General features: G+C 38.7%; 11 protein-coding genes and 1 long non-coding RNA gene across 20 annotated transcripts; 7 read left to right on the forward strand and 5 right to left on the reverse strand.

Annotated features, from left to right (window-relative positions):
* Window positions 1-1691: 1691 nt before the first annotated feature.
* On the forward strand, window positions 1692-18685 carry LOC119903518 (protein boule-like). 4 transcript variants are annotated; one of them, XM_038719757.1, is made up of 12 exons: window positions 1692-1994; window positions 3167-3310; window positions 4717-4808; window positions 5776-5830; window positions 5950-6025; window positions 6672-6832; window positions 11066-11137; window positions 11243-11278; window positions 11363-11479; window positions 15293-15385; window positions 16331-16467; window positions 17559-18685. In XM_038719757.1, exons 1-12 carry the CDS (start codon window positions 1971-1973, stop codon window positions 17650-17652), a joined length of 1101 nt encoding a protein of 366 aa, XP_038575685.1. In that variant the 5' UTR covers window positions 1692-1970; the 3' UTR covers window positions 17653-18685. The 4 variants fall into 4 exon arrangements, with proteins under 4 accessions (XP_038575685.1, XP_038575694.1, XP_038575714.1 ...); XM_038719766.1 differs by having other exon boundaries at window positions 11069-11137; XM_038719776.1 differs by lacking the exon at window positions 15293-15385 and having other exon boundaries at window positions 1697-1994.
* A 2720-nt stretch (window positions 18686-21405) lies between these two features.
* On the forward strand, window positions 21406-22878 carry LOC119899505 (gamma-crystallin M2-like). Of its 2 annotated transcripts, none has more exons than XM_038714089.1 (3): window positions 21406-21420; window positions 21515-21757; window positions 22603-22878. In XM_038714089.1, exons 1-3 carry the CDS (start codon window positions 21406-21408, stop codon window positions 22876-22878), a joined length of 534 nt encoding a protein of 177 aa, XP_038570017.1. The 2 variants fall into 2 exon arrangements, with proteins under 2 accessions (XP_038570017.1, XP_038570026.1); XM_038714098.1 differs by having other exon boundaries at window positions 21412-21420; window positions 21515-21754.
* A 415-nt stretch (window positions 22879-23293) lies between these two features.
* On the reverse strand, window positions 23294-24098 carry LOC119899518 (gamma-crystallin M2-like). 2 transcript variants are annotated; one of them, XM_038714117.1, is made up of 3 exons: window positions 24090-24098; window positions 23672-23914; window positions 23294-23563 (listed from the first exon to the last, which is right to left on the reverse strand). In XM_038714117.1, the coding sequence occupies exons 1-3, from the start codon at window positions 24096-24098 to the stop codon at window positions 23294-23296; spliced, it is 522 nt and encodes a 173-aa protein (XP_038570045.1). The 2 variants fall into 2 exon arrangements, with proteins under 2 accessions (XP_038570045.1, XP_038570038.1); XM_038714110.1 differs by having other exon boundaries at window positions 23294-23556; window positions 23662-23914.
* Window positions 24099-26044: 1946 nt separating this feature from the next.
* On the reverse strand, window positions 26045-28859 carry LOC119899531 (gamma-crystallin M3-like). Its single transcript, XM_038714130.1, has 3 exons — window positions 28767-28859; window positions 27259-27501; window positions 26045-26528 (listed from the first exon to the last, which is right to left on the reverse strand). Exons 1-3 carry the CDS (start codon window positions 28776-28778, stop codon window positions 26256-26258), a joined length of 528 nt encoding a protein of 175 aa, XP_038570058.1. The 5' UTR covers window positions 28779-28859; the 3' UTR covers window positions 26045-26255.
* Window positions 28860-29600: 741 nt separating this feature from the next.
* Window positions 29601-30863, reverse strand: LOC119899539 (gamma-crystallin M3-like). Its single transcript, XM_038714143.1, has 3 exons — window positions 30855-30863; window positions 30450-30707; window positions 29601-29879 (listed from the first exon to the last, which is right to left on the reverse strand). Exons 1-3 carry the CDS (start codon window positions 30861-30863, stop codon window positions 29601-29603), a joined length of 546 nt encoding a protein of 181 aa, XP_038570071.1.
* Window positions 30864-31500: 637 nt separating this feature from the next.
* On the forward strand, window positions 31501-32977 carry LOC119899549 (gamma-crystallin M3-like). Its single transcript, XM_038714154.1, has 3 exons — window positions 31501-31509; window positions 31620-31868; window positions 32699-32977. Exons 1-3 carry the CDS (start codon window positions 31501-31503, stop codon window positions 32975-32977), a joined length of 537 nt encoding a protein of 178 aa, XP_038570082.1.
* A 1910-nt stretch (window positions 32978-34887) lies between these two features.
* Window positions 34888-36850, forward strand: LOC119915710 (gamma-crystallin M2-like). The gene is made up of 3 exons (XM_038735420.1): window positions 34888-34896; window positions 34994-35260; window positions 36506-36850. Exons 1-3 carry the CDS (start codon window positions 34888-34890, stop codon window positions 36779-36781), a joined length of 552 nt encoding a protein of 183 aa, XP_038591348.1. The 3' UTR covers window positions 36782-36850.
* A 6069-nt stretch (window positions 36851-42919) lies between these two features.
* On the forward strand, window positions 42920-44922 carry LOC119903559 (gamma-crystallin M2-like). Its single transcript, XM_038719814.1, has 3 exons — window positions 42920-42984; window positions 44109-44351; window positions 44626-44922. The coding sequence occupies exons 1-3, from the start codon at window positions 42967-42969 to the stop codon at window positions 44896-44898; spliced, it is 534 nt and encodes a 177-aa protein (XP_038575742.1). The 5' UTR covers window positions 42920-42966; the 3' UTR covers window positions 44899-44922.
* Window positions 44923-50190: 5268 nt separating this feature from the next.
* Window positions 50191-59682, forward strand: LOC119903537 (ETS translocation variant 5-like). Of its 3 annotated transcripts, none has more exons than XM_038719806.1 (13): window positions 50191-50314; window positions 52353-52416; window positions 52534-52618; window positions 53024-53071; window positions 53267-53317; window positions 55559-55667; window positions 55793-56065; window positions 56158-56435; window positions 57035-57100; window positions 57213-57281; window positions 57444-57598; window positions 57782-57883; window positions 58113-59682. In XM_038719806.1, exons 2-13 carry the CDS (start codon window positions 52369-52371, stop codon window positions 58344-58346), a joined length of 1518 nt encoding a protein of 505 aa, XP_038575734.1. In that variant the 5' UTR covers window positions 50191-50314; window positions 52353-52368; the 3' UTR covers window positions 58347-59682. The 3 variants fall into 3 exon arrangements, with proteins under 3 accessions (XP_038575734.1, XP_038575729.1, XP_038575725.1); XM_038719801.1 differs by lacking the exon at window positions 50191-50314 and adding an exon at window positions 50899-50967 and having other exon boundaries at window positions 57447-57598; XM_038719797.1 differs by lacking the exon at window positions 50191-50314 and adding an exon at window positions 50912-50967.
* Window positions 59683-60733: 1051 nt separating this feature from the next.
* Window positions 60734-63275, reverse strand: wu:fb74b10. Its single transcript, XM_038719822.1, has 3 exons — window positions 62975-63275; window positions 61819-61988; window positions 60734-61646 (listed from the first exon to the last, which is right to left on the reverse strand). Exons 1-3 carry the CDS (start codon window positions 63132-63134, stop codon window positions 61068-61070), a joined length of 909 nt encoding a protein of 302 aa, XP_038575750.1. The 5' UTR covers window positions 63135-63275; the 3' UTR covers window positions 60734-61067.
* A 69-nt stretch (window positions 63276-63344) lies between these two features.
* Window positions 63345-65398, forward strand: LOC119903581. The gene is made up of 2 exons (XR_005444543.1): window positions 63345-63525; window positions 64642-65398. It is a non-coding gene; the product is annotated as an uncharacterized LOC119903581 (long non-coding RNA).
* A 14588-nt stretch (window positions 65399-79986) lies between these two features.
* Window positions 79987-85794, reverse strand: LOC119903589 (insulin receptor substrate 2-B-like). Of its 2 annotated transcripts, none has more exons than XM_038719835.1 (6): window positions 85695-85794; window positions 84074-84572; window positions 82784-83033; window positions 82118-82367; window positions 81399-82035; window positions 79987-80808 (listed from the first exon to the last, which is right to left on the reverse strand). In XM_038719835.1, the coding sequence occupies exons 1-6, from the start codon at window positions 85732-85734 to the stop codon at window positions 80397-80399; spliced, it is 2088 nt and encodes a 695-aa protein (XP_038575763.1). In that variant the 5' UTR covers window positions 85735-85794; the 3' UTR covers window positions 79987-80396. The 2 variants fall into 2 exon arrangements, with proteins under 2 accessions (XP_038575763.1, XP_038575769.1); XM_038719841.1 differs by having other exon boundaries at window positions 85628-85785.
* Window positions 85795-103901: the final 18107 nt, after the last annotated feature.

The following is a 103901-nucleotide window of genomic DNA, read 5'->3' on the forward strand; positions in this document are numbered from 1 at the left end:
CACACTCTTAAATAGTCCGACAGCAGAACTTTGCATGTCTGTTCACACAAGAAAAACACATTAATAATAATAATAATAACAATAATAATAATAGATAAAACCCTCACACTCTACTCATTTGTTTTCAGTGAAAACTCAAACAACCAGGCAAGTTGCCCTGACAGCGCTTGCATCTTAAATGATCTTTGAGGAGTATAAAAGGACTTTTAGATGGTAAATTGCTGTAATTATCAAACATGCCCATCTCATTTTGCACAGTCAGACCTCGATGGCAAATTCACCCGGCAATTAAGAAAAGCTGGAAATGAATGACAAGTAATGGTGTGGCCCACATTACTCAGATGAGAACAAACAATCTGGAGAAAGGAGGTTGTAATGATGGGAAATTTGCAAGACAGGCTGAGAAGAATTATACACTGAAAACGTCATAAGCTTTAAAGTTTAGAAGAAGGGGATTTCAAACGATGTTTGCGGATATCTGCAATTGTATGGATGTGTTCAAGGGAAGCCTAAGAACACTTTAGATCCCTTTGCCCCTGTTAAGTGTTGTTCAACCATTACTGATATTAACAGCTATGAATTTGGGTGATTTTCTCTCTGTTGAATACACTTTGGAGGCTTTGTACTTTCGCTTTGTTGTGGTCTGAGGAAGAATGTGGAAAAGGTGGAGGGGAATACGCAAATGACAGTGTTTCAGAGCACTTTGTCGGCAATCGTAGAGAAATTATAGCTCCATGAGGCTTATATGCAACATCTAAAGTGGCTTCTTGAGGACTGAAAAGTAGACATGCGTTGAAGCTCTGACTGCTTTACGTTGATTTCTGAGGATTTCCTGCCTGTGAAATCTCTTGCCTGTCCATCAATCCCTATTTATTAATAACCAGCCCAGAGTGAGCAGCCACTAAAGTTGGGATGAAGGGTTCACTTACAAGGAAAATGTGTTTATATACAGTCTATGATTAAAACTATGTACATTTTAAGTATACATTCAAAAAAACAAGTTGCTTGGTTATTATATGTAGGTCAATTATTCTTTTAAAAACTAGTAAAACAATGTCTCAGGTTTGTCCTTCTTGAATTTATTAAAGATAATTACTAAACATCTTGAATTCAGTAAAAAAGACAACAGTAGGCTACAGACAGCATGGAAACTGCCTTATGAGACATTTTTATTTACACAGAAATTGCGCCCCTGTGTGGGCAATATATAATACTGCACAAATCTGGTTTCAAGTGCTACTTACAACACAGTTCTGAATTCTTTGCTCTTTATTGTATTTTCCATCCCCTTTCCTCCCATGTATTATAAATGTATACAACTGTTAACAACAATTTCAGTTGAAAGCATACTCATAATCTCTTTCCACTGAGGTCCCAATGTGATGAAACCATGGCTGACATGTAACTTCCAGGATTCATATCTTCTACTACAGTAGGTAAATTACAACAAGTATTCACCGTCCAATAGAAGTTATCATGTTGTTTTATATTATCTTCATTTCACCAATTATGTGACTTTAAGAGCCGCACGACTTCGGCCATTTCTGCCACTGCCTGCGCAGCGACGTTGGCTTCCAGAGAAAGAAGGGCGGGATTGAGCGGCATCCTCGGTGGAAATACTGGATTATAGTGTTAGTTTCACCACGGTTAAAACTTTAATTGACACGGGCAGAAAAAAAAAAAAAATCTTAGGAAATACAACTCGCTGCTAGATAACAGACAGGTTGGCGGAAGGGGCTGTTTTTGGCCGAATCACGGAGTAACGTCCGGGGTGATGAGGCCATGAAGGAGGTCAGGGGGCACGAGAGCCAAGACTGCAGGGGCAGTTGACGTTACAGCAGAGTTGGAGGAGGTGACTCACGGAGCACAGGAGCTAAACTGTTAGCATTATCTTAAAAGGTCATGATTAATGTGTGATTAAAACTAGTGTACCTGTTTTGGAGGCGGAAGTTAACCAGCTGAATGTGGCTATGGAAGTGCAGAACCAATCCGCGGTGAGTGAACTCAAGTCTGCCCTTAACGTTAACGTTACCGCAACAACGCTAGCTAGCATGACAGTGTTTATGGTAATTACTTATAGTTAGCTAAGTTATTTTAAATTAAATACACTTCCTAAATTAGTGTGGCAGTTGGGGTTGGTATATATTTGTTGAGAGATTATTTCATTATACATTATCAGCTGTTTCCTTTAGCTTAGTTTACTAAAATCAACCAAGCAGGATGTGTAACTTTTAGCTAAGTTAACTTATTGGTAAAGTGGTTAAACCTGCTGTATAACTAAGGAAAATAGGAATTTTATAGAAATGAGCTAACTAAAGAGCAGTACTTGGTGGTTAATAAGTCGTTCTCATAAAGGTAACCTTTAACAAAACACTTTTCAGGGTCATAATTAACTGTTGTTTATGTCAGAGCTAGCTTGCAAAGAAGCTACAAAGTTAGTTTTTTTGAGGGTAGGGTGCTAGCCAATGGAGGAAAAAAGACCCATTTATGAATGAATCTATTTTATATTTAATAAACTGATTTTTTTTCATTTGACATATACATTTGGAAGCTGTAATGTCACCACAGTGGACTGTAGGCATTTTTACTTTCATGTTACTGTTAACTTTGGCCATGTTGTTACTGAGAGTTGCTGTTGGCTGATTTTATATACTGGCTGCAGGTGCATCAACTTTATCTAACTTAAAAGAGTGTTTATTACGTTGTTTGGTGGACTTTAATGAGTGATTATGAAGGAACTGTTAATAGTTTTATTTTTCCCGCTGACACCAAAGGACAATAGTTTGGGGGTTTTCTGCTTTGAAGTTGCTTTGTTGCTTGCCAGATATATACAAAATATTTAAGTTTAACAGTAACGTAGTTGTTGTCTGGTACAAACAGATAACACTGGTGATTTTCTTTTGATCTAGTATCAAGTAACTAAGTGTCCTTATGTCCATACCCACACAAATTTTGAAACTCTTTTTGTGTACATAAATGTGATTTAGTGGTCCTAAAGTGCTAAATCCTAGTACTTTGCTACTTCCTGGTGAGAAAGAACTTGATCACACACCAGATCTTCTAATCTCAATATAGTCAGTACTTGCTGTCTAACAAGGTGATACCTATGTTGTTTCTTACTGGCCCAGAATTAGACCATGATTGCTGTCAATTCCTTTTATTCAAGTTCACATCCTCCCAGAACAGCAGCTGCTCCTCCCCCCCTGAAGTGTTAACTCCAGAAAACCACGATGACAGCCTGATCCACAACACCCCCCTCCTCGGCACTGTTATCCCCAATCGTATTTTTGTCGGGGGAATTGACTACAAGGTGAGAGCTGCTAAATTTGCACAGGCACAGTGCATGTTTGGTCGTGTGTCTTACTGTGGAAGGGTAGACACTAGAGAGCAGCAAAGCATGATAGCAAGCTATGGTCAGAGTCTGTGAGTCTATGAGTCTGTGAAATGAGAATTAACATAATTCACAGGAGGCCTAATGTTATTCAGCTGTAATTCTACATTTCTCCAGGAATAGTTCTTAGATCAGTCATACATAAAACATTCTCTCGATGAAGTCTGAATCATAAAACCCAGTTATATCTGGCATTAAAATGTGTTTTGGGTGATCGGACATTTGTGCTTGACCACATGAAAGTACATGTGTAAATGCAACCAAGACGCATTGAGGACTGATTGTGATCTGATCGGCAAGAGAAGGATGTGACATTCGGTTGTTTGAGCTGGACAGTGCGGATCTGAGTGTGGATGCTGGAGACACATATTAATACCAGGTGTAAATTTAATCAGGTTAAAATCATATCCATATACAATCTGGACACTGAGTTAAAGCCTGGTGTAAATGGCCTCAAAGATGATTCCCAAGATTTACAGAATATTTGAGTAATCCAAAAATAATATCCCCCATCTCTCTCCTCTCACGTCCTGTCAGCTCTCTACTGATACTCTACTTATTTCAAAAGACAAATTAGTTTTCCCTCGTTAAGTCCAAACACTACATACTTTATTTGATTGTCATCAAATCAAAGGTAAATTGTACAATTAAAATTAGTGCTGCAACTAACGATTATTTTAATTGTCAATTAATCTCTCAATTATTTTCTCTATTTATCAATTAGTTGTTTGGTTTATAAAATGTCAGAAAATGTTGAAAAATGTTAATCAGTGTTTCCCAAAGCTCAAAATGACCTCATTAAATGTCGTGTTTTGTCCACAGCCAAAACATATTCAGTTAACTGTTATAGAGGAGGAAGGAAACCAGAAAAAAATTCACATTTTAGAATTTTTACTTTTTTTTTTTTAATTACTCAAACCAATTAAGCGTTTATCAAATTAGCTGGCGATTAATTTAATAGTTGATAATTAACTGATTAATATTTGCAACTCACTTTAAAAGTAACACATCATGTCATCGTTAAGGAACCTCATGTTTCTTGGCTTTTTTTTTACATTGAAGTTACTCAGTGCCCCCTCTTCCAACCTTTGTTATTATTTGGTCCTGTTATCCCCCCTTTCTAAAATTTTGTAAAAAGTCTGCCCACCCAAATCTTTAACCAAATGAGTATTTGTGTATCGTTATTAGATAAGATTCTAACTACTACAGACTGTTATAATAATTTATCTGAAATGATTAATTCTAGAGCAAATGAACTGGACCCAATCAGCGACCACTGTACCTCCTTTTAGAGTGATAATACAGAAATGTGTGTGTTTTTAAAGGTTAATGAGAGCGACCTGCGACATGTCTTCTCTCAACACGGTGCGGTAAAAGAGGTGAAGATTGTGATAGATCGCGCAGGAATGTCAAAGGGGTGAGTTAATTGCATTGTTCCTTTTATATACATTAATAGGGGTGTGACAATATATATCGATACGGCAATATATCGTACATTTCTCCACGATACTGTATCGATATTCCAGCCCATCATATCGATAAGTAGTATTAATTAAAAATAGTACTTTGATGGTTAGCTCAATGATAACATATAATGGGAATCTCCATTAACGTGCTAATGGACATTAGCATTACGATCGTGAAAATACAATCTTGACATAAATTACACATTTTGTTGAACATGCTGAACATCCTGAGTGACGTACTGTGCAAATACTTGAAGTACATTTTTCCTGAGCTCTGTGTGAAATAAAAAAGAGCTGCTATCTTCATTGTCTTGATCTGCTACTCTACTGCTTCTGCACTCCACACAGACCGGCTACAGCAACCCCAAAGGCTCAAAACTCAAACCCAATATTCCCAGTGGCCTAAAAATACAGCTATCAGTAGGAAAAGTAAGGGCAATGCTGTGTCCCTGAACAGTTATTAATATAATGTGATGTACAGATTACACTTAGGTGGTTCACAGCAATTTGTATTTGCAGTAAAAAAGATTCTGTGAATTTGCATTTTATGTGCCTTTTTATAAACAAATGTTTTGATAATAATTTTTCATAGTTTTATTAACAGGCTGAGCAGAATTGTGATGTTTTCTAACAGTTTGGATTTGCAGTAAAGAAACAGTAAACTTTTTCACAGACATTTTGTATTAATAGTAGATATCACTTTAGGATTGTGAAGCGATATATCGATTATCGCAGAATTGCTGTGTCGTGATATTATCGTTATCGTGAGCTATGTATCGTGAGGTACCCCGCGATTGCCACCCCTATACATTAAGTTACTGAATAATATTGTTTGCAGCCATGACTGTCTATCCTTTGACTTTGAGCATTAGTCACAGATTAACGGACGGTTTGTCTTGATTCTGTCTCTTTGAACAGATATGGGTTTGTTACATTTGAGACTCAAGATGATGCTCTGAAAATTCTTCATAATGTAAGTAAAGTAAATTAAAGTATCTTGCAACTAAACTTAAGCTACATATAATGATGTAGTTTATCTAACAGAATGTATTGTGTAATGTGGCGTCTGTTCCCTCATGTACTACATTAAAGGCTAATGGAATCTGTTTCAAAGACAAGAAGCTCAGCATTGGTCAGGCCGTCCGCAAGCAGCAACCTTCAGTACAAAGTAAGTTGATCGTCTAAAACAGAAGGTGCTTTGACATAGGGATGTCTCGATACCAGATATTTTGTAGTTGATACCACAACCAGTGAAATTCCACAATTCTCAATACCAAATTTGCTACCACATTAACAAAATAATAAATGCCATGTACTTCAGCTTACACTCCTTTAATAATTATCAGGTATAGCTCAATAACTGTAACAAACAAACAAAAAAACCAGTGCAAGCAGTAATGTAAGTTAAAAATTTATTGAAAAAGCTAAAGACTTTATGACAGATGACACAGACTGTATGGTAAGGACTGTCGCCAACTACTACGAACTGTGTTTACATTATGTTTGCCTAAACACAGTAGCCTTTAGTATTTAGTCCTTTTAAACGTATGTTACATAGTTGGCCAGGCAACAAATCAGTGCCAGCTGTCTCAAACAAAAATAATAAGGCAAAGTACTTCTATACGCGACTCTTAGTATTTTTCTTTTCGGCGAGTTGGAGCTGCATTTGGTGCCATCTTCTGCTTGTTGTATCCTGCTACCTACGGTACTTTCGGTACCTAGAAAATGAGTACAGACATGTTTTCAGAATTTTGGTATCGACTTGGTAAATTTTACTTCTCATCACTTTTTTTTGGTTTCCACCTTTTTCCCAGCTAAGAGCACCCCTGTGGCCTTCCCCAACTCTGCCATGCCTGTGCCAATGTCCTGTGGGACAGTGTACCTGACTACGTCCACAGGCAATCCCTACACCTACCACAACGGAGTGGCCTACTTCCACTGCCCCAACATGAACCCTCCTGGCCGCCATTGGCCTGTGAGTTCTCACTGATATCACACCCACGTAATGCTTGACTTACAGTGGGTACGGAAAGTATTCAGACCCCTTTAAATTTTTCACTCTTTGTTTCATTGCAGCCATTTTCCAAAAATCTAAAAAGTTAATTTTATTTCTCAGTAATGTACACTCAGCACCCCATCTTGACAGAAAAAAACAGAAATGTAGAAATTTTTGCCAATTTATTAAAAAAGAAAAACTGAAATATCACATGGTCATAAGTATTCAGACCCTTTGCCGTGACACTCATATTTAACTCAGGTGCTGTCTATTTCTTCTGATCATCCTTGAGATGGTTCTACACCTTCATTTGAGTCCAGCTGTGTTTGATTATACTGATTGGACTTGTTTAGGAAAGCCACACACCTGTCTATATAAGACCTTACAGCTCACAGTGCATGTCAGAGCATATGAGAATCATGAGGTCAAAGGAACTGCCTGAAGAGCTCAGAGACAGAATTGTGGCAAGGCACAGATCTGGCCAAGGTTACAAAAAAATTTCTGCTGCACTTAAGGTTCCTAAGAGCACAGTGGCCTCCATAATCCTCAAATGGAGGACGTTTGGGACGACCAGAACCCTTCCTAGAGCTGGCCGTCCGGCCAAACTGAGCTATCGGGGGAGAAGAGCCTTGGTGAGAGAGGTAAAGAAGAACCCAAAGGTCACTGTGGCTGAGCTCCAGAGATGCAGTCGGGAGATGGGAGAAAGTTGTAGTAAGTCAACCATCACTGCAGCAATCCACCAGTCGGGGCTTTATGGCAGAGCGGCCCGACGGAAGCCTCTCCTCAGTGCAAGACACATGAAAGCCCGCATGGAGTTTGCTAAAAAACACCTGAAGGACTCCAAGATGGTGATAAATAAGATCCTCTGGTCTGATGAGACCAAGATAGAACTTTTTGGCCTTAATTCTAAGCGGTATGTGTGGAGAAAACCAGGCACTGCTCATCACCTGTCCAATACAGTCTCAACAGTGAAGCATGGTGGTGGCAGCATCATGCTGTGGGGGTGTTTTTCAGCTGCAGGGACAGGACGACTGGTTGCAGTCGAGGGAAAGATGAATGCGGCCAAGTACAGGGATATCCTGGACGAAAACCTTTTCCAGAGTGCTCTGGACCTCAGACTGGGCCGAAGGTTTACCTTCCAACAAGACAATGACCCTAAGCGCACCGCTAAAATAACGAAGGAGTGGCTTCACAACAACTCCGTGGCTGTTCTTGAATGGTCCAGCCAGAGCCCTGACTTAAACCCAATTGAGCATCTCTGGAGAGACCTGAAAATGGCTGTCCACCAATGTTTACCATCCAACCTGACAGAACTGGAGAGGATCTGCAAGGAGGAATGGCAGAGGATACCCGTATCCAGATGTGGAGAACTTGTTGCATCTTTCCCAAAACGACTCATGGCTGTATTAGATCAAAAGGGTGCTTCTACTAAATACTGAGCAAAGGGTCTGAATACTTATGACCATGTGATATTTCAGTTTTTCTTTTTTAATAAATTTGCAAAAATTTCTACATTTCTGTTTTTTTTCTGTCAAGATGGGGTGCTGAGTGTACATTACTGAGAAATAAAATGAACTTTTTTGATTTTTGGAAAATGGCTGCAATGAAACAAAGAGTGAAAAATTTAAAGGGGTCTGAATACTTTCCGTACCCACTGTAAATAGCAATATTAAACAACTGGTCATTAAAAACATATAATTTCAAGTCTTGAAATTGAATTCCTCACTGAAAAGCAAAGATCCTCTTGTGTGATGCAACATTTAATACAGAGTAAGGACTTGAATTTATACTGGTTGAGCTTGAGGGATGCTGGTAGTTAGCTCTGACATGGCGACATTAGGTCAGCTGCACAACAGTGCTGCAAAGAATGGACTATTCTGGCATACATATCAGTCAGCCTGCACCTTCCACTTCAATTCAATTCAAGAAAGCTTTATTGGCTTGAATGTTATGACATTATTGCCAAAGCCTGTTTCTATCTGTTCTATAGTTCTGTTTATGTCCTACCAATAATACATTTTTAAAAATAATTTATCTGTGGGGAAAATTTATTTATTTAATTTTTGTCTATTACACTGTAGCAATTTCCTAAAAAACAAATTGAAGCCTTCAAGTAGCTTGTTTTGTCTGAAAACCAAAAAGTTTGCTTTTACATAAAACAAAGAAAAAATGCATATCCTCACAACTGAGATGCTGCTACTTGGAAATGTTTGATGTTTGTGCTGGAAAAATAGTTAAAGATCAATTTACCAAGGTAAAGTTAGGGCTGGGTGACAGGATGGAAATTAACACCAGCCACCCGCAAAATGCGGGTGGATTTTCCGTTTGGCTGCCTAATGTGTGAAGGCTATATATTATATTCAGCATATAATTTCTGTATGACGGTAATTCGCAGCATACCGGCGTTCTTGTTTGTTGTGTCGCACTTAAATTGTTTCCCGATGTACCAAGGTATCTAAATCGTGTAACACACGGATTAGAGGCGTTCATTGGTTGTTGTTTATGTTCTTTTCGTGTTACTCGTGTTTGATTGGCATAGATATGTAAGGAGGTGGGCGTTAGGGAACAGGTGACGAGTCGGGACAAGAGAGTGAGACTGTAGCCACTTTCATACAGAGACTCGCGTGGAAATAAAATCCGCATTTATGTTGCATTCACTTCTTTATACTGAACAAAAGTTTGCAGCTTTATCCTGTGTGAAAAGGCCTCCATCCCGCAATCATGTGTGCTTTCACACAGTGGTCTGGCTTTACAGGAACCAGCGGCGTGCCGCGGCATGTCGGCTGTGGCTTTTCACAACGGATCATTCCGTATTTCTGTCTCTGTCTGTCACCAACTTTCCCTGCTCAGAGGCGGATAAAATGTACTCCATACCTTTCATAAAGTGCAGCAAGCTGGCAGATTGGCACACTACCCCGGTGAAATAAGGCAGCGTGAAAGCTGCTAGTGTTAGGGGCTAATTACAAAAGTTGTAGTGTTTTTAGCTGGGTAGTTGGCGGTCCAGTGAGTGTGTGACACACTGTCAGATATTCTAATGGTCCTGCTGTCCTCCCCAGAGATCAAGGAGAATGATCCATAGACTATATAAAAAAATGTTTATCCCACAAAACCTGTGATGCTGTGGCACCAGGACTCTGTCAGAACCAGGAGGCCAGAAGGTGGATGATTGTAGAAAGTGATAAAGCCTAGAGTAAGTAAGTAGTGATAAGGTTTAAGTTGAATGATTAATAAGCATTTTATAAGTTTATAAAAAATGTATGTTATGTTTTAAGTACATTTAATAGCAATAATATCATTTTGTTTCAAATTTCACTCTGGCCTCTTTTTTTAAGTTTATATTTGACATAATACCTTATTATCTCAATTAAAAGGACGGAAACAAATGTATATGTAACACAAAAGGCAATTTATTATTTTGCCTGGTATAAAATATGTTTGACCGGTGGATTTTTTTTTTCATCTACCAGCCACCATGGCAGGTGAGCCAAAAAGTAAATTTCCACCCCTGCTGGGCGATATGGCCAAAAATGTTATCACGATAAAAACATTTCATATCGTTTGATATCGATAATTATCACGATAAATGTCAAATCGTTATTTCTTTCAAGTTTAAAGGCAGATTTTTGCTCCTGACTGAAAATTGAAGAAGCCAGATGGTTAATTATGTGGTTAAATGTTTCTTTATGGTCAAAATGGGTACAGTAGATCTCTGATATTCAGAACTATTATAGGGGGAAAAAATTACCAAATATGATTAGTAGATCTTTTTTCAGTCCCTTTTCCTCAACAAAATATTTTAATAGAAAAATTAAGTTCTAATTTGTCTGTGATTCAAATTAATTAAACCAAATATTTATTGACAATATATTGAACATTTATTATATTGATATTGAGGAGAATTATATTGCGATAATCATCATTATTGTTTTATTGCCCAGCCCTAGGTAAAGTGTTTTTGATTTGCTTACATTTGCTACCTTGGAATGCATACAAAAAAAACATATATATATATATATATAAAAATATAATTGTCTGTCTGTGTATATGTTTGTTTCCTGTCTGTACTTCAAAATCAAATCCAAATTGCCTTCTTGGATTAATAAAGTTGAATTGAATTTTGAAGTCTGCATTTCAAGACAGAGTACATCAACAGGCTAGACCAATAAGAAAAACTACGTAATGTGTGACTTACATATGTTTATTCTCTTGAAGCAGTCTCCTCCAGTGATGCTTTCACAGTCCCATCAGCCCGTCTACCAGCAACCAGCTCACCACCACTACCAGGTCATATTAGCCCTTCAGCAAATCCATTAATTTCTCACCATTTAATAAGTGCAGCAGTGGTCTAAACTTCAGTTAACAGTCTGCTTTTTTTCTACCTCTCTTCAGTGTGTCCCAAACCAGTATCAGTGGAGTGTCGTCAAGGTAGGCAAAATAAAGCCCTACCTTCTTTTCAGTTTAGGAGACTTTGGCCAGTTGTTCACCTGTTGTCATTGTGTTGTCGTCCAGTCACCAATGCCCTCCAGTCCAGTCATGTATTCCCAGCAGTCTGAATATCTGTACCAGCCCGCTCATGGAGGCTCTGTCCAGCCTTCTCTGCCTGTCATGGAGGACACAACACCAGAGGTACAGACAAATTAAAACATAAATACAGCCATTAAAGCAGTTGGATATAGTTGCTGCAAGTAAGTAAGATCAAGTAATTGTCTGGGAAAGAAATTGCTCTTTTAACCAGTTGGAAGATAGGTTTGTTAAATGTAGGGATGAAACGGTATGAAAATTTCATATCACGATTATAGTGACCAAAATTATCACGATTATCAGTATTATCACGGTATTGTAAAAATGTGCCGAAAAAATATTAAAATGTACTGAAACTAAACACTGAAACTATTTCAACAAGTTTTATATTGAAAACTACAAATACAATTGCCATTGTTTGCATAGAAAATAAAATAACAGCAAATACCTTTTGTAAACATATGAAAATCATCTAAGTGTGCATTATCAAGATTTTATATTATATACCTTGGACAATTACATGAAAACAAATAAGTATTTAGAAGACAAAAACTGACATAAATACAGAGGCTGTAGCGTTTCTAGATATGCTAGTTGGTTGACTAAACAGTGTAACGTGTTATCATGTGCAGTGGACGAATAGACTGCTGACACATGACGCACACAGCAGCAGAACAACGTGTAGTGTTTTTACAAGAGCAGCTAACACTGAGAGCTTCAGTTTACACACTGCTAGCAAGTCAGAGAGACAAACCAAAGCTACAAATTAACTCACCTTGCGTTCACTATAAGGTCATTTTCTTCAATCAAGTTTCCCTCAGCGCTCTCATAAAAACTAAAATACGACCAGACTTCAGAGTTACTGAAAAATCTCCGCAGCGCTGTCTTCCGCCGTGTTGTCATCGACCCAAACAAACCCACGTTGCAATCTGCGCATACGCGCGCGCCTCTGGAGGACTGATCCTGACAAATTCAGAAATAAATACAGAAATAAATAAATGCTCAATAAATAAATAAGCATCCGATTAAATGCACAAAAAAATAAAGTAAATAAATAAATGTAGGCAGTAATTAAATTATACAAGGAGACATAATTGTATATATCTATTTTAATGAGCTTCTTTACTTATTCACCTCTGTAATAATTACCTTATTTATTTATTGTCCGTTATAATCTTCAACTTTATTTATTAATTACTTCTTTTTTAAGTGTATTTATTTATGTGTGTATTTTGTCTGTTATAAGCAGACAGATCTTCTTATACCAAAACTAATAGGGAAAAACAGACTGAACTAATATTAAACAGAACACAAAGCAAACATGGACAGGACCAAACTAAAACAAAAGACTAAGGACAAAGACTCAGACCATAAGTAATAAAACACAGAAGTACAAAACGACCAAGAAAACACTAAACATGAACTAAAGCACAGGACTAAGAACTACGATGAGCGACAAGACAGTTACTTAGAAAACTTAAAGCGAATTAACAAAATAATAAACTAGACTGCAAAACTCTAAACCATGACAATATCAAATAAACACAGGAAAAGCAACAGCACAAAACCAAATCCTAACAGTGTAACTATAACAAGTGGAGAACATTCAAGATTTTTTTTACAGCTGTCTGCATAGTTTATTCATCTTGTGTAATGAATGAATATAAATAGGCCTACTTGGTTCATCTCTGCTTTGACATTTATTACATATTAGCTGTGTTTGATCCACCTTCATACACATATGTGACATTACTGTACAACTTCAGAAAGGTAAGGTTTTTTTCCCCCGCTCCAGCCTGCCTAAAAGAAAACCATTTTGGGGATTAAATGGACTTTATTAGCTGCTGCATTGCAGGATGAACTCAGAACAGACCCATTTCTCAACTTATTATTCTAAATCATGCAGTAAAGAAGAAGAAATGCATAATAAATCCTGGGCCAAAATCTGTCCACAAATACTGTACAGCATGTAGTCTAATGAACGAGACTTGTGAGATAGCTGACTTGGGCAGTGAACTGTTTCATTTTTTAATTCATGTAGTCATAGTTGTCCACAACTCAAATCAGAATTTAGTGTTTTATACCACCTCAAGAAGACTTCTTAACAGAAAGGTAGGAAGGTACTTCAATGTACAACTGCAGTACTTAAATCTAAGTAATTTCCCTGACATTTTTGTTATTTTACTTTTAATAGACACATATAACAGGTTTTATACTTCCTGTGAGTATAATCCAATTAATCTTATTTTCATACTGTATATCATACTGTATAATTATATTTATATTAATTATATATTATGTTGCATGTGGTGCTCGCATCGTGTACTATTGAGACTTCATTGCCCTCTTCATATAAGACTCTCAACTGCAACGTGTCTTTGTAAAGAGAGAAACAGACAGAAAAAAGTCTCTAACTCTGCCTGTCAACTCGCTCTGCTCCGTTAAAACTGAATTTACCATACAGAATTGAATACGAGTGCACTCCAGATTTAGCTGCAGCTAGCTGACTGTGTGCTTCTCCTTATAACGCAGTTCTGTGTCCATGCATGAAGCAAACTGAAAGCACTGTCTGTCGGAGCGTCCACATAAAAAGAACTCCTAAACTCCTCAGAGCACTGAAGGAAGTCATCTGACTGTGTGGGGAGCAAGCTTGTTGATGTGTGCAGGTAGAGTAGGCCTAGAGCTCTCCCTCTGACTGATCCACCAATAGGGGAGAAATTCACCCCTTGAGACACAGCCCCCCTTAATTTGCATAATGAGGCAGAAATGCATAGAGAAATGTAAAAAGGACAGGCGGAAATAAATAGGGTAGAAAATGCAACAGAAAAATAAAACAAACTAAAATATTAAAACACACATAAATAAATACATTTAAAAAAGAAGTAATTAATAAATAAAGTTGATTGTAACGGACAATAAATAAATAAGGTAATTATTACAAAGGTGAATAAATAAAGAAGCTCATTAAAATAGATATCAGTGTTTCCCACAGAATGACACTGTAACTGTGGCGCAGATACAGCATGCTAGCCTCGAAAACCCAGCTGTATTCTAACATTAACTTAGCTCTCCTTATTAGCTAGGCTCCTTACATGCTTAATAACTTTTAATAGCTGGGTCTCCGACATTGACAGCGTTGTGTTGGACAGATTTGTACAGCTGTGTTAACGAGGGAGAGAGAGCGAGTGATCGAGGGAGGGATGAGAGAGACGAGCTAGAGGATGTGCTGCACGAATACGCGCTGCTTGCAGCTCTGCAGTCAAATACGATTTTAAATAGGCCTAGTGAAAAAAATCGAAAAACAATATGTGGCAGTCAGCGCAGATATTGTGGCGGGCCGCCACAAATAAATTAATGTATGGGAAACACTGGATATATACATTTATGTCTCCTTGTATAATTTAATTACCGCCTACATTTATTTATTTACTTTATTTTTTTGTGCTTTTAATTGGATGCTTTTTTTTTTTTTTTTTTTGAGCGTTTATTTATTTCTGTATTTATTTCGGAATTTGTCAGGATCAGTCCTCTAGAGGCGCCTGCTTCTGGGAGACGCTGGACAGTGTTTGCCTTGAGATTAAAATAGCGCGGTATCTGGTATATGGTAATTAAAATGTGTACGGTAATAACCGTCGGAAATTTTACCATGGTTTACAGTTAAACCGGTAATCGTTTCATCCCTAGTTGAATGTACAAGTTTGTTGATGGAGAGACATATTGAAGTTGTAGTTTAATGTTATGCTGTAGCATTTGTATGATTGAAGAGCTAGAAAAATAATGTTCTGCTTTATTGGATATGTAATAGTCCATACTTGAAGTGTTTCATTGTAATTCTGTTGGTTGCACAAATGTCACAAGTGTTCAGTCAACTTGTTCTGAACCGAAAGCTCCCTTTGGTCTGTTCTCATACTTTTACAGTTTATAGAGCCCACACTGCAGCAGGTTTACCCATTGTATCCTCAGAGATCTGAAGGAATGACACCCATTGTTCTGCAACATGACCCTGGAAAGGTATAAAGGGTATTTTTACAATATAGCAAGCAGTCCAAAGAAGGAAAATCAGATTTGGTGATTGTCGGTGTCGCTGACCAGGAAAGATACTTTTATGCTATTAATTACCTATGCTTTCATGACAGTGACGCCTGGCTAGATTAACCAGTTGTTAATGTTCAGAAGAGCATGCTCCAAATTTATATTGTTGACAATCCAGAGTCAATGATGGGAATCTTGAACTAACAGAGCGGTGAACACAGTCAACTGATAATCACAAGGCTGACTGTTTAAAATCTAAATGGAAGAGTTATTCTACTGTCTTTACATCACTTGTTTGTTAGGACACTTGTAGAAACATTTATTTAAAGAGAGAAGTTGGGACTTTTTATTAGGGCTGGGCGGTATATCGGTATAATGAGGTATACCGGTATAATTTCAAAAGAGATATAAAATTTGACAAAATAGGTTGATGTTGAGTTAATTAATGTTTCCTGCCAGCGTTTGCTCGTCTCCCCCTCACCACACAACCCCTTCCTCTGCATGTGCATGTAGCCGTCTACTCACAAACTCTAACAACATTGAGGGAGAGACAGTGCTGAAGACCTGGCTTGTAAAAAGAAAAGCAAAGGTTCAGTCAGTGTTTCCCACACATACACTTTATTTCGGCGATCCGCTCAGGTTATGCGACACACTGTAGCATTTATCAGAGAAACGCAGAGTGATTACGTTACAAGTCGCGACACGGTAGATATTTTACAAGTGCGGACCAGGTAAAGCAACACACCGGCAAGAACACATCAGTCAGATGCCATTCATTAGCTACCACGTTGGATTTGTTTTGATAGGCTACATCGTCACCACGCCTCTTGGACCACTGTTTCTCTTTGACTCTTTCCTGTTTGTGAGTTCCTCACCATTTCTGCAAACCTTCACTGAGTCTTAATGTGATCTTTCTCTCCACAGAATCCGATGTTTCCACACTCGCAGGTCCATCTGAAGCCTAAGTACCGCCAATATATCCACCACAAGGACTATCACTACCTGCCAGAGACTATGGAGCCACCAGACGCCTCCATGCTTCACCCTTCCCATCCTCTCATGTAGGCTAAACCCAGAGGCAGTTTCTCAGGGGGGAAATCCCACACAGCACCACAACCTCTCATTTCAGTTTAGTCACTTCCTCTACCTTCTCCATGGATTTAACATTTAATCTATCAACTGTTCAACTTGTGCCTTACAACATAGTGCAGTATGTTTTGATGCGATTTCATAGCCCCACCAACTGGTCACAACAAAGGAAAGCTCTCACCTTGTAGGACTTACTAGACTTGCAGCACTCAGATCTGTTTCTGTTTCTATGTTGTAATACAGTTTGATGATATAAGTTTACTCTACCTTACAGTGGCTTACATTGCGTACCGTACGTTGCAGTAGTCAAAGTGGATAATTAACACACAATCTTAGTGATAATACATGAGTTTTCAGTAAATCACTTTACTGTAGTAGTTGTGATTACATTACAACAAACATCTTGAAATGTGAAAATACAGATTTACAGGTTACGTATTATTGAAACACAAGTTCTTTATATTCAGATTTAATGATGGCTACAGCGCCTCATCTCAGACCTGTCTCGTCGTTATTGAGGGATCTTTATCCTTTTCACAAAAAAGTTGAATTTAAAAAGCTGAAATTAACATTTATATTTGATAAAAATCAATTTAGTTTAAAAATCCTACAAATGCACAATATTAAAAACAAAGTTAATTCAAACAATTACATTTATAAACCTGATTATAAAACAGAAAGTAAAACTTCTTCAGTACTTCAGTAGTAGCTCAGATCTATTGTCTTTCCAATTTGGCTTGAACATAACGAGAACCCATTACTTTTAAATATTTTGCCTAATTCGTAGCTAGAAATCTGCTAGCTACATGGTGCTTACAAGATGTAGCTGAGAATATAAGATATTTTTTCTCACCATCTCAACTCTCTCTCTTGTACAATGACACAATGCTGCACATCTTCTTTGGATCGGTGTTCACATTAGTTTAAAAGGATATGAAAAATGCAACACTATAGTTGTTTCAGCCTCACAGCTGTTCAGTCAATCCTAACATTATTACTAACATTAAGATGATCTGAATGTGCCACTGCATCTTATCTTGTAACCTCTGTTTGGCTTTATCAGTGTCAAGATCTTTCGGGACCCTCTGATTCACTGTCTGATTGGTCATCACTGGAAAAAATATTATTTGCTACAATTTTTCAGTGTGATGATGTGAAGAAATTTGCATGCAGTATGGTTACCTGACTGTTGCCTGTACTGACGTAACAGCAACATGACAATTTAGTATATTCTTTAAAAAGCAGGCTGATTATTAGGTGTATTTGCATATTTAGCAGTTTGAACAGCACAATGCATCTATGAAAGTGTACTGGTTTCTTAGCAATTTTGTATTTCAGGAATCATACTTTTATATTTCTCAATATATAAGGAGGCTGGCGTAAAAACAAACTATGTACAGATTTGAGCAATAATAAATCTGGGAATTTTAAGCACACAGGGACAGATTTGTAATCACAGATGATGGTGTGAGTGTGCCTTAAGAGCTGCTGTGTCTCTTTATTTGAGGTACCTGTAGGGCTTCACTTGCTCCCTGCTTTCAAAGCTGGTCACCCAGATTTGGCAGTATTTTTAGCACGTGAAATCCACTAGATTTGCCCTTCAAGTGAGCTGTCACATGTTAAACTGTGCTTTCTAAGTAACAGCAGGTGACATCCCATTTTGTTCCCATTGGCTATTTTATTTTAACATTGTAGAAAGAGATTTAAGCCTGTTGAAACCTGTTAGCCTTAAATTATTTCAAGTGCTCAGAATATCAGAAAAAGACCATTTGCTGGGCTGTTTACAAATACTAAACAAGCCTGCATCTGAATATAAATGATATTCAATTTAAATGATAGATATTCCTTATATAATAAAATTTTTCCTTAGATATTTTACTGCACAACAACTCAATCCTAACTCTTTAATATCCCTGTCATATTTGTTCAGTTTGAACTATTTGTGCTTATAATTCAGGTAAAATGTAGCCAGTGTCATTTCACAACAGTGTTGTTTGTCTTATTTTATTTTAAACTCAATATATTTTGTCAAACTCAGGGTTTTTTCTGTGATTAAAAGCAGAAGGCAAATTATATAACAAAAAAAACCTAATGTAAAATATGTTTGTGAATTACATTCTCACTTGTTGTATATTTTTAGTTCAGAGTGTTCTTGGTTCTTGAATGGAAATAAATGTTTCCTATGGTGTAGTGGCTGTGTTTTGCGTTCGTATGCAACAATTATGCATTAGTGATGTAATGATTTTATTTTAATGAATGGAAACCAGTGGCTGCCTTGAAGGAAGGAAATTGATTTACAATCTAACTTTTTAAACTGGTTTGTATTGGATTCAAAGTAAACATGCAAAACCTGTGATCTGAAATGTACAATATTTAATTAGGTAATTAGAATTTTTTTTAAAAGGCGTACTCAAGTGACATTGTATTGAATTCACATAAAGATGGGAAACTCACAAGAGACAGATATTGAAAAGAGGTCAAAATCAAACCAGCAGAGACAGAGATATGAATTTTATGGGTCATGCTGCAGAAACACAGACTACTACATTTCCCATAATGCAGCATGATAGCATCTCTTGAGCACATCTATTAAACTCCACATGCCAACTTTGTAATGCAGGCCAAAAAGAAATTAAACTTCACCAAGTAAGCCAAAATAACCCTGATTACATCACTATGACATTACCAGGATTATTTTCCAAGACTTGACAAAGTGTAAAATCTGTGGAGTTCCCCTCAGATCTCAGAACTCTGATCGGCAGTGCTGCTAGCAACCCAAATATTGATTGCAGTATTATTACATCACTGTGGTTTACCATGTTGCGATGCAAATCTATTTATTAATAGGCTAAAATGTAATCTTTATTTAAAACATTTGAAACACTAAAGCAAATACAATGTATGTGTGGGCATCCTATGTTACAACAAGAGTCACTAATTTGGCAGTCGTAGACCGGGGGCATAGATGAATCAGGGTTTTGTTCTGTATGAATGGGATCAAGACCTTAGCAGGGTGGCAAAAGCACCAAAAGCCTGCTTATTAGAATAACAAAAGGTTTGATCTCATGACATTGGATTGAGGTTTATAAAACAGCTTTGTGTCTCTGTGTCAGCTGTCTGTGCTTGGTGAGCTTTACAGTGTTTAAAGGGATTTTATTTTGCAAATGTGATATTGGGCCATCAAATGGCAAGTTTTCAAACATTTTTCATGCTCATTTTTGGGCTGTTTGTGGACAAAAACCCTCAGTTTCTTGTGTTGTGGTGAATCGATTCTTGGGCCTCTGAAAACATCTCACTTGGACCTCAGAAACGGCAAATAATGTCATGTTCAAGGGGCCTTGTCCACCTCAGCAAGTACAGGAAGTTTAGTACAAGGGAAGCAACCTTCACCATTTCAAACTTTCAGCATGGTAGTAAATAAAAAAGGCAACAAATAGTCCTCATTTTCATTTATTACCATTTATTGAATTATACCCAACAAAAAAATGGCATGTTCAAACAACGTGCCGATTGCACACATAATACAGGGATTTTGAGTAATAATATTGAGCTTTATGAGGAGGGTTGATACGTACCACATAAATAACAGTCTTTTAATCTATAACAATTATGTCAGATGGCAGCAGAAAATACAGGTAGCACTCCGTTAACTATAATATCTAATTGAATCCGCCGCCTAATTATAAAGTTTTTCATGATCGCAGTGCTAGACCGGAGATAGCTCTCATACAGCAAACACTGGCAAGGCACATACTGTGTTTCTCTCCCTAACTGTGAAAGATAAGACACACCAATACATTAAAAAGTATTTGTTTTTAATAGCTCAGGTGCTGGACAGGTAATACATGTGTTTACAGATGTGTGGTGCAAAATTAAAGTAAGCTGTAAATTCTGTGGTACAAGGTAATAGTTGATATTGCATACATGTTTCCATAAAAATACATTCAATTAAATATTAGTAAAGGACAAATTATTTCAAAGGCAATTTAGCCAGTTTCTGTGAGTGATGACTTAAACACATGCTAACAAGATGAAGAGCAGCTCTTTGAGGCTGTACTTGGGCATTGCAGTGCTTTGAGCTAAATGCTGAAATGCTCACGATCGCAATGCTAACATGCGGATGTTACTGCTGTTAATGTAAATGCAGGTATGATTTTAAGCATGTTCCCTATTTTAGTTCAATGTGTGAGCAGGCTAACAGTTGCTAATTAGTACTAAAAAACAAACTACAGCTGTGGTTGACTGGCTCTATCACCCTTTTCCATTTTTTACTTCTAAAAGGCATGCTAAAAGGGTAGGTCATAATATTAGTATCATGTAACAAGAGCACAACACATTGTCTTCATCAGTTCATAGAAAATATGGATAAAAGTACAAAGTTGGACCCTGTGGCCATCATGAGTCCCCCAGATGAAGAAATTACAGAGATTGTGTAATTTTTTTGTCATTATTTGATTAATTTTTTGGTTTTGTGTTTTTTGTTATGAGTTAATTCTCTGCAGAAGTATCTTGCAGCACCTTAAGTTTTTAGTGTACACTTAATATACTACAACATGGTGGAGGGATGCCTAGGGACAGAAAAAGCCTTGTTCCATCTCTGGCATATAAGGTTAGGAATCTTTTTGAATGAAAAGGACACAAATAACGGCCGTTGTTTTGCTGATACTGTGAGCAGTGACCCCCAGTTCACTAGCACACTGTGGTGTTTTGATCAATAGTGATGAACATGTGAAAACTAGACAACAATAACTCATCATCACACTGCGGTGCGTCGCTATACATAACCAGATTTGTGTTATAAAACCTATTTGGATGACAATACTTTATGCTGTGCCATCACACAGCTACTTAATATAAAAGGACAGCGGCACAGAGAGTGTCGATTGAGCGTCAGTGTGGCCCCCATCAATATGACCATGGGAAAGGTAAGATTTATGTGCTGTTTCTGAAAATACAGAATGAAAACATGCAAGCCCCTGGGAGTGGATAGTTAATCACCACTTTGACAATCATTTCCAGATCATATTCTATGAGGACAGAAATTTCCAGGGTCGGCACCATGAGTGCATGAGCGATTGTGCTGACCTGCACCCCTACTTCAACCGCTGCAACTCCATCCGGGTGGAGAGTGGCTGCTTCATGGTGTACGAGAGACCCCACTACCTGGGCCACCAGTACTTCCTCCGCAGGGGGGAGTACTCCGACAACCAGCGCATGATTGGCATCAATGACTGCATCCGCTCCTGCCGCATGATTCCCGTGGTAAGCCTAAGATGGTTTGAAAGAGGTGTCAAGGCAGTAAATTAGGAAACAGTCATTGATCTATGTGGGTACACTGATTTATTGCAGTGTGAAAACAATAGGACAGGGAAAGAAAACCTATAATACCTCAGAATCAAGCTATTAAAGAGAAGAAACAAGAAAAGTCAAAGAGCACTTAAAGACAATGTTAACATTTGACACTACTACTACTTGTATTTTAATTTTTAGCTACAGAATGAATATACAAGAATATATACAACAATGTACAAATTAGGGAAATAGTTGCTATGCATCAAATGTACCAATATGCACCAGTTCAGAAACAAAATATATGACTACTCTCATTAATCGGTCTTTAATGAAATTTAAAAGTAGCCAATAATATGCTCTCCTGAGCATTTAAAGTACCTCAAATCTGAAATACAACAATAAATGTAGGTGAAAAGGTGTCTACCTGAGTTTAACCAGATAAAAGACAAAATGATCAAATGTATGGCATTGGCAATTAAACTAGTATGAGGACTTTTAGGAACATAACCTCAACAATTCATGTTGAATAGAAATTCCCCAAAGCAACAACATCCGTGTGAGCTGTGGTAGAAGGTTAGCTTCAGGGACCGTTGCCTAACTCCATCCATCTGGTACTCCATGCAGCTTAAAAGGAGCTCTAGGTTAAGGACCTCTGTTTAAGACTTTGCAAACCATTCTTGGTGTAACTGTATGTGTTAACTTGCAAATAGTATTAGATAGGTGGATATTAACACTTCGGGGCTATTAATGGACTTTTTTTATATTCACTATGTAGCACATTAATAAAACAAACTAAAAACTGGTTCCTCCTGCAGCACCGTGGTTCCTACAAAATAAGATTGTATGAGCGTCCAGACATGAGCGGCCAAATGCAGGAGGTGAGCGACGATTGCCCCAACGTCCAGGACCGCTTCCGTATGTCTGACATTAACTCGTGCAACGTGGTTGACGGCCACTGGCTGCTGTACGACCAGCCCAACTACAAGGGAAGAACCTACTACCTGAGACCCGGCGAATACCGCAGATACAGCGACTGGGGCGGCGCCAGTCCAAGGATCGGCTCACTCAGGCGAATCACTGACTTTAACTAGAAGTCTTTCAAACCTTCTTCCTCTTTCTGTTCTCAATAAACATGCTGGGCTTAAACTGTGTGTGTCTCTGTATCTAAGACGTGAAGATGGTATGTTGCCATCATGTATTTATTCCAGTCTTTTTCTAGTAACATTTGATCCACTCACGAAATAATAGCGCCACTTATAACAACAGTCTGGAAAATTTTGTTTTTCAACACTGGTCAGGACCACACTGCTTTCTCCACTTTAAAAAAAGATGTAGTGAGACCCAGTTTGCCACCTAAGCAAACTTTCAACCCACTGAACCTGTCGGCTCAAAGAGCCTCAAGAAAACAAAAGAAGCTGTTGACAGAACAGTGGTTATTGGATGGATTTATTGACAGTACTTTATGGACAGTACTTCACATAAATGGCACCTGGATATCAGATCTTCTCACATAGTGATGCGTCTGATGGATCCAACCCTAGGATTCATGCTTCCCCACTCATTGAACCTCCTGTATTCACCGGGGCGCAACAGGTACTGGCGTCCCGTGTAATTGGGATGCTCGTAGAAGATCCAGGAACCGTCCCTCACATTGCAGGAGTAGATGTCGTTGAAATGGAAGCGTTCGTAGACAGACGGGCAGTCATCAGACAGCTCCATCATCTGGCCTCCGAACTCTGGGCGCTCGTAGATCATTAGTCTGTGAGAGCCTTGGTGCTGCAAGAAATTCAGGGGGATTTATTAGCCTCTAGAGTAGTAAAGGATTAGTAAAAGAAACACCTATTGGAAGGAGGTGCCCTCTGAAACCACCCAACTGAGCCTTACTGTAGAAATCATTTGGCAAGATCGCACACAGTCATTAAATCCCATCCAGCGCTGGTAGTCTGTATAGTCGCCCTTCCTCAGGAAGTACTGGTAGCCCATGTAATTGGGTCTCTCATAGACCATCCAGTCCCCACTGTCCACTCTAATGGAGTTGCAGCGGCTGAAGTGGGAATGCAGGTCAGAGCATTCACTGCTGCACTCATAGGAGCGACCCTGGAAGTTCCTGTCCTCATAGAAGATGATCTGGAAAGATCAATCAAGGGGTTTTGAAGAAATGTGGATAATATTTGCTCAAATTATGAGAAATATGCATACTGTACCAGATGGAAATAAAACGTCCAGTTCACCGTTTTCGGTTGAATAATCCGCGCAGGTATGCAGAAGCACAAAAGACACATAGCAGAAAAAGCAGCCTTACCTTACCCATTGTGTCGGCTAACCTTGGTAACACTGTAGCAGCAGCCATGGGCTTCATGCTGCCTTTATAACCCATGGATGACCTGTGTCATTGTGATTCAGAACAATGAACGGGCTGGTCAGCTCTTTCTCGTAGAACAATAGCATGTTGTCAACCGGACAAATCATCAGTTTTCCTTTGAGCAGAGGCTTCCCTTTGAATTTGCTCTGGTTGATTGTGGAACAAACCAAAAAAATTTATTCTAAAGAAATTATGAAATACTCACATAAAAGCTCATATTTGTTTGTACAAAGTTTATTTTTCCATCTCCATTTTTTATACATCTTTATCTTTGTACAATAGAACACATACTACATTTGAAATCCAACTTATCCCTGTTACTGCGGATGACTGTGGTATTGTAACACCATATGGTGAAGGCTGTAGTGATTCTATCATAAAACAGCAATACTACAAAGATGCTGCCCACAAATTATGTCTTTGAAATTCCATTTTAAAGATCCACATTTCACATGACTGAAATACCAACTTTTGAATTTAACATTTTAAGTGCTGGAGTGAATATTCAACATGTAGCTACTTTCCAAAATCCTGTTAAGTGAACACAACCACTGCCTGGCCTCTGTACGCAGCAGCTTTTATATGATTTACAGTTCAGAGACTGTTCATTTTCTTCATGTCAGCAAAACAATTTGTTTTACATAGTCACTGGTTCTTTCAGTTTTGCTTTTGTTTTATTCAATCCCCCCATATTGTGAAATTCTCTATAGAGTAAGCTCTAGAAAGTTTTTTCAATACAGTCCGCACGTGACAGATGTTATATTGTAGAGCCACTCAGCTAAGAGTCATTAAACACACGTACGAAAATATTTAATCTGAGTGCATATTATATACAGTAAATTACTTTTAATCAGTGTAGCATCTGGAAATCACTGGTTCAATTATATTTAAAAATAGTGTTGCCTAATTTACATGCATGCACAGATCGTCAGTAGTTCACGTGTACAGTATCAGGATTCCTCCAGCGTAGAGGTCTCAGGACTTCATTGACCGCTGCAGTTCTGGCCAATTTCTTTATGTTTGCTGGTGTATAGAGCCATACATGTCTGCTGTGTACACTTTTAGTCAGCTGTAATTACAACTGCCTAACGTGTATTGTGATTGTAAAATTATTCTATATTGCATGTTAGTTATCTCATACATTTGTGATGCACAGTAAGAAGATGTAGAAAATCATTATACAACAAATGGTCTAAGTTATTTATATAAGCCACCGACCAGTTCACATCCATTTCCTGTCATCCCTCTACTGTCAAACTCTCTCATAAAGCCATAAATTTCCCAATTAATCCAAATTATTTCATGTGTTCTATATTAATTACTCAGAGTGCTGCAATACACATAAATTACTGTGCAATTTAACAGCTTTGTACAGCTCAGTCTTAGTATTTGACGTCTGCCAGGATTTAATTTAACACTCCTGAATCCTAAATTAATTGTCTTTCCACTTGTTTCAGACAAAAAGTAATTAGTAAATAAATAATCTGTGACACCACCTGACTTAACATCATTGTGCTAAAGGTAAAATGTGAATGCTGGAACCTAGTACAGTAGAAACGGAGGAGCGCTCAGTTTTTCATTGCTCTTCTCATGATGATGGCAACAGTTGCATTATTATGTCTGACCAACTGATTGCAGCCTTTTTAATTCCTTAAACAAAATTATGGGGAATACTGGCAAGGACAGGCCTTTTGTTTTTATCACATCATTCATAAATATAGAAGTTTTTGCTGTAAAAAGAAACAAAGAGATATACATATATATATATATATATATGTGTGTGTGTGTGTGTGTTTATGTGTGTGTTTTCACCCCACATTTAAGGAAAATAACCTTATTTTTGTAGAATTTCATATTAGTAGAGTCAGTGTGTTTAGAAGTAATTCACACAAATATGCAGCAAATCATTTTATTGTGCGCATCACACAGTAAAAGAGGTAAATTCATTGTGGCTGGATTGCACAGTACAACTGGAACCACATGCAAACAATGCACATATCACAGTGTCAGGATAAAAACAACGCTCCTCTTTTTTGCCTCTCCCTCTTCGACAACTTGCTAATATCAAAACAAAGCATCTGGAAAACGTATTAGCTATTTAGACAGTTAAGAATCTGTGATGCGTCTGATTGAATTGAACTTCATATCATCACTGCTCATCTCACTGAGGTTCCTGTACTTTCCTGGTTTAAGATAAAACATCTTCCCCTCGTAGTTTGGCTGCTCAAACATCAGCCAGTATCCTTCAATCACGGTGCAGGACTGCATGTCGGACATTTGATAATGATCCTGGATGGAGTCACAGTCATCAGTCAGTTCATGCATCTGCCCTTCAAAGTTTGCTTTCTCGTAGATTCTCATCTTAAAGGGTCCCTTGTGCTGTTAAAGTACAAAATGTCAAATTAAATAAAATTTATGCATGAATCTAACAAGAGTCACGGTGCTGTTTTAAGTTGTACCTAGCTTCTGAGTACCAAAAAAGCTAAAGATCCTGCTAGGAAATGGGAAGCAGCTGTAAGCTAAATCTATTGCGGAATGTGCATGTTCATGATGGCAAATGAGAAGTTTAATCAGTTTAATCTCTACATTTTCTATCTTAAAAGTCCAGTTTAACTGTATATGAATAAACATGCAGCATTTCCTTCAGTGTTAACAAAACCTGTATGTACATTGCTAGCTAACTTTATAGCGAACAAGATACAACGTACAAGACAGTTTTTGAGCAAGAAGGGTGATGCTTGACATTCTTAGAAGCAGTATTAACAAAAAAACGAATACAATCCCAAGGTCCAGTTGTTAGCTATTTTAAGAACTGTCAACCACCAGCCATTTTATAAAGTAGCAGATGTTGTTTGCACAGTTGTCATGAATATATAAATAAAACTTACAATTACAAGCTCAGAAAAAAAATACTTTAAGTTAAGATTTTTGGTCAAGCTTTGTGGTTGGTGAAAGATGCATTTTTTCCACTTTTTGCTAAACTAGCAGTACCCCCCTAAACACCTGGAAATATCACTACTTGACCCTAGAGGTGTAATACTGTCATCCAATTCTGAGTAAGACAGCAATCGAGCATAATATCTGTTGGTAATATAATGCACATATTTACCACAGGAACAACGCGACAGGACTGGATGCAGTCATTGAAGCCGATGGTATTCTGATACTCGGGGTACTCTCCCCTGGTCAGGAGGTACTGCTGGCCCATGTAGTTGGGCTGGTCATAGACCATGAACTTCCCGCTCTCCACCCTGCAGGAGCTGCACTGGCTCAGGTGAGAGGCAATTTCAGAGCAGTCGCTGCTGCACTCATACGAGCGGCCCTGGAAGTTCCTCTCCTCGTAGAAGATGATCTAGAAAGAAAGACGCATAGTAGACACATCAGAAAACCAGATCCGGAGCTAATATACAAGTGAGCTCTGTGGTTAACATAAGATATCTTGTTTGTTCAAATTACTCACTGTTGCATGGCAAATTATGTGCTACAACATTTTGGTACATATAAAGTATAAAATTATGATTGAGCAGTATGTGCATCAGTTGCTGCCATGATCTGTACCCTTCATTACCTTTCCGTTCATGGTCATGCTATTTGATTTCTGTTGTTCTTCTCACTGGCCCGCTGCCTTTTATGCATCATGTGACATCAAAAGAATCTGCCCCTCAATTGTATAAAATAACTGAGTCAGCTTATCAGCAGGCAAGTCCCTACTGTATTATACATCAAAGCTGTGAACACTACAATCACTGAGATTAAACAGGAGTGGTGCAGAATTCACAGTGACAAAGCAAACTCTAGTAATTGCATTACTTTTGTATTTTCATTAGAGCAGTGTATAACAGACATTTAGACAGATGCAAGATTAAATTAAATGCTTTGAATTAAAGCTTTAAATACATAACTTATGAAACATGTTTAGTATCCAGCAACAACAATGTTGACCCATTAGCTGCAGGGCCAGTCTGTCTTTTTATTCTCCCAAAACTTTGATGCAGAGCAAAATATTATTATATATTACACAATATTTTTTGCATCCTGCTTATCTTTCGTCCTCCTGTCATCATCATCAGGCCAAAATAGTGGGCAGATCACTATGATATTTTCTGAGCACATTCATGCTCCTTAGAGGATGAAACCTTTCTATTTTGGACAGCCCATTAGCATCCCTCTAGCACCACCCTCAGGATAAAATGTCACCTTTGTACACAAGATGTTTCAGAATATAATATGCACATTGCATTACATCAGTACATTTATTCTCTCAAGGGAATAAAACCTTAAATTTAACCACATGCTCTTTTCTTTAGCTCCACTAATAGTAAGACTCGCTTTGTTGTGTACAGAAGTTGCTCGTGGTTACTGTAAGTGCTATAAATCCTCACTGGTGTTAAGTGTCAGTACTGGAAATTGAAACAAAACTAAAATATCCATTATTATTATAATATGATGAGTTTTTCCACTGTGAAACTATGCGCACAAAATTATATTGTGGTTAAAGTCGAACTACGAAGTTGCTCTCTAATGCTGTAATTTAACGAATATTTACAATGTACTAAATGTCTAAATAATACCTTAATGTTATTTTTGTGTTCACTTTAGCTTCTTGAGTAAACTTACAGCCAGCAGCATGTTGCTACATCAGTAGTACTGAATAAGGAGCAGTTGCAGTAATAGTGGGAACATTAATGACTAGTATGTAGCTGCAGTACCGGATCGGACCGGAACTGCGTATATAGGACCCTTGTTTACTTTGACACTGCCAGCTAGCTAGCTAGCTATGTTACTCTTGACAGCCCCCCTGAAGCCAATGAGCCTTACCACAACCATCACCGTGTGTGCCTAAACTTAAGTTATTGATTATATGCATGTCGACCGGTTAACACTACAGCTAGCAGACCGGTTTAACCTCCTTCATGTTGCTGTGCATTACCACCACCAATCCACTAGATGGCACTGGCGCAAAATAACTATGGTCCTAGAACTGCAGTCCCAGGATTGCGGGGGTCCTGAAACTGCAGCCTCCGGTACTGCAGCTACATAATATTGACATTATCATTATTATTATTATTATTATTATTATTATTGATATTAATTAATTAAAGGTTCAGTGTGAAAGTTTTAGTGGCATCTAGTGGTGAGGGTTGCGAATTGCAAGCAGCATAATAATATTAACATAATTTAAAAGACTTAATAGTTTGAAATAATGATTCAGCTGTTCTCAAAGAGGTTCTCACAAACTGTAAACATTTATATAGTGAATGCACCAGTACTCCGGGGCATTATTTAGGAATCAAACTGTCAATGGTTCCTTCTGACCTCTAACTTGAAAGGTTGTGCTCCTTGCACAACTGCTAAGCACGTAGTTTTACTCCACATACAGTAAACAGCAAAAGAGATACTTCAAAATATGATTTTTATTTTTGACCCACAGTTTCTTTTAATGACCGACAATCAGCACATATCCGTGATGCGTCTGATGGAGCTGATTCTCATGAAGTTGTTCGTTCCCATGTCACGGAGGTTCCTGTACTCTCCTTGCCTCACGTACATCATCCGGCCTCTGTAGTGGGGCTGCTCGAACATCAGCCAGTGGCCGTCAATCACGTTGCAGGACTGGCAGTCCGACATAGAATAGCGATCCTGGAGAGACTCACAGTCGTCCATCAGCTCGTGCATCTGGCCTCCGAAGTTCTCCCTCTCGTAGATCCTCATCCTGAACTGTCCTCTGTGCTGTTGGAGGAAGATAAGACATGATATCTGTCTTATCATTTTTCTAGACCAGTGGTTCTCAAAAGGGGTCCTTGAGGGGGTTTCAGGGATTCCCAGCGAAAAAGGGGAATCAATTTTCACTAAAATTCAATCCATAAGTAACACAGTGACAGAATAAATGACTATCTGTAATAAAACATCTAAAAGCAAAAATCAGATGGGGGACGCTAGGACAAAATCTTATCAACTGGGGGTCTGTAGTCTAATTCGTTTCATTTTAGGATTCCTTGGCATAAAACAGTTTGAGAACCACTGTGCTAGACTACCTTTCTTGCTGTAGAGCCTGTGGCAGGGTTCACCACTCTATCACAGGCACTTTTATTTTTCAAGAAAAAAACCTCCTGTGCATGTTTTTGGACTGGGTGGAAATACCTGCAAGAATACCGCATGAAATCCAGGAACAGAGAGGAACCAACTAGCTGGCTAATTCAAACCCAGGACATCCTAGGTCTAAATCAATAAACCAGACCATGATATCTATTACTGTAAATAAAGCCTAAAGAATTATGAGCAACTATCTACATTTCTTACCATAGGGATCATGCGACAAGAACGAATGTTATCCATCATCCCCATGCCCATCATACTTCCCATGCGTTGAAAATCTGGGTACTCCCCTCTCCTCAGGAAGACCTGATTACCCATGAAGTTGGCGCGGTCGTACACCATGAAGCACCCGTTGTCCACCCTGCAGGAGTTGCAGCGGTTCATGTGCACGTGGATGTCGGCGCAGTCACTGCTGCACTCATAGGACCGGCCCTGGAAGTTCCTGTCCTCGTAGAAAATAATCTGCAACGAAAAACATAAGAGAGAAGTAGATGAAAATGGTAAATTGATTTATTATGTGGATGGAAAAAACTTTTGCGTGCTGTGTTCTGTCATTTTGCATCATACTATTTTTTTTTTCACTTTATACAAACATATAATAAGTATTACCCTGCCCATGGTTATGCTTTTAAGTTTTCGCAGATGATGCCAACAAGGCGCCACTTTTATATAGAATCAGCCACGGACCACCTTGCTCACCTTTGTGTGAAACATCCTGACTCATCACAAGGTTCACGTGGGCCTGCATTCATTTTTTACAGCATGCCTCAATAGTTATTGTATGTTGAATGTAGTTTAGGGAGGTCATGTCAGTTCATAGCAGGAGCAAAACGTTCCTCAAATGACATACATAATAATTCATTTTTACCTTTCAAATGCTACAAGGCTGTTGATTTGTGGGCTCTGCAGTGTATCTTGCCTTTTTTTGAATTCCTTCCCTGTTACCATAAAGTTCAGTCTCTTCTTCAGATCTGATATTCACACCACATAGATTTTTTTTACAGAAGAGATACGAATTAAACAGTTGAAGTTGCTGGAAGCGAGCATAAAACCCAACATTCAGTTCACAATTACTATTGCAGATTCTGTCATACAGTAAAGTCTGCTGCCCTTTAGTGCTGCACTGTGCTACAATATAGAGTGATGACTCAAAGGTTTCAGCACAAGCCATGTGGAAATACTACTGCTGTGTAATGTATAAAAAGGGTCGATGTTGAAGCTGTACATCTGAGATTAGCACACAAATACTGTGACCATGGGGAAGGTAAGTGAAACTTTCAAAACATCAGAGGCACAATAACATTAAAAAAGATTTAAAGTGATGGACAAATTGTTAATAAAGTTGATATATTTCTTTGACATCGTTCTTTGCAGATCATATTCTATGAGGACCGGAACTTCCAGGGTCGCTCCTATGAGACCGGCAGTGACTGCCCCGAGCTCACCTCCTACCTGAGCAGGTGCAACTCCTGCAGGGTGGAGAGTGGCCTCTTCATGGTCTATGAGAAGCCCAACTTCATGGGCCATCAGATGCTGGTGAGGAGGGGCGAGTATCCAGACAACCAGCGCCTGATGGGAATGAGTATGAGCGACTGCATTCGGTCCAGTCGCATGATCCCAGTGGTAGGTGGACAAGCTCCTGCTCATGCATTAGGGCCCAGTCACACATTGCTGCAATTCAAGTCAATACTGAAGGGCTGGTGCATCGACAACACCAACTAAAAAGATTTACAAACCATTTGCATTACAATTTATAATCTGCCAAAGACGGAATCTGTAAATTGACAGAGGTAAAAGAACACCCTCCCCTATGTTGGACTCCAGCAACGTTATTTTCAGTGTTGAGCACAAATGTGTGAGTGGAGCAAATGCAAAAGGATAATATTTCAATGTAAACTAAGCATAGATGTTCCTTCTAACCTTTAAAACACATCTGTCATAACCTGCTCAGGTGTAGTCCCGTAACCTAAGTACCAAACTTCGATTACGTGATAAGTCCTAAGCAGGTTACATTAGCTGAGGAAGGCTGTGAGATATGGCTGAAAGCTTCTCAAAATGCCTGTAAGTGGACCTTGACTAGAACAGTTTCTCACAAATCAGTTTGTTCAGATACCAATGAAACCGTGATTCCATTCTGAATTTGGTGCAAATGTTGCTTTCACAAATGTTATTTTCAAACTCACTTTGTAATTAAAAGATAAGATGGGCTTATCAGTGTGTTATTTTTATACCTAGGCCAGTTTTAAACATTTTTAATACTTCAAAGCTTTTAAGGTCACCAGTGCGGAGGCCAAGAACGGCTGTGGTTGTTTTAGTAACCTCAAGTTAATTATCACGTAATTACAGTGTAGTGTAAAACTACAGTTGTAATGTATAGATCTAAAGGTTAGGTTGAATTTTCATTTTCAGTTCAGAGGTCCACAATCATTTCCCTGATGTTTCTTCATCCACAGCACAGGGGACCCTTCCGAATGAGGATCTATGAGAAGGAGAACTTCGGCGGCCAGATGCACGAGCTGATGGACGACTGTGACAATATGATGGATCGTTTCCACATGTCTGACTGCCAGTCCTGCAACGTGATGGACGGCCACTGGCTGATGTTCGAGCAGCCCAACTACAGAGGCAGGATGCTGTACCTCAGACCAGGAGAGTACAGGAACCTCAGAGAGATGGGGATGAGCAACATGACGAGGTTCAGCTCCATCAGGCGCATCATGGACTCCTGCTAACTCAAACTGTAAATGTACTGGGTGGAAAAATAAAGCAAGCTGAAATCCAGTGGCTCTGATTCATGCCTGTCATTCAAATGCAAAATAATATTATTTCAAAAGTGAATAGTGACTCCTACTGGTTGGCCCTGTGCAGGCGTTTCCTTTCACATCATGCCAGCGTTTTTTGGGAAATTGATTCACAATTTCAGATAGTAGTATCAGTATCAGCGAGCATTTAGTCAGTGTTTTGTAAAAGTTATTTTATTTTTACATACGACTTCCTATGGGGATGAAATGTTGCAGCATTAATGAAGTGTGGAACAACTGAAGCATTTATAGTAGATAGAAAGTGGCAAAGTTTCAGTCCACAGTTTCTCAAACAAGCTATCATTGTCAACAATTTCATGTGAAAGCACAACACAATAAAAACAGCTAACTAGCCACTTACCAAGAAAGAAAGAAAGAAAGAAAGAAAATAGCAATCTGGAAACTCCCTTTTCACCTGCATTGCTGTAAAATTGTCATATATACTGTACATAGAGGACTTTGTGATTTTGATTATATGTAGCACCTAATTATCCAAAAACATAACCTGCTTTTCTTGAATTGACCTCTCCAAAACAGCAAGCACCTTTGGTGTATAACAAAGATGACGTGCGTAGGCTAAATTCAGTGTGTTGGCCAGGTGATACCATCAAATACGAGCTTACACGAAACATGAAATAGGTCATCTGCATCATTCAATTCCTGAAACATAAAAATAAGCTCTGGCAAATCCACAGGGGGACTGCTTTCACCACTCTTGGCTATATGGCTCGTATAAATACCTCACTGGATGTCCCTACTTTCAGAAAAGATTTTTAATCATAATGTCCAAATTCTAGTATATATTTTTTGCCAGCTTACCACAAAACTCACCCTTTATAACAGGAGTCAGTAACATGGTCACATTTAAAAAGACATAAGAAGAGGATGCACAAATTTATAGATATTATATAACATATTACATAATTTCTTTATGTTTTTCACATTAGATCAAAATGACTACGTGCATTTACTCACGTACTGTACTTGTGCAATTTTGTTGTACTTTACTTTCCATTTTATGCTACTTTATACTTCTACTTCACTACATTTTTTGAGGAAACAATTTTGAATTTTTACACCACTACAGTCATTTTAAACCCTTAGATACTAGTTACTTTGTAGATTCATATCATTAATACACAATATATTCAACAAATACATTTTGATATATTACTATAGATTAAACTAGCCCCACTTACCAGCTGAAACATTGAAGTGATACAAACTTTAATGCATCAATAAATATAATCCAATATAGTATATAGTACTTCAAGTGTATGTTAATGCTAATACATTTTTACTTTTATTCTATTAAACTTTTAAATGCACATTACTTGTAACAGTGTTGGTGTGGTATTGTTACTTGAAAGATTTGACGATTTCTTACACACATTAAATTACAGGTGTTTACATCTGTATTAACATGCATCTAAAGCAGAACCAACTACCTCAAGCTCAGGCAGTGTTTTAAGTAAAGTACATTTAATAGAAGGAGCAGTAAAAAATAAGAACAACACATGGTTAAGTGTTACTGCAGATAGATGGCCGGTCAAATCATTTGCAGCTGTCATGAAAACACAGGAGCTAGTTTAACACTGCCAAATCGTTTCTGTCCATCACTGTCTGACACTGACCCTCTGCCTTCACTGTTCCAGCATGTGTTTGATACAGAGTCATCATCAGACTGGAACAAAGGCAAATCAAACAGCACCAAGCCATTTTGCTGATATGTAAATCTACCTCATTTGTGTATGAAAGACTTGACTCACTCTGCACATTTTGTTTATCAATAAATACTTTCATGGGGCTGCAGCAAAGAATGAGGTTTACAGGGCATCCAAATGGGGAAGGTAAGATAAAACCTACTACAACAAGTATGCTTTTTAAAGACAATTGTTCCTTCAAAGATATTGAGGTTCAGAAAATACTTACATTGTGTATGTGAAGTTTTTCCTCTTACCTTTGCCACAGATCACGTTTTTTGAGGAGAAGAAATTCCAGGGCCGCTGCTACAACTGTAGCAGTGACTGTGCTGACCTGCACACATACTTCAGCCGCTGCAACTCCATCAGGGTGGAGAGCGGTGTGTGGGTGATCTATGAGAGACCCAGCTACAAGGGTTTCCAGTACATCCTCAGCCCTGGGGAGTACGCCGACAATCAACAGTGGATGGCCTTCAGTGACAACGTCAAATCCTGTCGTACCATAAAGAATGTAAGAGTCCTCATTCAGGTTTCTTCAAGCATTTATGTCAGTGGAGGATTTTAGGTATACTGTTTCTGGATAGTTTTAGAAAAGTGTTTGGGCTGTGAACAGCAGCACTGGACTGAGCTCTGTGAACACATTTAAGCCAACAGACTGAATGAGCGGACAATAACAAGCATATTTGGCAGCAATTTGCTAATAAGTTAGCCAAGACGGTGTTAAAGGGGAATGTACAAGCTGACAAGCATGGCTAAAAGTTAATGCTGCACTAACCAACACTTTTATATTAACAATGGCCTAAGTAACTTATGTCAAAGTTGTCACTTGTAGTGACAAACCCATCAAGAGTTATCACGCAACTGATGTTTCCCTTAGCTCTATAGAGCTTTTTAGCATCTTTCAGCTCATTGTTTTTATTTTACAACATGTACTTGTACTTGTATTTGTACTGTAGTGTTTTTCAGTCTCACCGCTCTCTTAAATCTGTCAAGCACCAAAGCCAGGTGAACACTATTTGCACAAGCTGCTCTTGGTAGCGACTAGCGGCTAACCATAGCGGAGCATTTAACAGCTAAAGAGACAGATCTGTTTTTTCTCTAGAGCTGGTGGAGAAATAACAAAGCTAAAAGGAAAGTGAAAATTCATCAAAAGAACGGAAACCCGACTCAAAATTAAGGCTAATGTTGCTTTGTGTCTGCTGGTTGTGAAAACTGGCAAGAATTTTATAACGTGTTAGCCACAACACGCCAAACGTGTTCTTCCCCAAAGTGACCAAAAGATAATAACAATAAGTAATATAAAGAGGTTCAAGAGCCTTGTTATAACTATATGCATATTTAAATAATTGTAAGAACAATGCAGACGGAAATATTCGCTAAACAGTTAGATACAATTAAACATACAGAATAAATGTACTAATTCCACATGAACTGGAAAACCTGCAAGTTTCATACTTTTTTGGGTTTAGCGGGTTCAGTGAGTGTTTTAGCCTGAAAATACTGTATATTTCCCAGGACAAAAGGATCATCTCAGTAACTCAAAAACATTTAAGTACTAAAAGTGGACATTGAAGGTCTTCAGAATTTTGCCATGTGCAGGTGCTTTTGTTTAAACAAAAAACATTTGTAGTAAAAGTTCTGTTTTTGGAACTAGTACTAAAGCTCAGGAATTTTATCAGCACTGGTATTGAAAATGATATCCAGCTCTAGCCATGAATTGTCACAGCTTTCTTTTTCTTTTTACTTCTGTTTTTAGGCGTATGGCAGTGCGTGGAAGCTGAGGCTGTACGAGAGGCCCGACTTCGGAGGGCAGATGATTGAGTGCTCTGATGACTGTCCTTCAGTGTATGATACCTACAAGATGCGTGAGGCTTACTCCTGTGTGGTGACCGATGGTGCCTGGGTGTTCTACGACCTCCCCAACTACAGGGGGCACCAGTACCTCCTAGAACAAGGCGAGTACCGGCAACACAGCGACTGGGGGGCGTCCTCGCCTGGTGTTGGATCCTTCCGCAGGATCACAGATTTTTAACTCAAGAAAGATATTCAAGACCTTTCCAGATGCCTACACTGACACAACACCATCAATAAATGAGAAGCAAATTCAAAAATGACTGTTCTTATGGATCATCTTTAAATATCTCTCATGTTAAACCACTGGTTTGCAATTATGGACCAATGATATGGAAGACTATAGCAGCTGTGGTTGCTAATAAGGCGTGATCACAGCTTCATTATTTTATAATAACAAATGCCCCTCATATTTAATTTCAATTACAGCATTGTTGATCACATTATTTGATCGTTCTAATTTGAGATATTTAACACTAGAATATTGTTTTCTCACAACTTAAAGGGGTACTTCAGGGATTTAGTTTAGCACTTCCATGAAGTTTGGTTGCTTACAAAAGACTGATTAAAAATTAAAAGAAGATTCTTTTAAATAGTCAAAGCAACAGCTGCAGATATACCCTGATTTTTAATTCTCCTAATGCATCTTAGTAGCCTCCTTCATTAGACCCTCCCTGTCTGGTAAATCCCCACACCTCTAAAACTGAGTTTGGGTAAAAACTGATTATTATAAAACTGCTTGCACTGGCTTAGTACGTCTTACTTAATAGACTATTGAGTAAGTCAAATTGGTGGAGTGACCCTTTAAATGTCTCATTATCCCCATGAAGGCATTCCCCTCAAACTTTATAAAAAGAGCAGAACAAAAACGACAGAGGAGAAAGAAGGTAAAGATAGAGTAAATTGTGAGGATGACGTAAGTGTTTGATAACTTGAAATAATAAAACATTCATCTGAGAATGACTAAATATTCTAACACAACTGCACCTCATTTAAATGACTTGTATAACTTCAACCAGGGAGGGTGGAATAAAAATTGTTGGCTAACCTCCTCTATGCAATGCACTATATCAGGAAATTTATTATTAATACATCTGTACAGGATCTACATACAGAATATCTGCTGTACTTCATTAAAATGAAGTGTGATGGTGGAGTGTCTGAAATAGAGACTAGATTTTCCTCTTCTTTTTTAGAAGTACAGATATTGTCCTGACAGTGGCACTAGAGGAAAGGTCAGGTGGGTCACCAAAACATTAGGACTCACACACACACTCGGGGAATCAGAGAGATGTAGCGGGATAAGCAGCCAACACAATATCCACAAAGAAATAATAATAATAATAATAATCTTTATTTGTAGAGCACTTTTCAAAAACAAGTTACAAAGTGCTTTAACAAGTGTAAAGACAATAATACCCAAAAATCAATAATACAGAAACAATACAAGATAAAAGCAAGAAAACATTGAAAAGACTAAAATACACATTTAAGATAAATATAAAATAAGTAAAATAGAATAAAATAAAAGGGATGAAATAAAGTCAAATAAGATCGGGAAAGGCTCTCCTATAAAAGTATGTTTTAGGAAGAGACTTAAAAGAGTTCACTGACTCAGCTGACCTGATTTCCTCGGGCAGGCTGTTCCAGAGTCTCGGGGCCCTGACAGCAAACGCTCTGTCCCCTTTAGTTTTCAGTCGAGACTCTGGAACAGACAGCAGACCTCTGCCCGAGGATCTCAAGGTACGTGCTGGTGTGTATGGGACTAAAAGGTCAGAAATATAACAAGGCGAGAGGCCATGAAGAGCTTTAAAAGTGATCAATAAAATTTTAAAGTCAATTCTAAAACATACTGGGAGCCAGTGTAATGAAGCTAAAATAGGGGTAATGTGGTCATATTTCTTTGTTCTGGGTAAAAGCCTGGCAGCTGAGTTCTGGACAGTTTTTGCTATATTTCTAAGTTGATAAAAACATGATTGAACAAGCTTTGTGGTGTGCTGCTCGAAATTTAAATTACTATCAAACCAAACACCAAGGTTCTTTGCCACAGGCTTAATGTGATTTACTAGGGAACCAGCAGATGGCAAAACAAATACTGCCATCTGCTGGTTCCCGATGACCAGGATTTCTGTTTTGCCTGAGTTCAGATGGAGGAAATTATTTGACATCCATTTTTTAACTTCACAAAGGCAGTTGTTAAGTGAACTCAGCATTCCAGGGTCTGTGGATCTGACGGGCAAGTACATTTGTGTGTCATCAGCATAAATATGAAAAGAAATACCATGTTTAAGGATAATATGTCCAAGGAGAAGCAGATACAAGGAAAATAAAATGGATCCTAAGACTGAACCCTGAGGCACACCATATTTAACTGGACAGAATGAAGAGACATAGTTGTTTACAGACACACAAAACTTCCTATTTGACAGGTAGGATGGAAGCCATTCTAGGGCAGTACCAGAGATCCCCACCCAGTGCCTCAGTCTGTCTAACATGATGGTTGTGATCAATGGTGTCAAAAGCAGTGCTAAGGTCCAGGAGTACCAGGACTGAGCACATACCTTCATCAGCAGACATTAAAAGGTCATTGGTGACTTTAAGCAGGGCAGTCTCAGTGCTGTGGTACTTCCTGAAACAGACAGATAATTTGTTATTTTCCAGTACAGTGAGCAGCTGTTTGGACACAATTCTTTCTAGAATAAATAAATAAAAGGCACTTTTGAAATTGGTCTAAAATTTTGTGGGAGGGAGGGATCTAAACCAGGTTTCTTTAAAAGTGGGTTCACACAAGCCGTTTTAAAATAATCAGGGACACAACCAGTAGATAGGGAGCTGTTAAAAACAGAGATCAAATGGGGCCAGTAAAAACTTTATAGGTATTACATCAAGTGGGCTGGAGGACACTCTCATTTGTGATACTGTTTTTAAAAGCTCAGACAAGTTGATGGGATAAAACTGGTTAAAACTCTCTTGTTGCTGGTGAGGAACCTCTGAGTAAGAGGCCGCGGGGGTAATAGAGGCTCTGATTGACACCACCTTATTGGTAAAATAAGATAAAAACAATTCACCGTCATGATTACTTGAGCTAATGTTAGCAATTGTTGCACCGGGTGTCAAGCAGGAACATGGGGGCAGCAGGAAGCCCACAACCACAGCTTCTGGGCCAGAAACACCTGTTGACAAGAAAGCACAGAACTACGTGAGACAGAAGAAGTCGAGTTAGTAACATGCATTAATGAGATAAGAATGCATACTGTCAATGCTGGTTTCTTTTAAACATGAAGACTATTGTTTCCTAAACCTAACCAGACCTTAACTACATATCAGTTAAGATAGTTTTGCAGCAGTTTTGTCATCCTGTCGATAGGGGCATTAGATCAGAAAACACTTATATTTTTCGTTCTGGAAGGCAGTTACAAATGATGCATTTTGTCATTTCATTTGGAGGAGTTGTTGCTTTTTCTGGAGCTTTCAGCTGCATCTCACAGTCTTCATCAGCAGATGAAGTTTGCTCAGTTTTCATGGAGAATAACATCATCCCCATAATAGTGGTAAGTGAGATATTTTGTCAAACAATAATATTCAAGGTGAAGAATGCTCTTTGTTTAATATGAATCAGTTATGCAGTGAGTGTAACCCTCTCCTGTAGAGCCTCTGGGGCCTTCCTGCCTTCCTGCTTTGTCACTGACTCAGCTCAAAGCGTTTCATATCAAACCAGATGTCCTGCAGTGGCCTTGTTTTTGTCAGCACGCTTTGCTGCATCCAGTGGCTTTGTGATGCTTTGCACTTTGCATTTGCATTGTTTAGGGAAACAGGATTCACTGCTTGTGAACAATATGATAAGCCTGGATAAATATTTGAACCGCTGATTGAATAATCCAGTTCACACAAAGCAAACCATGTGCCTTGTTTTATTGTTCTTGTTCTGTATAAAAAGAAAATTGGATGTGGTTGCTTTAATGTTTTATATAAAACCAAACCTACTGATATTAACTATGGAGAAGGTAAATACATAAAACACATATTTTGTGCCACATATTTAATGCAGTACAGCTGATGTAGTATCTTTAAAGATGAATATGTGCAAATTAAATTCATGTATATAAAAAGTGTGATTGTATAAAAGCCACTTCACAGACTTACACACATAATATTCTTTTGAAACTATTCATTTCAGATCATCATCTGGACAGAAACCTTCAGGGTCAATTCCACAAGTGCGACAATGACTCCAGCAACCTGCACACGTACTTCAGCCGCTGCAACTCCTTCGGAGTGGAGGGGGATTCTGGGTAATCTACAAAAGACCAAACTACATGGGCTACCTGTATGTCTTAAGCCCATGAGAGTATCTACCAGCACTGGCTGGACATCAATGACACCATCAGGTTCTGTCGCATCATTAGGAACATAAGTTAAGCGAGATAAATTGTGCCAAACCAGACCATTTACTATATGTATACTATTTATATAAACTATTATAAACTAAATTTCAGTTAAATTGCGTAACATATAAAATCTACCCAACAAGAATAATTTTCTTAACTCAAGGTTCACTTACTTGCTTCATTCCAGGGCTTTCAACCGCATCTCAAGACACCATCAGTTGTCAACATGTGACAAGCATGGGACTTTGGTCACATGATAACAGGTGGTCGTAACCCCAAACTCATCTGCTGATGATGACCATGAGATGTAGTTGAAAGGGATTAGAAGAAGCTAGTAAGTAGACCTTAAGTTAAGAGTATTGTATCATAGTATGTTAAATGCTAAAACAGTCTTAGGAGCTTTTATACTTTACATGCTTGGTTTTTTAGGGTTTTCTGTTGTTTGTTTTGTTTGTTAGTCGTCTATGTCCGTGCTCTGAAACCATTTGTCATCTGGGCCTGTGAGTCTGCAGGTCTTTCTTCAAAACTACCACCACAGCTGTCACATGACGTGCTGGTATAGATGGATGACCCTCATAGTTTCACTGTATGGATTTATTGGAAATATTTTTTATGTAATCAGACCTGTAACTGCTAGTGAATTACTTGGTTAGTCAGCGGCAGAAAACGATTACAGTACATCCAGCTCTTTTGATTGCAATAATGGTGGTTTTGCAACTGCTAGGTTTGGGAGGGTGTTTGCTTGTTAGTCATCCCAACACAGCTCCTTCTTCTTGCCCAAATTAAGCTGTAATTGGATATAGCACATATTCAGTATCCTTCATTTCTTTCTTTCAGGTAGGGAACTCATGGAGGCTGACTCACATCTTAATAAATAATTTAGATATGATATAATAAATTCATGATATATAATTATGCACTTTTTTATTTATTTCATCTTTTTCCCTAAGAATCTGCCATATGAAACATATTTTACTTTTATTTTTTTTTATTTTTTTTTGAAATGTAGCATTCTTTAAACACAAAATCCGTATTTATTTTGCTACTCAAATATTATATATACCAAAATTTAAGCAAACAGGAATAGTAATATGTTTGAATACAATGATTTAAAATGTACAGGAGCAGTATTTCAACAGTGGGAGCCAGTGATATCATATGTTAAACTGAGTGATATGATTTTATATAAGAGAAAACAAATACAACTGAAATAAAAATACACATCCCATTAACAGCTGCACTTTTTTGCATTTATTTTGAAATATATATATTTTATTTTTATTGTTATATTAATTTTTGTATATTCTCCTTGCTGCTCATATTTACTGTATTTACATGTATACTGAAAATAAACTAGACCTAATTAAAGGTCTGTTTAGTTTTTATTTTCAAGACAAAATGTATTCAAACTAAACTATTATCCTTCGGGGAAAATATGGTCTTTGTGCCAGCAAAACTACATATCGAATAATGAAAATAGGAAGACAAGTAATCCTGTAAACACTTAAAACCACAACTAAAAATAATACAAGGTTATGTAAGAACAACCTGGTGTGATTTTAAAAATGACTGTTGAAAGAAGTAAAAGTGTTGCTATAGAAATGATGTGAGTGAACATAAACATTGTGTTTTCACTACATGAAAACAATTTTACAGCATCAAATTGTAAAACAAAATAACATAACAACCCATATGCATTAAATCTCAATCCAGCCAAGTCTTTTTCTAGAGTCGATCAGCATCCAGTCAAAATGTTTGCATCAACACCGGAGTAATCAAACACAGCATAAAAAGGCCATGTACTTTGATACAACTGCAGCATCAGCTAATGTGCCAAAGTTAATGGAGAGCTCATTTGAATGACAATAATTCGACTGGCACTGCATTTCATCAGCCTTTATATGAACGTGGACCATCAGTAATGCAGTGGGACTGAGGGGCTTGAATTTGATTGGGTGAGAAGGAACAGAAGGTGATTATGCAGCGTATAGGAAAGGTGAGTACTGTAACTGTTCAACACATTGACACCATGATGCACCTCATGCTAACTGGTGTATTGTTCTTCAAGAATCAAACCGATATTCAGTCAAACTGCAAACTTGTCCGATACTAATGAAGATACAATTCATTATGAAGAGCTATATGATTTGAGTTAGACAACTATTGGAATTACATAATTAATTAAAAGCTCTTTGATAAAACATAGCGGTTTAATATTCTTCTCATCCCATTTAACTTTTCAAGCTTCTGTGCAAAGTTTTGGTTTGCAATTTGTCTGCCTAATACTTATTTGCACAAAAACCTCTTTTGTCCTTTGAAAAGTCAGAGAAACTTTGGAGCTGCAGTTTTGTTGTTTTTTGGGGGTTTTTTTGCCCACTTGGGGGCAGCATAACATGCTAAAAACATGACATTTTACATATCACTACCATATAAGGCTATTACGGCAAACATGTTAGCAAACACTTGCCTATTTACAACTCCATCTGACACAGAACAAAGCTAAATTAGGACACACTAAAGGACAATGCTGGATTAAAGTTTTCATTTTGATCAATAAAACACAATAGTATTGTACTCACCGATTTTATCGCTGGGATCTGGAAATGAGGCGTCTAAAAAGACGTTCAGTGGGGCACATTGTAAACATCAGCCACATATACAGACCTCCTTCCTGGTTCTAATTTGACCTGCTGTACTTACCTTAGCTGTGCACACACAGTTTTCCTGTGGAATGAGGGATTATTACCGACATTTCAGGTGCACTAACTTTTGTTTTCCCTTCCAAATAAAGTGGTTTAGATAAACTGTTGGCATTTTTACAGCCTGTCTGATCGTCTGACTCCTTGAGTTTCTTGACCTATCAGACTTGGATGTAGCACTGTTGCAGAATTCCCAGATCTCAGCTAATATTTTGGTAATTATGTTGTTATCATTACTAATAATGATAGCTATGAAACTATAAGAAAAAGACCAAAATTTTAACCAAATGGAATAACCCTTTAATAATTTAAAGGTGATGGTATTAGCAGACTTGTATAATGTTGCTAGTGGTAATAATTGCAGTGGTAGTGTTTTTTCTGCTGGTAGATGTATTGGTCTAATGCAGAGCCATGCTTGCAGATCTTCTTCTATGAGGACAAGAACTTCCAGGGTCATTACTACGAATGCAGCAGTGACTGCCCTGAGATCAGCTCCCACGTCAGCCGCTGCAACTCCATCCGGGTGGAGAACGGGGCCTGGGTCATCTATGAGAGACCCCATTACATGGGCTACCAGTACGTCCTCGTGAGAGGGGAGTACCCCAACTTCCAGAGCTGGAACGGCTTCAATGACACCATCCACTCCTGCCGTCTCATCAGATATGTAAGTCCTAAAAAATATGAAATCAGATTCCAGATCAGCATACAGTTTGTTTTTTTTACTGTAATTTAAATTCTTGGGTGTTTATATCACTTATGAACCTATGAAATTATTTCAGACCAAGCATGAAGACTTTTTACTTGTTTTTAGCCTGCATCTGTAAGCGAGACGGGGGAAACAGCCAGTTTGGCTCTGTCCAAGGATAAATAAATCTGCCTTGTAGAACCTCTAAAGCTCACTAATTAATGAGTTATTTTTTGGTGGTTTGATGTTCAAGCCTTCCAGCAGGTACAGGATGCGCATCTACGAACGTCCACAATTCAGCGGCCAGATGATCGAGTTCAGTGAGGACATGCCCAACCTGCTGGACCGCTGGCGCTACCGGGACGTTAACTCAGCTCACGTGCAGGACGGCGTCTGGGTCTTCTACGAGCATCCAAACTATGGTGGACGCCAGTACCTGCTGGAGAAGGGCGAATACAGACGGCATGTAGAGTGGGGGGCCCTTCACCCGTCTGTAGGCTCCATTAAACGTGTTGTGGACTTTTAGACCACGTTCCACTTCTTGTTTCTCCCCTCCTGCCGCTCATTGCTCTGAACTTAACAGACATGCAAATAAAAGCACACAAACTACAGCAGAATGGGAGTGATTTTTGAGCATGGGCATGGCAGTAGGACCTTACATTGTGCATCCTCTGGGGAGAATTCAGTTTACTGACAATCACCCAATAAATATTCAAATGTCTTCTTTGCAAGTAAAAGCTATAGACACTAGCTGAAAGGTCAGGGAGTCCCCAAAAACCTTAGGGTCCATCCTCTGGGGGCCATGAATATCTAGTGGATAATGTATTTCAGGGAACCTCAGATTTTAGAGGACTTTCTCTGCACCAACCTGCTGATCGAGGAGACATTTTAGGCTGATAGCTAAGCAGTGGCTCCTAACATCTGGTGGCTGATGAGCGCACGATTAAACCACAACAACAGAAAAGCTGCAAAAGCCCACAGATGATTCAAGAAGATTCACCAACTAGCAGCCATTGTTCTTAGATGGCAGCCTGTGCCAGAGAAAAATACAGCAGAGCAGATCAACACAATTCACGAACCAGCTGGTGCACCAGCAGAATATAAAAGCCGACAGAGGATTGTCTAACCCTATTAACAATAATAAGCAATACTGCAATTAATCACTTAATCTATAGTATTTTAAACAACTCATAATCAGATAAATAATCCATATGAGTGTTATACTATATAGATTATTATTAATGCTACTTGTAAGTAGCATTGTACTTTTATTGCATGCTGGTGGATCTAATTTTAACTATTTTATTTACTATTGGATTGTTTAAGACCTGTCCAGGGTGTACCCCGCCTTTCGCCCGATGTCAGCTGGGATTGGCTCCAGCCCCCCTCGACCCTGTACGCAGGATAAGCAGTTGACGATGGATGGATTGTTTAATAAATAACAGGGAGTAATTAGTAAATATTACTATAAAATGTACCTAGTGGAGTAAAAAGTACTTCATTATGTCTGAGATTAAGTCGAGTAGAATAAAATAGTATAAAGTAGCATCAAAATGGAAATACTCAATTCACACCTTAAAGTTGTACTTCATCAGTAAATGTAGGTTACTTAGTTACAAGTGTGACATGCATTACCATTTATTAATTAGTTGACTTACCAGCCACAGGGATTTTTCACCCAAAAGTTATCATTAATAAAGTCATTAGTAACAACTTATACATCCTTTATAAAGCATGCCTTATTAAAACGTGATTGATAGCAGTCACTCCCCTGTGCAGCACATAGCTGGTCGTCATAACAGAGTTGACGTTCACATGTTTGTGTTAAAGAGTCAGAAAGTGTGAAAGAACATAAGTAATGTGAGAAGACTTTAATGAAAATGTTACCATGAGATACAGAAGTCATCTAACTATCAGGATACAAAGGATGCAGGATGTGGGCACAAGAGCCACCTGGTGGTGCTGGATTTTTGTTACACAGGACAGGACACGCAAGCTTTAATGCTCCAATGAAGACTTTGAACTCCACATAGACACTCACAGCACTGCGCCTCCACCACTGAAAGGCTTCATACAACTTTTAAGCTCGCTGATGATTTGAAAGAAAGTAGATTTCCATATTTTCCTTGTGAAGAGGCTGAGTGGAATGTTTTTTTTCTATATTGTTATATACTGAATAGACCCTAAGTTGTCCTTAGGTGTGAGTGTGAGTGTGACTGGTTGTTTGTCTATGTGTGGCCCTGCGATGGATTGGCGGCCTGTCCAGGGTGTACCCCGTCTTTCGCCCGATGTCAGCTGGGATTGGCTCCAGCCTCCCGCGACCCAGTACGCAGGATAAGCGGTTGACAATGGATGAATGGATATACTATATACTGCATAGTGTTGGGTTTAATAGTGGAAATGTGTGTGTATGATTGATTCTATGATTGAAGTTGGTGTTTGTTGTATTTTAAACTTGTATTTGTCATAACTGCATTGGTTAAATTAGTGTCTGAGCATAGGACTGCAGACAGGATTATCTACTAGCAAATTCTTCTTGTATGAAATTAATGTTTTTTGTGCATGGTCTCCAACAAATAAATGTAATAAACTGAACTAAACTAAATACATAAATAGATGTAAAGTTGGGGATGAAACAAAAAAAAATCTTACCAGTATTTTATTAAATAAACTTGGTAAGTCAACATTATGATTCATATAAACATTAATATTATGACTTTGAGTCAAAATGATGTATTGGTGTCTGTTTAATTATAATATTTTACAATTGTACAGTAGCTTTGTACCTAAAATCTATTTGATAATGTGTATTAATTAAGTCAACATCATTGCTAAAGAGTAATCTGGTTTTTAGAACTAATCTAACTTGACTTTTTCAAGAGTCTTAGAGTCATACTTTATTTAAGATTATGAAAATTATGAGATGCTAACATATAATTATATGTCAAAGCTATAAATTAAAATGTCATGCATCAATATTTCCCCTTTTACACATTTGGTTTTCTTCTTCCCTTACCCTTGTTCACACCATGTATTGGAGCGCTGTAAACAACATTGAATAATAAAAAAAATCATATTTAGCAAGAGAAAGCCATCATAACCACAACCTGCAGACACATTTGATAAGAAACTGTCAGACAACAGTGTCTAATTTCCTGACAGGACGTGTTAGATGATATCACATTTGTTGATCTGCCAAAACGGAAGAATAAATATCAGTGATGTGATATGGACACAGTAGTAGATGAGTATATAGGAGATGTTGCAAATCAGTTACAGAGCTGCTGAGCTCAGCTGATGTTTGAACTCTACTTTTTATAGCACACACAGATCTGTCCTGGCATCCCTGACGCTGATCAAGCAGTTTTGAAGAACACAAACTGCACCCTGCAAAAGGGAAAAAAACTTCCACCTGTACAGGTCATTTAGTCTAAAGTCATAAAATGAAACCTTTACTTTCAAATGGTAAGATGTACCAGTGGAGTTTTTAGTGCTGGCTGCAAATACAATTAAAAAATTATAACTATTGCTTTTTAAAACTTAGTTCTAAACGCAGCAATAATTGTTTTACTCTGTCGGTTGTCTTCTTGTTAACTATTTCAATCTGACACAATTTTTCAATTATGGTCTAGTACAATCATGAGGCTGCAGACGATTGATCAGATATCAGCCTTAACAATTCCTACACCTTATTAGACAAATGCACCATCTCCGAAACCTTTAAAATAGCTGCTGTTGTTCTGAAAACAATGTCAGATATCTCCTAAATGATCCAGCAAATACTAATTGTCCAGTAGAATTGGATAATCATGCTTCATTCAATGTCTACAGTGCCTGAATATTCTTTAACTTGCATGGGGAGGATGGACAAGGTTCTTTGTGATGCTTTAAATAGGCCAAAAGTTAATAAAAGTTTACACAGTGTTGGGTGTCACAACAAATAATCACACAAAAGACACTTAAATGATGATTGGATCTTTGTTTAGTGGCTGATGCAGTCTGTAGAACTTTCTCAAGACAGTGTAGAGATACAATAACCGCACCACAGATTGAAGATGTTATACAGGACGTGGCATCAAAACATTTTCTTGCACCTGGGTACCATGGTTTCCTCGATTACCTATCTGCAGGGATAATGCTCCAAAATTACAAAAAGGGAAAGTTGCATTGTATCAGAACAGCCTATGAAAGCACCACATTTAGCACACAGTCAGGTGACAGACTCTGTGATCTCTCTGCAGCGAGTGGTAATGAAGTGGAAAGAGATCAAAGTGGAATTAAAAGTGGAGAAACTGCTCTGCCACCCACTGAGATGAATGGACTTTGAAGCAGTCATGTGTGATGCTGGATTAAATCAAACATGAAACAGTTACAAAATTGCAAAATGTGTGTCTTTGGAGAGGTGGTGCATTTTTTTCTACACTTCCTGTTTGATAGATAGACACAGAAGCAGTATAAAAATACACAAAGAAAAACAATATAGACAATCTATAAAAGGAATAATACCAGGAGGACATTGCACATTGTCATCTCAGGATGTTGTGTCCTGTTTTATTTGAGTTTAAAAGTAAAAGTAAACTTTAATGTGTTGCATTTCTAACTGCCACAGATTTGAGCTGGCTGCTTTCAATAAAAGACAGGCATTTGTGCTCTTTCCTCTGCCTGCATGTGCCAAGATAATCTTACAGGATGCAGTTTGTGTATAGGGCTACCGCACCTGCTTGCCACTAGACAGCCCTAAGCATGATGGGAAAACCCTGAAGTGCAGTCATTGGCTTATCAAAAGGTACATATGGTGACCCACAATGAAAAATGACACCTAGTCCATTATTACGTTTATCTGAAGCATAATGAGTTAATCTTCTTTAGGGCTTCCACTAATGATTATTTCCAATATCAATTAGTGCTCACTAGATTGTAACTAGATTGAAAGCAGTGAAATAGTGCGCATCATAATTTCCGATAGACCAGAGTGACATCTTCAAAAGGTATTTAATTTACCATGACGCAGAACAGAGTAAAGCAGGAAACCATCACTTCTGAGAAGCTGGAAACAGAGAAGCTTTGGCATTTTTGCTTGATAAATTACTTAAACAATTGGTTGATTAATTGATGCTTTCTCTAGTAATGTAACTTTTTGCAGTTGTTTAACTGTGTTAGAACAATATTATGGTTTGGGAATCTGGACTAATACTGCATTGCAAGTGTCCCCTTAATGGTAAGTTCATAATGCCATAGTGTTCATTATTTTGTCATTACACCACATCATATTTACAAGTTCATTTTATGTCAACTACGACCTATGGGTAATGGCAAAGTCCTTTTAGGAAAAAGTCTCAGGTGATAAAACAATTTTAAAAAACAACACCATCGTAAAATCAGCAACTACGTTTTCATTCAGTAATAGCATTAATAAATAAACTATACTGTTGGATATATGAGTTAAAATTTTGTAGGCTTGTAATCAGTAATCTAATATAAATCAGCACTTATTATTTATTATTATAATTATCATTACATATAATAAATTTAGCTAAACCATTTCAAATGAATATTGCTTTTTTTTTTGTATTCGTGGCTGTATTTGCTCATACATATTTAAAACTGAGAAGTAAATTTAGATTTATTTATTTATTTATTCATTTGGTGGAATGGCAGCGCTGGCGCTTTAAGAGAACTGTGGATCCATGAATGAAACGCAGCCATTCATAAAAAACACAAGGGACGGACGTCAGAGCGGTCTAAAAGACAATTGGCTCGCCCTTTGACTGACTTTGTATACTAGCCAATAGGAGGGCGGCAAAGGGCTCGGTCTAGATCCAGCTATCACAGCTCTTGATTGAGAAAAATCCACAGCCGAGTTTTTATTTGAGGAGCTGCAGGGGATGTAGGGGAGGAATTCTGCGTCGTTTTTCAATCTGCAAAGAGACTTCCCTTATCAAGTGAGTCCTGCAATGTTATTATATTACTTTAATACAAACTAGTGTCCGTGCGTGGGCTTCTTTTTGTTACAGCAGCGTCAACCGCATCGTCGCGATTTGTTGCTGGCGGTAAGGGGAGCAGATGTGGGTTAAGAGAGGCGAACGCCATTTTCTGAAAAATCAAAGGCAACATTGCGTCCATTTCCCCGCATCTGTCAGCTTTGCAGAGTGGTGTTTCCTTCTGCAGCAGCTGTCTTTTACGGCCTGTCGGCATCGTGAGTCTTTCTCTGTGCTTTGTGGCAAATTTGTCAATGGTAAGCTGGAGCCCCCCCACCCCGCCTGTTCTGCGACGATCAAGTTTCACTTCATTGAGAAAAACAAGGAGGTCCCACGATACGTGCTTTGCTTTCCTGTGCCACGCCAAACTCCATTCACAAATATTGTATACATTTCTTTTTCTACTTAGAGTTAATTTACAGGATTGCACAACGGACAGCCTAATAATTGTGAGTCATACGATTTAATTATGTGTTACAGCGTATTAACCAGACTGCGATTACACGTTTTTGCTTGTTATTAACACCATAATATTAAATTGTTGCCAGAAGTGATGTTTACCTACGGAAGCCCACAGCATTCACTGAAGCTGTTTGAATCATGAGAGAAATACAAAGGTACGAGACCTTTATCTCAAGATATTGTTTAATCATAATGTAATTTTACCCTTATACTGCACTGAATTTATTTTAAAGTATATTAATAGTCGAGAGACGTTATGGGGCATTTGAAATTGACTAAAAAAACAACTAGGTAAACTCAAATCTTGCTGGACCAGAATTTAAATGACTAAAACAGTGTTCCCAAAGTTTTAACCCATTTTTCTATTACCACAACATCTGAAACACATTTCTGTGCTTTGGGTACTAATGTTGTAAAGTATACACGATTTGTAATAAATAGGTTAAAATATTCAAAACATTTTCGTGCCCCTTCTTAATAAATCAAAAAGAGAAATAAAAGTCTAAATAATTTGGCTATAGAAATGAATCCTTGACTTTGGGAACAGCATGTTTTATAATCTCATCTCAAAGCTCCACTAACTCGCTTTTTTAAGCTTTCAGCCAGATCTCACAGTCCTCATCATCAGGTGTTGGCAGCTGAGCAGTGTGGTTGCACTTTCCAAGTTGAGATATAATAGTGGTCAACCAATATGGGTTTTTCAGTGGCCGATATTTAGACAGCAGGATGGGCGGTGGCCAATATAATGCCGATATTAAAACAAAGAAGAGTCATGTATAATTCAATTATTCAATGCAGTGTACAATCTAATATACATGTTATCTTAGCCAGTAACATGTTTTTATTAATTAATGAAATAGATATATATATATATATATATATATATATATATATATATATATATATATATATATATATATATATATATATATATATATATATATATATATATATATATATATATATATATATATATATATATATATGGTTATGCTGCAGATTTCAGAACGTGACTAGTGTTTAAGGGACAGTGGGGTTCAGTTTGTCATAAGTGACGTCATAGAACTGCATTATTCTCTACAGTATAACAATATATATTTAACTCTAGCAAGTAATAGTTTTAGCTTAGATTAGCTGTCATGCAGAAGAAATGTGTTAACATTTAGGGCGCGAAACTAACTTTCACCACCTTGCCAGAACTCACAAGGGAAGCACTGACATCGTTCCACAGCAGCCACACTGATGAGGCTGCCTACAGAGGTGTCTGCAGCCATTTTGTTTTCAGCTAATTATCTCAAAATGCCAGATATCGGCCCAATTAATCGGCCTATTGCTAATATTTAACTTACAGGAGGTTGCATCATGCTGTCATTGATGGAAAGGCTTTTATAGCCACTGTCAACCCTGCTGTGGGGTCATGGAGTTTAGAAAAACAAACCAAGATACATGAAAGTGATGACAGTAATGTGGATAGAGGCAAATGCATTGGGCGTTCAAAATATATTTTCCTAACAATGTGTTTCCCTAATCTGTCCTCCAGGGTGAAGACCAGCGACATGGACGGCTTCTATGACCAGCAGGTCCCTTTTGTGGTCCCTGAGAGTGTGAGTTTAAAACATTTCATATACTCATCAACCTACATAAGAAGCAGACCAAGCATTTATTACAGTTAGGTTTTTAAAATGTATGTCCACTAAACCGTTTTGTCGTTAAACTTCTAGAAATGTCACACAGAGGGAGCAGAGAGATGTCTCAGCGACCGGAAGAGGAAGTTCATGGACACAGAGCTGGCTCAGGACACAGAAGGTAGACTCATTATGGCATCATGTCCACATGTGAAAGTGTTCCCTGTGTCAGTATTTAGTGGAGACCTAAAGGACTGAAATGCTTGTGAATTTAGACTCTATTGTAAATCTAATCATAACTTTACAATAATTTTACTTGCCAGCTTTTTCCGGAGCTTTCAGCTGCATTTTATGCTCAATTGCTGACACAGCGCATTTTTTCAGATCTGTTCAGGACAATTTGAAACTTTACTTTGAGTTAATGTTGTTACACTATTTGTGTCTGTGCCAGCAGTCCTGTGAGGAGGCAAAGAAAATATAAAGAGTTTGGAAATATAATGTGGTAATTGTGTGATATTATCACTTAGGAAAGTAACGTTAAATATTGTTACGCCCATTTTAATATAATGTCAAAACTGTCTCGCAGAGCTCTTTCAAGATCTGATTCAGCTCCAGGAAATATGGATCGCAGAAGGTGAGACCTGCGAGCATCATGAAATTCAAAGAATGCACATCACTGATTTTAAAGCAGTGTCATGCCCCTTTCACAGTGAATTTAAAGGGTATTCTGAGAAATGTAGGAAATGACTAACAGAGAAATATGGATCTCTAAATGACAATACCGTATAAGAAGAGTCCTTTTAATATCTTGTCTTTTCCCATCTGACAGCTCAGGTTCCTGATGACGAGCAGTTTGTCCCAGATTTCCAGTCCAATAACTGTGAGTAGCTGCTTCTCCTCTAATATTTATAGTATGTACACTGGGGAGCGAACATTTTACTCAATGTCCTATTGACAGTGGAGCACTGAATCAAACACTTTTACTATTGTCACAAAATGATGCGGCCATAAATAATCCATAGCTGAAAATGGTCCCAACAGATGCGGTTTACTCATGTGAGGTGTGTCAGGAGGTAGATCAGCGTTTCGATCACGCAGCTCCCCCAGTCTGCATGTCGATGTTTCTCTGGGCAAGATACTGAGCCCTAAATTGCTGTGAATGTTAATTTCTGTTTCTGATGAGCAGATGGCACCTTAGCCTATGCTATCACAGCATGAATGTAGGTGACTGTGTGAACGCGACATAGTGCAAAAGCACTAGAAAGGAGACTAGAAAGGTGCTGTACAAGTACAGATCATGCTTTAGGAAATGGCTGAGCCTTTATAAAAAATGAAACTATATATCTATGACCTTTTGTTGATTATTATTAATTTAAGATTTAGGTCTTGAGTAGAAATGGGCTTTGGGCCACAGACAGGGAAGAAAGTTAATACACTGTTGGTCTTGCTCTGGGATTTGTAAATAATACAGAAAATACATTTATACCAGCTTTATCTTTTAAGTGGCAATACCACAAAATACTCCAAACTCAAGAACAATGATAGAAATCTTATCAACACAATGTACTTACATGTCACTCCTCATGCACAACAGACATTTTCTGTCATTATTCTATTGGATTGTTATGATTCATTGACATGTGAGCAGTGTTTTGATGCTGTTTTTATTGTTGTTATCATGTTTTTAACTTAAAATTTTTAACATAACCAGTAACTATAGCTGTAAGATAAATTTAGTGGAGTAAAAAGTACAATATCCCTCTTCTATTTGAGTAGAAGTAGAACAGCATAAAATGGAAATACTTAAGTAAAGTCCGAAGTGTACTTAACTTAGTGCTTGGGACATTTTTCCTACAACCTATCAGCTAACAGATAAATCCAGTTGATCCGAGTTTGAATGAGTACAATCGATGTACTCTCCAGGAAAAGGGGTGTAAACACAACTCTGTTTACAGTGTTAACTTGCAATGCAGTATATGACCCGCACGTACGCACACACACACACAAACACAAACACTAGCAGTGGATCTGTGCCAATTCAATGATTGTAGTCATATGACACAGGAAATTGGGCTATAAAATGACTTCCAGCAACTCAACTTGTACCTTCAAAATAATGATGTCACAGATAAGACCTAAGTTGGGGGGGGGAAATGGAACATTTAGTGTTGCTGCTAAACACGTACTGCATGTATTTATTGCTGCTTGATAGCTGCCTCAACAGAATGACTCCCGGTTCTGACAATAAATCTGACAGCGGCTGCGCTGTGGATGGAAACATTAGCGGCGTTGTGTCGTCACTGCAGTGTGCTGATGAGAATCTCCCTGCAGATTCCAGGAAGGCTGTGATCAGATAGGAGGCTGTCTTTCTTTCAGCTTAAACACAAACCTCAAAATGTGAGCCACGGTGCTAGAAAGTGTTAATCATTGTTTAACCCTTGTTTTAGTCTGTCATGTCTGAAAATAAGAGAAGTTCTAGTCTGTAGCTTAAAATGTTGTTACAAAGAAGCGGAGGCTGGTGATCTTTTTCCATTTATGTCAGGCATTGGTAGATCCTCTTTTTGTCAGGCATTATGTAAGACCCAGGCTTATTCCAACTGTTCACTATCCTACTTTGTGTCTATTGTGTTAGTGAGGTCTGTCCATTATGTTTGTCTGTTAAACAGGACCATTTTTTCTAACGCTTTGGGTGTTCACCACCAACACACTTCTATTCACCAAATTGTATTGTGGTGAGGGCAGAATAAAATAAAATTTCTATATAATATATAGATATAATATTTGATAGCATGGCTAGATATGACTGTCAGAGGAAATGTTTATTTTGTGAACTGATGGATTAATTATCCCATAGTTACAAAAATACAGACACAGTTTAAGCTTTGGCTCCATCTGGTGACAGGATCAACAAAAGACACTGTAGCAAATGGATGGCTGAAAGCAACACATGGACTGCTGCAATTTTCACTTGGATTGTCCCATATCAATAATAATTTTGAAGGTGACAATCACTTAAATAAAATTCTACACACACTGGCTTCAAACTGGCTTTAGAAAATGGCATGTTACCTAGGAGGAAGCCAGGGCAGCCAGAGTGACTGTTTTCCGTGTGTGTTTGCAGTGATGTTTCATGGTACACCTGCAAGCAAAGTGAAGCGAGAGCCCAGTCCATCTGAAGACCTGTCTCCCTGCAGGACACCTCACGCTGACATGTGCCTTTATAGTTACAGGTACATAATCAATGTTTTAGACTAAAGCATTGTATGATTATATTTGTATCAGCCCGTCACAACAAGATTTTAGGTGAAACACTTAATACCTGACACCTCCTTCCTGTTTTCTCTTCTTTCCTCAGTGCCTGCGACAACAAGCCAGCTGGGCTCAGAGCTCCGACTCCAGCCTCCACACCAGTGCAGTGTGGCTCCACCCATCCTGCTGGACCTCCACCCATACAGAGGCAGTTACAACCTCCGGCCCCACAGCTGACCAGTAACTGCCCCCCGAGCCACGTTCCTGCCCTGAGCCCCTCCCACCGCCACCCGCTCCCACAGGCCAGCCACAGCCAGCAGTTTGCTCTGCCTCATCCCGCCATCAGCTGCCCCAGCGCATCTTTCAGCACAGAACAACGGTGAGTTCTGACTCCTACTTTTATGAAATTTAAACTGGAAACAAAGTCTGTTTAAACCCTCAAACCTCCACGTGTCTTCTTCTACACTTTAGGTTTCAGCGGCAGATGTCAGAGCCCTGCTTGTCTTTTCTCGCTCCGGAGAAACCCGTGAACACGCCGTACCAACCCGCGAGCCGTGATGGCCGACCGCTGTACCAGCGCCACCTTTCAGAGCCCCTGGTCCCCCACGGCCCCCGAGTTTTCAAACAGGAGCTGTTGGATCCACAATACCCAGAGCCAGGACCACATGGTCCAGGTCTGGCCCGGCACCAGACCGCCTTCAACCATGTCACGATCAAACAAGAGCCAAGAGACTTTGGCTTTGACTCAGGTAAGTGAGTTTTCTGCTACATCTACATTTTGCTACTTCTGTACCAGATCTGTGGGCTCCAATGATACTTTCTGCGTCCATGCTGGAACATTGGTCATGTGAAGTAAATTTTGTCATGTGCCCATGTTCCCATAGGCACACTGACTGCATGTTCTGACTGCACATGTGAACACACAAGCTCCCAATTTATCTACGTATATCAGAGCCCTAACATTTAAGACACTGACTCAAGACTTTGGTGTTCTGCTCGCTTGAAATGAACTAGTTCATTCAACGTGTCGTCCAAGCGTGTCTAAAGGCAAAAGTGCTCCGATCTTACCTCTGCACACCTAGTTTTCAAGCGCTGTATGATGACCTGACAAGTAGTTCATTTGAAGCATAGTGACTCCTTGAAGTCAAGTTTTGATGTTGTAAAGTTACATATCGATTAAAAAAAAAAAGAAACCACGACTGTCTTGCCACACAGCTTTAATATTTAATTATTAGCACTTAATTGTGTAAAATTATTGAATGACATATACTTTTAGTGGTGAGACCAAGACTTCCAATTGGCTTTCATTTTGCAGATGAAAACTTGTGACGTGCTTTGTGTCTTCCAGAAGTTCAAACCTGCCACTCGTCCTCATTTGGGAAGTCTTCAGTCATGTACCAGAATAACAATGCCAGTGAGTTTAAGTTTGTCTTTGCTTTAAAATGAGTTTCTGTCGTGATGTCTGAGTTCTTTTTAGTAGAACAAATGTTAACTTTACTAATAATATTTCTCATTTCTCCCCACAGGGTTTGGTCATGACAGAGAGCCACGTTTGTACTATGACGACACATGTGTTGTGCCAGAAAGACTGGAAGGTAAGACTATGGCATTGTCCAAAACTAGAATTTAACTTTAAAGGATGATTAGTTTTTTTTAATTACTGCTACTGATATTCTAAGAGGAACAGAACTTGTGATTATTTCCGTGCCCACAAATAGTGAGACACATTCTCATTGTGTGCTATCTGACTCTTTAAGCAGGTAAAGTGAAGCAGGAGGGTTTGCCGTACCAGCGCCGCGGCTCCCTGCAGCTCTGGCAGTTCCTGCTCACGCTGCTGGACAACCCGGCCAACGCACACCTGATCGTCTGGACGGGACGCAACATGGAGTTTAAACTAATCGATCCTGAAGAGGTCGGTCATCGTTCAAACCCCACACATAGGGCCACTTTAAGATGCATAGATATTCTTTAAATGTGAGGAGAAATATTCACATTTAGCAAGGATGAAAGGAAACCTAAATGAATAAAGATAAGATGACTCCAGCTCTGGGTGATTGTATTGAGATTTTTTGTATTCTTCCTGCCTTGTGTTCAGGTGGCTCGACTCTGGGGGCTCCAGAAGAATCGACCGGCCATGAATTACGACAAGCTGAGCCGCTCGCTGAGGTACTACTACGAGAAGGGCATCATGCAGAAGGTAAAGGCAGGTCATGTTTCAGTTCCATCCTCCAGACCACTTATATGTGGTTACACATTTATTATTAAGTCTTAGCTACATCTTATCATTCCTTTCCTATGGGTTTTCCCCTTTTGCATTTATGTGGTAGATGGTTTTTTGTATCAACCTATGCAAAGTAAAACAGATGGATTTTGTGAAGAAAATCACAAAATTAAATTCTCTCACCTCTGATTGGTTCGTCCTGCAGGTGGCTGGGGAAAGGTATGTCTACAAGTTCGTATGCAACCCCGAGGCGCTCTTCTCCATGGCTTTCCCAGACAACCAGAGGCCAAGTCTGAAGGCTGACCCAGATACCACCCAGCCTTCAGGCGAGGAGGACGGCCTCCCCCTGCCCGGCTATGAAGAGGAGGGCCCGTACCTGGCGGAAGGAGGGGAGCAGTGCATCCAGGGACTGGCTTTCCCTGACAGCTACCCATACTAGACTCCACAGCCTGGCAGCTGGAGGAGAACTGACTGAGCAGTGTTTACCCGCATCACGTACGTCACGGAAAAGATGAATATATCAGATAACTTTTTTATCGAAAGTGTCTTTTTTTGCCTAAAGTTTTGTTTGCAAATTTATGATTCAGCCTGAAGTTAAAAAAATAAGAGAATCTTTGAGACTGTTAATTTGAACTTTCACCCTCAGCAAAACTCTTTGTCCAAAACTATTGTAGATCTGAATTTTTTTTTTTTTTTTTTTTTTGTTACAATGAGTTAGGAGCACTGTTGGCCAAAATCTTTTATAAAAATTGAAAGTTTCAAGAATAAAGTTGTAATATTTTGAGAAAAACATTATGTCACAAAAAAGTCCTAAAGATTTAAGATAAAAGTCATAGTTTTACAAGCAAATGTCATTATGGGGGAAAGGTGATGTTTTGAAAAAAATGTCATAAAATGACAAGAAATGGTCTTAACAGTTTAAAATTACGTTGGAAAACTAAAGTTGTAAGTTTTCGAGGACAGAAGTTGTAATTTTACAAGAATTTTTAAAAAGTACACATTTTCACAATATTACTTTTTTTTTTGTAGTAATTACATTTTTACACCCATAACATTACAACTTTTTTGTCAATGTTTCAGTTTTATTCTAAAGAATCCATGTCACAGTCACCCAAATGCTTGGGCTGTCATTTTGTAGCTGTAGTCCTCGCATATGTGAACTCTGGGATCTGTATTTCAACCAAAAAGTATCTCAAAGCCATGGCACTCCTTTACTAATTTACTTCTAATTGTCTTTTGGGTAAACCTTATACTGCTTGAAAGGGACAGACTTGTATTTTCCAGATGTCATAGTACTCCTATAAACATGTATATTGAAATGTCTTTTGTGTACTTGTTTTCAAAGCTAATATTTTTGGCATTATATGGACGTTTTTCCTGAACAGTTTTATGACAAAGGTACTGCTATTTTTGATTCTGTAATACTGCCACTACGATGCTAATAATAAGCATGGACTTTCTTACAAACGACTCACCTGTGCTGAGATAGTTTTCTGCATTTTGTATAGTTGATTTGCTTCAATGTGTAGAAAAGGTGTATAATTATATGAATATATTTTTGCAAAAGGCTGAAGTTGCTTGACGTTGTACTATGAGCTGCAGAGTTTGGCCTGCTAACGTACTGCATCACGTTCAGCCTCTCCAAAGTGGAATGACTTCTACCGTTTGTGTATGATGGCGGCTGGAGAGAGGCACTGGTGTGACGTCCACCCTCAGATACTGTATGTGTGCCTTCCGTTGATCTTTACTGATACAATAAACAATTTTACTCTTTTCTTTTGCCTCCTTGTGGATCCATTCAGACTTTTTTTATTTTTTTATTTCAAATATCTCATTAATTACTTCTTGTAGAAGGTATTAAAGAAATTAAACTATTAATTTTTTCTCCATTACCTATCAATACTTAAAAACCATGTGTGTTGCCTGGACAAAGGAAAAGGAGGATATATAGAGTAAAATTAATCAAGGAAAAAAACTCAACATTAAGTAACAACATCGGAAAGGTAATCTGGAGTTTAAAGTTCCCATAGCACAAATATATGAGATCTTTTTTGTAAATCATACACCGCCTTGGCTTTTAACCCTCTGCTGTTTGAAGAAGAGAAGTAAAAAGCTTACAACACCTAGTATTTCCAGGTGGTCGGCCATCCAAGTATTAACCAGAACCAACCCTGCTTAGCAGTCAAGATCAGGTATGCTCCGGGTGGTATGGCCGTAAGCAACAGTAAACTAAACATGAAGTTCCTTTTATAGATCATCACATCTGTGTTCATTTACACACAGAGAAATATTGGCGTATGGTTTATAAATTCTGGGCAGGATTACTTCCGATTACATTGAAACAATTTCCCCACATGAACATGAAATTAAATTACATTATTACCTACAAAGTGCACCCACCAGGTGCTGTAAGCTTTTTCACTTCCCTTCAACAAACAGCAGAGGGCGCTGCTGCTACTTCAGTGGGGACAGCTTTGAAAAGCAGTGCAATTTGTGACTGGACTAAAATGTGAAACACCTCCTCACTTTGTTTTCTGTGTTCTGATTTATGGCAGGAAAATTCATCTCACAATATAAAATCAATTAATTTGAGACAATTTATCAATAAAGACAAAAAGCTAAATCATTTACAGTTTGACTTTAAAGCTAATCTTTCATTAAAATAAGCAATTCTTTACTAGATTGATATATTTACATGTTGCCATATTTTAATGTAGACCTACACTTAATTATATGTTGTGTGTGTGTAGTAGTAGGACTACAAATTTTGTTTCATTATGCAGCCATGTACATCAATGCGCAATATATATTAAACAGACACAGTTATTGTGATGTTTCAAACTTTATTTTGCATTTTTTAATCTTGATGCCAAATACAACTGCAGGGACATTTCTTTTACATTACAGTAAAAGTATATGTAGTGGGTTTTAATCCAATAAAGTTGTGTACTTTTGCATTAAAACCAGATTCCAAATCAAAGAAATTTCTTCTAGGAAATGTCGGATAAATAAAAGTAAACATTTAAAACAGTGCATGTACGTTCTACAGTGGGAGTTTGCACAAGATGGGATATTCTGTTATTTCATGGGCCACACACACATTTTTCTTTAAAACAATAACCTCTATTATTTAGCAAAACAGAAAATGAACCGTTTGTTATTATGGATAGCCATAGTCCACGGGCTCTTCATTTTCACATTTGACTGTAATCTGTGTTTCGTATTTTTCTTCCTTACATACACATTCGTCCAGTTTAACAGGTGATAAAATGACGGGTTGAAATGTGTATGATGTGGGTGGTGCATGTGAAGAGAAGGATCTGTTCCTTTCAGTGTCCTGAGTGTCATAGATCATATTCATTATGTTCCTTTTCAGTCTTGTAAGGTACGCAGGGTCTTGAATTAGCCTCAGCTCCGAGGCAACCTGGTTCCCAAATGTTGTAAATGCATCTGCCGTTAGGTCTGCAGCCCCTTTTGCTGCAATCTGCTTCAAGAATACAAGCTTCTGCAGCTCGATGTCAGTTTCTGACCTCCACTTGCGTTTGACTCTCCTAGTGCTTGACTCCATTTGTGTGTTCCTGCTGTAAGTTGAGGCAGGTGAAGCAGTTTCCTCGACAGCTGTTGAAGAAGTTCCTTCGTCTGACGAGTCAAGGGAGGAGGCAGTATTTGATGTGCTAGCTGTTGATGGGGTGTCAGGTCTGTCCTCTCCGTCATCCTGCTCGCTGAATGACACACAAAGCTGGAAGAGAGATGAAACAGAAATGCCACATTCATGGTCATTGTTCTCACCTCTCCTTAACAATGTTATACTTTTTGTATTAGAGAAGGAAAAATACCTTAACATTTCATCATTACTAATGTACTAACACTCATACAAGCTTGCAGTCTGTTGTGTAGACTGTATAACTTACAGTGGTTTCACATGGACGGTGAGAAACGTATTTTTTGATGAAACCCATGGCCCTGAGGAGCCACCTTTGCCTAGGAGTCAAGGGTTTGTTGTCACTCCCACTCGGTTTTGGTTTCACCAACCTTACAAACTGCGTTCGCAGGGAAACTGCCCTGGTTTTAACTTCCTCAACTGAAGGAGAAAAACAAGAAAGAAAATGTGCTGTTGTCAGTTGTTACTTAAGGTGCTTGGTAGCACCTGCAGTGATGTTTGAGCAGGTGAGATAAAGATAATGCTGCTATATAAATATAGCCATTAATTCATTGTCATTAACTTACATTGCTGAGTGACCGATCCTCTGTTTCTTGCACATCTGTTTATGCATCTTATTCAGAGCCTTCACGCTGTCTGAAACACACTTTTAGATTTATAAAAGATTTATTCTATTTGTGAAAATAATATAAAGGGCGATATATACAAGGTTTTTTTCACATCAAGACCACATTAGACCATGCCCAGATCAAAAACCGTCCATTGAACTGGAAGAATGTGTATGTTTTGTTATAATAGTGAAGTTATTGTCTAAGTACAGACAAAATGTATGTCTATCTAGTCCAGAGTTGACAGAGTTGGGTATAGTGGTACATGTTGCTTTTATATTTTTTTTTATCACAAATAGAATAAAGGTTTTATAAATTTAAAAGTGTGTTTAAGATGTCTAATCTTATAACACCTCTAACCCCTAACCTCTAACATGCACTTCCTATGCTCTTCTTCTTCTATCCCCTACAATGATCTTGTATTGATTGCACTTTTTGTTAACTCTTACTTCCTTCCCTAGGTATTTACCCCATTGATGTGATATGTACTATTAGCTCTTACTAGTACTTATTGCTGCTCTTACCAGTATGTATCGTCAGTTGTAGATCTGTATTTGATGCTCTGTTGATACTTGTATGTTGTTCCTCAAATGTAAGTCGCTTCAGATAAAAGCGTCTGCTAAATGAGTAAATGTAAATGTAATCAGTGGCTCTGCATGTTGGGTTTCCTTTAACTTTCTGCTCAACAGCTGGCTTCAGTCTCGTGTTTGATTACAGCAGCGACGTGAATGCATCATAGATCTCTCGTCACTACGGTAACTATCGTTAGCTCCTACTGTATGAACATATTTGGCTCACCTGGCTGTTGAAGAGCACTGGCGACCTCTGTCCACCTCTTCTCTTTCTCAGCTCGGTTGTGGTACATCTCGTTTGCAACATCATAAAGGCACTCGTGCTGCTGCCAAAGTTCAATTAGGTTTTGCTCCAATGCTTGTGTCCACACTTTTGTTGTCGCCATGTTGCTGCTTCTCGTTTGTCGTCTTCTTCTTCTTCTTGTCCTTTCCTGCAGACTTGGCGCTGTGTGTTGTTAATGATCACAGTTGTACAGCTGCTTTCTTTTTTATTTAAAGTACAGCTGATTTCTCCCCTTTCTACGCGGACGATGCTTCCCTCACATATTTCGCGGGATTCCCTTCCGGTGACTTCACCCCCTACCCTGCTCTCTCATTGGTTGTAGGCAGTCACTGCCAATGACGACACTCTTCACGCCACAGGGTGTGGAGTCGCCGACTTCGTGCTGGATATCTGTCTGGCGTCGCGATGCGTCGGCGAGCCTCGATGGCTGCGGACGAAGGCAGCGTATGAAAAGTATTTTTTGCTTAGGAAGGTGCCTAACAGTGAAGTGACCTGTAAGTATTTAAATGGCAGCCATGATAACAGCAGGTTGAATTCTCTAACAGCTAAGGAAAGGTGCTTCAGTGCTTCCTTTCTTACCTCCTGTAGCATATGGTACACTGGATAATGCCTTCCCACAGTAGCAACATTTAAGCGACGCACCGTTCTCAAATGATAAAATCCATCGACCACATTGTGTTACTTGCGACATACTGTAAATAATGTATATTGCAATACATGACGGACAGGAATGATGGGATTGTATAAGCCAATCAATAATATAACAATAGTATAATCAATAAGGAATGCCAGAAACGTATTTCTTTACTGGACTAATTTATGATACTTCAATAAGGCACTCACAATTTACTTCTTTCTTTTGGTGTGTATTGTTTTGCCTTTGCTGTAATATAATACTGTTTCAACAATATTTTATTTTTCAGATTGTTGACATTTTGTTGTATTTGAATTTTCTACAATCCATCCTACAAAAAAAAAGAAATCCATCGACCATGGTGGATATAGGAAATCGATCACCATGTTAGTCATCATTTGCTATTAAGCATTTACTCTCTTATGGCATAAATTGCTATGTTGCTTATGTTTTGAACTGTCAACAATAACTGAATCCAATAGGCAAGCTATGAATGTTACTACTTTTGCAAAATGACCAAAGAGAGGATAATGTTGCAGCGTGTAGGCTAACTTTATATGCTCAGTTTGCTTTAGTTATTTTTGGCCTGTATTGCCAGCCTTCAGCAATATCATTAATTCATTTTACTATAGTCAGAAATGCTGACAACCTTGCCTTAATAAAGGGAAGGATCAAGCTGGAAACCCTCTTCAGTAAATGTAATGCATTATTTACATACAATAACTGGGATCCATGTTGATAAAAATGGGTCAAAGTCACATATGTACCTTTTATATACAGTATAAGTAGAAAGCTATGGATAAAATGAATAGAAGTGCAAAAAAAAGTTTACCTCCTTGCTTAATGTGTCTATTGTCACTCTTGTGCTCCTCCTTTGTTTGCATTTAATTATTTTATTTATCTTGTCTGCTGCTATAGTTCATTTCCACCACTGTAAATTTTCTTGCCTTTGCTAACTTGTTTGTATATATTCTAGATTTTCAAAAAAAAACAAAAAGAAAATGGACTGGTATGGGTGTCGTTTTGGGGCAGGAGCACAAACAACCCAAGGTGTATCCATCCATTTGATAACCACTCCACAAAGGTTAAATAGATGGGATTCCCTGCAAGTCACTCAGAACTGAAGAAGCCTCTTGGATGAGAGGCGAAACATCTTCAACCAAGTCTAGTTGCTCTTGATCTTGAAAGCACTTTGGATAACTATTACCTGGATGACGTTGCTCCTTATTCAGTGCAGGCAGAGCTTTGAAACACAGCAGAATTGTTACAGTCTTTTTTAGTATTTTCTGTCAGGTCCATGCTGCTTCTGCTTGCAACCATGAAATGTAAAACACCTCTTTACTTTCTTTTCTGTGGTCTGATTTTCAGAAAAATTCATGTCACAATGAAAAATAATTCAAACAGCTGTTGAAGACAGAAAGCTGAATAATTTACCTTTTGACGTCTTGTTCAATTAACCATAAGACAGTTATTTCATACATAAAAAGGAAATGCATCTAACAATGTGTTTGAACTCTTTCACTAAAATAAGTAACTATTTATTATATCAATGTAAATAAATGGATAATATAGGATATATTTGAGAAAACAGACATGATGTTTCAACATTTTTTTGCATTTTTTAATCTCATGTCTCAATAAAAACCACAGGGAAATTTCTTTTAAATTTAAAAATGAAATAAATGTTTAAGTATATGTAGCAAGTTTTAATACAATAAAGTTGTGTGAGTAACTAAAGTCTCAGTGAGAATGACTAGAACACTTTTAACGGTGGATTGTGGTTATTCAAATAAAACATTCACACACCTCCATATACAGCACGCTGTGCTTTTAAACTGCTTGTGTCTCTGGAGTGACATGGATGATATTGGAGCTCAACAACATCGTCTTTGAAGACTACAAGCCGCAGCAGCAGCATCCATATCACGTATCATTTGCATAAAAAAAGGTACAGCTCAAACACTTTAGATGGGAAGAAGGGACCATTTATCATCTTCCTTTGTCTCCAGAAGTGTAATGTTTTATCCCCGCTCATTTTGTGTCCTATTCACTACCGTGATGATGGGAAGAGTAACCAACCATGTAAGGTGCAGTGAAACATCTTTACAGTTTATTCAGAAAGATGAAACTCTAAACTAATCTAAGCTGAGTACTATTAGGCATATCCTAATGGAGATGAAGAGGTAAAAGATAGCAAGATGTGCCCAGGTTCACTGAGCCAAGAACACATCGCCATAACTCTTGTGGCTCATGTTTCCATCCTCTAGCCTGAATATTCAAATGAACTTGGTTCATTGCAACAGCTTATTGAACAAAATGATCATGAACAAAGACATCTTGTGACCCATCTCTCCATTCAGACCTCACATGCTGTGCAGTAAGAGTGAAGCAGAGGGAGACTAAGATGCAGGAAAGAGAGAGAAGATGGTAAATTAAACTAATGACTGAACATTAAAGAATACACAACCAAGGAAAACCGTTAGTCAGGGTCTTACTCCAAATCCTTGGAGCACTTTGAAACTGTTCACTGAAGTAATCCAACGAAATTCAACTCAACCACAAATCACTGTCAGCAGCTACTCTATAAGTAAACCTTGCAACATCTGTGGTATGTCGCAATAAAAGAAACACTGCAATGTGGCAGAGCATTACCAGGGACAATACCCAGTGTCTGTCACTGTCTATGGGTCAAAGACTCATTGACCGCAAAGAAGTTTCAAACAAATATGAAGTGTGTTCATTCGTCCGAAAACTTCTTTTCCCCAAATATTAGTAGAGTTTGTATCAAACAGTAACTACACTGTTAAATGTGGACCCAACATAAAGCTAAATGTCAGCACATTAAACTTGTGACCGTTGTTTCATCTTTAATAATCCAGTGTGTTAAAGTACAAACCAACAACATTAAAATGCTTGCTTACTGCTCTGTGACTCTTCCATGATTGTTAATAGTCTAAATAATCAAAGAAAACATTTTCACCCACACATCTGAAAAACTGCTACTGCATCTCTGTGGCTGGAAAAAGACAAACATAAGTCCACCTTAAACTCTAAATATGCCACTGAATAGGGAGCATTTATTATCTTTCTTCTCTCTGATGCATTACATATTTGTACATGTACTAGTTCATTCTTGTTTGTAGTTTACGTTCTATCTGTATGTGTGGATCATGATGTGTTTATTTGTTAATTTTTAATCTTTTTGCAGATTGTGTAATTAAAGGTCTTCTTTCGACATACAACATGAGACCACTACGATTCACTAGGTCAGTCTCACAGGCACTCATTCCAGTTCCATCATACAAAAACAACTACGATCAGAAAACTTTTTTCTATATTTACACTAAAATTTGGAATGACATTCCCCATCATATTCGAACATTATCATCCATCACATATTTCAAAAAGTCATATAAACTGATTCTTCTTAACAGTCATACTTGTACACATTGATTGTTCATGTATTGTTTTTAGTCTTGTTTCCCCGTATTTAATGTTTCACTTGTTTGTATCTGTCTAGTCAATAATAATATCTTGTATAAATGTATTGAAATTGTGTTTATTGTTCTATGTTGCTGCTGAACAGAAACCTGCTGTAAACCAGTTTTTAAACTGAGTCAGGCCCGTTTACTGTAACTAAATTGTTGTTCTTAAACTTTTCCTGTATAATAAATGAAATGAAATGAAATATCCAGGGTGTACCCCACCTTTCACCCAATGTGAGCTGGGATTGGCTCCAGCCCCCCACAACACTGTACGCAGGATAAACAGTTGACGATGGATGGAATAATTTTTCAATAAATATGGCATCATTTTACCCCCAGGGCTCTATGGTACGGTGCACACAGGTTTATCTTGCATTTTACCTTTACTTCCTGTCCTCCATGCGTCTTTTGAGGACAAGAAACATACATCATGCAACTCTATGCATTGTATCGCTCTGACTGTGGGTAGGTTCTGACTTTCCTTCATGTTAAGGTGGAGGAATGCTGAAGGTCCTGCAGCCATTTCTCAGCCTCTTCCTCACTGGAGAGCCTGAGCTCGAAAATCATCCTGCTTATCACTGGACTCATTTACACAGAGAACGTGACTGTAGCCAAAGTGAAATAAAGTTATTTGGTGTTTATTCCTAATCTCATATTTGCTGCACGACTCAACTAATGTTACTATTAATGCTATAATGCAGTGTTCTGTAATTTTTTGCTACCTTGCAATGCAATATAATGGTAAATATTGATTGTAGATTAATATTATACTTTATATATTTATACCGTTTACTATTTATTAGTCATTTTTGTAATTCAGTAGATATTCATATTGTATATACTGTATATACACTCACCTAAAGGATTATTAGGAACACCATACTAATACTGTGACCCCCTTTGACCCCCTTTCGCCTTCAGAACTGCCTTAATTCTACGTGGCATTGATTCAACAAGGTGCTGAAAGCATTCTTTAGAAATGTTGGCCCATATTGATAAGATAGCATTTTGCAGTTGATGGACATTTGTGGGATGCACATCCAGGGCACGAAGCTCCCGTTCCACCACATCCCAAAGATGTTCTATTGGGTTGAGATCTGGTGACTGTGGGGGCCATTTTAGTACAGTGAACTCATTGTCATGTTCAAGAAACCAATTTGAAATGATTCGAGCTTTGTGACATGGTGCATTATCCTGCTGGAAGTAGCCATCAGAGGATGGGTACATGGTGGCCATAAAGGGATGGACATGGTCAGAAACAATGCTCAGGTAGGCCGTGGCATTTAAACGATGCTCAATTGGCACTAAGAGGCCTAAAGTGTGCCAAGAAAACATCCCCCACACCATTACACCACCACCACCAGCCTGCACAGTGGTAACAAGGCACGATGGATCCATGTTCTCATTCTGTTTACGCCAAATTCTGACTCTACCATCTGAATGTCTCAACAGAAATCGAGACTCATCAGACCAGGCAACATTTTTCTTCAACTGTCCAATTTTGGTGAGCTCTTGCAAATTGTAGCCTCTTTTTCCTATTTGTAGTGGAGATGAGTGGTACCCGGTGGGGTCTTCTGCTGTTGTAGCCCATCCGCCTCAAGGTTATGTGTGTTGTGGCTTCACAAATGCTTTGCTGCATACCTCGGTTGTAACGAGTGGTTATTTCAGTCAAAGTTGCTCTTCTATCAGCTTGAATCAGTCGGCCCATTCTCCTCTGACCTCTAGCATCAACAAGGCATTTTCGCCCACAGGACTGCAGCATACTGGATGTTTTTCCCTTTTCACACCATTCTTTGTAAACCCTAGAAATGGTTGTGCGTGAAAATCCCAGTAACTGAGCAGATTGTGAAATACTCAGACCGGCCCGTCTGGCACCAACAACCATGCCACGCTTAAAAATTGCTTAAATCACCTTTCTTTCCCATTCTGACATTCAGTTTGGAGTTCAGGAGATTGTCTTGACCAGGACCACACCCCTAAATGCATTGAAGCAACTGCCATGTGATTGGTTGATTAGATAATTGCATTAATGAGAAATTGAACAGGTGTTCCTAATAATCCTTTAGGTGAGTGTATTATATCCACCTACATCACATCATGTGGCCTACATAATAACACCTGCACAAACATATTTATTACAGCATCCTTGTTTTATGCTTACTGCACTATTGTCTTGCTGTCTTCAAATGTTGTTTTTTGACTATGATGTGTGTGTACTGTACACTATAGTATGTCTGCTTCTTGTTGGGCATTTGTTTGTTTGTTTGTGTATGTGCATTGCAATGTAATTCCTAGAATGTGTACACATACATGGCCATTAAAGCGGATTCTGATAAACCAATAACATTACCTCCATGAGTTCTTCTCCCTCTATTGTCTCTTTTTTGGCAGACAGTGTTGACGCCTTACAAGAACAAGGAAATACATCGAACAATGTGTTTTAAATCTTTCATTAAAATAAGCAATTCTTTACTATATTCAATTAAATCAAAGGGAAATATAAATGATTGTATTTTTTAATCTTTATGCCAATTACAAGAGCAGGGACATTACAGTAAATGTCTGCTAAAGTATATGTACCAGTTACATGTTATTTTATGGAACACACTTACATTTTTTTCTATACTTTGACAATAACTTCTGTATTTGGTAAAACAAAACAGAAATAAATTGTTTTTAGGCTCTCCATAGTGCACAGGCTTCTGATTAAAACATGTGACTGTAATGGTTTTGTTGGAACATTTACCTATATTATTACTATATTTACAGCAATCAGATTCGGTACACTCAATAATATGAAAGGATTTGGTACTTGTTACAGATCTATTATTCATAACACCACTACAGAGCTCTATCACTTGACTTTCCTCGCTCTGGATGAAGGTATTGGTCTTCCTGCATTGCTGTGCTCCCTTATTGATGGCTTCCATTTTAGCATCACAATCATTTTCATTCATCTTTTCAACGATATGCTTGTCTTTAAATTTCAGAGGACTGTCCTTGACTGCAAAAATCTCTGTGGCAAAGAGCAGCACCAGAAGCAAACAGGCAAACTGGATCCTCATGTTTCACTGGTGAAGAAAAAGCAGAACAACATTCTTCTTACAGATAATTTACAGTGTGATATCCAAAGTGATATCTTTGCAGTAATTTAAGCAAAATTTTCTCCTCCTTCCTGAAAAAATCCTCTTTTTCTCTTCTTTTAAGAAAAAAAGAATTGCAGATAGATTATGCAAAATATACATGTTAGGCAAGTTCACAGACTCAGGGCCATGCCAGGGTACAGTGCAGCCCATATCTGGACACTGATGCAGTCTTCATTGTTGTGGCTCTCCAGTTATAGTTTACAAAGTAATACACCAAATATTAAATATGTCTGCTCTATGTGTGGTTTTCATTTGTCCAATTAGTTTTTCAACCCTAAATTTGGGGCTATGTGTAAAAGACTACAACTTACACAATTTACTTAAAGCAGAAAGTTGGAACCTTTAAGTCCTTGTTTCATATCATATCCAAAAAAACGAATCCAAAGACGTCCAGTCCAGTATCATAGAACATATGCAGGAAGAATGTGTCCTGTATGTAGCGAGGCAGAAAATAAGTCCAGCGCATCTGACTTTATTCAGGAGAAAAACAACCAGCCCATTGTCACAAGATGAACGTGCATATTGGACGATTCTGCGCATCGGGATCTGTATCCAACAGCAATATTTAGGAAGTAAAGTGTGAAAGCGAGAATGACTGGACAATAATACATATCTTGTACCATGTGTGTACATAAAAGGTACAGCTCAAACCCTAAGATGACGAAAAGTAGGGACCTTTACCATTTTTCCTTGTCTTTAGTAGGGTAATATTATTTTTATTTAAAAATATAAATGTATTATTATTTTCTTCCCAAAACTGTGTGTGTAACAATTTGCTGTAAATAAAGGCTCAATCCCACATGTTTAAAAGAGTTTCCATGTGTTGCAGAGCTGCAGTGAAGTCTGGTAATTGCTTACAATTATCATTACAGCATTACACAATAGCATGTTCCTACTGTCTATGTCCTGCACAGGCTGAGACTGGATTGAAAGTTTGCTTATCTTCTCCATCTCCCTGCATAACTCCTCTGTGTCTTTTTATTTGAAAAGGTATTCGTTTCAGAAGGGCAACGGGAGTTAGTTTTTACAAGTGCCTGTGTTTCTGTCACAGGAAAAATATCTACATTATTATATTATATTTCTACATTAAAAAATCTTACATAAAAACTAAAATAAGCATTTCCAAAAGAAAATGTGTGTCAGAGCTGGCAGCTGTTAGCTGTGACTGCTACCGCTGCAAATTGCTGCTCTATCAGTAATTTGTCAAATACTGTAGAGGCACCAACAGGTAAACTACATCTCTCACACTAATAATAAAGATCGGAGACAACAAAAGTTTGAGAGCTACAGCTTTCAAGATCGACACTCTACTTACCACACTTCTTGGAAGTCTCCAAAATTGATGTTTCGTTGATAGAAAAGTGCATTTGCCATAAAAATAAAGATGTTAAACTCTCATTTTGGGTTTTTTAATTAAAGCAGCTGAAAAAAAAACATACAGCACGTGTCCACACTCAGCAAGGAAGATTTTGCAAGATAAAGAAGTTGAGGAGAACTCAGCCTGCAGTTACTACAGGAGTCAATGAGACCATGACTGTGGGTTACCTACCAATTAAGGTTAAATCTAAAAGACTAAACCTCCATTGAAGAAGATGTTGGCATTTTGAGAGAGAAAAGGCTTGTGTCTATTGATTGTAGGAAGTCCCACTCTTCAATAGCATACTGCCTTCCTCCTCTAGATTTCGTCAGGAGAGGGACCTGATGACAGGCTGGTTCCAACTGCAGGCTCTGGTCCACCTGCTCTTGTTGGACAGTCAAGTACATCAGCCCCCCCTCCTGCTCCCCCTAGGAGTAGAGGTGACACAGTATGGTATGAACTCCTTTTAACCAGTTACTGAGTTTTGTCAGTGTGAGACATGGCCCTAGTGTGTAAGCAGTGTGGAAATACTCACCAAGCTCAGGAGGGTGGAAAATTAAGAGTTTTTGAAGCCCTACTCTGTTGTACCTTGAGCTGTTCACTCAAAGGAAAGTACACAGACTTGCCCCACTGTATAATACCAAAAATTGTAACTTATATATATAAAACAGACAGGATGTGACAGAACCTTGTATGATCCATGCTTTCTGGGATTGGTTGATCTCTAGTGTCCATGCAGACATGTCCTTTTGTGATTGGATGTCCAAATGTGTCCAAAGCATGTCAAGTACTTTGTGATGGGCCTGTTATTCATATCACACCAAATATGGAACACATGCACACAGCAGACAGTTGCTTTTCTATTTCTGCAAATTCCCTCCTGATATGAACTTTAATAGTACATTACAAAACATATCTTTAGATCAAGCAGATAGGTAACATAAGAAATAGGTAAAAATGATAGGTATAGTCAAAGTTAAACAAAATCTATAGTTGAAATGCATCAGATTGTAAACAAATCAATCAGTACATTTATAATAAACAACAGTAATAATAAAGTTAATTGTGTCATTTTTTGGCAAAATATGTTTCTGTTAAACTGAAATATTTAAAATTTTCACATTTATACAAATTCTTTCTAAAATTCTAAAATAATTATAAACCAATTTTTACCACTTATACACTTTATGTATACTGAATTTATTTGGCATGTTAACACATAATTGTTATTAAAACTATTTGCAATTTAGCATCCTCAATTGTTTTCAATTATTTGTCATCCTTATTACATTCTTAAAAACATTAAGCTGATTTCATCATAAGCAAAACATACCCAAACCAACATTTAAATATTTTAATACACTTTTTAAAATGATATTGCTGATTTCATGCAAAAGCATCTTAGTATATTTTGGTAATGCAGAGGTCAAAATGGGGAGTTGTTATCACCACAGATGTGATAGCGAACAATTCGCAGTCATGTGCTTTTCACTTCTCGTTTTCTCCTAACTACTCCACCCCTTACAATTCACACCTATCATCTTGTTTTTCTGGGTGACACCACTCTTAACCTTTATAGCTGGTTTTCAAATGCTATTTTGCGACCAGTTCAACTCTTGACCCACCCACATTGTCTTATGAGATACGACGCCTCTGCATTTGTCAGGGTTGTCAGGGACTCTTTTTGTCACACTGAATAAATTTCTCTTTCTTCAAATCATCAGTACATTTAAACATTATGGTGTCAAATCTTGTAAATATACCATTCCCCAAAGCATTAACATTTCAACCGAACCCTGCCCCCTGGGTGCCTTAACTTGCTTTTTTTTTTATTACTGAATAGCACGGAGTTGTTTAAACATTATGACTACAGAACGTCTTTAGAATGGTAATTAAACAATGCATTTTAGCAACTACATAAGATGATTTTAGCAATGTATTCAGCAATGTTACTCCAAGCAATATTATCTTATAAGATGATTCCTTAAAAGGTAAAAAAATAAAATAAAGACAAATACAAATAACACATTTCCCTGCCAATTCTATAAACTTGAAATACTTCTTTATACAGACAGTCAGGACGGCAGAAAAGATCCAACCTGCCCTCCATACAGGACTTTTTTTTCCAGAGTAAATGTAAATGCTCCGTATTAGTATACAGCCTTTCTAGTCTTTTGGACTACTCAAAGCGCTTTTACACTACATCTGCATTTACCATTCACTCACATTCAGATACTGGTGGAACACCAGGGGCAATTCGGGGTTCAGTATCTTGCCCAAGGACACTTCGACATGCAGCCTGGACTGAACCGTCGACCTGCCAGTTAACGGGAAACCTGCTCTACCTCCTGAGCCACAGTCACTGCCAGAGTCAGGAAACAGGCAAGAAACATCACTGCTGATCCATCTCACCCCAGACATAACCTGCTCCAGCTTCTCCCCTCTGGTAGGCGCTACAATGCACTGTATTCCAAAACCAACAGACACAGGAAAAATTTTATCCCACAAGCCATCACTCATGAACAGCTGACTTCTGACAATATTGTCATATTGGATATCCTGTACACCAAATCCACTTACCTCAAGTACATAACATGTGCACATAATACTTATTCCAACATCCTTTGCACCATCCTTCATCGCACCGTGTACATTTATGTGTACCTTTATGTCACATCAACCTACGACATGTACAAAATAGTAATGATAATAACAATTTAGTCATGCGTCCTTTGCACTCTGCTCTTTGCACTATTGTCTCAATCTGTCTATACTGTGGCCTATGTTAGATTTTATTATTTTATTATTGTACAAGTAAAGCACATAGTGAGCAATGTATAATTTCCTGTAGACATACCTGGCAAATAAGCTGATTCAGATTCTGATTCTGATATGCCAACTTGTGAAACATACTCATCTTTGCAGCATATTAGGATACTGAATTAAGTTTCATTTGTTTTTTAACTATTTCAAATTCTTGCATATATACCATGATGCCTATCATATGGTTATGGAGGAGTTGCCTGTCACTCTTGTCCTTTGGAAGAGCACCGAGCTAAATCTACCAGTCCAATGGATTCAGTAAGCCCATGTGAGGAACACACAACTCACGAAATTCATAGATTTCACGTAATGTCAAGGGGAACGCTTCCTCGGAAGGCAAAAAATACGTTATTTTCCACTGCCTGGCATTTAGGAAGCAAGTGATACACTGTTACTTTGAGTTTGTTACTTTTGTGTTGCCCAAATGCGGGATGGTCGTTCTGCTATCAGATGCACTAATCGACAAGGAGAAAACCTTGGAACTTACTAAACTAAATTAAAGTTAAGTTACAGCTGCCCTTCTGAAACAAATAGATTTTCAAATAAGGCAGCGAGAGACAAAAGAGTTATGCAGGAAGGAGGAGAAAATAAGAAATGGGACATGGACAGATGGGACAAGCTATTAATTAATGCTGTGAATTGCAAGCACAATGCCAGACTTTACTCTGCAACACCTGAAAACACTTGATTGAGCCTATTTATAGCAAATGGTTGTACACTTATACAGGTTGTAGAGGAAAATAATCCACAAATATGTTTTAAATTACTACACACTGTAAATTATCTGTAAGAACAATGTTGTTCTGGTTTTTCTTCACCAGAGAACCATGAGGATCCAAATTACCTGTTTGCTTCTGGTCCTGCCCTAGTTAATTTAATGTATTAAATTCGAATAGTCATCAGCTTGACCGTTTTTCTTCTTGTAGCCTGTTTTATCACTTGCTGCACCAGAATAAATAATTAGCTCCTGTTTAGATTACTGAGATGTAAACAAAAGACTTTATTATTACAAACACTCAGCTTGGCCTCAGGCAAGAAGGCAGACACCACGACAGCTGGTATATAACAGATTGTTCTGATACAGCTTGGAATGGACAAGACCGGCTTGTATCGGAGTTCGGACTGGCCTTGGACTGGCCTTGCATAGCATGGCCCACTTGTGCCAAAAGGAGTCTTCATGCTATACCCATCATCGCTCCTCACAGGAGACAAAGTGGCCCTGCTCCTGCCCTGCTCATCTATGATTGGCCAGCTTCTGTTTCTGCCTGCTGGGCCGAGGTCACCAGCCAGTGCAGATGACTGCTCGTTGGTCTAATGGTGTGATGGGTGCAGAGGAGAGTAGCTATCAGAGATGGAGCTACAGAGGACAGAGAATTGTATTTTAGTCAAAACAATAGCATAACCTCTTGGTAAATTCTGAGGCTCGTGTATCCTGCCAGGCTTTACTTTTGATATTTTATTTAAAAATGCAGTTTTTCTGTATTTGGCATGCATACTCAACCTATCCTATTTAATTTTGCACCATACAACTAATGCACCAGCAATTCAGGCAGACAATATGACAGATACAAAGGCCCTTCTTTTTATATAGCCTACAGTCTGTACAGCATAAAATATTCAATGATGGAGAACTACTAAGAAAAAGTACATCTACAAATAGAAGTCTAACAGTCACCACTTTAATATCTACATAGATGCTGTAACAATGTAGTCTTATATTTTTAAACATGGGTCGTATTACTACAATAAGCAGGCTACAATGTACTCTATGTCAATGTTACACTATTATAGAATTTATTATCACTGACGCATTTACTATATAAGCAGCAGCATCATGTTGTAGATGGTGGAGGTGAAACTGATGTTAATTACTTTATACACTTTGGATGTTTAACCTAAAGTCCAATATTTCTCTCTGACATGTAGTAGAGTACACATCTAAAGTAGTACAACTGAAATAGTCAAGCAGAGTACAAGTACCTCAAAGTTGTACTTTAATACAATAAACATACTTCCATTACATTCCACAGCAGTAGTCTAAAGGAAATACATCTAAGTGTGTGTTTTAAATCTTTCATTAAAATAAGTATTTTTTTTACAATATTAATGTAAATCAATGGGCAATAAATATGAAATCACTGACAGTCTTTGTGATGATTCAAACTTTTAATTTTAATCTTGATGACAATTATAACAACAGAGACATTTCTTTTAAATTACAGTAAATGTCTGTTAGAGTACATGTAGCAGGTTTAAATAAAATAAAGTTGTGTAGGATTACATTGAAACCAGATTCCAAAACACAGAAATGTCTTATAGGAAATGTTAAATAAAAGTAGACACAGCTCATTTAAAACAGTGAAATGATCACATTTTACAGTGGAAAATTTGACATTTGTATTTAGAGATTTCTTTTGTTATGTTTTGGACCACACATATATTTGTTACATTAACTTCTGTATTGTTAAGCAACCTGAAACAAACTTGTCACTTAACTGTTGTTTTCGTTAGACTTTCCATAGTGCACAGGCTTCTTGTCTTTACATGTGACTGTAATCTTTTCTTCAGAAGTTTCCCCCTTGTATGCACACTTAGGGTGTTTACTGGTTTTATCATGGATACAATTGACAATCTTAAACGCATCTGTACTTTCTTTGTGTTTGTTATCATTAACATCCTTACATAGGTCATTCACTAGACCTTCTTCACTAAGGATAAAGGTATTTTTTTCCTTGCATTGATTTTTTTTATTGACTGCCTTCATTTTTTCATTACATTGATCTTCCGTCATGTCCTTGTTGATATGCTTCTGTTGGAAGGTCAGGGCAGTCCCTGAGGGCTTTTTGGTCTTCTTTGAAGCATCAGAGCCCTTTTGGGGTCCATTTTTGGCCTCAGACAGCTCTATGGCAAAGAGCAGCCCAAGAAGCAAACAGGCAATCTGGATCCTCATAGTTCACTGGTGAAGAAAAAACAGAACAACATTGCTCTCACAGATAATTTACAGTGTGACATCCAAAAAAGTATTTGCACCAACTTATTTGTGGATTACCTCTACAACCTGTATAAGTGTATAACCAAAAGTGTTTTCATGTGTTGCAGAGCTGCAGTGAAGTCTGGTATTTTGCTCATAATAATTCACAGCATTACACAATAGCTTGTACCTACTGTCCATGTTCGCACTTCCCTGCATAACTCTTATTTGTCTCTTTATTTGAAAATGTATTTGTTTCAGAAGGGCAGGTGGCTTTGGTTAACTTTAATATAGTTTTTTTTTATAAGTGGCCTTGCCTTCTGTCACAGGACAAACTCCTACATTAAAAAATCATGACTAGAAATTCTTTCTCCAAAATCCAAAGCTTTGCAAATTCAGAATAGTTTTGTTTAGCACTGCAGAAATATCAGCAAGTTTGATCACATTTACATTGAGTTGATAATTTCACAGTTTCCTCTAATTGAAATCAACTATTACAGTAAACTAACTATGGACTTTTTGTTTAGTCAACAAATTTTAAAACAGATAATTGAAGGACTCTCAGTGGGCAAGCACTTATAGAAGCTTTTTCAAGTAAGATTCCCTACCTTATTTCTTGCTCAGTTGGTTGTTTGGCTGGCTGGCTGGTTCACCGGCTGTGGTCCAGGCAGGAGTTGGTCGTCAAAGTCACGTCACACGTTAGTGAAGATGTCTTCAGTGAAGGAAATTCTCTGAAGCTGCAACCTGCTTGCAGTGAGCTCTTTATATAGGGTCCAGGCGGGCGGGGAACACCTGCTTATCTGTCCAATTTGAATGAAGATTAATATTTATCTGAAGAGAAATTAGTTAAAGGCAGTTCAGTACATGAGATATGCAGGTAGATTATGCAAAATGTACATGTTAGTCACATTCACAGACTAAGGGCCATGCCAGGGTACAGTGCAGCCCATATCTGGACACTGACACAGTCTTCATTGTTGTGGTTCTCCAGTCAAAGTTTGCAGTATTTTACACCAAATATGAAATATGTCTGCTCTATGTGTGGGTATTTTCATTTTCCAATTACTTTTTCTAACCTGAAATTGGGTATGTATAAAAGAATACAACTTACACATGGACTTTATGTGGATGCACGTACAAATTAAAGCTGAAAGTTGGTACTTTAACCTATAAGTTCTTGTTTCCTATCAAATCCAAAGAACTGTATCGTCCAGCCCAGTATCATAGGATGTATGCAGACAGTATGTGTCCTTTACATAGCAAGACAGAGAATAAGTTCAGCACATCTGACTTTATGAATAAAAACAACTGGAGAATGATCCATTTCTTGTGCCATGTGTAGACAGAAAATGTACAGCTCAAACTCTAAAGATGATGAATAGTAGGGACCAGTTATCTTCCTTTCTCTTTAGCAGTGTAATATTTTATCCCCACTCAATTATTCTGTGTCATAGTCATATCCTAGATGACACTGGAGAAGACTAACCAACCATTTAGGGTGCTCAGGAGTGAAACATCTTTATAGCAGAAAATAATACACCTGACAAATATGAAATACGTTAATTTTATCTTATTTCTCCAATAACTTTCTTCCCAGTAATATACCTACACCTTAAAAACTGCTGCTGTATCTCTGTGGCTGGAAAAGACAAACATAAGTCCACCTTAAACTCTAAATATGACACTGAATTGGGAGAATTTATGATCTTTCTTCTCTTTAAAAAGTTACATTTCTGCCCCCACTGTAAGAACTCTGTTTTATAGTCATTATGAAACTGATGACGCAGCTTTACGAGAACACCATGTCAGGCACACAGCTGTGAAACTGCTTTACAGCTTATTCAAAGTTTAATATCTGGCAGATAAAACCTACTACCTTCATTTGAATGAGGACTACTCTTCTTAACAGATGTGGGTGACAGTGAGCTCTGTATTCAAGATATTCCAAGTTCATCAAGTCGAGAGCATGCCAGCATAACTCTGACTCCATACTGTCTGTATATTTAAATTATCATTTCTCCCACTTCCCCCATTTCTCTTTTTTAGCAACCAGTTGATAAACTTACTCAGAAGGGTATCCAAAGACAAGATTAGGAAATCATTAAACAGAACAGACATTTTTACACTTTTACAACAATCTGATCAAAACATGTCCTTCTGCACTGGACTCTAAAGGACTTCAAAAAGCAACCATTCAGTCAGTTGTCAGTTTATTAGGTACACCTACTTCATCCTCCCATCATGAAGGTTACAAAGTCTCATTTTTGTGCTGTTTTAGAGATTTGTTGATTCAATTATATGATCAGATTGGAAAATACATTTTTAGATTGGATTACATTATACTGTTTATATTGTTTTGTCTACCATTTCTATGAATGACCGTAGACTAAATAAGAGAAACAATGTTTTCTGCATCTTCTAAATATTGACACTTTTGCGTTTGACTGAATAGCATGACAACACTGCTGAGTGGAAAACAGCCCACATTTGATCCTGAGCCTGTGAACTGTTGTGAATGTTGTCAATGAAACACTGGATAAAATGTGCATTGATGTGACTTTATTCTTTTCATATAATAGTGGAGCATCTTCAAGTGCTGTGTAGTATAGACCAAAACCCAAGGTTTGATTTAATCCAAACATGAAGGAAAAACTGAAATCAAAGTGCATTAATAGACAAATAAGACTAAAACTTTACTTTTCCAAACATATTCTGCAGTATTCAGTGTAAGCTCCAGTTTTATATGCATGTGCGTTGTCACATCAAGTGTGCAACATGCAAGTGATCAAGTGCAACAAGTGCCAGCAACAGTCACACTAAAATGTTTCATTCAATTATTCCTTCATCAGTTTGAAGTTTTTACTTCTTGAAGCCTGTAACGTCACCTGCTGCACCAGAATAAATAGTTCATGTTCAGATGTAAACAAAAGAGTGAATTATTACAAATACTCAGCTTGGCCTCAGGCAAGAAGGTAGGCACCATGACAGCCCATGTCTAACAGATTGTCCCGATACAGCTTGGAGTCGACTAGACCGGCTTGTACCGGAGTTCGGACTAGCCTGGACTGGCCTGACATAGCCTGGTCCACTTGTGACAAAAGGAGTCCTCATGCCAGACCCATCAACACTCCTCACAGGAGACAAAGTGGCCCTGGTTTGTGATGGGAGTCGTCCCTGCTTGGCTGATTTCTGCTTCTGCCCTGCATCATCCTGTGGTCGAGTGGAGCAGCTAATGCTCATCTGTGATTGGCCAGTTTCTGTTTCTGCCTGCTGGGCCGAGGTCACAAGCCAGTGTGGCTGACTCTGCTTGTTGGTCTGAGGATGTGACGGGTGCAGAGGAGAGCTGCAGCCACAGGTGGAGCTACAGAGGACAGAGTTGTATTTTACAAGTTTTAATCTTGTGTAAATCCTGAGGCTTTTATTTTTTGTGGATCCGATCAAGTGTCACAAATACACCCCAGCTAAATGCCAAACAGTAAATTTGTTTAATCTGTACTTTTTTTTTTTATATTCACTGTACTAACTAACAAATGTAATGGTATTTATACTGCAATAAACTGAACTAAAACAATAACTGACCACTCCTCTACGTCTCTTTTTTAAACAGAAATGATTACATACTCCTATACATTATTTTCAGTTTTTCAGCCTAGGAGACGCTGAGCTACCATCAACAAAACCCAAGTCACTGTTTTTTCACCTGTAGTGAACTTTTATTGTAAAATTCAAAAGTAGTGTTGATTCACAGTAGCTTAACATCATTCTGGGGAAGTGGAACACCTCACAGTATTCTTGGTGCAACAAGGGATATGGATACTATACTGAATTTATCAAGACAACAGGTAAACGGTGCAAGTACTGTTGAGCTTGCTGGGTAACACAGGAAATTAGGAATTTCTCTCCAACACTGATTTGATAACTTACAATCATTTTGTCGCAAGTCAAACTAACCTGTTGAACGATGTCTTTAGGGAAGTGGAGGGGGGAAAGTAGGAGGGCCAGTTGTGTTTATGTGGGCTCGCCATGGTAACATAGTCATCCTGAGGCAGCACAGACAAACTGTGGCTTACCTGTGGTGACATTGTCATGTACCCCTGCCCCTGCCCCCCCTCCTCCTCCAGCTCCCAGCCCTCCATCCCACAGGCAGCAACACTGCAGTGGTCCCCGGTTACAATGGCAGCTCTTCTGCAGTCGCTTCCCTTCCCTTTGTTCACAGGGAGATGATGGTCCATCTTCATTTCCACGTAGCTTCCCATCTCTGACATGGAGCTCTGATGGGATCTGACAGGGCTGAGATATGAGGTAGAGCTCAGAGTAGATCCTGGCTCTGTTTGATCTGGTTTGCAGGGCTCTAGGTTACATTGTTTTGGACTTTCAGCATTTCTGGGGGGCGGGGCCAGGCAAGAACCAAGTGGTCTCACATGCACCAGCTTGTCTCTGTTTTTGGGTCTGCAGCGTTTTGAGGCCAGAAGGGATTGAAGCTGATTGTGGTTGGAAGTCGGTGACCGGCTGAAGTCAGGAAGAGCTCGTAGTGCCCTTACAGTCTCGCGAACCACTTCATGAATGTGCTGGGCTACTACTGGGCTTCCTGTTCAGACCAGACATAGAGAAAAAGGGGTCACAATCGTATGTTAAGGCAGCAATGAGTCAAAACAACACATCTTAATTACCTTGGTCTCTTGCTTCCATCCAGATCTCTCCAGGACCGTTTGGTGCCGACCTGCCAAGCTCCAAGAAGAACGAGCCATCCAAGTGGCCAAAGCGCCGCACACTCAGCAAAGGTATCGTAACAGAAGGCAAATCGCTGCATGTGCTCACTCTGACCAAGATGAGGGACGTGGCTGTGAGGCAGAGCCGGCACTCCCCTGCCAGGGACTTGGAACAGCCCAGACCTCTGGGCTTTACTGTGACGGGCCAAACCTTAGACCAAGGTGAAGGGAGCAGGGGCAAAGATCGGGCAGGAACCTTTATATCTAAAAAAGAACTGGTGGTCCTTTTTTTTATTTTATTAAAAAATGTAAATTATTTTATGTCCAATAGTCTTTCACAAGGGTGATTAGAGTTTCGCAAATCTAAGGTCATCATCTAGACACAACCTCAAACTACAGTCACCTGACTACAGAAAGGTGAATTCTGCATCATACGGTTGATATTTTGGAAATAGTAAAAACTGTTGGCAGACTGTTATTACCTTAACCTTGGATTTCCTTCTTTCCCTTTTGGGGGTTTAAAATGGATGAGTCATTTTCAGAAGCCATCCCATATGACTTACCAGCACCTTTGAATATAAGGTAAATATATCTCAAAGTATCTATACAATAAAAATCTGGTCTGACCTCTTTGAAGAAAGCAGCAGGGGGCAGAGTGCAATACCCATCATCCTCTTCATCAAACCCTTCTCCATGCTCTTCATCCTTCAGCTCTTCCTCCATCAGTTTCTTGACAGCCAGATACCACTCTTCTTGCTCCCACTGGTCCTCCACCACTAGCACCATGGTCTGATCCTTGGCATACAGCGCCACTGTGTGGCCTTTCCTGGAACTGCCAATCCGGCTCACACCAAGACAGCACCTCAGGTAAATCACCCTGAAGATAGATTGTAATGTTTCTTTGGTTACTTTACAGATTGACATTTTCACAATAATGAATCCACAAGTTTTTAATGTTACTGAGCTACCAAAAAAAAAAAACATTCACAGCCCCATCAAACAGCAGGAGGTCTTATTTACACTTTTGTTTTTGTTTTTTTAAACTACCATGAAGGACAGATTATCAATTAGGAGGTCGCGGTCAAGGGGTAAAAGCTAATTCAGGGTACTTAAATTTTGTTTGATTAAAAAATTTAAAAAAAAAAAATAACGACAACATTTTTTGTTTGTTATTTGGGGAAATTAGATTATTCACATTTTTGCCAAAAGTGAGTTACCAGACTCCAGGAAGTCACCGCTATGGGTGAAACCGTTCGTAGTTGATAGGTTATTCGTACAGATCAACAGATTTAAAGTAATAATTCTGAAAAATTTCTTTCCTCTTCTGAAGTGCAATGACTGGGTTACAGGAGTGGGACTGATTTAAAAGCCGTCGCTTTCACCTCCATTGAGTAAAACCCTACAGGCTGTGACTGTTCAATGGTTTAACTGGGACACTGGGCGGGATATTGAACAAGACAGAGTCGTGACTACAGACAGAGAGAGGCAGCTACATCAGAGCCAAAGGAGCAGATATTTACCTTTGGAGAGAGCCTCGCTAACAACTTTCCCTGTTTAAAGTCTTTATGCTAAGCTAAAATAACCTTCACCTACCTCCACAAGGAATACACAGATATGTGAGTATTTATCAACCTTCTCTAATTCTTGGTTAAAAAGTGAACAAGCATATTTCTCATAATTCACAAATATTCCCTAAGTGTTCAGCAAACTCAAACTACAAAATATTCTACAATGAAGCTTCAGTCCTGAAAGTAGTGTTTTCCCAATAAATTAGGCAAAGCAGCGGACATATTCAGGCTCTCAAACAAATTATTTTGGTATAGCCTATAGAAAACAGACATTCATCAACTGCTGATGGCATGAGTTACTGTGAAGCCCCTTGAAAACCTTGAATTGGTTTAAGTTACTTTAACCAACCCTTGCTTGCTTGAGCCAAACAGCGCAGCTTTACCAGCAGACTTCTCCATTGCTGTAAACTTCTCCTGGCTCTTGTACCACTCCAGTCGACTCGGCCCGGTGTGACTTCCTGCTCTCAGGACAAAATATCTCTGGTAGGTCCGCTCCAGCTTCCCCAGGTAACCTTGTTTCACCACATCGCTCTGCGGCCTGGAAGAGGTCACGAGGGCGCCAGCGAGAGGCACCAGAGTTATATGGCTGGTACAGAAGAGTTCCTCATAGAAACGTGGAGGAGGACTTGACTGCCTCCTAACGTGATGTTGGTCCCGAGAATCCTGGTCCTGCTCCACTTGGCGGTCATTCATCCAGGGAGCACGCAGAGGTGATTCGACTGGCAGCCACATTTTGGTGGAGGTGCAGCTGGTGGTAGACACAGGGGAGCTGCAAGCAGGAAGAGATCTCTTGTGGTTTGCACACCTGTTCTGACTTTCTGCTGTTTCATTCATTTCAAGCCGGAAACCTGCAAAATGCACACAGAGGAAGATAAAAATATAGCTTACGGGAGAAAAAGATTAACTTAAAATAACATTTGTTGCACACATAACCAGAAGGAAGAAATAATAATTAAAAGATAAACCAAACATGTGTTCAGTTTATATCTAAAGTAGGATTAGCACAGGTCGCTACTTTAGCAACCTCCAGAGGTCCTGGACGTCCGTAGTGACCAGATCTTAATGAGGTTAAGTGTTAAACTTGCCAACAATCCAACTTAATCAGTTCACTGCATGGTGATCATCCTGATCTACTATAGCAGTGCACCTTACAAAAGGTAAACTTCCAGTGTTTCCAGATCACTTTTAAAAATTGTGAAAACACTATAATCACAGGATAGAGAAAGTATTTCCTATTGCTAAAACCTCCTAGTTTAAGGATCAATTTGTGCTGTGTATAAAGGAATTCCAAATTTGGTAGCATCCTTAACCATTAAGCTTTAACATTAGTGCTTTTAAGTTAAAGCTCCTTTAGCCAGCAAATATTTAAATACCGAAAAAGAAATATTTAATATAGGTCTAAGGCACATTCAGAAGCATGTTTATATAAGTAAAATGTTTAATACACTGATACTTTAAAAAATACAAAAATTTTAGTTGAAATATAGCTGACTTATGAATAAATTACGCCTATATATTGACCTGATACACTCCATAATTAATTGCTAATGCTTAAATTAGTACGTAAGACACTATTTCAAAAATGACAAACATTAGACTTGCTGCTCTTTACTATTTTATTGCATTACAACATGAACATTTCTGGGTGTTGACTGTTGGTCAGATAAAACAAGGACATTGCTTCCATGCTTAACTTAACGTAGAAGTTTCACATAATTTCCTGGCATTTTGTAAACATTGACAGGTTAACCAGGCTTTAAAATAACTTTTTGCCAGCTCATTAATTTAATTCAAGGATAAGCCTAGACCAGCATAGTGGACGTTAAGCTAATTAGCAAAGTTAGCTAACTAGGTGCGTGACCACAGTAACTTATTAGCCCAAAATTGTTTGATTAAAACTTACCTGAAAATGACAGGTATAAACATTACAACTGGAAATAAGGGAAGTGTCTCTTTTCATTTCAGGCTACCTGAAGAAGTCAAACATTGATTTTCAGTCTCATCTTTCATGACTCTCGGGTCTTCAGTCAGTTTGTCGGCTCAGGTGTGTCAATCAGTGTGGCCTTCAGGAGCAACTCGTAAAAACCCAACCTCCTTCTTCTTCTTCTTCTTCTTCTTCTTCTTCTTCTTCTTCTTTGGGTTTTTACGGCAGCTGGCATCCATTGAGTTGCATTACTGCCACCTTCAGTTTTTATTTACCCTTTGCTTCCATTCTTACTAAATCCGCTTATCTAATCCAGTAGCCCTCAGAAAACCAAATATCCATTTCCTACCCTCCACACTTTCTCCATACTCCAATAAACTTGTTACTGTATTATCTATCCGTCCTATTTTTTTTAACTGTGTTATCATTTCTTGTCTTTCCTGAGTAAATTTCCTGCATGTTATAAGAATATGTTCTGCTGTTTCAGCCTCCTGACGTTGCTCACACATTCCTGTAGGATGTTTTCCTGTAATTAAAAGTGTGCTGTTAAGATTGCTATGCCCAATTCTCAGCCTACTTATTATCACCTGCTCTTTCCTCTTTGCTCCCCTACTTCTTGATATACCTACTTTACTTTGGATTCTGTGTAAATGTCTCCCTTTTATTGCATTATCCCAGCTCTGTTGCCATTGTTGATTTACACTTCTCCACACTATGCCTTTCCCCTCTGATTTTGATAATTTTATGTTGACTTCAACATCTCCTTTTTTAACTGCTTCTTTTGCCACCTTATCTGCTTTCTCATTTCCCTGAATTCCCGAGTGTGCAGGGACCCACAGAAATATGACATTTTTCCCCTGCCTAGCTATTCTTGAATTCATAAATAAGACTTCATAAAGCAAGTCCAGGTGACTTCTAGTTGTGCATGTCTTCATGCTTATAATAGCTGACATAGAGTCACTACATATTAATATTTCCTTATCACTAATTTGTTCTGTCCATTCCAACACCATCAATATGGCAAACAGTTCAACTGCAAACACACTCAGACAATCAGATGTTCTTTTGCTAAGTTCTAACTAGGAACAACAACTGCAGACCCTGTTGTATCTGTTTGCATGTCCTTTGACCCATCTGTGAAAATCTGAATACTTTCCTTATACTTACATTCCCTATAGCTATGATATACACTAGTTAAATCGGCATTCTTGTTATTGTGTTTAATCTCAAGTAGTTCCAAATCTACACATGGTACTTCTAATTCCCAGACAGGTCTGATAGGCCACACCACATTTGCGCCAAACTCTTTATCATATACCCCTGTGTCCCTGACCATTTGCTCTCCTGTCCACCCAAAACTTGTTTTTTGTGTTGTCTGCTTCTCCCAGCATGTCTGCAGCACCCTTTTTGCTGGATGGCTATCTCCATGCCCTCTTAAATTGACCCAATAATTAGCCCCCAGCTGCTTCCTCCTCAACCACAATGGCATTTCACCTGCTTCTACTTGGAGAGCACATACTGGAGAGGTTCTAACCGCTCCTACACACACTCTTAAAGTGGACTGGAGTTGTACGAAGGGCCCCGCAACATAGTCTCAGTGCCTTAGTCTGTATTACTTCCAGCCTTTTTAAGTTTGTTTCAGCTGCTGTCCCATACAGGGTTCTTGCACCATTTGAAAAGTCAAATTTAATGCTTTTTAAGACCTCAACAAATATAAATTTAAGACTTCAAATTTTGAAACAATTTCTTTGACAGAAAAGAGAGGCACGTTTGATCTCTTAATGAACAATGCGATGCCATATTTGGCAGTTTTATTTCCACCACAGGTGAATGACTTTGCATATTCCGAATCGGGGAACATATAGAGGCTGTTTACACCTGGCATTAAAATGTATTTTGGGTGATCAGATTGTGATTGGGTAGCACTTGACCACATGAGTAGTCATAAGTAGGCCTACAGGTGTAAATGCACCCGAGACGCATTGAGGACAGATTGTGATCCAATCAGCAAAACAACCTCTGGAGATGGTCAGGGACACCATGACCACATGGATGCAAATGTGTTGTCTATCCACATACAAAACTACTTGGGTGGAAATATGTACCGGTCACAGTCTTCTGCAAATAAAATACAAAAGTCTGACAGCGCAGACAGGAGCCTAGACAGTGTGTCCATTCGGTGTTGTGCATAAACATGCTCAAACAGTGACAATTATTGATCATGCTCAGGTTTTTGGTGAACTGATCATGTCTGTTTGTGAAGGTGAACTAGGGCAGGGCAATAAAACAATAATGTTAATTATCCTGATGCAATCTTCCTCAATAACAATACACAAATGTTCAATAAATATTTGATTTAATTCATTTGAATCACAAATGAATTAGCACTTTTATTTCTATTAAGATATTTATTGTGTTGAGGAAAAGGGACTGAAAGAAGATTTTACTCTATTTTTCTCATGCATATTTGTTGTTCTGAATGTTCTACCTCAGCTTTGTGAAGTGATCCACTGTTTGATACCAGCCTGCTTTTTGGCATCAAGTGTTTGTCATGTTCTGACCGTAAAGAAAAGTTTAAAGCACAATTAACCATCTGGTTTCTTCAGGAGCAAAAAATTTGCCTTTAAACTTATAATCAGGGGCGTTTTTAAGATCTTGTAACATTGGGGGCTTAGCCCAGCCCATAAAACTTCATATCTTCACATAATAATCCCCCCCTCCCAAAGTTAAGTCTGTAAAGCAGTAAAGCAACAGTAAACATCCTCTAGCATTTAAGAACATTTTGATATTTTATGACCTTGTAACTGATTATTTATTTCCATCTTAAATGTGCAATTGTACTACTGCCTGCCTTGGCCAGGACACTCTTGGAAAAAAAAATTTTTTAATAAAGGTATAATAAAACAAAACTGTAACAGAATATAATGCAGAGCAGCTCTCAGGCATTCTGTGTTGCTTTCAGATATGTTTCTCCTGTAGATCAATATCATCACTGCTGAATCAACACACCTGCAGGCGTGACTGATTGAGGTAACCTCTTTAAATGTGCATGTGGCACCTTTACCTCATCAATAATAAATTAAAATAATTTTTTTTTTAATTCAGTTATAAACTGTTGTTCAAATTTATGCACATTCAGAATCTAACTGGGTTCTCTGACATTTCCAGAATAAAGGATATTTTGAGAGGTCAAACAGCATCAATCATCATAAACTTTGCAATCAATCCGCGGTCCACCTGCGTGCTGCATGGTGTGGAAGGGATCCATGCCACGGATTCTGCAACCCGTTGCACCACTACTATCCATGGTAGTGTGGGGATTTAATTATTGCATGTTTTGTTGTGCAGGATCAAAGCCCCTATGTGTCCACATGAGGAAAGGTCAAGATAGGCTATCAGAGTAAAAATGTCTAGACTAGGCAACTTGATGAGTTTATTTTTTTATGTAGCCCATTAAAATATTCCTGCAAATGCAGTGAAGAAGCTGATTATCTGTAATTTAGCTATTTCTACAATTATTTTCCTTTTTAAATCTCCATGAAGGTGTTTATAAGATCACTTTAAAATATCACTTTTGCTACCCAGTCAACCTTTGTTACCTGTGCCTTTTATTATGGAGATGTAGCCAACCAAACCACTTGTTTTGCAGTAGCACATGCTGCCAATAAAATCTGATTATTCCTGAAGCATCTAAATAATCTTCTTCACAACGCAAAGAATCATTGTGGCAGTAACACGAGAGCAGCTCCTTGTTGAAGCAGGTAAACCTGCATACAGAGGAAGCTGTGCGTCATGCGTAAAACCAAACAGAACTATTTTATCCACCATATTCTCTCTCTCTCTCTCCCCCTCTCCCCCTAATTCAAATTAGCTTTATTGGCATGAATGTAATAACAATATTGCCAAAGCATCATATATACACAACATAAGAACAATCAGCCCCATACATTTTATTAAACAATTAAAGTGTAAAGTAAGCTAGCGTAAAGTGTATGTGTGTTTGTGTTTAAAAAAAAAGGGGAAAAAAAGAAATATTAAAAATTAAAATTAAATAAAACAGTAAGTGTGTGTGTGTGTGTGTGTGTTTAAAAATAAAAATATATTAAAATAAAATAAATAAATAAGACAGTAAGCGTGTGTGTGTTTGTGTGTGTGTGTGTGTGTGTGTGTGTGTTGTGTTAAAAAATATATATATTAAAAATATAATAAATAAATAAAACAGTAAGCGTGTGTGTTTGTGTGTGATAATTTGGTTTGGTCTGCTTGAGTTGGTATTGCTGTCCTGAGGCTGTTGGGGACTTGTTACTGCAGAGAGCCTCAGGACCAGCTGGCTTTTAGTAGGAGGGGGTATTGGCCGAGCTCTGCACAGGTTATTTGGTGTCTTTCTCTGCACCTGCAAGATGCTCTTACAGAACTCAGCATGGAAAGATTCTATGATTGTTTTGTCCCATTTGTCAAATTCATTATTAAGTTTTGGCCCCCAGATCTCGCTACCATAAAGAATTATTGGTTCTAGTACAAATTGGAAAATTTTAAGCCAGATTTCAATTGGAATATATATTTTAATGTTTCTTTTTATTGCATAAAAAGCACTCCTTGCTTTGTCCCTCAGATCTTTCACGGCCATGTTGAAGTTCCCTGTGTATGTAATGTTAAGGCCAAGGTAAGTGTAGTTTTTTGTGTGTTGTAATTTAGTGGTGTCTAGATAGAAATTGTGTGTAACCTGATTTCTGTATTGTTTCTGAAAGATCATTATCTTAGTCTTTGCTGTGTTTACTGTCAGGGCCTAGGTCTGACAGAATCTCTGAAGGAGGTTAAGGTGCTGCTGCAAACCTTTAGTAGGTGAGAGCAACACTAAGTCATCTGCATACAGCAGACCTCTGATCTCTGTGTCGTTCAGGAGGAGGCCAGGTGCCGTGGAACTCTCTAATTGGTTTGCTAATTCATTGATATATAGATTGAAGAGAACTGGACTGAGATTGCATCCCTGCCTCACTCCCCGGCCCTGGGAGAAGTACGCTGTTTGTTTGTTTCCAATCTTTATGGCACATTCACTTTTTGTATACATGTTCTTAATCAAATCATGTGTTTTCACCTCCAATGCCACTTTCAAGTAGCCTATAGAAAAGGCCCTCGTGCCAGATGGAATCAAAGGCTTTTTGGAAGTCAACAAAACAGGCATATACCTTTCTTTTCTTAATGTTTAATTCTTGTTCAATTAGAGTCTGGAGGGTAAATATATGGTCCGTTGTGCGGCAATTTGGCAGAAAAACAATTTGGCATTTATGCAGAATATTGTGGTTATCAACAAAGTTGACAAGTCGTTTAATAGGTTATTAAACCTTTGTTCCAGATGTCTGGAAAAGTTCCAGTTGCTAGAATAGTATTGAGTAGTTTTAGTATAGCCAATCTGATTTTATGGTCTGAGTATAATATGTATAATTTACTAAAGTGATTAATCCAAGTATTTCTATCTTGGATTGCCAATTCATCCTGCTGGGTTTTGTTTAGGTTGTTCCATTTCTCCCAGAACTGGTTGGACTCTAAGGATTCCTCAATTTGACAGAGCTGGTTCTTGCTGTGTTGTTCTTTCTTAGTTTTTAGGGTGTACTTGTATTGTTTCAGAGTGGCCTCATATTGACAGCGTATGTTGTGGTTATCTGGGTCCCTGTGCTTTTCATATGATAATTTCCATAAAGTTTTCCTTAGGTTTTTGCATTCAGTGTCAAAGCATTTATTATTGTTCATTTGTTGAGGTTTTGGTTTGGAGGCTTTCAAATTAGACAATGAAGCCAAATGATGAAATATTGAATTGATTTTGTCCACAGCAGAATTTACACCAGAATTATTCTGGGGAAATGTTTCAGTTAAAAATAAATGAGTTAAATCATGTATGTTTTGATTTTCCAGTGCCTTTTGGTACGCCTCCATGCTGTCTGGGGTCCATCTGTATGGGTATGTGCTGTTAAACAGTTCACAGGCACTAGGGGCCCCAGACTTAGACTGAGCCCTTTTCAGATAGATAGTGATTTTGCTGTGGTCTGAGAGGGGTGTGAGGGGGCTGACTGTGAAAGCTCTAAGAGACACTGGATCTAGATCTGGTTAACTTCCTCCTCAAGAATAGAGAAAATATCTGGGTTGTAGTAGGGGGATTCCGATGGAGGTATATAGATGGCACACATGTAGACATGTTGCTCAGCACAAATCATCTGTTTGTTAATTTTCAACCATATATAAGATTCTTCTTTTTTAATAACTGTGATGGACTGGGTCAGTTCTGATTTACACCATATAATCATGCCTCCAGAATCTCTGCCTTAGGTTATTGTGGGATTTTTTGTTGATGGTATAATAATCTCAGTGTAGCTGTGAGGACGACCAGTGGAAACATCTTCTCTGTACCATGTCTCCTGTAAAACTATGATGTCAGAATCTTTTAACTCTCTATTAAAATCTGGATTTCTGCTCTTTAAACCAAAAGCTGATGATCTCAGACCTTGAATGTTCCAACATGTTACTGTAAACAATTTCATCTCCAAGTGTAATCTGTTCAAAAATTTGACAAACACCTTAAAAAAACAAATAATAATAATAGTAAACTAGGTATTAAAAATAATACTAGTAACAAACGAAAATGAAAAAAAAAAAGTAAAAATTGTAAAAAGAGGAAAATAGTGTTGTAGGTAAATTAATAAAATATTAAACTTTGAGTGAAATTTTAGATCGTATCATGTGTGAAATACTGTTAAGAATTGTCCTTATATTACTATTCGTTTAAAATGATATCCAACATGCTAAATTATGAATTATTGTGATGTCTCTAAGAGGTCTCTGCTCTTCCACCATGTATATGAGGCGAGAGCAGAGCAGGTTTAGCATGTGTAATATGTCTGAGTTCACCAGAGGGGGGCAGGGCTGTAGCTCTTCTCACCGCTGCAGCATAGTTCAGTCCAATAGGCTGCTGCTCGTGTAGTCTTGGTTCTGCCATTGGGATGAGGGTGGGTATAGGACCTCCAGGCTGGGGGGCTCTCTGGCTGGGTATCAGTGGCCAATGTTGTGTTGGCTGTGGGTTGTGATGGCGGCCTGGCCGTCCTCTCTGACGGCCGGGGGTGGATGTATGGTGAAGGTCTGGATGGTCTAGGAGGTCCTGGAGGTCTGCTGGGGACCTCTCTCTCTCTCTCTCTCTCTCTCTCTCTGTGCATCTTAAGGACAGGACACTTTTAATATATCTCAATCAATGCAGTGATCGTCTGACATAGATCTTACAGTGTGTAGTCTTCATTTGCTCTGCAGAGACTAAAGACGCTTTTAATGCGCCGTTAATGGAAAGTGTTTCACTTGCTGGCTCATGAAAGAGCGATGCAGGCTGCTTTCCAACAGGGTCACCAGTGCCAAGGTGTTTGATGAGTCTCTAAATGTTTGCATCTGCCCAGCTCTGTGACTGTGACAAGCGCCTGACCAGCGCTTTACTGCGTAACTGCGCGCACAGCCTGGATCACAGTTCATTTCAGTTAATGAAGCAAAATGCAGATTTCAGACTGGTTAAGTTAAAAAAGGTATGAATGGAAAATGTAGCGAAATTAAGAGTAGTCCTACATTAGATGTACCCACCACTGCTGCAGACATCATCACTGCTGCCTGCAGCTAGAAGTAACAGCAGCACAAAAGAAGAAGCTGCACCGGCCTCGACCAACCTTTTTTTCCTCCCTCAACATTTCTATCGGTTACATTTTGTCCGCGAGTGATGTGGAGTGTGAGTGATTGACTAGTCACTTAGTAAACCGCCTCCTATATGAGCCTGCTCCGAAATCGCCTGAGCCAGGAAGGTAATGCCAAATAAATCTTTACATTAAAGAGGGGTGACAAAACATAGATTTTGAAATGAAATATGTATAATGCCTCCTCTGCCTATCAGGTGATTAACCGAGCGGTTATTAGTTCGCCTATACTTTTTATGTAAGCCCCTACTCAACAAAGTAGTTTACATAATGACAGGCAGCCAGACGCCAACGTCTGCAGCTAACGTAAATGTAACATATGAGTTATATTTATGGCGGGGTATCACATTGTCAATTACTAAAAGAAAACCATACAAATACACGCTAATTAGGCGTTTTAGGCGACTGTGCGTGACAATTTTCCCACCAGCCTTAAACGCACCATTGGCACATTTACCGGCAAATAAATTTTCGGTAAATTTAAGACAATTTAAGACCTTAATTTCCCTGATTTCAATTTAAGACCTTTTAAGACTTTTTAAGGAGCCGCGGGAACCCTGCCATAACATACACAACCATAATCCAGTCTAGACCTTAACATTGCCCTGTTGATCATTAGTGGAGTATCTCTGCCTGCGCCCCAGAGGGAATGCATTACATCCAGGTGCTGGTCATATAATTAGAATATCATCATAAAGTTGATTTATTTCAGTAATTCCATTCAAAAAGTGAAACTTGTATAATGTATACATTCATTCCACACACAGACTGATATATTTCAAGTGTTCATTCCTTTTAATTTTGATGATTATAACTGACAACTAATGAAAACCCTAAAATCATTATCTTAGAAAATTTGAATATTGTGAAAAGGTTCAATATTGAAGACACCTGGTGCCACACTCTAATCAGCTAATTAACTCAAAACACCTGCAAAGGCCTTTAAATAGTCTCTCAGTCTAGCTCTGTAGGCTACACAATCATGGGGAAGACTGCTGACTTGACAGCTGTCCAAAAGACGACTTAGACGACATTGACACCTTACACAAGGAGGGCAAGACACAAAAGGTCATTGCTAAAGAGGCTGGCTGTTCACAGAGCTCTGTGTCCAAGCATATTAATAGAGAGGCGAAGGGAAGGAAAAGATGTGGTAGAAAAAAGTGTACAAGCAATAGCCGCAGCCTGGAGAGGATTGTGAAACAACCCATTCAAAAATGTGGGGGAGATTCACAAAGAGTGGACTGCAGCTGGAGTCAGTGCTTCAAGAACCACCACACACACACGTATGCAAGACATGGGTTTCAGCTGTCGCATTCCTTGTGTCAGGTCACTCTTGAACAAGACACAGCATCAGAAGCATCTCGCCTGGGCTAAAGACAAAAAGGACTGGACTGCTGCTGAGTGGTCCAAAGTTATGTTCTCTGATGAAAGTAAATTTTGGATTTCCTTTGGAAATCAAGGTCCCAGAGTCTGGAGGAAGAGAGGAGAGGCACAGAATCCACGTTGCTTGAAGTCCAGTGTAAAGTTCCCACACTCAGTGATGGTTTGGGGTGCCATGTCATCTGCTGGTGTTGGTCCACTGTGTTTTCTGAGGTCCAAGCAAAACTCGCCTGACCTTATCCCTATAGAAAATCTATGGGGTATTGTGAAGAGGAAGATGCGATACGCCAGACCCAACAATGCAGAAGAGCTGAAGGCCACTATCAGAGCAACCTGGGCTCTCATAACACCTGAGCAGTGCTACAGACTGATCGACTCGCCACGCCGCATTGCTGCAGTAATTCAGGCAAAAGGAGCCCCGACTAAGTATTGAGTTCTGTACACGCTCATACTTTTCAGTTGGCAACATTTCTAAAATCCTTTTTTTATTGGTCTTAAGTAATATTCTAATTTTCGGAGATACTGAATTTGGGATTTTCATTAGTTGTCAGTTTTAATCATCACAATTAAATGAAATAAACATTTGAAATATATCAGTCTGTGTGTAATGAATGAATATAATATCCAAGTTTCACTTTTTGAATGGAATTACTGAAATAAATAAACTTTTTGATGATATTCTAATTATATGACCAGCACCTGTATATCACTTTTTCACTCGTTTACTACATTATTTATTTGCTTTCTCCATGTTAGCTTCTCAATGAAGTGCACACACAAAATTTTGAATTCTTTTACCCTCTCAATTGCTTATTCATACAAAAATAAACCACCACATTCAGTTTTCTTATTACCAAATATTATGTACTTTGACTTATCTACTGAGATCTTAAATCCCCACTGTTCACCCCAACTGGCTACCTTGTTCAGTGTTACTTGCATTTGCTCAGTTATTTGTTACTTGTTTCCTGCCCCTTTTCCAGATGGCCCCATCGGCTGCAAACAGAGATTTTCCAAAATTATTCCCACTTCCTTCAAATATATCATTTATCATAATGTTGAAAAGGACTGGACTTGTTACACTTCCCTGAGGTGTTCCATTATCAATACCTGTGCCATCTGAAAATGCATTTTCAATCCTAACTTGAATGCATCCTCATCTCATCCATCACAGTCTGGTTTGGCAGTCTTGACTCATTTTCCCGGAAGAAATTACAGCGTATCATTAACAGAGCATCTAAAGTTATCGGTTCACCTTTATCATCCCTTGAATCACTCTATCACAAACGGACACTATGCAGAGCCCACAAGATAATTTCTGATGCTTCCCATCCTGCACACCTCACCTTCAAACTACTGCCCTCTAGGAGGCATTACAGGACAATAGTCTGCAGAACAACTCGCTTTAAAAACAGTTTTATTCCAAAAGCGATACACATTCTGAACTCTGATCTCTGAACGCTGAGGATAGTGGATTAAGCATGACCCCTCATGTATTATGTATTATATATAGTAATGTGGTGTCTGTATGTACATGTATGTTACTTTATATGTTAATGTCTAAATATCTATTGTCTAAATGTTGGAACCTGTATCAAAAAGCTGTACTGGAAACAAATTCCACCAGCCTGGCTGTGTGGTCGTTAAATTAAATCAATCAATGCTCCTGTTCTTCAAGAAATTTTGTATCCAGTTAAGCATCCGCCCTCCTTCCACAGCATGTCATACGCCTTTTCAATATCAAGAAAAAAAGCCATTAATACTTCTTTATTCACCATTGCTTTCTTAATATCATTATCAAGGGAAATTACAGCATCCATGGTACTTCTCCCTCTAAGGAAGCCACTTTGTACTGGTGTAAACCACACTGAAAAAAGCATACATGACACAACTGATTTATGTTCCTTCTCTGAAAATATGTCAGTCATGTAGAATTATTCTAATCTTGAGGGATATTTAATTTTTAAGTCTCAGTCATGTTAAGGGCAAAGGAAGTTGTTGTGTTTTGTCTGGAAACTCCGCCCACTGGGAGCAGCTCTCTGAATGAAAACTTCACCAAGGGCACCATATTTTTGATTTGGTCGGTTGAATTCATCAGTCTGTACAGCTCTTCACACAGTAATGGTTAATACAACTTTGTCATATGTTGGTCAGAAATGGATGTAGTCACGTTAGGTGCATCGTGACTGTGTTGAGGTTTTTATCTGCCAGTAACATTGAGCAACACGAATTAGTCAATGTCAAAGTCAAGGTTAGCTAACATTACCACTCGTTAGCGTTAGCTTTGCTAAAGCCCTTCAATGCTTGGAGAGTTCTCCACAAGGTAAAGGTAATTAAATCTTGTCAAATGTCTGTCTGCATTATAGATATTCCTGTTAGACGCATTATGTTCACTGAGCTGAGGTTTTTAAGGACTAAGTTAGCAAAAACGAGCAACATGAATAGTTAATAGTAATGCTAAGGTTAGCTAACGTTGCTACTTGCTAACGTTAGCTATGCTAATGAGGGTGACTTTTGTTTTTAATGTTAGAATTCAGCTAGATTTTCAAGGCTAGTAAGCTGTATATAGCTGATAGTCAACATCGACTGCACTATCATTCTGTGGGAAACACTGTTTAAATTAGATTGTCAAGACTTTCAAAAGATCCTGGGTATTTTCTTGCGTCAATCTTAGGTAAAATCTAATGCAGTCTAATACAGCCCTGTAATAAATCCTGCTGCCTTGAAGGTTATAAGGTGCAGTATTTGTTGTCAAAGACCACAAATTCTACTGAGTCTGCCTGTAATTTTGACATTTATGCAGCATTTTGGTTGTTTGGTAATGAAGGTACTAAAGAAATGTTGTGTATATGATGAAATTTTTAAGGACTGACTTAGGATGATGACATTGATGTTCGGCGGGAATGCATACTCAAGGGGCTGTGTGTGTACCTCAATGAAGACCTGGAAAAATGAGCGAGAGAATACTGGGTTCAGTACTTTTGAGATTGACATCACCTCTACAGTACCATTAATGTCACCATCGATCTCCTTACAATGCTCTCATCCTTATTTTAGCCACTTTCACAGTTAACTGTGTACATACTGTTGATAGTATTTACTGTTTGTTTTTGTAAGCAGTGTTTTCATCAATCTGATCACCTTAGCATTTTCAGAAAGCAAGCTAGCTTAGCTATTCAGCAAGGCTGTCGGCTACTAAAATGAAGAAAAGCAGTATAGTATGGCTTATGAAGAGTGCTGTCAGCTGTATGGAGTTTTGCTCAGTCTGTGTGTAAGTTCTCACTCAAACTGATGCTGATAAAAGGGCAAAATGGGCAGATAACATTAGGAAGGAGACATTCACCATCACCAGTCGGTCCATGGTGCATAGCAGGTATTTTGGACACGTGAGAACAGCCGAGAACAGGCACCTGCCAGGGGCTCATACAGCCTGTTGTTTATCTTCTGTGGTTTATCAGTGAAGTGTGGATTTGCACACTGAAGTCTGTGTTAGTGACAAGACACATAAATCTGCTTTATGCTTGTGTCCTATGAAATGCCTGTATCCTAACAACATTATTATAGATGTCTATGAAGATTCTCAGTCACCCAGGTCATAGTTATCCAACGAAGGTTAAAGTCAAGGGCAACTGGACTTGGTTGAAGATACTGGAAGACGTTTCGTCCCTCATCCAAAGGACTTCTAATCATTTTGGGATGAACACCCTCAGATTGGTACGGGAGTATGAAAGGACAGCCAGGAAAATTGCAGACTACAGGAACCATCTACGATTTAACCTGAGATGCCGACAAAACAAACTTATTCCCAACAGCCTACACTTAGGCTCTACGGTAAAAGAACACAGAGCCGGAATAATCCTGGAGAAAGCGCAACACCAGCTACTGAATGAGAGAGTGAGACAGATACATTTCACAATTGAAGCCCTGAACAAAGAATTGGACAACATACACCACAAACTAGAAACATATCTGCCCAGTACAGCACTGGGAAAGGTCATGGACTTTGTGCTGAGATAGCACAGCTATGTCCAGAGCATCTGCACTAACAGAACAGGAGAAAGGACAACAATCCCACAACACATGAAACAGACAATAGATGGGTGAAAAACTTGTCAGATAGGGAACTCACCCAACCAGAGAAAGACGTTCTGGTCAAAGGATTAAACTTTGCCATTACACCACAGCATCTACCTATAGTAGACCTCATCACAGCCACAGAATCGGCCATTAGGAAAAACAAATTAACAGAAACAGAAGCGAAACAGCTCAGACTAAAGGTATCCGCAGCCCTTTCTAATGTGAAGGACCCCCCTTCCAACCTCACCATCCAAGAAAGGAAAGCTGTGACATCTCTGAACAAGGATCAAAACATCACTATCCTACCTGCTGACAAAGGAAGATGCACGGTAGTCCTTATCACAGCGTACTACCAGAACAAAGTCAACACACTACTAATGGACTCAAACACATATGAGACACTGAGACGAGACCCAACCAGCGGATACAAGAAAAAGGCCATAGAATGTCTACAACAGCTACAGAAAGACAACACCATCACCCGTGAACAATATTACCATTTGTATCCTGGAGAAGCCATTCCATGCATTTATGGACTACCGAAGATACACAAAGAAGGAGCCCCACTCAGGCCGATTATCAGCAGCATTAACTCGGTCACCTACAACATTGCCAAACACATTTCTACCATCTTAGCTCCTTTGGTGGGAAACACGCCTCACCACATCCAAAACTCTATTGACTTTGTAAACAAAGTTCGAGGACTAAAACTGGATCCAGATGAAACCATGGTATCCTATGACGTGACTTCTTTGTTCACCTGCATGCCCACCATAGAGGCAGTAGAAACTGTTAGGAAACAGCTACCACAAGACAACAGAACTAGCCTCAGCCCTGACCAGATCTGTAAATTACTCGACCTCTGTCTAAACACCACCTACTTCCAGTACAACGGAGGATTCTACAAACAGAAGCATGGCTGTGCCATGGGCTCACCGGTATCCCCGATTGTGGCGAACATCTACATGGAAGAAGTGGAGAACAAAGCCCTCAACTCCTTCAGAGGAACAGCACCGAGCCACTGGTACAAATATGTGGACGACACCTAGGTCAAAATTAAAAGCCAGGAAGTGCAAGCCTTCACAGAACACATCAACTCTGTGGACAGTAATATCAAGTTCACACGAGTTCACAACAACAGTTTGGCCTTCCTGTACTGTGCTGTACACATTGAAGAGGACAGGAGCCTGCAGATTGGTGTTTACAGAAAACCCACACACAGAGACCAATATCTACTCTTCGATTCACACCACCCACTGGAGCACAAGCTAGGGGTCATGAGAACACTACACCACAGAGCGGAAAACATACCAACAAATGCCCAAGCCAGAGAGAAGGAACAGAAACACCTGAAGGGGGCACTTACAGCCTGTGGATACCCTAAATGGACCTTTGTGAAAACAGCCACAAGATCCAAGAAGAACAAAACTACAGGGGATGAGGAAAAGAAGGTCAAACGCAACAACATTGTGATTCCATACGTGTCTGGAGTATCAGAGAAACTCAGGGGGATCATCCCTGTGTTTTTTAAACCCAAGAACACACTAAGACAGATGCTGGTACACCCCAAAGACCGCACACCCAAACACAAGAAAAGCAATCTAGCGTATGCGGTCCAATGCAGTGAGGAATGCACAGACCTGTATATTGGGGAGACTAAACAACCACTACACAAACGCATGGCTCAACACAGAAGGGCCAACTCCTCAGGTCAAGACTCTGCAGTCTACTTACATCTGAAGGACAGAGGACACTTGTTTGAGGACCACCAGGTGCACATTTTAGACAGAGAAGATGGATGGTTTGAAAGAGGTGTCAAGGAACTACACCCGGGTCGAGAAGCCGTCATTGAACAGAGGAGGGGGGTCTACGCCACCACTTATCCCCCACTTACAATGCTATCCTTTCATCACTTCCCAGGAAACTCAACAAACGTAACCTATTAGCCTCAGGTGAAGATACCAACGATGGTCGTTCAGTCTTGGCCACCAGTAGTCCTAACGACTGTAACGACTGTCGTTACAGCAACAAGGAACACTAACGACCCAGCAGTATCGATGACCCGGGATAACGACCCCACTGAGGTTAAATAGCTGAGTTTCCCTGCCAGTCAGTCAGAATTGAAGAAGTCCTTTGGATGAGGGACGAAACGTCTTCCAGTATCTTCAACCAAGTCCAGTTGCCCATGACTTCAACCTTCGTTGGATAACATTATTATAATTCATTTTAGTAGCAAGCTAGGCTAACTGACAGCCTAAACTAGCTCACTTTCTACACTTGTAACACAGTAAACACTATTAAGTATGTGCAAAGCTAACAGTGAAAAGTGGCTAAATGAGTACAAAACAGCACTGTAAGGAGATCGGCAGTGAAGTTAACAGTACTATAGTAGAGCTGACAGGAAATCAGCTGACGTGCGGTTCATGAAACAGTGGACATCACGCTGCATTGTGAAAATAGTACGCTCTTGACTGTGGAGTCAGTGAGTTGTCAGGAAAGAAATAAAAAAACTGATTAGCTTCAGTTCAAAATTGAGCCTTTGTTGACCAAAAGGCACTATGTGAGGCCATGGAGAGGGGTGGGGACTCTTAATGGTAAATATTTTCTAAAATCCATACTGATTTTCCATTATATCCTTCATACTTTTGCCAGTATGACGTGAAGTTGGCATTAAATTTAATTCAAAGTGAAATTATCTGAATAATCTGAAATTCGGTTTGAATTACTTTTTGATAACTCATCCAGCCCTAAAAGCAATAGATACTCAGTGTTTCTCTGCAAAATGTTAAAATGTGTCATCAAATATACCCAAGTAAAGTCTGAGAAATATTAGACTAACTGATAATGACAGAATTGTTAGTTGCTGACCTCTTGATATTCCATTTAATAGACACTGTATAATTCAAATTCATAAACATTCACTGACAGATCCCTTGTAGTTACATAAAATACACTGACCTTTTTATACCAAACATTAGAGTATTGCTTTGGTACTGGCTACATTTCCTAATGCCAAGCTGTTTAGATGTCAAAGTTCATGAATGCTAATGTAGACTAGGTACAGTGCCTTGCGAAAGTATTCGGCCCCCTTGAACTTTTCGACCTTTTGCCACAGTTCAGGCTTCAAACATAAAGATATAAAACTGTAATTTTTTTGTGAAGAATCAACAACAAGTGGGACACAATTATGAAGTGGAACGAAATTTATTGGATATTTCAAACCTTTTTAACAAATAAAAAACAGAAAAATTGGGCGTGCAAAATTATTCAGCCCCTTTACTTGCAGCAAACTCTCTCCAGAAGTTCAGTGAGGATCTCTGAATGATCCAATGTTGACCTAAATGACTAATGATGATAAATAGAATCCACCTGTGTGAAATCAAGTCTCCGTATAAATGCAACTGCTCTGTGATAGTCTCAGAGGTCCGTTTAAAGCGCAGAGAGCATCATGAAGAACAAGGAACACACCAGGCAGGTCCAAGATACTGTTGTGGAGAAGTTTAAAGCTGGATTTTGATACAAAAAGATTTCCCAAGCTTTAAACATCCCAAGGAGCACTGTGCAAGCGATAATATTGAAATGGAAGGAGTATCAGACCACTGCAAATCTACAAAGACCCGGCCGTCCCTCTAAACTTTCAGCTCATACAAGGAGAAGACTGATCAGAGATGCAGCCAAGAGGCCCATGATCACTCTGGATGAACTGCAGAGATCTACAGCTGAGGTGGGAGACTCTGTCCATAGGACAACAATTAGTCGTATACTGCACAAATCTGGCCTTTATGGGAGAGTGGCAAGAAGAAAGCCATTTCTTAAAGATATCCATAAAAAGTCTTGTTTAAAGTTTGCCACAAGCCACCTGGGAGACACACCAAACATGTGGAAGAAGGTGCTCTGGTCAGATGAAACCAAAATCAAACTTTTTGGCAACAATGCAAAACATTATGTTTGGCGTAAAGGCAACACAGCTCATCACCCTGAACACACCATCCCCACTGTCAAACATGGTGGTGGCAGCATCATGGTTTGGGCCTGCTTTTCTTCAGCAGGGACAGGGAAGATGGTTAAAATTGATGGGAAGATGGATGGAGCCAAATACAGGACCATTCTGGAAGAAAACCTGATGGAGTCTGCGAAAGACCTGAGACTGGGACGGAGATTTGTCTTCCAACAAGACAATGATCCAAAACATAAAGCAAAATCTACACTGGAATGGTTCACAAATAAACATATCCAGGTGTTAGAATGGCCAAGTCAAAGTCCAGACCTGAATCCAATCGATAATCTGTGGAAAGAACTGAAAACTGCTGTTCAAACGCTCTCCATCCAACCTCACTGAGCTCGAGCTGTTTTGCAAGGAGGAATGGGCAAAAATTTCAGTCTCTCGATGTGCAAAACTGATAGAGACGTACCCCAAGTGACTTACAGCTGTAATTGCAGCAAAAGGTGGTGCTACAAAGTATTAACTTAAGGGGGCTGAATAATTTTGCACGCCCAATTTTTCAGTTTTTTATTTGTTAAAAAAGTTTGAAATATCCAATAAATTTCGTTCCACTTCATGATTGTGTCCCACTTGTTGTTGGTTCTTCACAAAAAATTACAGTTTTATATCTTTATGTTTGAAGCCTGCAATGTGGCAAAAGGCCTGAACCAAGGAGCCATTGAGGAAACCATGGTGGGAATACATGAGATGCCCCTGATGGACCAGAGGACATTGAGCTTGTCCTGGAAGGGCAGGTGGTACTGTATGATTTGGACAATGTTGCCTTCGCTACTGCCATGTTGTTTGGACTAATGTATGCCTTGAACCTTAACTACCCTCCTGATCTTAAGTACTCTTTCAGAGTGCTCCAGAAAGTTGTGAAGGAGCTGGACGACAACACACTGTCAAAGAAAGCCCAGGGACTCAAAAATAAAGTATAAGTGAGCTGTTGCCATTTTAGTGTGGTGTCCGAACAATAAATGCTGGGATGATGTGTTGAGAAGAAATCCGCTTGACACTGTTCTTGATCATAAAAGTTTATTACATCAAGGAGTTCAGCATCAATTACAAGCTCTACAGCAGCTTGGAGAGTGAC

This window comes from Micropterus salmoides, unplaced genomic scaffold, assembly GCF_014851395.1.
Source record: "Micropterus salmoides isolate LMB-PRFRI ecotype aquatic unplaced genomic scaffold, ASM1485139v1 Ms_hic_scaffold_1, whole genome shotgun sequence".
Classification (NCBI taxonomy): Eukaryota; Metazoa; Chordata; class Actinopteri; order Centrarchiformes; family Centrarchidae; genus Micropterus; species Micropterus salmoides.

What these genes read in the sequence shown, in the direction of transcription:
- LOC119903589 (XM_038719835.1), bottom strand. Translation starts at nt 85,734, where the DNA reads ATGAAAGATGAGACTGAAAATCAATGTTTGACTTCTTCAG. An exon ending in CTGCTGCTTTCTTCAAAGAG is followed by an intron (nt 82,368 to 82,783) that starts GTCAGACCAGAT and finishes CCTTGGTCTAAG; the next exon opens with GTTTGGCCCGTCACAGTAAA. An exon ending in GATGGAAGCAAGAGACCAAG is followed by an intron (nt 82,036 to 82,117) that starts GTAATTAAGATG and finishes TGGTCTGAACAG; the next exon opens with GAAGCCCAGTAGTAGCCCAG.
- LOC119899539 (XM_038714143.1), bottom strand. An exon ending in CTTGTCGCATGATCCCTATG is followed by an intron (nt 29,880 to 30,449) that starts GTAAGAAATGTA and finishes TTCCTCCAACAG; the next exon opens with CACAGAGGACAGTTCAGGAT.
- LOC119899549 (XM_038714154.1), top strand. An exon ending in CCAGTCGCATGATCCCAGTG is followed by an intron (nt 31,869 to 32,698) that starts GTAGGTGGACAA and finishes CTTCATCCACAG; the next exon opens with CACAGGGGACCCTTCCGAAT.
- LOC119899505 (XM_038714089.1), top strand. An exon ending in CCTGCCGCATGATTCCCGTG is followed by an intron (nt 21,758 to 22,602) that starts GTAAGCCTAAGA and finishes TTCCTCCTGCAG; the next exon opens with CACCGTGGTTCCTACAAAAT.
- LOC119915710 (XM_038735420.1), top strand. An exon ending in CCTGTCGTACCATAAAGAAT is followed by an intron (nt 35,261 to 36,505) that starts GTAAGAGTCCTC and finishes TTCTGTTTTTAG; the next exon opens with GCGTATGGCAGTGCGTGGAA.
- wu:fb74b10 (XM_038719822.1), bottom strand. Translation starts at nt 63,134, where the DNA reads ATGGCGACAACAAAAGTGTGGACACAAGCATTGGAGCAAAACCTAATT. An exon ending in CAGTGCTCTTCAACAGCCAG is followed by an intron (nt 61,989 to 62,974) that starts GTGAGCCAAATA and finishes TTTCTCCTTCAG; the next exon opens with TTGAGGAAGTTAAAACCAGG. An exon ending in ACCGTCCATGTGAAACCACT is followed by an intron (nt 61,647 to 61,818) that starts GTAAGTTATACA and finishes TCTCTCTTCCAG; the next exon opens with CTTTGTGTGTCATTCAGCGA.
- LOC119903559 (XM_038719814.1), top strand. An exon ending in CCTGCCGTCTCATCAGATAT is followed by an intron (nt 44,352 to 44,625) that starts GTAAGTCCTAAA and finishes TTGATGTTCAAG; the next exon opens with CCTTCCAGCAGGTACAGGAT.
- LOC119899518 (XM_038714110.1), bottom strand. An exon ending in GATTTCTACAGTAAGGCTCA is followed by an intron (nt 23,557 to 23,661) that starts GTTGGGTGGTTT and finishes TGCAGCACCAAG; the next exon opens with GCTCTCACAGACTAATGATC.
- LOC119903537 (XM_038719797.1), top strand. An exon ending in ATGTGCCTTTATAGTTACAG is followed by an intron (nt 55,668 to 55,792) that starts GTACATAATCAA and finishes TTCTTTCCTCAG; the next exon opens with TGCCTGCGACAACAAGCCAG. An exon ending in AACTAATCGATCCTGAAGAG is followed by an intron (nt 57,599 to 57,781) that starts GTCGGTCATCGT and finishes CCTTGTGTTCAG; the next exon opens with GTGGCTCGACTCTGGGGGCT.
- LOC119903518 (XM_038719757.1), top strand. Translation starts at nt 1,971, where the DNA reads ATGGAAGTGCAGAACCAATCCGCG. An exon ending in CTCCTGGCCGCCATTGGCCT is followed by an intron (nt 6,833 to 11,065) that starts GTGAGTTCTCAC and finishes ATTCTCTTGAAG; the next exon opens with CAGTCTCCTCCAGTGATGCT. An exon ending in TGCAACATGACCCTGGAAAG is followed by an intron (nt 15,386 to 16,330) that starts GTATAAAGGGTA and finishes TTCTCTCCACAG; the next exon opens with AATCCGATGTTTCCACACTC.
- LOC119899531 (XM_038714130.1), bottom strand. An exon ending in CCTGTCGCGTTGTTCCTGTG is followed by an intron (nt 26,529 to 27,258) that starts GTAAATATGTGC and finishes GTACTTTAACAG; the next exon opens with CACAAGGGACCCTTTAAGAT.